The 144179-nt window shown below is 40.4% G+C and overlaps 1 protein-coding gene and 1 long non-coding RNA gene across 2 annotated transcripts in view; both read left to right on the forward strand.

Annotated features, from left to right (window-relative positions):
- The first annotated feature begins 2054 nt into the window (after nucleotides 1-2054).
- LOC128642575 (ficolin-1) lies at nucleotides 2055-118472 on the forward strand. Its single transcript, XM_053695340.1, has 9 exons — nucleotides 2055-2167; nucleotides 42227-42340; nucleotides 42918-42971; nucleotides 68000-68035; nucleotides 83999-84037; nucleotides 95011-95138; nucleotides 98491-98620; nucleotides 100247-100381; nucleotides 118161-118472. The coding sequence occupies exons 1-9, from the start codon at nucleotides 2098-2100 to the stop codon at nucleotides 118406-118408; spliced, it is 954 nt and encodes a 317-aa protein (XP_053551315.1). The 5' UTR covers nucleotides 2055-2097; the 3' UTR covers nucleotides 118409-118472.
- A 13358-nt stretch (nucleotides 118473-131830) lies between these two features.
- LOC128642732 (uncharacterized) overlaps nucleotides 131831-144179 on the forward strand; it is a 16703-nt gene continuing 4354 nt past the window's right edge. Inside the window, exons 1-2 of the long non-coding RNA XR_008399697.1 lie at nucleotides 131831-131869; nucleotides 134855-134940. This is a non-coding gene — a long non-coding RNA (uncharacterized LOC128642732). The remainder of the gene's footprint in view (nucleotides 131870-134854; nucleotides 134941-144179) is intronic.

Below are 144179 nucleotides of genomic sequence, written 5' to 3' on the forward strand. Positions count from 1 at the left end.
ATCTCTTCAGCTGGAAGAGTTTCCGAACTGTCTGCTCTCTCTCGTGAGTCTCTTTTTCTGATTTTCCATCAGGATAAGGCTGTTTTGCTGACTTTGTTTACATTTCTTCCTAAGGTTGTGAATTCTAACAACATTAGTAGGGAAATTGTTGTTCCTTCCTTGTGTCCTAATCCCAAGAATGCTCTTGAAAGATCTTTGCATTCTTTGGATATTGTAAGAGCTTTGAAATATTATGTTGAAGCTACTAAAGATTTCAGGAAGACTTCTAGTCTATTTGTTGTCTTCTCTGGTTCTAGGAAAGGGCAGAAAGCTTCTGCCATTTCTTTGGCATCTTGGTTGAAGCTTTTGAGTCATAAAGCTTATTTGGAGGCGGGACAGTCCCCATCTCAGAGGATCACAGCTCATTCTACTAGATCAGTCACCACTTCTTGGGCTTATAAGAATGAAGCTTCAGTTAATCAGATTTGCAAAGCAGCAACTTGCTTCTTCTGAAGCAGTCTTTGGTAGAAAAGTTCTTCAGGCAGCTGTTTCAGTTTGATTCTTCTGCTAATGTTTTAAGTTTTTTCTTTCTATTTATGAGAAAAGCTTATTTTTTGTGGATTTAATTTTTTCAGCGGAAAATGGCTGTTTTTATTGTATCCCTCCCTTTCTAGTGACTCTTATGTGGACTTCCACATCTTGGGTATTTCTATCCCATATGTCACTAGCTCATGGACGCTTGCCAATTACATGAAAGAAAACATAATTTATGTAAGAACTTACCTGATGTTTCTGGTGGTTATGATTTTTTGTATAAAAGCACAATTATTTTTCCAGTTCCTCTTTTTTGTATTCTTTTTTACTCCTTATTTTATAACCCCAATACTTGGCTATTCGTTAAACTGAATTGTGGGTGTGGTGAGTTGAAACTGAATTGTGGGTGTGGTGAGGGGTGTATTTATAGGCATTTTGAGGTTTGGGAAACTTTACCCCTCCTGGTAGGATTGTATATCCCATACGTCACTAGCTCATGGACTCTTGCCAATATGAAATAAATAAATTTATCAGGTAAGTTCTTACATAAATTATGTTTTTTACCTTTGTGATTACCTTGGATCTAAGCCTCTGCAGACTGCCCATTTATTTCAGTTCTTTTGACAGACTTGCAGTTTTGCCAATCAGTGCCTGCTCCCAGATAACTTCACGTTATCTATATGAAAGGCATGAACTAATGCCCTCTAGTGGTCAAAATGCATTCAGATTAGAGGCAGTCTTCAAGGTCTAAGAAATTAGCATATGAAACTCCTAGAATTAGCTTTCAACTAAGAATACCAAGAAAACAAAGCAAAATTGGTGATAAAATTAAATTGGAAAGTTGTTTAAAATTACATTCCCTATTTAAATCATGAAAGTTTTTTTTTGGACTTGACTGTCCCTTTAAACAAAAAAAAAAATATATATATATATTTATATATATATAGTCTGAAAGGAGAACTGACAGCTAAGAAACAGCCTACTGGAATGAGAAACTATAACTTATTAAAGGAATTAGTCAAAATTAAACTTTCATGATTCAGATAGAGCATGCAATTTTAAGCAACTTTCTAATTTACTCCTATTATCAAATTTTCTTCGTTCTCTTGTTATCTTTATTTGAATGTAAGCTTAGAAGCTGGCCCATTTTTGGTTCAGCACCTGGGTAGCGCTTGCTGATTGGTGGCTTCATTTAGACACCAATCAGAAAGTGCTACCCAGGTGTTGAACCAAAAATTGGCTGGTTTATACATTTACATTCTTGCTTTTTCAAATAAAGATAGCAAGAGAAGGAAGAAAAATTGGTAATTGGAGTGAATTAGAAAGTTGCTTGAAATTGCATACTATATCTGAATCACAGAAGTTTAATTTTGACTAGACTATTCCTTTAAACAATTCATGGAGTGAGAAGGAGAAATGTTACATAGAAATGTATCAGGTGTATTTTCCCTTTAGCTGAAAGCAGGACAGAATGTTTAGTACAGAGTGTGCAAAAAAAAAAACCCCAGGGAGGAGCTATAAACAACCTTTATTAAGCTCAATCACAGGCAGAAAACTGAGAGGAGCAAACACCTAACAACCGACATGTGGGCTTCAGTACTCACAGTGCTCTGGCTGGTGACCTCATTGGCTAATGCTGCTGACACCTGCCCAGGTAAGTGACCAATAAGCATATGAACAGGTTTAGTAAATGTCTTGGCAAGTTGTCCTTCCAATTACATCTATGTTGTAAGGTAAACACGTTACTCCTGTGCTGTTTTATCAGAAGCTGGGCAGTTTTAAATCCACTTATATTTTAAACTCTTTCAATGTTATATATATATTTTTAATCTTCAAGTGATTTCAAACAGATGTAGATAATTGTAATTGCATTCAATATCAGGCTCTCGAAACAATGTAAAACATTAAGATTATTTGAGTATTAACAATATTTAGATTTTAGCATTTAAAATGATAGTAAATCCTAGCGTTTGTGAAACGCTCGGATTTACCAGTTTGACAAATAAAGGGGACTTTCAGTCATGATGTATAAAATACTTCATGCTGAAAGTTCATTTATTTGTCTAAAGCGTTCGCCACGCTGAGCTCCTCAGGCAGCCCACAGCAGAGCACTATTTTTCAATGAGGTGACGTTTCCACCTCTTAGCCAATAGCCGTGTGGCCCAGCTGGCATTATGTCAGATAGTTAGCACGCTATTGGCTAAGATCATCTCAGTGATAAGTGTTCTGATGTGGGCAGCCTGAGGCACTCAGTGTGGCTAACGCAGACAAATAAAGGAACTTTTAGCATTAATTTTCTTACCCTTAATGACAATGGCTATTTTTACATTTCTGCAGTGTTTGTGTTTAGCTGTAATTTTCCTCTTACTCATTCACTGTACCCACACATATTATATACCGTTTTTCTCGCCATTAAATGGACTTTCTAAAGATGCCATTATTTTCCTCATATCTTATAATTTACTATAAAAAAAATATAAAATATGAGGAAAAAATTGAAAAAAAACACACTTTTTCTAACTTTGACCCCCAAAATCTGTTACACATCTACAACCACCAAAAAACACTCATTCTAAATAGTTTCTAAATTTTGTCCGGAGTTTAGACATACCCAATGTTTACATCTTCTTTGCTTTTTTTTTTTAAAGTTATAGGGCAATAAGTACAAGTAGCACTTTGCTATTTCCAAACCACTTTTTTTCAAAATTAGCGCTAATTACATTGGAACACTAATATCTTTCAGGAATCCCTGAATATCCCTTGATGTGTATATATTTTTTATTTAGAAGACATCCCAAAGTATTGATCTAGGCCCATTTTGGTATATTTCATGCCACCATTTCACCGCCAAATGCAATCAAATAAAAAAAATTGTTGACTTTTTCACAAATGTTTTCACAAACTTTAGGTTTCTCACTGAATTTATTTACAAACAACTTATGCAATTATGGCATAAATGGTTGTAAATGCTTCTCTGGGATCCCCTTTGTTCAGAAATAGCAGACATATATGGCTTTGGCGTTGCTTTTTGGTAATTAGAAGGCTGCTAAATGCTGCTGCACACCACACGTGTATTATGCCCAGCAGTGAAGGGGTTAATTAGGGAGCTTGTAGGGAGCTTTTAGGTTTAATTTTAGCTTTAGTGTAGTGTGGTAGACAACCCAAATTATTGATCTAGGCCCATTTTGGTATATTTCATGCCACCATTTCACCGCCAAATGCGATCAAATAAAAAAAACTGTTAAATTTTTCACAATTTTAGGTTTCTCACTGAAATTATTTACAAACATATTGTGCAATTATGGCACAAATGGTTGTAAATGCTTCTCTAGGATCCCCTTTGTTCAGAAATAGCAGACATATATGGCTTTGGCGTTGCTTTTTGGTAATAATAAGGCCGTTAAATGCTGCTGCGCACCACACTTGTAATATGTCCAGCAGTTAAGGGGTTAATTAGGTAGCTTGTAGGGTTAATTTTTAGCTTTATTGTAGAGATCAGCCTCCCACCTGACACATCCCACCCCCTGATCCCCCCTGACCCCCCTCAAACAGCTCTCTTCCCTCCCCCGCCTCACAATTGTCACCGCCATCTTAAGTACTGGCAGAAAGTCTGCCAGTACTGAAATAAAAAGAATTTATTATTTTTTTTTCCATTTTTTTCATACAGTCTGCAGTGATGGATCCCCCCTTACCCCACAACCTCCCTGATACCCCCCATACATCTCTCTAACCCCCCTCTACCTATTTGCCGCCATCTTGGGTACTGGCAGCTGTCTGCCAGTACCCAATTTGCCCCCCAAAATATTTTTTTTTTACTTTTTTATATTAAACATTTGTTTTCTGTAGTGTAGCTGCCCTCCCTCAATAATCTACATCCCTCCCCCTCCCAGATCCCTTACTAAACAGAGATCCCCCCTTCAAATGCATCTGTCTTTTTTTTTTCACTTGAGTGCATATATTTTGCGTGCGCACACGCACACGCTCCCCGACCCCCCACCGCAACCGCCTCCCTGGCCGCATCCACCGACAATGAGATATCGGATCGGGATGCATCATAAAGACACATACAGCTTACCCTACTCCCAGAAGCTGCTCCCACCCACCAACGAATGTGTTATCAATGGCGATGCAGAGAGGGCCACAGAGTGGCCCTCTCTGCATCGGTGGGTAAAATAGGGGATTGCAGTGATGCCTCAATATTGAGGCATCACTACAATCCCTTGTAAGCAGCTGGAAGCGATCATGATCGCTTCCAGCACTTCAAACAACAGAGGACGTACCAGGTACGTCAATTGTCGTTAAGGGGTTAAACTTCATGACTGAAAATCCCCTTTATTTATTGTATTGATAAATCCTAATGTTTCACAAACACTAGGATTTACTATCACTTGAACTTCTGTATATTGTCATATTAATAATACGTAGAGGTTTTTTTTTTTTTTTTTTAAATAATTTCTGCTAATTTATTGCTATAATTATGGGAGACTTTTCTTTTCTTTTTTTCAACCATCAGGCAGTTTGATAGAATTGTACAATGTGTGAGCAGCTGAATCCACAGAATGATGTAGCAACTAGTATTGGTCACTTAAAGGGATATGGAAGTTAATAATAAACCATAGACTTTCTTGATTTAGACAGAGGGTAAAAGAAAAGCAAAAATGACTATTTACTTCTCTTATACATAGTAACATAGTAGATGAGGTTGAAAAAAGACAGAAGTCCGAGTTTTCTCTCTCTTGGCCTTATTTGTTAAAATTGAGTTTATTTGCATGACAACATACTGAGGTAGGGTAAATTTGGAGTGTGCATGTGACTGAGGTAGGGCAGCTCAGCAGTGTGCATGTGACTGAGGTAGGACAGCTCAGCATTGTGCATGTGAATGAGGTAGGGCAGCTCAGCAGTGTGCACGTGACTGAGGTAGGGCAGCTCAGCAGTGTGCACGTGACTGAGGTAGGGCAGCTCAGGAGTGTACATGTGACTGAGGTAGGTCAGCTCTACAGTGTGCATGTGACTGAGGTAGGGCAGCTCAGCAGTGCGCACGTGACTGAGGTAGGGCAGCTCAGCGGTGTGCACGTGACTGAGGTAGGGCAGCTTAGGAGTGTGCACGTGACTAAGGTAGGTAGCTCAGCAGTGTGCACGTGACTGAGGTAGGGCAGCTCAGGCGTGTGCATGTGACTGAGGTACGGTAGCTCAGCGGTGTGCATGTGACTGAGGTAGGGAAGCTCAGTGGTGTGCATGTGACTAAGGTAGGGTAGCTCAACTGTGTGCATGTGACTGAGGTAGGGTAGCTCAGCGGTGTGCACGTGATTTGAGGTAGGGTAGCTCAGAGGTGTGCACGTGACTGTGGTAGGGTAGCTCAGCGGTGTGCACGTGACTGAGGTAGGGCAGCTCAGCGGTGTGCATGTGACTGAGGTATGGCAGCTTAGCTGTCTGCTTGCGACTGAGGTAGGGCAGCTCAGCAATGTGCATGTGACTGAGGTAGAGCAGCTCATGAGTGTGCACGTGACTGAGGATTGTAAAAGCAAATTGGGAGTTTCTTTCTTTATTTAATTGCACACTCTACCTGAATAATGAGAGTTTTTAATTTTGAATTACATGTTTTTTTAAAGAACTTAAAATCTATCATGTACATTACAGAGTACTATTTATGCGTGTACTGTATGTGTATATATACTGTAATATATGTGTGTGTATCATCTATCTATCTATATTTCTTTTATAAAGGTGTTCCTGTCCATGATCCATTACTCCTGGGAATTACTCTTCTCTACCACTAGGTGGAGGAAAAGATTTCCCATCCCCAAGAGCCCAATAAAACAGCTCCTACCTCACACATTCCTCAGTCTTTACTTTGCCTCCGCTGGAGGTGGTTGAAGAATGAATATGTGCATCTGATTCTTCAGAGAGAGGAGTTTTCAGTCTATATTGCCGCTCTGTTTACCCTCAGAGTACATTTCTTATCAGAGGGATGTATATGGGGTATAGTTTATGATTCTTTTTTCACTTCATGGGAAATTTTTCATAAACCCTCTATATTTGGTCGCAGGGACTTGTCTTTTGCCTCCCTTTATTGATCTACAATATACTCCTATTCCATAACCTCTGCTGATATGTTTCAGTACTGGTTTGACTGTTTGCTGCTTGTTTTCTAGTGGACGAGTGTCTATTGGTAAGTATCTTTTTTATTAACATTTAGACACTCATATAGCTATGTTTTGCACACTTTTATAGTTATTTATATGTTTGCTATTATATATGCCCTTTTCACTATTCCCTTGCTGTTTTTGCACGCATCTGCTTTTTTTTTTATAAGGAAGCTTATTTTTTTGCACGTTGGCCTCTGTTCTATGTGCGTAGATGCCGCACGTCCTGTTAACGTTTGTCTGGTTAGTGCATGTGCCTTTAGTCTTGCTATAGTTTACCCGCATGCCGGTTTAGCGCACGTTAGCTCGCTTATGTGCGGTGAGGGTTTTTTTTGTTTAGTTTTTTTCACACGCACTGAGGAGCGTTATTTGTACTCTGTTTTAATGTTAATTTCTCCTGCTTTGTTTTGCAGTTTGGCTTAGCACACATTGTAACTGTGACTCTATTTTTTAAAAGCTACTTAGGAGGCAGTAAGTGGTTTCCTTTCCTCAAGAGCTTTTTTAGGGGGTTATAGTCTTTATTGCATTGCTTTGCCATATCTATAATGGAGCAGCTGGATTCTGTCCATACATCTAGCCAAGAAACTGAGTCTCCTGAACACCTTTCTACCATTATTAGGTGTGTTTATTGTAACAAACCTGAAGTGCCTTCTCCAGCTGATTTATGTGGCTCATGTTTAGATTTGTTAATGCAATCAGACCAATCTAATGATGTTTCTCTGGGTACTAATGCACCTACTGTTTGTTCAGAATAATGCTGATGTTGTGTCTCCTACCATGAAAAATATGCAGACTGCTCTCTTATTTTCAAACAATCATAATAGGTCAGTTCAGATTTAACCGTTTACAAGTTATATCTGCCCTGAGACCAGGGATACTTTTTTATCTCATCAGATAGTGAGTTTTCCTCTAGATATGAGGACTCTTTTTTTGTTTATAGTTGAACTTTTTTGTCTCTCTTTAAGGAGGTATTAATTACTTTAGGGTTTAAAGATCCTAAGGTTTCTGATGATAAGCCTTGTAATTGCTTAAATTCAAATTTCAAGACTGTTGTTAAACTCCCTGAGGCTTTCTCTGTACCTGATGCTGTCTCCAACATGATTTCTAGGGAATGGTCTAAGCCAGGTAATTATTTTACTCATTCTGCAAAGTTCAAAAAGTTATATCTTTTACCTGCTGCCAACTTAGATTTATGGGAAACAGTTCATAAGGATGGGGGCATTTCTACTCTGGCTAAACTTAGTACTATTCCTTTGGAAGACAGTACTTTCTTTAAGGACCCTTTAGACATAAAGTTAGAATCTTTTCATAGAAGGGCCTTTTAACTTGCAGGTTATATTCTTAGACCAGCTATTTATATTGCGGATGTAGATGTTGTTTAAACTTAATGGTTGTCTAGTCTTTCAGAGCAGTATTCGGATGACTCTACTAGTGCTAATCTTTTGAGTTTACTCGAGTGCTATTTATTTTATTTGTAATGCTGTATTTGATATTATTAAGATTAATGTCAAAAGCATGTCTTTGGCAGTCCTTGCCAGGTGAGTCTTGTAGCTTAAATGTTGGTCTTTTGATATGGTGTCAAAATTTTGGATGTCTCTTTCCTTTTCTTTCAGGGAAAGAGGTTATTTGGTTCTGATATAGATTATATTATATCTACTGTTACTGGATTTAAAGGGGCTTTTCTTCCTCAAGACAGAATGTCTAGAGGGAAATCCAGAGCTTCTAATAGTTTTTGTTCCTTTCCTCAGAATAAGAAAGACAATTCTCTGGTTCAGTCTGGAGACCTAATGCTAACTGGAACAAGTCAAAACAGGGTAAGAAATCTATCCCTACTACCAAAACTGCATGAAGGCGTGGCTTCCGATGCAGAGATAAAGCCTCTTTCAGGAGGCTTGGTTTTAGTCTGTTCCAGATTCCTGGGTTTGGGATATTGTTTCCCAGCAACAAAAAGCAACAGGAGCACCAACTTTTAAAGTCCCTCTATCCTTTATAACAAAAAATGTTCATATCTAAAAACTTCATATAAAGTAGCACACAGCGGACAGTAAGAAGCAAAAATAGAAGAGGTTGGCTAACACAGCTGATGCGTTTTGGCTGGCTGCCGTACTCTAAGCTGTTGAAATATTGTTTCTCAGGGATATTGAATAGGATTCAGAACAAGCCCTCCCAGAGAGAGTTTTGTTTTCCCCCAATGTTCCACGGACTCCTGTAAAAGCTCAAGCTTTTCTTCAGTCTGTCTCAGATGTGAAAGATATGGGAGTAATTGTTACAGTTCCTTTGCTGGAACAGGGTATGGGGTTTTATTAAAATCTCTTCATTGTTCCAAAGAAGGAAGGTACTTTCAGACCAGTTCTAAAGCTAAAGGCTCTGAGCAGGTTTGTAAGGATTCCATCTTTCAGAATGGAAACTATCTGGACTATTCTGCCTTTTGTTCAGCAAGGTCAGTTTATGTCCACAATAGATTTAAAGGATGCTAACCTTCATGTTCCTATTTACAGAAATCATTTCCAGTTTCAGAGGTTTGCCTTGATTCATTTTCAGTTTGTTGCTCTACCATTAGGTCTGCCTACAGCTCTAAGAATATTCTCAAAGTTTCTGGGTGCCTTTTTGTTTGTGATCCGGTCTCAGAGTATTGCAGTGTTTCTCTACCTGGACAACATCTTGGTTCAAGCTCCATCTTTTCATTTAGCAGTATCACACCAACCGACTCTTGTTTCTTCAACAGCATGGTTGGAGGATCAATTTTCCAAAGAGTTATTTGGTTCCTCAGACAAAGGTAACTCAGTATCCATGAGTCTTTCTCTAGCAGAGCAGAGAAGGTTGAAATTGGTGTCAGCAACTTCAACCTCTCGTTTCCTTCAGTGGTTCTGTGTATGAAAGTCCTATGTCTTATGATTGAAGCCTCAGATGCAATTCCATTTGCTTAATTTCACATGAGGCCTCTTCAGCTTTGTATTCAGTGGGTCAGAGATTATACTTCGCTATCTCAAAGGATATTTTTGGATCTGAGTACAAGTCAGTCTCTAACATGATGGCAGGATCATCAGTTTATTATTCAGGGGGCTTCTTTTGCTCATCCTACCTGGACTGTGATCACTACAGATGCAAGCCTCTCAGGTTGGAGAGCTGTTTGGGGGTCTCTAAAAGCACAAGGAGCTTGGGATCTTCGTAATGCTAGGTTGCCAATTAATGTTCTAGAACTCTTTGCAATTTTCAGGGTCCTTCAACCTTGGCCTCTGTTGAAAAGGGAGTCTCAACTCCATTTCCATACAATATCACAGCTTATGTCAACCATCAGGGGGGAACTCACAGTTCCCTGGCAATGATGGAGGTGTCTCGGATTCTCTCCTGGGCAGAAACCAATTCTTGTCAGCATTTCATATTCCAGGAGCCAACAACTGGTAGACAGACATTCTCTCAGTCATCAATCTCTACATCCAAGGGCGTGGTATCTTCACCAGGATGTATTTGATCAGATTGTGGATCTTTGGGAAATAGATCTGATGGCCTCTTGTTTGAACATCAAACTTCCCAGGTACTTTGCAAGGTCCAGGGATCAACAGGCAGAGTGGATCCTCTAGTAATTCCTTGGTCTTTTCAGCCTTCTTATCTTTTTCCACCTCTGGTTGTTCTTCCCAGTGTAATTTCTATGATAATGCTTGATAAGTCATCTGCAATCCTGATTGCCCCAGCATGGCCTCACAGAATTTGGTATGCAGATCTGGTTCAGATGTCTAGTTTCCCTTCTTGGACTCTTCTTCTGTGGTCAGACCTATTGCCCCAAGGTCAGTTTTTTCATTTGGCTCTCAAGTCTCTGAACTTGATGGCATGGAAGATGGACGCTTAGTCCTTAGACATAGGGGTTTCTCTGATTCTGTGATTGAAACCTTGATTCTGGCTTGTAAGCCTGTAACTAGGAAGATCTATCACAAGGACTGGAATGCCTTTTTTCATGATTTTTTCCAGAATTCCTAGGACTCTGCAGTTTTTGCAAGATGGTCTAGATAAGGACCTATTTTCCAGTTTTTAGAAGGGGCAGTTTTCTGCTCTTTCAGTTTTGTTCCACAGAAAGATTGCTTATATTCCTGATTTTCATAGTTTTGTTCAGAATCTGGTTTGCATCAAACCTGTTATCAAGCCTATTTCTCCTCCCTAGAATCTTAACCTTTTGTGAAGGGTTTTGCAGGCTCCTCCCTTTGAACCTATGCATAAACTTCTTTCATATAGGTGATAAGAGTCCATGATCCATTACTCCTGGGAATTATCTTTCCTGCCTCTAGGAGGAGGCACAGATTCCCACACATCAGAGCTCTATATAAACCCTTCCACCTCTATAGTAATCAGTCTTTTCTTTGCCTCTGCTGGAGGTACGTGAAGAATGAAGATGTGCAACGTTGTTTGTTATTTTATTTTAGGGCTTCCTGGTTAGACCCCTGTAGTTCCCCACTTCAGTACGGATTTTGCCATTAGAGACGTATGGGAGTATTAAGTATTAAGTTTATCATTATCCTTTCCTTCTAATGACAGTGAGGGTTCACGAAAACATTCATAACCTATGGGAAATACTTCACCTGGCACCAGGAGGCGGCAAAGACACCCCAAACATAAAATTGAAATATCCCTCCCACTTCTCCTACCCTCCCAGTAGTTCTTTGCCTTATGTAATGGAGGTTGGCAGAGAGAGATGCTCTGCTGAAGATTCTGATTTTATTGTCCTTAATCGATTGTTTCCTTCAAGAGAGGACAGGGGAGTTGTTAGTAGCCATGTTATTCTCTTAGTAAAGTTTTGGTGAATGTTAGCTCTGGATGTTGCAGGGAAGTTCCCAGGCCTCCTTCCAGTATACTTATGCTATCCTCCTTTTTAGGCAAACAGTATTAGTTACACTGCTTTCCATTGTGTCTCAGGTCCCTATCAGGATGGAGCTTGCTACTGTCAGACCTGGACCTGCTTCAAGTACATCCTTTGACAGCAGATGGAATCCATGCTGGATGAAGACCTCTTACTGGTCCCAACCTGGATGAAGATGTCTTTCCTGGTCACTGGGTTAGTCCGTTCTCTCCTTTCTCCCCCATAATGACTTGTTGTCCATTTTGGGAGCCAAAATTACTCACAGCAGTTTTGGATGATTTATCAGCATTATCCAGTTAGCTACTCAGACCCTCACACTTTCCATGGAGGGGGGTGGCATGTAGCCTTTATTAAAACAGGGGCTTTCATTTATTCCAGAACAGTGTTAGTTACCCTCGTTTTACACTTCTGTTCAGGACTCTTACAGGACAGCAAAGAACAGAGCCTGTTATTTATTTAAGAACAGTGTTAGTAACACCAATTTTACATGGCTGTTCAAAACTCCTACAGGACAGCAGAGCCTTAGCCTATACTCCTTTCTCCCCATTCTAATGACTCATTGTCTAACTGTATGAGAGCTGGAGACAGATTATCTACTGGTTGATTTATTCCATTTTTTTGTACCCACTGGGGATAGGGGAACGATTATGAGGTACATATGAGGACGCTTTATCAGATGTGTCCCTTTATCTGGGTGTGTGACACCACAGAGACAACACCGGGTCCTCTGACTGGACTTGCCATCCAGACCCGGTGCCTACTCTGTAGTGTGAGTGCTGGGAATCAATTTCAGCCTAGCCAGTAGTGTTTACGGCTACTTTCAATCAATATGGGCTTAAGCTCCTACGGATAGGAAGCACTTATGTCTTGCCTAGGGAAACAACACGTGGCAGTTTATTTTAGGAGTTTGCATGCTGCTATTATGCAGGATAGTTTTCTGTGGCGGTGGACGTGCTCCACGCTCCTGCTGCTCCTTTGGAGCCATTCCCGCCCTTCCGAATTCCTCAGCAGTACTGCACTTTGTTGTGCTTCTCTCCAGGAGCGGGGAATATGTGAATGCTAGTGATTTATCACCTTTGCTTAAATATACTTATTGCTTATGGGGATTACCAATCTTATCTATCATAGATAATAATCCTATTTGATGTCATACCACGATCAGTATGTTAATATATAGTGGTTTATCAGCATTGCTGATGGTTTATGCATTACCATACTTATATCTTATATGGAGATAATTATGTCTGGTGATATATCATCATTACCCATTACATTCTTGATGCGCCTCCATGGAGCCTTATCTTTGTTCCTAGAGTTCTTCATCTGGCTTTGTTTGAGACTAAGCTTCTGTCGATATTAAGTGCTCATTGGGATGTGATCCTTTGGTTAATTGCTTAACTACTCGCAGAGTGTCGGATTTATCTGATCTCAGATGTGTCCTATTTTTCTGGGTGTTCCATTCTGATAAGGCGGTTCTGAAGACCAATCTGTGTTTTTTACTTAAGGTGGTTTCTTTCCACAACATCAATCAAGCAATCGTAGTTCCATCTCTTTGTCCCAATCCGTTTTCTTCCAATGAGAGGTTGTTGCATAATTTGGATGTGGTCAAGAGCATTAAAGTTCTACCTTCTCGCTACCCATGATTTTCATCCTCCTTGTGTGTTCTGTTTCTGGTAAGTGCAAGGGACAGAAGGCCTCAGCTGTTACTCTTTTCTTCTGACTACGATTCCTGATCACATGACTTATCAGAAATGGGGCAGTAGCCTCTTTTCCGAATTACGGCACAAAAACTGTGGGGTATCTACTTCTGGCACTTTCACAAATGAAGTCAGTTGATCAGATTTGTAGGGCTGCTACATGATCTTCTTTTCTCTCTTCTATAGATTCATTGTTTTACCTCAACATAAGGCATCATTTTGGAGAAGGGTTCTACAAGCAGTGGTGCCTAGTATTTAGGACTGCCTTTCTCTACTTTCCCTCCCTATCATTCATGTACTCCTCAGCTTGGGTATTGATTTTCCATAGGTTATGAATGTTTTTGTGGGCCCTCACTGCCATTAGAAGGAAAATAAAATTTATGCTTACCTGTTAATTTCCTTCTTGGCGGTGAGGGTCCACAAACTCGCCCTGATCTTTTGAAGTGTGTTTTTTGTGTATTTAACACTAAGCTTAAAGTGTGCCAGAGCATTTATACAAGGCTCTCTGCTTATTTTTTTAGTATCTATATACTGTTTTTACTCTATATTATGGAATGAAAACTGTCCCAATTGTTGTTTGTACTATACAAATAAAGTTGTGTTTTTCTTTATGCAATCAGCCATAATCTTATTTTATTAGGAATGTTATACAGGGAGCTTAAGAACTGTATATAATTCAGTGTGTATAAGGTTCAGAATAGCTCAGTAGGCAACATACTGAACTAGGTACTAGAAGAGACACGTTCTAAACCAATACAGAAACTCTGCTCAGCAATCTCACACATAACCTGATATGGTTATTATATACTGTTAATGTCAGTTAGGTTATATTGCTTTCCCCTACTGTATGGTTATGCAGATAGGTATATATTTTATGACAGTTCATTTTATGCATTTTCAGTACTATTCTTGATGTATTGTCATATATATATATATATATATATATATATATATATATGTGTGTGTGTGTGTATATATATATATATATATATATATATATATATATATATATATATATATATATATATATGAAAAAACAATATGTTTCTTCTTTATGCTTCGTGCACATAATGTTTTTTTATATAAAGTTATGCCTTTCTACATGTAATTCCTCATTGAAAATCTGTTTATATGTGTGTACAGGAAATATGGTCTTATATACAATTCTAATTAGGTTGTGTGATGGATACCCCGGCTACCCCGACTGGGTAGCTCCGCCAAACGGGCCCTGCTTCCTCCCTGCCAACTGCAGCTATGCAGCTGGCAAGTGACCACGGCCTGTAGCCACCCCTGATGCCCGACAGCATCAGTATTCAGGGTCCCCCCCTGTGGCAGACTCCAGCTACCCCTACTGGGTAGCTGTGCCTGAGGGTCCTTCCTCTGCCTGGGACAGGCTGCTATGTAGCCCAGGAAAGTGATTTTAGCTGGAGCCCACCCAAATAACTAGACAGACTAGCATTCAGGTGAAACAAGAACTGATTTTATTGGGACAAACACACATCTTTTATACATACAACTCCTCTTGATAAGACATGAGACAATGCCACATTTTTCCCGCCATTCCCGCCCCTCCAGACAGGCTGGTGCCGGCCATAGCAGCCATGGTCCTACAGATTCCCAGTACCCAGGGGTGGCGGTTTTCGGGGTGATCCCGGGGCAGCGGCGGCACTCTGGGACAAAGGGCCACTAGAGCAACTTGGGTCAAAGGGCACCGGTAAGCCTGGATGATGCGGCCGACCGGTAGTTCCAGGGGCCCAGCCGGCCAAAGGGGAAAGTGGCGGTCAGCGAGCAGTTCTTCCAAGACGACATTCAATACACAAAACAATGGGAGCAGAAGGTCTGGGGAATCTCGGTTGCTCTGAGGAGCCCAAAACCACTGAGAGACAGCAGGGATGAGGTCATAGGGGGGTAAGGGATCAATCCCTGCAGCCCAGTATCCGTGACAACTCCCCCCTTCCAGTTTGGCAGACCTGGCTAGATCCACATAGGGTCGGCCTGGGGATGTCCGAGGAATTTATGCCACTTCAGTCCACCAGGAAAGTCCATCAGCATTCCCATTGCTTTTCCCAGTCGGTAATGAATGTCAAAGTTAAATGGCTGCAGGGCTAGGCTCCACCTCAACAGTCTCCCCTTGTCCCCAGAAACTTGGTTGAGCCATACAAGGGGATTATGGTCAGCAAGGACGGTGAATGGTCTTCCATATAGGTAGACAACTTCTTCAAAGCCCATACCAGCGCCAGACACTCTTTCTCGACCGCCGCGTAGCCTACTTCCCGGGGTAGCAGTATTTGACTGAGGTAGGCAACGGGTTGGTCCTTTCCTTCCTCATCTGCCTGGCTTTGTATGGCCCCCATTCTGAACATAGAGGCATCTGTGTGGACAGAAAAGCATTTGGCTGGGTTAGGAGCGGCCAGTACTGGAGCAGAGATAAAGGCAGACTTAAGACTCTGGAAGGCTTTTTCACACTTGGGGGACCAGAGGACCTTTTGGGGAAGTCGGTTACGGGTCAGGTCAGTCAGGGTTTTGGCGAGGGTGATGTAATTGGGGACAAACCTCCGGTAGTAGCCTGCAGTACCCAGAAAGGCAAGAACTTGGGTTTTGGTCCTAGGGGTGGGCCAGTTAGCCACTGCCTCGACTTTGGCCGGTTTGGGTTGCTGCTTACCACAGCCAACTCAGTGGCCCAAGTATTGAACCTCCGAGTGCCCAATGGTACACTTATCTGGCTTCAAGGTTAGGCCGGCGGCTCGAAGACGACGCCTAGGTGGACCAGATGGTCCTCCCAGGTCTTGCTACAGATGGAGATGTCATCCAGGTATGCACAGGCATAGTCCTGGAGGCCATCTAACAGGCGGTCTACTATTCTTTTGAAAGTGGCTGGGGCGTTCTTCATTCCAAACGGCATGACCTTAAACTGGTATAAGCCGAAGGGAGTGATGAAGGCAGACTTGGGGATGGACTCAGGGTCGAGGGGGATTTGTCAATAACCCTTGCATAGGTCGAGGGTGGTCAGGAAGTGGCCCCGGGCAATTCGATCTAACAGGTCATCTACTCAGGGCATGGGATAGGTGTCAGTGGTGGTTCTGTCGTTGAGTCTATGGTAGTCAACGCAGAACTGGGTAGTTCCATCCTTCTTGGGCACTAACACTACCGGGGAGGCCCAGGGACTGTTGGACGGTTCATTGACACCAAGGTTCAACATTCCCCGGAGCTCCCAGTGCATACTTTCCCTGATGGCCTCTGGGACCCTGTAGGCAGCCTGTCACAGGGGGGTCTGTCCTGGGGTCTCCACCCGGTGGATGGCTGTGGTGGTAAACCCAGGAACAGTAGAGAACATGTCACTTCTCTGTTCCAGGAGTCGCCGGACTTGCCTTTTCTGTCTAGGCTCTAACCTGTCGTCTAGGGATATGTCATCCACCCCTGGGGGCGTCAGTAGGTCTGGTAAGCTCTCCTCGGGGGGGGGGGGGGTAGGTCCATAGAGAGCCAGTTGCCACTGTATCTGCCACTGAAGGTCGGACATGGTAGTCCCCTGAGTGGAGGCTGTACTGGGCCGTCCCCCGCTTTGATCGCTGTCCGACCCACCAGCCTGTTCACTAGCCCGATCGTCCTCCATCAGTTTGGCTAGGAGAACTGCCTTTGTCTTGTTGCCAGCGACTTTCCCTCTAGCCTGCAGCAACTTTCTCAATTCTTCCTTCCGGAGCCCATGGTACTGCTCCATCCGGCAAGATCTTCAGTTGGTGGTTTGGACGTTCCAGGTAGATGGAAGCATCCCACCGCTGCCAACCAATGTGACGGATACCCTGGCTACTCCAAATGGGTAGCTCCGCCAAACGGGTCCTGCTTCCTCCCTGCTGACTGCAGCTATGTAGCTGGCAAGTGACCACGGCCTGTAGCCATCCCTGATGCCCGACAGCATCAGTATTCAGGGTCTCACCCTGTGGCAGACTCCAGCTACCCCGACTGGGTAGCTGTGCCTGAGGGTCCTTCCTCTGCCTGGGACAGGCTGCTATGTAGCCCAGGAAAGTGATTTTAGCTGGAGTCCACCCAAATAACTAGACAGACTAGCATTCAGGTGAAACAAGAACTGATTTTATTGGGACAAACACACATCTTTTATACATACAACTCATCTTGATAAGACATGAGACAATGCCACAGTTTTCCCGCCATTCCTGCCCCTCCAGACAGGCTGGTGCCGGCCATAGCAGCCATGGTCCTACAGATTCCCAGTACCCAGGGTTGGCGGTTTTCGGGGTGATCCTGGGGGAGCGACGGCACTTCCTGTGAGTCATTTTAAAGCTCTTAGTCCCCAGAATCTACAGTCCAAAAAGCGATGTGATCCGTGGCTTGGGACCGGAGTTATGCTGGTTTAAACGTCCACCTGGAAGTCCAGGGAGAATAGGGGTTATAGGGAATCACCCCACCTCTGGCCCACCCTGAGAGGCAGCAAACCCCAGAAGAGCAGAGCTCTGGGACAAAGGGCCACTGGAGCGACCTGGGTCAAAGGGCACCGGTAATCCTGGATGATGCGGCCGACCGGTAGTTTAAGGGGCCCAGCCGGCCGAAGGGGAAAGTGGCGGTCAGCGACCAGCTATTCCAAGACGACATTCAATACACAAAACAATGGGAACAGAAGGTCTGGGGAATCGCGGTTGCTCTGAGGAGCCCAAAACCGCAGAGAGACAGCAGGGGTGAGGTCATAGAGGGGTAAGGGATCAATCCCTGCAGCCCAGTATCTGTGACAGGTTGTATATGTCTACTGCATGTATATCAGTTCACATATTGTTTCTTTATATATAAACTTAATTGTAGATATTTTATGTCCTATTGCATTATTTAGTGTACACTATATTTTCCATGCCTATGTAGGTATAAACATGTTACTTGTTTAAATGGCTAATCTCAGTCTTACAGGACATTTACAGTTTTCAGTATAGCAAGACGATACTTTAGAGGAAAGCACTTTGTTGATGCTGGTTTTTTTCCATATATATTTTTACTTTTATATATTTGTAATTGCTACATACTAAACGTTTTTCACTTTGTAAGTATTTTAGTTTATACAGTATGATCTGGTCTTTATCCGTATCTGTGGTATATTTATTTATATAGTGCTTATCTAAACAGTCAGGCCAAATGTCTGAATTGTGTTTTGTAGTATGCTATTTCCTGCTATATAAATTTGATATAATTATTTGAATAAATTAATATATTTTAGTATGAAATAAATCCAGACTTCCGGATTCATTGCTTTGTTTTTCAGGAGATTGAGAGTTTTTCTTTTCGTAAGAAGCAGATTCTTCCTAATTGATCAGCTCTTGGGAAGAGTTTCATGCTGCAGGAAATATCTAAATAATCATGGAAACTGTAGGTTATACATTTTAATCCAGCTATGGCTACTTGTTTTAAAAATAAACTCTTGTTAAGGTGTCTACGGCTGAAGGACATTGCTGTGGTTATCCCTGTTTTTTGTCTCAGGGCTGATCTTGATCTGTATGCCAAAAAATTAAGGGTATTTTCTTTATTCCTTTTGGCTTTAGAATTCTAGACTGTTATAAGGGTTCTTGATTGAAAGCATTTTGTATTAGGATCTATACCTGCACATCCTTTTCCACTTGCAGTTCCTTTGCTTGATATGGTTGGCATTATTAGATATTCACTGTTTGTTGCCATCTTTCTGTTTCATTTGGATGCAGTGTTTAGGGGATCTTGATTGTTCCTTATCAGGTGGTTATTTTTGTGCAGGCTTTTTTTTATTTATGATCTTTTATCTATGCCCATATGCAGCTTAGAGGGTATCTTTTCTAGAAGACATTTAGATTCTATCGTAATGTGTTTTTTGTTGGTGGACTAATGCAGAATATACTTCAGAATGTGGGTCTGGTCTGGGATTCTGCTTCTTTCTTTGTTATGGCAGTGAGAGTCCACAAATTCATTCATTACCTATGGGGCACAAAGACACCCCAAACAAATACCCCCCTCACCTCCCCTACTCTCTCAGTAGTTTTTTGCCTCATATAATGGAGGTTGGTAGAGAGAGGTGTTCTACTGAAGATTCTGATTGTATTGTCCTCAATTGATTGATTCCTGCAAGAGAGGGCTGGGGAGCTGTTAGTAGATATGCCATTCACTTAGTAGAGTTTTGGTGTAGTTAAGCTGCTGGATGTTGCAGGGAAGTTCCCAGGCCTCCTTCCAGTATATTTATGCTAACCTCCCATCCAGGCAAATAGTGTTAGTTACACTGATTTTCCTTTATGCCAAAGGCCTCTTTCAGGTTAAGGGTTGCTTCTGTCAGACCTGGAGCTGCTGAGAGTGCAGACTAGGACAGCAGAGGAATCTTGGCTACAATGAAGACCTCTGACTAGTAAGGATTTCCCTTATCCCCTATATATGGCTTGATGCCTAACTCAGCGGGTAAGGGACATTTTGCCAAATATCCTCCAATGGGGGTGGGCAGGACAGTCAATGTCATCTGGACACCTTTATTTAAGCTCTGTATGGAGTGGAAGGGGTGTTTGTATAACTTATCAGTGGAGTTGGCTCCACACTATAATGTAGACATTTAAGCCAGAAGAGCATACTTATTACAGGGGCAATTGTACAATCAGTCCTTCGCATAGAGAGCTCACTATCGCTGATGATAGGGTTCGCAGTTATAGACAGCGCCTAACATTTTTAGCGCGATCAGCACTGGTGTAGTGTCTTTCTTCAGAGCAGCAGACAGGGTGACGTTGTGCATCAGTTTGGGTGCTTTCACTTTGCTCTGATTTCATCACTGCGCATTCTGTTCCGGACCTGGCAGTAGGTCGGCAGCGCTTTGGATAATTGCAGGGAGAAGTTGAGGCACCCTAAATTTAGCAATTAATTGGGGTTTCTTTATTTTAGGGGGTTGTCTCTTATCATATTAGGGAAATTACCAGACAAGATGGAGGATTCTTTTGCTAGTTTTATGCAGGAGGAGGTGAGTCCTCTTGTTTTGCTGGAAGCTAACAAATGTATGCTGTGCAGATTCAAATACAGGAGTACCCGTAATCCTATAAATCACAGATCTCCTATAGGAGGCGCTAGAATGCAATACAAAATATTACCAGAGTATTGATGTATATAAATCTCAAAATACAATATAAATGTAAAAATGTGAGAGAAATAAATTTAAAATATATACAAACGCAACACTAGTCGTAACTAGTATGACTATATAAAATAGTCCAACAAATGTCCTTAAATGTCCATATGATGGAAAGGCAGCTCTCGGTCTTCACCCACAAGGATGATGAAACTTCTATGATGGATAACTGAAACAAAAACAGAGGCGCCATATGTGTAGATCAATAAAAACCGCAATATCCAAACAAGACAAGACACAGGGTACTCACAAACGTAAAGGCACTCTTTTGTGCCTATGGGGGCGGGCTGGTATTTTGACAGCAAACCAGCTGGCTGTGCAAGGGAATCCCTGTCGTGACAGACAACACTAGAATCCTATGGCTTCAGGTCTCCAAACTGCCAATCTTGCCTAGATAGCTTTCCTCAAGCTGGAACTGGAATAAGGAATGGGAGAAGGGCTGGTCTGCCCTTAGGTTACTAACAAGGAGACTGCCACACTATCACCAGACTTGTAAAAAGTAAAATTAGTATTTTATTATACACAATAAAAATACCAACAGTATAACAAATTACAGCTGGGTGTGTTAAAAACAAATCTCCTCTCAATTTACAGAGATAACAGCGACGCGTTTGTCGGGGGTAACCCATTTCCTCAGGCCTTTTTACAAGTCTGGTGATAGTGTGGCAGTCTCCTTGTTAGTAACCTAAGGGCAGAACAGCCCTTCTCCCATTCCTTATTCCAGTTCCAGCTTGAGGAAAGCTATCTAGGCAAGATTGGCAGTTTGGAGACCTGAAGCCATAGGATTCCAGTGTTGTCTGTCACGACGGGGATTCCCTTGCACAGCCAGCTGGTTTGCTGTCAAAATACCAGCCCGCCCCCATAGGCACAACAGAGTGCCTTTACGTTTGTGAGTACCCTGTGTCTTGTCTTGTTTGGATATTGCGGTTCTTATTGATCTACACATGTGTTGCCTCTGTTTTTGTTTCAGTTATCCATGCTGTGCAGATTGCCTACAGTTTGTCTCCCTGCCCAATTATGTGATGTGTGCCTTCATTCTGTACTGCAGTGTCACTATAGTGAGCCTAATGCCAATACTCCTGCATTAGCTCCTGTAACCCAGGTTAACTCAACAACCCCTGTGACCTTGCTGGATTCAGTTAACCCTGATATGTCTGTACTGCAACCTCAGTTTCCCACCCCAGGCCCCTCACATGCAGTGCCCTGTGGCTCCATTCCCCATACATCCTCAGGAATTATTGCCCTTCCTATTGATTTTGCAGTGCAATTACAATCGGTGGTTACAGTTGCCCTGAGCACTTTGCCAGTTGCAGGTAAGAGGAAGGTAAAACATGGTGCCACTGAGGTTAGGACCAGCAGCTCTCTTGAGGCTACAGCGGTCAGTCATGTTCAATTTTCTGATGAGGAAGATTCCTCGGCTAGCTCTGAGGGGGAACTTTCATCCTCTAGCTCCTCTAGTGAAAAGTTCTAGAGACAGAGGACATTAATTTTAGGTTCAAGCTTGAACACTTAAGATATTTACTTAAGGAGGTTTTGTCAACATTAGAAGTTCCAGAAACTAAACATTCTGAGGAAAAAAGGGTTCATTAATTGGAAAAAAACACCTGAAGTGTTCCTAGTCCCTTCTCATATCTAAAGAATGGGAGAAACCTGGGACCCCCTTTTCTCCTTCTCCAAATTTCAAGAAAATCCCAGTCCCGGATTCTCATTTGGAGGTGTGGATTACGGTACCCAAGGTGGATGCTGCTATTTCCACTCTAGTTGAGCATACAACTATCCATTTAGAGGATAGTACATCCTTTAAGGATCACATGGACAGAAAATTGGAGGGATACCTGAGAAGGATGTTTATTCAATTGGGTTTAATTTTCCAGCCTGCCGCAGGTATCTCAACAGTGGTGGGAGTTAACACCTGGTGCAATTTCCTATCTGAGCTGATCTCAGTGGAATCTTCAAGATCACATTTGAGCTCTAAAGATGGTCAATTATTTTATTTGTGATGCAATTATACAGATCATTCGACTTAATGCCAAGTCCTCTTGATTTGCTGTGCTCACTAGAGGGGCTCTCTGGTTGAAGTCCTGGTCAGCGGACATGGTTTCAAAGTCCAGACTTCTTTTTCTGGCTTTTAAGGATAAGATCTTATTTGACCATGTCTGGATTGCATTATCTCTACTGTTACTGGGGGCAAGGAAGCCTTCCTTCCCCAGAACAAGAAGGTTAAAGTCTAAAGCGTGTCCTTCTTGGAATTTTTTCTTCTTTTGCCAGAATCAGGCTCAAAGGAATCCAACCTCTTTCAAACCGAATCATTTCAGAAGTATATGGAAACCTAACAAATCATGGGTAAGAACAAGGAAACCCAAGAAGTCTAACCAACAACAAATTTGCATTAAGGGTTGGCCCTTTGCATTTTCAAGAAGTATGGGCCAAAACTGTGCATGACTCCCTTAGGATCTGGATATTATTTCACAGGGATACAGAATAGGTTTTTGAACTTGTACTCCAAGGAGCAGATTCCTCCACTCCAGGATTTCGGGAAGACCATTAAAAAGAAGGGCCTTCCTAAAAATGTTATGAATTTCTAGTATCCATGTGAGTTATTGTTCCAGTTTCCCAGTCAGAGAGGGGGAAGGGATTTTAATCAAATCTGTTTATACTTGCCAAAAAGGTACCCTTTCATCCTATTCCAGACCTGAAGTGTCTGAAAAAAATTCTGAGGGTTCCTTCTTTCAAAATGGAGATAAGGTCTATGCTCCCCCTAGTTCAGGAATGACAGTTCATGAGCACCATAGATCTGAAGTGTGCCTACCTTCACATCCCCATTCACAGATATCATCACCAACCTTTTCGGTTTGCCTTCTTTGACTATCATTATCAGTTTTTAGCTCTGCCATTTGGTTTAGCTATAGCTCCATGAATCTTTATGAAGGTCCTGGTAGTTTTTCTGGCAGTAAACAAATTACAGGGGATTGCTGCTGCTCCTTACTTGCACAACCTATTGGTTCAAGCTCCATCTTTACATTTAGCAAGCTCTCATACGGGGAGACTACTTTGGTACCTTCGGACACATGGCTGGTAGGGAAATCTGGAAAAGTGCTCTCTCACTCCAAGAGTGTGCTTTCTAGGCACCATCATAGACTCTGTCAACTTTAAAAAAAAATCCTGACAGAACAACGACAGGAGTGGCTTCAGACTGCCTGTTGTCTTTTTCAAACTATGCCTCGTCCCTTGGTGGCTCAGAGTAGGGAGAATAGTAGGCCTTATGGTGGCGGCTTTGGATGCTATTCCGTTTGCTCGATTTCATTTGAGACCTCTACAATTGTGTATGCTTGGTTAGTGGAATGGAAACCACCAGCAATGAGAGAGTCCCTCTTCTGGTAGCTATCTTAGTATACTGTATCTCTGGGTGTGTGCTTCCTGCAACCAGCTTGGGAGATTTTAACAACAGATGCACGTTTAACAGGCTTAGGTTCAGGATGGAGTCCTCTGAGAGCCCAGGAGATCTAGCTACCAGAGGAAGCGAGTCTTCCTATCAACATTCTGGAACTGAGGGCCAGCTGCAATGCCCTGCTGGCGTGGCCTCAGTTACATTTCATCCACTTTATCAGATTCCAATCGGACATCATGACTGTGGTGTATGTCAATCACCAGGGTGGACCACGCAGTTCTCTGGTGATGAAAGAAGTCTCTCGTATTCTTCAATGAGCAGAGACTTGCAATGGTCACTTATCAGCTATCCACATCCTAGGTGTGGACAATTGGGAAGTGGATTTTCTAAGCAGACAAACTCTGCACTCCAGGCAATGGTTGCTAAACCAGGAAGTGTTTTGCGAGATCACCTGCAGATGGGGGTGCCCAAAGATAGATCTGATGGCTTCCTGTTTCAATGCCAAATTACCAAGATATGGATCAAGGTTGAGAGATCTTAGAGCAGAGTTGATGGATGCATTAGCAATTCCGTGGCACTTCAATCTTGTATATCTCTTTCCTCCAATTCTTCTTCTTCCTTGAGTTATAGCTCGAATCAAGCTGGATGGAATTTCAGCAATTTTGGTAGCTCCTGCGTGGCCACGCAGGACTTGGTACGCAGATCTGATGAGAATGTCATCTGCTCCTCCATGGAGATTGCCTCAGAGATCAGACCTTCTACAGTAAGGTCCTTTCTTCTATCAAAACTAGATTCTATGAGGCTGAGTGCATGGAGATTGAACGCTTAGTGTTGTCTAAAAGAGGATTCTCTGAGATGGTGATATATACTTTAGTTAAGACAAGAAAACCTTTGACGCATTTACTACAAGGTTTCGAGAACGTATCTATCTTGGTGTGCAGACAGGGGATTCCCTTGGCATAAGGTGAAGATCCCGCGCATCATTCAGTTTCTCCAATAGTTCTCATAAGTGTCAGATTTCTGCCCTTTCTATTTTGTTACATAAGAATTTGGCTTGGTTGCCAGATGTTCAGTCTTTTATTCAGGCTATTGCTAGAATTAGACCTGTTTTCAAACCTGTTGCTCCTCCATGGAGCCTTAATCTTGTTCTTAGAGTTCTTCAACAGGCTCCTTTTGAGCCTATGCATTCTCTTGATATTAAACTTTTGACTTGGAAAGTTTTATTTTTGTTAGAGGTTTCTTCTGCTTGTAGAGTTTGAGTTATCTCCTCTTCAATGTGACCTGCCTTATCTAATTTTCTTTGCAGACAAGGCTGTTCTGTGCACTAAGATGAGGTTTGTACCTAAGGTTCTTTCAACTCACAATAATAATCAAGAGATTGTTGTTCCATATTTTCGTCCCAATCCTTCTTCCTCCAAGAAGAGGTTACTACATAATCTTGATATGGTTAAAGCCCTACTACCATCATTCTACCAAGGAATTCCATCAGTCATTCTGCATTCTGGTAAGCGCAAGGGTCAGAAGGCCACTGCCATTACCCTTTCCTTCTGGCTTAGAAGTTTAGAAGTTTGATTTGCATGGCATATAATGATGCGGGCAGCCTCCATCTACCCATGTGGTGTCTTCTTCTTGGGCCTTTAAGAATGAGGCTTCAGTTAAACAGATATGTAAGGCTGCTACTTGGTGCTCATTGCATACTTTCACAAAATTATACAAGTTTGATGTTTTTGCCTCAGCTGAGGCATCCTTTGGGAGAAAGGTTCTTCAAGCGGTAGTGCCTAGTGCTTAAGACTATCTGCCGTACCTTCCCTCCCTATTCATTTTGTCTCCTCCACAGCTAGGGTATTAGTTTCCCATAGGTAATTAATTAATTTGTAATCTCTCACTACCATTAGAAAGAAAATATAATTTATGCTTACTTGATAAATTATTTTCTTTCTTGGCATTGAGAGTCCACAAACCTACCCTAAACTTATGTAGTGGCGTCAGTCTTATGGCACCTCTGTACCCCTTGTATCTCTCTACTTTTTCTTATCACCGGCTTGAACTAATGAGAGAGTAGGGGCAGTGGGAGGGATATTTATTGCTTTGTTTGGAATGTATTTTGCCTCTTCCTGGTGGCCAGCTGAAGTATGTCTAATAGGTAATGAATGAATTTGTGGACTCTCACAGCCAAGAAAGAAAATAATTTATCAGGTAAGCATAAATTATGTTTTTCCATCAGTTGCTCACTGCATTTGCAACCCTTTTTTCTGTTTAGGTGCAATCAGTGGTTAGCAATCAGATTCCTGCCCCCTCTGTTCTTTTTCACAGCAAAATTGCTAACCTTCCTTATGTGCATAGTTTTGTTCAAGCTTTATCTAGAATAAAGCCTGTAATCAAACCTTTCTCTCCTCTATGGAATCTTTTTTTTTTTTTTTTGGGGGGGGGGGGGGGGGGGGTTCTGAAAGTTTTACAGTTTCCTCCTTTTGTATCTATGCATAAGGTAGATATACAGCTTATTTTCTGGTAAGCTTTATGTCTTTTGGCTATTTTATCTGCTAGAAGAATGTCTGAGTTGTCTGTATTTTCTTCTGATCCTCCTTATCTGGATAGAGCTGTTTCCAGAACTTCTCTTAATTTTCTGCCTAAAGTTGCTTCTTCTGACGATATCAGTAGGGAACTTGTAATTCTTTCCCTTTGTCCTGATCCTAAGAATTTTTCTGAGAGACTTCTTTATAACTTCGATGTTGTCCGAACGCTGAAATATTATTATTATTATTGAGGTTTCTAAGATTTCAGACAAACTTCTGATTTGATTATTTAGCGCAGTGGGCAGAAGGCATCTTCTGTTGCTCTGGCTTCTTGGATTAAGCAATTAATTCATATGGTTTATGTAGAAACAGGTCAAACTCCTCCTTAGTGTATCTCAGCTCATTCTTCTCGCTCTGTAGCCACTTTCTAGGCATTCAAGAATTAAGCTTCTGTGAATTAAATTTGCAACGCAGCTACTTGGTCAGCCTTTTGCATACTTTTACTAAATTCCACCATTTTTATGTTTTTGCTTCATCTGAAGCTGCTTTTCATTGTAAAGTGCTTCAGGCAGTTGTTTCTGTCTAGGATTCAATTTTCTGTTTTTAAACTGCATTTATAAAATTATATAATAACGATTTGTCTGTTTAGTGATGTTTTTTTCTTATGGTTACAGGATGTTTAATCGCTCCCTTTTTTCATCCATTACTCGTGGTCTCTGTCACAGCTTTGGTATTATTTTCCAGGAGTAATGGTTCATGGACTCTTATCACCTATATGAAAGAAAAAAAAATGTATATCTTACCTGATAAATTCCTTTCTTTCATATTGATAAGAGTTCACGAGACCCCACCCTGATTTTTTTATATTAGTTTTTTGTTCTATTTTTTGCACATCCTTTTTTCCCATTTCCTCTATTTATTTGGCACTTTTTCATTCTCACCTCTGTCAACTAGGATATACGTCAGACTGATTACTATAGAGGTGGGAGGGTTTATATAGAGCTCTGAGGTTTGGGCATCTTTGCCTCCCCCTAGTGGCAGAAAAGGTAATTTCCATGAGTAAGGGTTCATGGACTCTTATCACCATGAAAGAAAGGAATTTATCATGATATAAATGTTTTCTTTTGGCTATTTCTACTGCTAGAAGAGTTTCTGAGTTATCTACTCTTTCTTGTGAACCTCTTATCTGATTTTTCATCAGGACAAAGCTGTTTTACTGACTTCATTTAATTGTTTGTGTAAGGTTGTTTCTTCAGATAACATTAACAGAGAGATTGTTGTAACTTCTTTGTGTCCTAATCACAAGAATGCTTCTGAGAGATCTTTGCATTCTTTGGATGTTGTTAAGGCATTGAAATATTACATTGATGCTACTAAGGATTTTAGACAAACTTCCAGTTTGTCTGTTCTTTTTTCTGGCCCTAGGAGGGGTATGAAGGCTCTGCTGTTTCTTTAGCCTCTTGGTTAAAACTTTTGATTCACAAATCTTATTTGGAGGTTGGTCAGCCTCCACCGCAGCAGATTACTGCTCATTCTACTAGGTCAGTTGCTTGGGCTTTCATGAATGAGGCTTCAGTTGCGGCTACTACTTGGTCTTCTTTGCATACTTTTATACTTTTAATAAAAACTTATGTTTTTGCTTCTTCTGAAGCAGACTTTGGTAAAAAGGTTCTTCGGGCAGCTGTCTGATATATTTTTTTTTTTTTGCCTGTTTGATTTGTTTTAAGTGCATTTTAAAAAAAAAGAAGACATTTTTAAAGTCCCTCTTTTTATGCTATTACTTGTGGACTCCACATCTTGGGTATTCGTTCCCAGGAGTAATGGATTCTGGACTCTCACCACCTGTATGAAAGAAAACCTAATTTATGCTTAACTGAGAAATGAATTTCCTTCATAAGATAGGGAGAGTCCACGGCTTCATTCCTTACTGTTGGGAAATACAACACCTGGACATCAGGAGGAGGAAAAGACACCTCAGCCAAAGTCTTAAATATCCCTCCCACTTCCTCACTACCCCAGTCATTCTTTGCCTTTTGTCACATTAGGAGGTGGCAGAGAAGTGTCAGAAGATTCAGAGAGTCCTCAAAAAGGGTATCTGCCCTTCGAGATAGGACTGGAGTTTTAAGTAGTCATGTCAACCTCTCAGTGAGAGTATTGATGAAAGTTAGATTCTGGAGATGCAGGGAAAGTTTTACTGTGAAACCATCCAGACTACTGATAACAGCTCCTAAGCAATCAGTGATGACGAGTTTCACTGCCTGCTTTCTCTCACTCAAGTCGATGTCAGGAGCGCTGCTATAAGACTGTCCCACTTGAGAGGCTGTGTTCTGTTCCACAGCATGGATCCTGGAGGCAAGATTGTTTAAATTTTTACACATAAAACGCTATAACATGGTCACAGTGTGGCTCCTTTATACCTTGATAGGATCCAGGGTTAATATCCTCTGAAGGGGGTATATTGAACAGTTGGGGTTAATTAATCAGTGTATTAATTATTTACATGCTGCTTGTGTGATTTATTCCTGCGTTGATAGACTGTGTGTTTTTGGCTGGAACAAATCGGTTTCCCTTTTAAGTTTCACTTTCGTTTTTGAAAGTGTTGCACAGGTCCTATTACTTGCTGTACTTGTAATAACAAGTGGTATATGTTCATTTACTCCATTCCGGCTGAGACTTGAACCTGAGGAGAGCGTTTCCTCTGTTAACTGTCTGGGTTTAGGAGGTGGTAAGTGCCTAAGCCATTGGGAGTGTGACAAAACCAATCTCGCCACTGTACATTGGAGGGCCTGTTATGGAACATTCTTTGGGCTGGAGGTACATGGGCTTAAGGATACCCAGAGACTGCATGGAAATATGGAATGTTATATGCTGGACACCCCATGTACTTTCATAACTCTGTCTTATGTCTATGTCACCCTGTATCCATAAATACAGGATGGGTACAGGGTGTGAGTGCCCCTTGTGGGAGCAATTGTGACTGTATAAGCCAAGTGGGCATAAAAGACTTTATAGCTAATAAGAACTGTTCCTATATTCAGTAATAAGATGTATTCTATGTATGTTTAAGATCTGATTGTGTCTCAGGAGTCTGTCTGGGTAAACTGATTGTGTCCTTGTGTGATTATGTTAACTAGACTGCCCAACATCAGATTGTCTGAGTAAACGTTCTTCCCTAGTTAATTAACTTAATATGTTAATCTGTTTTACCTGTGAATAGACAATTGTTAGAGGTTTGATGCATTGTTCATATGTTTGCTTTACTGTTAAACCAATGCCCTTTGTAACCTGAAGCTAGGGTGTATAAATCTGTGTGCTGCCTTCAAATAAAGTAGTCATTCTGTTTAAACCTGAAAACTGGCTGGTTTGTGAATTGCTGATTCCCTATGCAGGACGTTGTTCCCTGGTATTAACCCTTGGTACACTGTTGGTACCGTAACATTGGTGGCAGCGACGGAATGAACCTTATCGCCCAGAAGAGCAACTACACAAGCCAGTAACCTCAGGAAGAGGGGGATTATTACAATACTGACTAAGATGGAAAAGAGAAAAGTAAATTTTGCAGCTTTTAAAAACTTCCTGGAAACAGAAGGAGAGATTGATGGGTACCTTGCGGATTTTGAGAGGCAATGTGCACTACACAAGGTACCCGCAGAGGACTGGGTCACGATATTATCTGGAAAATTATCCGGCCGGGCCAGAGAGGCTTTTCGGGCCATTCCAGATGAGGAAGTCAGGGATTATAATACTGTAAAAGAGGCTCTGCTCTCCAGGTATGCGGTTACACCAGAGGCATACCGGAGGCGGTTCAGAGACACTGTTAAAGTAGCTGGAGATTCCTACCTTGAGTGGGCATGTAAGGTGCACCGCACAGCAGCTCACTGGATAGCGGGGTGCCAAGCCGTATCTGGGGAAGAGGTGCTGCAGCTATTCCTGTTGGAACATTGCTTCGACAAGTTACCCGCAGGAGTTCGAGAGTGGGTTCGGGACCGTAAACCCTCCACCCTGCAGGAAGCGGCTCGCTTGGCAGATGAGTATACGGATGCCCGCAAACTGGACACTGCTACCACTAAGCCCCCTGCTAGAGTGGAGTACAGACCCCCAGTCACCCCAGCAGCTGCCAGTTACCAAACCCCGGCGCACCGCTATACCACACGGCCTCCGGCCACGAACTACTCTCAGAGAGCCCTGTTCAATTTGCGGTGCTACTCACAACCTATTCGGTGCTTTAGATGTAAGCAACTAGGGCACAAAAGACCAGAGTGTCCCCTAAACGCAGCGAACCAAGCGCAGTCCTGGAGAAGACCCGCCGGCGGAATCCCACGTAATCCTCAGCCTGCGGCCCGCTACGTAGAGGCGCAAGAATGCTGGAGCATCCTACATGAGGCAGACCTTGTGCAAGCTGCCCACCGGAATAACCGGCAACTGGTTAAAGTGAATGGGAAGGAGGTCAGTGGTCTACGGGATACTGGTGCTACCATGACCTTGCTTCAAAAGAACTTGGTGTCTGAGAAACAGTACACTGGAGACACTGTGGCTGTGAGGGTAGCAGGGGGCGATGTGTTCAGCCTACCTGTTGCCAGGGTACATTTGGATTGGGGAGTGGGCGCTAGACCTGTGAATGTGGGGGTCAAGAAGGACTTACCTGCTGATGTTCTTCTTGGAAATGACTTGGCCCCCCTTGTTTCTGCCTACGCTCCTATGGTTCCCGCTGATGTTAACTCTGTGACTACCCGTGCCCAGATCCGTGTCACAGAGACTGACCCACCTGCTGCTGAGCCCCAGGACGCTGAGCTCAGTAAATCTCTATCCGCTATTGATATGTGGAGGTCCCGTAACAATGCGCTGATGAAGGAGAAGAGGAGCGCAGAGGAAAAAGCACGTTTAGAACAGGAATCTCTGCTAGACAAGCTGCACCGACAGACTGCAGAAAACACCAGCTTGAGAGTGGGACATGAAACCTTAAAGACAAACTTAATGACACTTGAGGAGAAGCTGACGCTGGCTCATAGTGAGGTGCAGCAACTCAAGGGCACCCTATGTCAGTATGAAGGGATTGTGGATACCTATAAAGAGCAGGTACAGAAAACTCGTAAAGAAGCTGATGGGATTTTGAAGGACTGTTTGGCCCTGGTCTGGGCACTGAGGAATTTGAACCCTTGTTTGTATGGACAGGAATTCTCTCTCATAACGGGAATACAGATGGATTGTCCCAGCAAACTGACATGCCTACCAGGCGCTCTGGTGGTATATGGCACAGTATATACCCTGGACAGCCGAGCATGACAAACCAGAGGGAGAGGAGTTTGATGGTCCTGTCCCCCAGCAACACGGCTGTTTAGCCAAAGGGGAGACGATTGGTCTCCCCCTCCAGCAGCACAGCTATGTATCCAAAGGGGAGACAGTCGGTCTTCCCCTCCAGCAACCAGGCTCCCACCAGGCTACTTCCATGGTAGTGCTGGCACCCGGGCAGAGTACAGCTGGTCTCTGCCCACCTCGCAACCCACCAATTCAGCGTACCAGTCCCCCACACAGCTGTGGTGAGGCACCTGGACATGGACAAGTTTTCCCCGTACTCAGGTGTAGTAACCATTTATTGTGGGTGGGCTGTACTACTAATTGTGTTTTATGGGTGGGTTGCTGGACTAACCAGGGCACTGACCGGCAGGAGGTCAGATACCCTGTTAGTCTGTTTGGAAAAGGGGAGAGATGTGACAAAACCAATCTCGCCACTGTACATTGGAGGGCCTGTTATGGAACATTCTTTGGGCTGGAGGTACATGGGCTTAAGGATACCCAGAGACTGCATGGAAATATGGAATGTTATATGCTGGACACCCCATGTACTTTCATAACTCTGTCTTATGTCTATGTCACCCTGTATCCATAAATACAGGATGGGTACAGGGTGTGAGTGCCCCTTGTGGGAGCAATTGTGACTCTATAAGCCAAGTGGGCATAAAAGACTTTATAGCTAATAAGAACTGTTCCTATATTCAGTAATAAGATGTATTCTATGTATGTTTAAGATCTGATTGTGTCTCAGGAGTCTGTCTGGGTAAACTGATTGTGTCCTTGTGTGATTATGTTAACTAGACTGCCCAACATCAGATTGTCTGAGTAAACGTTCTTCCCTAGTTAATTAACTTAATATGTTAATCTGTTTTACCTGTGAATAGACAATTGTTAGAGGTTTGATGCATTGTTCATATGTTTGCTTTACTGTTAAACCAATGCCCTTTGTAACCTGAAGCCAGGGTGTATAAATCTGTGTGCTGCCTTCAAATAAAGTAGTCATTCTGTTTAAACCTGAAAACTGGCTGGTTTGTGAATTGCTGATTCCCTATGCAGGACGTTGTTCCCTGGTATTAACCCTTGGTACACTGTTGGTACCGTAACAGGGAGTATAAAGGTGTATTTTTCTATAATAAAAATGTTATTATTTGTGTCCTGTGGGTATAACCTGAGCTATGGAGGACTCTGACTTGTTATAATGTATTCCTTCTGTACTAAATCATACCTCTTTATATTGTGAGGAGGCCATGGTTTTCCCACCCACTTAATTATGTTCCACATGCCTTAACACTGTTATAAAGTCTAAGAAGGGAGACAAGCCTGCTAAGGCTCTTAGTCCCTCAGAGCCGTCTACCTCTCAGGACTCGGTGTCCCATGATATTACTACCCTTGCTACATTATCCATTCCACATGCAGTTCCCTGTAGCACATCTAATCCTCCATCCGGAGGGGGCCTTCTTCCTGCGGACTTTGCCGTGCAGTTACAAACGGCGGTGTCTGAGGCCTTCGGTTCATTACCTCGCTCTAATAAATGCAAGAGAAAGGTTAAACATAGCTCTCCTGACCCGGAGTCATCTAAATATTTATCAGATTTAGCTATTATGTCCCAGTTATCCGATGATGAATTAACCTCTGTAGCTTCAGAGGGTGAACTTTCTGGGTCGGAGTCCTTAGTGTCTAAGCCTCCTGCTGCATAGGAACCGTCCTTAAGATTTATAATTGAGCACTTGCATGTTTTATTAAAGAGGCTGCGCTGCCTGAAGAACCTATGATACCTAAACTAGACAGAGTTTACAAAGACAGGAAAGTTCCTTTGACTTTTCCTGTGCTGGTTAAGATGGCGAACATTATTAAGAACGAATGGGAAAGAATTGGTTCTTCCTTTTTCCCTTGTCTACTTTTAAAAAGTTGTTCCCAGTCCCGGACTCTCAACAAGATTTGTGGGGCTCGATTCCTAAGGTAGATGGTGCTATCTCTACGCTTGCTAAACGTACTCCTATACCTCTTGAGGATAGCCGATGGATAAGAAAATGGAAACCTTACTGAGAAAGATGTTTCAACATACGGGGTTTTTGTTTCAACCGGCGGCTGCAGTTGCCGCGGTTGCCGGAGCGGCTACCTACTGGTGCGACTCTTTGTCGGAACTCATTGAGGTGGAGTCTCCCCTCGAGGATATTCAAGACAGAATTAAATCTCTGAGAATTGCTAATTCTTTTATCTGTGAGGCGAACATGCAAATTATTCGCCTAAATGCAAAGGCCTCTGGCTTTGCGGTCCTAGCCGCCGGGCGCTCTGGTTGAAGTCTTGGTCTGCGGATATGACTTCTAAGTCCTGACTCCTTTCTCTTCCCTTCAATGGAAATATTTTATTTGGTCCAGGCCTGGACTCCATTATTTCTACAGTTACCTGAGCCAATATAAGAAGAACAAGTCCAAGGGATGACAATCTTCTAATTTTCGTTCCTTTCGTTCTGACAAATCCCAATGACAACAATCCTCCTCCAAGCCTGAGCAACCCAAGAGTATTGGTTCAGTACTGGATAAATCCAAGCAAAATAAGAAGCCCACCAAAAACAAATCAGCATGAAGGGGCGGCCCTTGATCCGGGATCAGATCGTGTAGGGGCAGACTGTCTCTTTTTTAAGACGCCTGGTTCAAGGACGTACAGGATCCATGGGTCCTGGAGGTGGTAGCTCAGGGATACAAGATAGGCTTCAAATCTCATCCGCCAAGGGGCAGATTCCTTCTCTCAAATCTATCTACCAGACCAGAAAAGAGGGATGCCTTTCTAGGGTGCGATCGGGATCTATCCTCCTTGTTGTTGTCCGGTGCCTATCGAAGAAAGAGGTTTTGGGTTTTATTCAAACCTTTTCATGGTCCCAAAGAAGGAGGGAACTTTTCACCCGATTCTGGACCTAAAGTGCTTAAATTTCTCAGTGTCCCTTCCTTCAAGATGGAGATGATGAGGTCCATCCTTTCTTTAATTCAGAAAGGCCAGTTTATGACCACTATAGATCTGAAGGACGCTTACCTTCATGTTCCAATCCACAGGGAACACTTTCATTTCCTGAAGTTTGCATTCCTGGACCAGCACTTCCAGTTCATTGCCCTTCCGTTTGGTCTAGCTACTGTTCCAAGAATCTTTACAAAGTTTCTAGGGGCTCTTCTAGCCATTGCCAGAACTCAGGGTATTGCAGTACCCCATACTTGGATGATATTCTGGTGCAAGCACCATCCTTTTGTCTTGTGGAAGAATTCTCGGAGTCCCTTTTCAATTTTCTTCGATCACATGGATGGAAGATAAACTTGGAAAAGAGTTCTCTTATCCTAAGTACCAGGGTGGAATTTCTGGGTACTATAATAGACTCCATATCCATGATGGTATTTCTAACAGACCAGAGACGTTGCAAGCTAACTTCGGCATGTCTTACCCTCCGAACCTCCTTGAGTCCCTCTGTGGCTCAGTTTATGGAGGTGATTGGTCTCATGGTGTCCTGCATGGACATCATTCCATTTGCCAGGTTCCGTCTCAGACCTTTACAACTGTGCATGCTGAGGCAGTGGAACGGTGATCATTCAGATCCATCTCAACAGATTGTATTAGACAGCCGGTTGAGAGAATCACTCTCTTGGTAGCTCTGTCCAGATCATCTGTCCAGAGGGACATACTTCTTAAGACTATCCTGGGAGATTGTGACTATGGACGCAAGCCTATCTGGATGGGGAGCTGTTTGGGGTGCCAGGAAGGCACAGGGGTTGTGGACTCGGGAGGAGTCCTCCCTCCCAATCAATATTTTGGAACTACAGGCAATTTTTAAGGCCTTGAAGGCTTGGCCACTTCTGGGTTCGTTCCAGTTTATCAGATTCCAATCAGACAATATAACCTCGGTGGCTTACATCAACCATCAAGGGGGAACAAGAAGTTCCTTGGCGATGAAGTAAGTATCTCAGATTCTGGAGTGGGCAGAGGCCCACAGCTGTTCACTGTCAGTGGTCCACATTCCGGGTGTGGACAACTGGGAGGTGGATTTTCTCAGCAGGGAGTCCTTCCATCAGGGGGAATGGTCTCTTCATCCTGAGGTGTTTGCAGAGATATGCAGCAAGTGGGGGACGCCGAAGATAGATCTCATGACGTCCCGTCTCAATACCAAGCTACCCAGATACGGGTCGAGGTTGAGGGATCCCCAAGAAGATCTAATAGATGCACTAGCAGTGCCCTGGAGGTTCAAACGCATATCTTTTTCCTCCATTACCGCTTCTTCCTCGAGTGGTGGCTCGCATCAAGCAGGAGCGGGTATCAGTAATCCTGATTGCTCCATCGTGGCCGCGAAGGACGTGGATGGCGGATCTAGTGGGGATGTCCTCATCTCTTCCATGGAAGTTACCTTGTCACAGAGACCTGATGATACAAGGTCCATTTGTTCATCAAAACCTAGATTCTCTGAGGCTGACTGCGTGGAGATTGAACGCTTAATCTTAGCCAAGAGAGGTTTCTCTGAGAGTGTGATTGATACTCCTATTCAACCTTGTAAACCAGTTACTCTGCGTATCTACCACAAGGTGTGGAGGACCTACTTATTCTGGTGTGAAGAGCGTGGTTTTTCCTGGCACAGAGTTAAGGTTGCCAGGATCTTATCTTTTCTCCAGGATGGGCTGGAGAAGGGCCTTTCTGCTAGTTCCCTGAGTGGACAGATTTTGGCCCTGTCGTTTTTTTTGCACAAGACTCTGGCTGAGTTTCCAGACATGCAGTCCTTTGTTAAGGCTATGATTAGGATTAGTGATGTCGCGAACAGTTCGCCGGAGAACAGTTCCCGGCGATCTTAGCTTGTTCGCGTTCACCCGCGGCGGGCGAACATATGCGATGTTCGATCCGGCCCCTATTCGTCATCATTGAGGAAACTTTGACCCTGTATCTCACAGTCTGCAGACACATTTCAGCCAATCAGCAGCAGACACTCCCTCCCAGCTCCTGGGCAGCAGACATTTTAGATTCATTATGATCCTGCATTCTTAGTGAGAGGAGGGATAGTGCTGCTGCTGGTGATTTTATAGGGAAATTGATAGCTAGGCTAGTGTATTCAGTGTCCACTACAGTCCTGAAGGACTCATCTGATCTCTTCTGTAAGGACAGCACCCCAAAAAGCCCTTTTTAGGGCTAGAAATTCAGCCCAAAAAGCCCTTTTTAGGGCTATATCTTCAGTTGTTTTGTTTTTTTTGTAATCTAATTGCATTTGCCTGCCTGTCAGCCTGTGTGTGAGGCTCACAGCATATACTGTGCCTACTTGCTCACTGCCACCACTCATATCTGGTGTAACATTAGTGTAAATTTAAAAAAAAAAAACAATAACTTTTACATCAGTTTGCTAGTGTAATCTAATTTCATTTTCCATAAGGCCTGTGTGTCAGGCCCACAGCATATACTGTGATTAATTGCTCTGTGCCACCACTCATATCTGGTGTAACATTAGTGTAAATTTAAAAAAAAAAACTTTTACATCAGTTTGCTAGTGTAATCTAATTTCATTTTCCATCAGGCCTGTGTGTCAGGCCCACAGCATATACTGTGATTAATTGCTCTGTGCCACCACTCATATCTGGTGTAACATTAGTGTAAATTTAAAAAAAAAAACCTTTTACATCAGTTTGCTAGTGTAATCTAATTTCATTTTCCATCAGGCCTGTGTGTCAGGCCCACAGCATATACTGTGATTAATTGCTCTGTGCCACCACTCATATCTGGTGTAACATTAGTGTAAATTTAAAAAAAACAACTTTTACATCAGTTTGCTAGTGTAATCTAATTTCATTTTCCATCAGGCCTGTGTGTCAGGCCCACAGCATATACTGTGATTAATTGCTCTGTGCCACCACTCATATCTGGTGTAACATTAGTGTAAATTTAAAAAAAAAAAACTTTTACATCAGTTTGCTAGTGTAATCTAATTTCATTTTCCATCAGGCCTGTGTGTCAGGCCCACAGCATATACTGTGATTAATTGCTCTGTGCCACCACTCATATCTGGTGTAACATTAGTGTAAATTTTTTTAAAAAAACTTTTACATCAGTTTGCTAGTGTAATCTAATTTCATTTTCCATCAGGCCTGTGTGTCAGGCCCACAGCATATACTGTGCCTAATTGCTCTGTTTTCCACCACTCATATCTGGTGTAACATTAGTGTAAATTTTTTTTAAAAAAACTTTTACATCAGTCTGCTAGTGTAATCTAATTTCAGTTGCCAGGCCAGCCTGCCACTGCCAGCCTGTGTGTCAGGCTCCCAGCATATACTGTGCCTACTTCCATCCTCAGTGCCACCACTCATATCTGTTGTAACATTAGTGTAATTTTTTTTTAAAAAAGCTTTTACATCAGTCTGCTAGTGTTATTTAATTTTAGTTGCCAGGCCAGCCTGCCACTAGTGCTAGCCTGTGTGTCAGGCTCCCAGCATATACTGTGCCTACTTCCATCCTACTTCCAGCCACTTGTGTTTCGGGCAAATTTGAAGTAGGAGGACAGACCAAGCATCTTCTTCCATCTCCCTGTTCCTAAAATCCAGGCCATATATACCTCCCCCGATAGGGGGAGTAACAGGTATTAAACTGCTAAGAATAGTACTACTTAACACACCACGGGTCCCAGACCGCATGTCTAATTGTAATACTCCGTCAGGGAAATTATATATCTATCAAATCTATCTATTTATCTATCGAATCTATCTATCAATCGTATCTATCAAATATATATTGCATCTTTTGATCTATGTAATTCGTATCTATCAAATGTATATTGGATCTATTGATCTATGTAATTCGTATCTATCAAATGTATATTGCATCTATTGATCTATGTAATTCGTATCTATCAAATGTATATTGCATCTTTTGATCTATGTAAATCGTATCTATCAAATCTATATTGCATATATTGATCTATGTAATTCGTATCTATCAAATGTATATTGCATCTTTTGATCTATGTAATTTGTATCTATCAAATGTATATTGCATCTATTGATCTATGTAATTCGTATCTATCAAATGTATATTGCATCTATTGATCTATGTAATTCGTATCTATCAAATGTATATTGCATCTATTGATCTATGTTATTCGTATCTATCAAATGTATATTGCATCTTTTGATCTATGTAAATCGTATCTATCAAATCTATATTGCATCTATTGATCTATGTTATTCGTATCTATCAAATGTATATTGCATCTTTTGAGCTATGTAATTCATATCTATCAAATGTATATTGCATCTATTGATCTATGTATCTATCTATCAAATCTATCTATCTTGTGGTTGTGCAAATGGACTGTTTGCGGTTGTTTGCGGTGCGTTACACGGGGAGTTTGGTCTGTCACTGTGAAGCGGGCGTAACCCTTACACTACCTGATCGATACAACATCATACCTGATGTTTTAAAGCACGTTATTCCAAACAATTTAGGAATGTTAGGTGATTTAGGCCCTTTATGGGTTAAAACCAGACTCCCCTTGAAACAACTTTTCCATCACTATTGTGGCCAGAAAGAGTCCCTGTGGGTTTTAAAATTCGCCTGCCTATTGAAGTAAATGGCGGTTCGTCCGGTTCGCGAACAGTTACGGAAGTTCGAGTCCGCTGTTCGCGAACCGAAATTTTTAGGTTCTTGACATCACTAATTAGGATCAGACCCGTGTTTAGATCTGGGGCTCCTCCTTGGAACCTAAATCTTGTTCTTCGGGTTTTGCAACAGGTTCCATTTGTGCCTCTGCATTCCGTTGACATTAAATTGTTACCTTGGAAGGAGTTTCTGAGATCTTTGCTTTGCAATGTGAGCCCCTTTATTTGATTTTTCATGCAGATAAGGCAGTTTTACGTACTAAATTAGGTTTTCTTCCTAAGGTTGTGTCAGATCGCAACATCAATCAGGAGATTGTGGTTCCTTCCTTGTTTCCTAATCCTTCTTCATCAAAGGAACGCTTACTTCACAATTTGGATGTGGTTCACGCTTTGAAGTTCTATCTTCAGGCTACTAAGGAGTTTAGACAATCATCCTCTTTGTTTGTTGTCTATTTGGGGAAGCGTAAGGGGCAGAAGGCTACTTCGACTTCCCTATCTTTTTGGTTAATGAGTGTCAGCCGCTTAGCTTATGAGACAGTGGGACATCATCCTCCTGAGAGGATAATGGCTCATTCCACTAGAGCAGTGGCTTCCTCTTGGGCCTTTAAGAACGAGGCCTCTATGGATCAGATTTGTAAGCCGGCTACCTGGTGGTCCTTACATACTTTTTCAAAATTTTACAAGTTTTTTTTTTTTTTTAAATATATTTTTTATTGAGGTATCAAGGCATGCAGAGAAAACCCCCAGAAAACATCAAACAGTGCGAGACATATTTAGGTGTGTCCATTTCATTTTACATAGTATGTCAGAAACCAGTGTGAAAAGCATGTCTCACAAGATTCTCTCCCCTCACGCAATTTTGCGGAGGGAGAAAGATGATACCCATTTTCTTCTTTTTTTCTTTTTTTTTTTTTTATAACAGTTCCAAGAATAAGGAATCATTTCAAAATTTTACAAGTTTGATGTTGTTGCTTCGGCTGAAGCAGCTTTCGGGAGAAAAGTTTTGCAGGCTGTGGTGCCCTCAGAATAGGGAACACCTCTTCCTTTTTGTTCCCTTCCGTTATTCATTCAGTGTCCTCTGGAGTTTGGGTATAGTTTTCCCAACAGTAAGGAATGAAACTGTGGACTCTCCCTATCTTAGGAAGGAAAACATGTCTTCTTACCAGATAAATTCCTTTCCTTCTGGATAACGAGAGTCCACGGCCCCCGCACCTTTTTTCTTGTCTATGGGCAGTCCCCTATTATTTATTTTACCTCTGGCACCATTTATACCCTAATGTTTCTTCTACTTTTCCTTGTTCCCTCGGCAGAATGACTGAGGTAGTGAGGAAGTGGGAGGGATATTTAAGCCTTTGGCTGGGGTGTCTTTGCCAGGTGGCCAGGTGTTGTTGTATTTAACAGTAACAGTAAGGAATGAAGCCATGGACTCTCTCTATCCAGAAGGAAGGAATTTATCTGGTAAGCATAAATTGTTTTCTTTCGTAGTGGTGAGAGTCCATGAAAACCTCAACCTTATGTTATTTTGTGGTTAGTTTTTTCTTCAGCACATTTTTTCCCCCTGCTCCTTTTTTGGCTCTTATTCCTTTTTCTTCTCTCACCTGCTTGGCTATACGTTAGACTAATGTGTGTGTGAGGTGGGGGAAGGGTTTTATAGAGCTCTTGGGATTTGGGAATTTTTGCCTCCTCCTAGTGGTAGAGTAATTCCCAGGAATAATGGATTATGGACTCTTACCACCATGAAAGAAATTAATTTATCAGGTAAGCATAAATTATGTTATGTTAAGGCAGGCAGAGGAATTCCATGAAGATGTATTAGTGTCCCACATTATATGCTTACTATCGTAGTACGTTACCCTATACCAGCTTTCTCCATGAAACAAGGGAATAGGCAATGCTCATGCTGTAGAGCTAAACCCTGCAGCTCCGCTCTCTCACTAGACAGCTGTAAATCTGAGCTTGTGATATCAGCTCTGACAGTCCACCTCATAGAAAAATAATGTGCGTTAGCTGTAAGGGGAATCTCCAATGTCAAAACTCCTTCACAATACTGAGAGAGCCTGTCTGTCTAGCCCCCTATAGTGAACAGAATAGCTACTGTATATCATCTGACAACTTCAATCTTGAACTGGAGGTTATAGAATGTGAAGCTTGCGATATGGCTCTCTCGGCTCCATGCAGTCTTGCCTATCGCATTTGGAGAGTCCTTACCAGTAGAGGTCTTCTCTTGGGCAAACATTAACTTTACTTCCCACTAGGAAGGGCCAGTGTTCTATAATTTTTCTTGACTCCATAAGAATGCTGGACTGCGTTAATTCCGGTGACGTGGAATTAGCTGTTTGACCCCAAATTCCTTCACTACACATGTGCTCCACCATGTCACCACATTCTAATCACCACAAGTCTGTCAGATCATCCAAGACTGACCAAAAATTGAATCACTGCGCATGCGTTCTACCACATAAGCTAGTCTCTACAATGGAACTGCTTGCTAGCCAGACATATATATCAATGCACTGTAATTCTCCCATCTATACTATTTTATTTTTTTGCCTCTGCCTGTGGGGTTCAAGGGGGGTGCCCTGCGGATACTCTGGCATCTACCCCAAGTGAACATTGGGGAATGGACCCGCCCAGGCAGAGGCAAAAAAGATAATGAAGATGAGGGAATTACAGTGCATCGTACATATGTTTAATGCAGTGATTCGATGAAGCACATGTGCACTGAGGGGATTTGCAGTCAGACACACCTCCAACACCGGAAGTGACGCAGTCCAACATTCTTATGGGTTGAAAAATATTATAGAACACTGGTCGCAATCCCCCCAGCTGGGATGAATATCTAAATGCCACACTAATACCTTATTGTTCAATCATGGGGATCATCCCGTGATAATCATTCCTCTGTCTTCATCACGCAGTTGTCATTGAGGTTAGTATAGCAGCACAGGGGCACTGCACACTATAATAGTGAGGACCATTCTTCTCATCAGGAGCAGGTGACACCATGCTTTAATGATGTGTTTTGCCCCACACACTTTGGGTTTCATTGAGCTTCATCCAAATTATTTTATTCTTCTGTTTTTTTTGTTTTTTTTTTACAGAAATAAAGGTTGTGGGAGTTGGAGAATCGGACAAGTTGACCATTCTCAGAGGTTGTCCTGGGATTCCGGGACTTCCTGGCCAAAAAGGAGAAGCTGGATCAACTGGACAGGCAGGTGAGTTTGGCACATACACCAAACATGTAGAATTACACAAGGTATTATTCTCACATTATAAACTACTAAATAAATTGTCTATTGTAAAGTTCTAAGCAAATGGTAACGTGTATCATTGTAAATTAAAGGGCTATTAAATACAATAGAATTGCATAATAAATAAATGCATAATAAAAAGACAATGTAATAGCATTTAACCTGCATTTTAAATGAGCAGTAGTTTCTTTTCAAAATTGAATTCAATTTGCTGCCCCGTATCTTGTGACAGCCATCAGCCAATTACAAACTCATATACACTGTGAACTTTTGCACATGCTCAGTAGCTGGTGCCTAAGGAAGTGGGCATATTAAACAACTGTGCACAATTTGATAGTAATTTGGATGTAAATTGGATTTTTTTTACAACTATCTGAATCATGAAAGTTTAATTTTTCACTAGTGTCCTTTAATATGAAAAATATCATAAGTGCTTATAAATACAGTAGTCACAAAATGTCAGAATAAATGTAGCAACATCATAGATAGGGAGAGAGAGAATATATATATATATATTAATTTATTTATTTTTATTTTGTAGGTTTGAAAGGTCTTTCAGGAAGTCCAGGAAAGGCTGGACCACCAGGACAAAAAGGTTTGTTTTATTACGTCACCACAGTACCTCTATCCAGTTCTCGATTGCACCAAGGATCATTTCGTGTATTTTATATAATTTGCAAAGAGATTGATGGGAAACACATTTTTTGGTTTGCATATTGAATTTTAAGTATTAACCGCTGATAAATGGTAAATTGAAACATACTCAACCACAGACCAAGCATAAAAAAAACATAATGTATCAATTAATTTCTTTCATGAGTCCCAGAGACATTGCTCCTGGGAATTACTCCTCCCTACCACTAGGGGAGGCAAAGATTTGCAAACCCCAAGAGCTCTATTAAACCCCTCCCATCTCACCAGTACCTCATTGTCACATATACAGGCGCACAAAGAGGTAGGAAAAGAAATAAGAACAAACAAAATAGGGGCAGGGAAAAGATGCATGCAAAAGAATATACCAACCCAGATAAAATAGTGTGGGGTCTTGTGGATTCTCACCACCATGAAATAAATTAATTTATCAGGTTCACTTATGTTTTCTTTCATACAGTTGAGAGTAGACATGTGCAACGCGAAAAAATTAGTTTCGTTTTCATTAGTTAAATAAATCATTTCGTTTTGGCAAATTAGTTATGTTAAGTTAAATCGTTATTTCGGATCCATTATTTATTCATATTAATTATTCTATTCTGAAGTTTACAATAGAATAATGAATATGAATAAAGAATGGATCCGAAATAAAGAATGGATTAAAAAAATGATTTTACTTAACATAAGGAATATGCCGATTCCCGAAACAAAATTATCTAAAAAAACTACGTTTCCCCACATCGCCGACACTAAATAAAGCTATCAACCCCTAAACTGCCATCCCCCCACATCGCCACCAATAACTAAACCTTTTAACCCCTAAACTGCTGCCCCCACACATCGCCAACACTAACTAAACCTATTAACCTCTAAACCGCCATTCCCTGAGATCGCCGACACAAAATAAAGATATTAACCCCTAAACCGCTGCCCCCTCACATCGCCAACACTAACTAAATGTAAGATTCTCTTATGTTTTTCTTAAGCAGGATCGCAACTGCCGAATCTGTTACTTTTATATGTATCACTCTAATCAACAGACTATTGTATTAGCATAGGCTGTGGTTTTTCAGAGTGAAGTTTTATCAAAAATGACTCGTTGGTCAAAAGCAGGAATAAAGTACTATTCACTAGAAGATATTATTCCTTTAAGTCCCACTGTAAAAGGCAAACAAATGATATCAACTCTCACTGAATAATCCTGTGTTTGTCTGTAACGTCTTGTGAGAAGCAGCTGCTGACAGGCTACAGTGTAACTTGAAAGCGGAGCAGTGTAACTTGAGACCGCAGGTAGAGGCGTGACTGGTAGCAGGGGGATTCCCTTTCGGTGACGTCACACTAACAGCGTAGAGTTGTAACGGAGCTGGTATTTCAAGTAATTATCTCCGGATCTAAAATTAGTTGAAGGTATGCAGCTAAATAAGCAAAACTGTATAGCATGAGAGTAAAATGGAAATTAACTCACTTAGTAGTTGCGGTGGAAGTTCCGGTAGTTTCCAGGTTGAAAGTAACTTGCAGAGTCGATATCCTCAGATTAAATGGCAGAAGTACTGCAGTTAGCAAGCAGTGAAAGTGAATGGATATCAAGCGAACAAATAGGCAAGTTTGTAGAAATATAGCAACCCAGGCTGTATACGAAGGAGCAGACCCGTAATAACCCAGATAGAAGTTATATTTGTAATCCAAATGTTTGGTTATAATCTGTTAGTATATTATATATGCAAAAGGTACTCTTTTAAGAATAGAGCAAACAGCTTAGCTGTACTGAACACAATAACTAAGCACTTGTTTAGGGCGGAGACATGACTTAAATACAGGTGTGTGTAGGTGAGCTGCTGTAGCAAGGAAAACCAGGAATGGAATCCTTACAGTACCCCCCCTTCAAGGAAGCCGACCACGGCTGCATGTTTAGGTCTCTGTGGGAAACGTCTATGGAAACGTGCAACCAACCTTGCAGCATTTATGTGATTATGAGGTTCCCAGGAGTCCTCATCTGCAGAAAAACCCTTCCATCTGACAAGATACTGAAGTACTCCATTAGAATATCTTGAATCCAGAAGATCTTGCACTTCATAGACATTACTGTCCAGGCTTACAGGATCAGGAGGAAGAAGGGGTTTAAAAGGGACCTGGCCAACATAAGGTTTGAGTAATGAGACGTGGAATGTGGGGTGAATTCCTAATGAATCAGGCAGGTCCAAAGTAACAGCATTCTTATTTATGATACATGTAATTTTGAACGGTCCGATGAATAAACTGGCCAATTTTTTCTTTGGAAGGTGTAATTTGATGTTCTTTGTAGATAACCATACGAAATCTCCTATAACATACTTTGGAGCGGGTCTTCGTCTTAGATCATAGTATTTTTTCTGGGAAGCTTGTGCTAGCTGTATATTGGTGCGTATATGTTGGAAGTTTTCGGCTAACCGTTGTATTAATTCATCAACAGAAGGTGTATCCTCTGAGGAGGAATGTTGAATACTAAATCTAGGGTTAAATCCGAAAGATGCAAAAAAAGGAGAGTATTTGGTGGTACTATTGATAGTGTTATTGTATGAAAACTCAGCCATAGCAAGAAAGAATGTCCATTTATTTTGATGGTAAGAACAGTAACAACGTAGATATTGTTCGAGCCATTGATTTAGCCTTTCAGTTTGTCCGTTCGTCTGAGGGTGAAAGGCTGAACTCAAACGTTGTTCTATTTGGAGAGACTTAGTGAGTGCTTTCCAGAACTTTGAAGTGAACTGAGTACCTCTGTCAGTAGTTATAACAGTTGGTAAGCCATGATATCGTACTACGTGGTTTAAGAACAAATGGGCAGTTTCTGCAGAAGTAGGCAACTTGTGGTAAGGAATAAAATGAGCCATTTTAGTGAAGTGATCTGTTACTACAAGAATGGTTGTGAGTCCAGAACTTGGTGGTAAGTCTACTATGAAATCCATACCTAAATGAGCCCAAGGTGAAGAGGGGATTTCCAAAGGCAAAAGATGACCGTATGGAGGTTGTCTCTCAGGTTTGGATACTATACAACTGTTACATTGTTGAAGGTATTCTTTGATAGTTCTTTCCATAGATGGCCACCAATACGTTCTGTTTATGAGCTCTTTGGTGCGTCTGATTCCTGCATGACCTAATAATGGAGGGTCATGGTGTTCCTTAATGATCTGTACTCTAAGTTTTTCTGGAATATATAAATTAGAGCCATGGTAATAAAATCCATCTTTCTTAACCAAAGAGTTCAATGGTGTATGTTTGTCAGAAGAGAAGGCAGCTTCATAGTCTTGAACTGGGATTGGAAGTAAAGCGAGGAATCTTGACGGTGGCAAAATACAGCTAGGTGCCACTTGTTGAATGGGTCTTTGGTCTCTACGAGACAGGGCATCAGCTTTTCCGTTTTTTGATCCTGGTCTGTACATGATTTGAAAATCAAAACGACTAAAAAAAAGACTCCATCTCACCTGTCTGGCAGATAACGTTTTGTTGTTTTGTAGGAATTCAAGATTTCTGTGGTCAGTATAAATAATAATAGGACTGGAGGTACTTTCCAAAAGGTGTCTCCAAAATTCCAGTGCTCTTTTTATAGCCAATAATTCTTTATCTCCTATGGAGTAATTCATCTCTGCTGTAGACATAATCTTGGAATAAAACCCAATAGGGAATAGAGGGTCCTTAATCGTTTTGCGTTGTGAGAGGACTGCACCAAGTGCATAGTCAGAAGAATCAACTTCTAAAACGTACTGAAGGTCTGGATCAGGGTACTTTAGAATAGGAGCGGATGAAAAAGCTTGTTTTAGAAAACTGAAAGCAACATCAGCTTCTTTTGTCCAACAGAAGGTAGAATTAGGACTGGTAAGGGTAGTAAGTGGCTTGGAAATTCTAGAAAAGTTGCAAATGAATTTCCTATAATAATTACTGAATCCTAGGAATTTTTGAAGGTCCTTTCTAGTGAGAGGAGTAGGCCAATTTTTCACTGCATCAACTTTGCCCTCTTGCATCTGAATACCCTCGGGGCTGATGGAATAACCTAGGAAATCTATAGTTCTAGTGTGAAAAATACATTTTTCCAATTTGGCGTAAAGACGGTGGACCTGAAGTCGTGACAGAACCCAACTAACATGTTTTATATGGTCAGTTGTATTAGAGGAATAAATTAAAATGTCATCTAGATAAACTATGACACAGATATCGAGTAGATCATGGAAGATATCATTTACAAAAAACTGGAAAGTAGCAGGTGCATTAGTGAGGCCGAAAGGCATAACCAAGTATTCGTACAACCCATATCTGGTTCTGAAGGCAGTGAGCCATTCATCACCCTCTCTGATGCGTACTAAATTATAAGCTCCCCTTAGATCCAGTTTAGTGTATATAGTAGCATGACGTAATCTCTCAATGAGCTCTAGAATGAGTGGGAGTGGATATCGGTTTTTAATGGTGATCTTGTTTAGTTGTCTGAAATCGATGATAGGACGTAAGGACTGATCCTTGTTACGGACAAAAAACATCCCAGCACCTGCAGGAGAGACAGATGGTCGAATAAAACCTTTCTTCAAGTTCTCATCCAAGTAAGTTTTAAGGTAGTCTAACTCAGATTGACATAGTGGATATAAATGGCCAATAGGTGGGGATGTTCCAGGTTTTAATTCTATAGGACAGTCATAAGGTCGGTGAGGGGGAAGTGTTTCAGCCTCTTTTTTACTAAAGACCTCCGAGAAGTGAGTATATTCACTGGGAATAACAGACTCAGTAGTAGGGTTTATAGAAAGTAAAGACTGTCTAACACATGTTTGTTGGCAATACTTTGAATTCAACTGTATTTGGAGAGATTTCCAAGAGATCTGGGGTTCATGTAGTTGCAGCCAAGATAAACCCAGAACTATTGGAAATAGAGGGGAACTAATCACATCAAAAGAGAGATGTTCATGATGATTTATCAGGGTAGTTACTGAGAGTGGGATAGTGTGGTGTGTAATAGGTCCAGAGGCAATCTCAGAGCCATCAACAACTCGAAGTGAAATTGGAGACAATTTTTTTATCAGAGGTATTTTATTTTCAGATACTATAGAGCTGTCGATGTAGTTCCCCTGAGCTCCAGTGTCCACGATAGCTGGGATGTTCATCTGCTTACTTGCCCACTGTAATGACAAAAGTAGAGAACAGTGAAGTGGTTTGTTACGTATTATCTGAGAGATAAAGTCAGTGTGGCACTTACTGTTCTTTTTCTGAGGTATAACAGGGCAATCCTTGAGAGTATGGGAAGCAGCACCACAGTACATGCACAGGCCCCTGGTCTTCCTTCTTATCCGTTCCTCTGGAGAAATGGGACCCCTGAAGATGTTAATGTCCATGGCTTCAGCTCCGCCAGAACTAGGACTGTTAGGTCTGCGAATAGGTGTACTAGGAGTGGAGACTTTTTTGTACCCCTGATCACAGTATGGCCTTTCTGATCTTCTCTCTCTCAATCTTCTGTCGATTTGGCTACTTAGTCTCATAAGAGCTTCAAGGGAGTCTGGTAACTCGGTTCTTGCTAATTCGTCCTTGACAGTGTCAGAGAGACCAAGCCGGTATTGATTTCTGAGGGCTATGGCATTCCATTGAGAGTCGATTGCATATTGTTTGAACTCTGTTATGTATTGTTCCACGGGTCTAGATCCTTGTTTTAATTTCCTCATTTTACTCTCAGCAGTCAACTGCAGGTTGGTATCGTTATAAAGTTCATCCATAACGTCAAGAAAAGATGAGAAAGATGACAGAACCGGATTGTTACTCTCAAAAAGAGTGTCAGCCCATATTCGTGGTTCTCCCCTTAGGTAACTAATCATAGTAAGAACTTTTACCCTATCATTAGGATAGGTTTTAGGTTTAAGACTGAAGTTAAGGAGGCAGGCATTCTTAAAATGACGATATTGGTTTCTGTCTCCATGGAAGAAATCAGGTGGAGCCACGAAAGGCTCAGGAGATGACTCTAAAGATGTTTGTTTTGAAGTGATACTGTCTTTTATAACTTTTCTAAGTGTCTCATTCTCCAGTTGTAAGTCTCTTAGTCCCTGACTGAGTTGGTCTACTCTTTGGGACAAGTTGTACACAATTTGAGGGAGTTCGGCTGGATCCATAATTTGGCTTAGTTATTCTGTAAGATTCTCTTATGTTTTTCTTAAGCAGGATCGCAACTGCCGAATCTGTTACTTTTATATGTATCACTCTAATCAACAGACTATTGTATTAGCATAGGCTGTGGTTTTTCAGAGTGAAGTTTTATCAAAAATGACTCGTTGGTCAAAAGCAGGAATAAAGTACTATTCACTAGAAGATATTATTCCTTTAAGTCCCACTGTAAAAGGCAAACAAATGATATCAACTCTCACTGAATAATCCTGTGTTTGTCTGTAACGTCTTGTGAGAAGCAGCTGCTGACAGGCTACAGTGTAACTTGAAAGTGGAGCAGTGTAACTTGAGACCGCAGGTAGAGGCGTGACTGGTAGCAGGGGGATTCCCTTTCGGTGACGTCACACTAACAGCGTAGAGTTGTAACGGAGCTGGTATTTCAAGTAATTATCTCCGGATTTAAAATTAGTTGAAGGTATGCAGCTAAATAAGCAAAACTGTATAGCATGAGAGTAAAATGGAAATTAACTCACTTAGTAGTTGCGGTGGAAGTTCCGGTAGTTTCCAGGTTGAAAGTAACTTGCAGAGTCGATATCCTCAGATTAAATGGCAGAAGTACTGCAGTTAGCAAGCAGTGAAAGTGAATGGATATCAAGCGAACAAATAGGCAAGTTTGTAGAAATATAGCAACCCAGGCTGTATACGAAGGAGCAGACCCGTAATAACCCAGATAGAAGTTATATTTGTAATCCAAATGTTTGGTTATAATCTGTTAGTATATTATATATGCAAAAGGTACTCTTTTAAGAATAGAGCAAACAGCTTAGCTGTACTGAACACAATAACTAAGCACTTGTTTAGGGCGGAGACATGACTTAAATACAGGTGTGTGTAGGTGAGCTGCTGTAGCAAGGAAAACCAGGAATGGAATCCTTACACTAAACCTATTAACACCTAAACTGCCATCCCCACATCGCCGACACTAACTAAACCTATTAACCTCTAAACCACTGCACCCCCACATCTCAACTACCTAAATTAAACAATATTAATCCCTAAACCTAATATTAACCCCTAAACCTAACACCCCCTAACTTTAACATAATTAAAAAAAAAAAACTAAAGTAAAGTTACAATTATTAACTACCTATTTAAAAATAAATACAAACTTGCCTGTGAAATAAAAATAAAATAAAAATAAAACCTAAGCTTAACCCTTTTTTGCAGATCACCAAGACTTACACTGTTGGAAAGGTTATGCAATTACCTTTCCAACGGTGGGTCTTGGGGGTCTGTAGCTGCTTAGATGCCTGAGATACAGGCTTCTAAGCAGCATGCCCCCTGCTCCTATACTTAACATTGGTAATTTTAAATAAAGTTGCGCGGTGACGTCATCACGTCATTGCGCGTGACGTTACTGCGCATAACGTGAAGCCCCGGCGATGCCTGTCACTATGCAGGCCCGATCGCCGGGGTAGGAGCGGGTGGGAGCCCCCATATCTCCCTCAAGCCGTCGTTAGCACCAGAGGGGGAAACTCTACTACGGCTCAGAGCCGTCGTTAGCACTCAAGGGGTTAAAATAAAAAACACATTACTAAAAACTAAAAATAACAAAACCTTACAAAAAAAATTAAACTACAATTAAAAAAAATAATAAACACTAAAATTACAAAACATAAAAAAACTACCATTACAAAAAATAACAAACGAAATTATCCAAAATAATAAAAATTATTCCTATTCTAATACCCCATTCAAAATAAAAAATAAACTAATCTATAATAAGCTACCAATGGTCCTTAAAAGAGCCTTTTGTAGGGCATTGCCCTAAAGTTAACAGCTCTTTTGCCAAAAAAAATAAAACAAACACCCTCTAACATTACAAACCCCCACCCCCCAAACCCACAAAATAAAAACAGCCTAATCTACCCATTGCCCCGAAAAGGGCATTTGTATGGGCATTGCCCTTAAAAGGGCATTCAGCTCTTTTTCAGCCCATTAAAAATAAAAAAGCTCTAATCTAAAAAAAACAAACACATCCCAAAAATAAAAAACATCCCATTTAAAAAATAGCAAACGAAATTATCTAAAATAATAAAAATGATTCCTATTCTAATACCCAGTTTTAAAATAAAAACCCACCCCAAAATATAAAAATCCTAATCTATTATAAATTACTAATGGCCCTTAAAAGGGCCTTTGGTAGGGCATTGCCCTAAAGTTAACAGCTCTTTTGCAAAAAAATAAAACAAACACCCCTTAACACTACAAACCCCCACCCCCCAAACCCACAAAATAAAAAAAAAAACTAATCTAACCATTGCCCCAAAAAGGGCATTTGTATGGGGCATTGCCCTTAAAAGGGCATTCAACACTAACCCCAAAATCAGTACTCAAATTTGCTGAAGTCCAGCGAAAGATCTTCATGCCAGCAGAGAAGCATCTTCATCCATCACTGGACGGGCATCTTCCATCTTCTTTATCCCTGCGGAGGCGGGGCGGTCGGTGGATGCGCAGAGGTACAGGCGGAGGTCCATCGGTCCGACGTGGAGATCCTCTTCATGCAATCGTCTGCCGCACACTGAGGATTCAATGCAAGGTACCCCTTTTATATTTGGGTACCGTTGCATTCCTATTGGCTGAAAAATTCTAATCAACCATTAGGAATGAGAGCTGCTTAAATCCTATTGGCTGATTTGAACAGTAGGTATGGGTAGATTAGGTTTTTTTTATTTTGGGGATGTGGGGGTTTGTAATGTTAGGGGGTGTTTGTTTATTTTTGCAAAAGAGCTGATATCTTTAGGGCAATGTCCTACAAAAGGCCCTTTTAAGGGCCATTGGTAGTTTATTATAGATTAGATTTTGGGGTGGGGTTTTTTTTTTGTTTTTTTTTTTAAACGGGGTATTAGAATAGGAATAATTTTTATTATTTTGGATAATTTTGTTTGTTATTTTTTGTAATGGTAGTTTTTTATTTTTTGTAATTTTAGTGTTTATTATTTTTTGGAATTGTAGTTTTATTTTTTTGCAATGTTAGGTTTTTTTTTTTTTTAGTTTAAGCTTAGGTTTTATTTTTATTTCATAGGTAAGTTTGTATTTATTTTAACTAGGTAGTTAGTAAATAGTAATATTGTGACTAGTATAGGTTTTATTTTATTTCACAGGTAAGTTTGTATTTATTTTTAAATAGGTATTTAATTATTGTAACTTTAATTTCGGTGTATTTTAATTATGTTAAAGTTAGGGGATGTTAGTTTTAGGGTTTAATATAGTTTAATTTAGGTAGTTTTTGTGTAGGGGCGGCGGTTTAGAGGTTAATAACTTTAATTAGTGTTGGCGATGTGGGGAGCAGCGGTTTAGGGGTTAATAGCTTTAGTGTTGGCGATGTGGGAGGGGCAGCGGTTAATAGGTTTATTTAGTGTCTGCGATGTGGGAGGGCGGTTTAGGGATTAATAGGTTTATTTAGTGTCGGGCGATGTGGGGGGTGGCGGTTTAGAGGTTAATAGGTTAAGTTAGTGTCAGGTATTGGTGGTTTAGGGGTTAATAGCTTTATTTAGTGTTTTCGTAAGTGTCGGCTATTTTTGAGAACTGCGGTTTAGAGGTTGATAGGTTTTGTTAGTGTCGGGAAACGGCGATTTAGGGGTTAATAGCTTTTTTTACTGTTTTAGTTAGTGTCGGAGATGTCGCGGAACGGCGGTTTAGGGGTTAATGGCTTTTTACTTAGTGTTTTAGTAAGTGTTGAAGATGTTTGGGAACTGCGGTTTAGAGGTTAATAGGTTTAGTTAGTGTCAGCGATGTTTGGGAACTGCGGTTTAGAGGTTAATAGGTTTAGTTAGTGTCGGGAAACAGTGGTTTAGGGGTTAATGGCTTTATTTAGTGTTTTAGTTAGTGTCGGCGATGTTTGGGAACTGCGGTTTTGAAGTTAATAAGTTTAGTTAGTGTCGGCGATGTTTGTGAACTGCAGTTTAGAGGTTAATAGTTTTAGTTATTGTTGGCAATGTCAGGGAATAGCGGTTTAGGGGTTAATAGCTTTATTTAGTGTTTTAGTTAGTGTCTGCGATGTTTGGGAACTGCGATTTAAAGGTTAATAGGTTTAGTTAGTGTCGGGGAATGGCGGTTTAGGGGTTAATAGCTTTATTTAGTGTTTTAGTTAGTGTTGGCGATGTTTGGGAACTGCGGTTTAGATAAGAACAATTAAAAATTCCGAATATGAATAAAAAATGGATCCAAAAATTCAGAAACTGATTTATTCGTTTTTGGAATTTTCGTTATGGTGCCAATTCCGAAAATACAGATTAATCTGAATCTTTGAATCGGCCAAAATTTGGCCGAAACAAATTGCACATGTCTAGTTGAGAGTCCACAATCCATTACTCCAGGGAACTGTAATACCCAAGATGTCCACAAGTAATAACATAAAGGGTGAGATCCAAGAAACCTTTTGTTTTCACTGAGAAACTGAATCCAAAACCCAAACAGAGCATAAAAAAGGCAATTAAAAATAACCAACCCGCAAAAACAAATCAACCTGAGACAACTGCTGAAGGTCTTCCTACTAAAGGCTGCCTCAAAAGAAGCAAAGACATGAAAAATGGTTGAGTTTAGAGAAAGTATACAACAATGACCAAGTAGCTGCCTTGCAAATTTGCTCCACTGAAGTAACGTTCTTAAAAGCCCAAGAAGTGGCAACTGATCTGGTAGAATGAGCAGAGTCTGTCCAGGTGGAGGCTAAAAGTTTGGCTGGAATCCTTAGAAAAATCAACATAACACTTCAAAAATGTAACATTATCTAAATAATGAAGAGATCTCTCTGAAAAATTCTTAGGATTAAGACATAAAAAAGGGACAATTTCCCAACTAATGTCCTGATGAAAAATAAAATACGTTGGATCACAAGAAAGAGTAGATAACTCTAGAAACTCTTCTAACAGATAAAATTGTTAAAGAAACAAAACTTTCAGAAAGACGTTTAATATCCAACTTATGCATAGGTACAAAAGGAAGAGCCTGCAAAAACCAAATTAAAGGGGCAGTATACACTAATTTTCATCTAACTGTATGTAATAGACACTACTATAAAGAAGAATATGCACAGGTAGTGATCTAAAAATCCAGTATGAAACCTTTTTAAAACTGCATATGAAAAGACCCTTACTCAAACAGAAGCAAGCAGGAATCTGTAGACTTGATTCTACATCTGATACTTTGAGGCTTTGTTAGGAGTCTAAAAAACAGCACAATGTTATAAAAAAATAAGTAAAACTATACATTGTTACAAAAACACTCAGATGGGCTATATAACTGGATCATCTAAAAAACATTAGGGCAAAGATACATCAAAAGTACAGTGTTCCTTTAAAGGGACAGTCTAGTCCAAAAAAAACTTTCATGATTCAGATAGAGCATGTAATTTTAAACAATTTTCCAATTTACTTTTATCACCAATTTTTCTTTGTTCTCTTGGTATTCTTAGTTGAAAGCTTAACTTAGGAGGTTCATATGCTAATTTCTTAGACCTTGAAGGCCGCCTCTTAAGGGTTTTTCACCACTAGAGGGTGTTAGTTCATGTTTTTCATATAGATAACACTGTGCTCGTGCACGTGAAGTTACCTGGGAGCCATCACTGATTGGCTAAACTGCAAGTCTGTCAAAAGAACAAATAAAGGGGCAGTCTGCAGAGGCTTAGATACAAGATAATCACAGAGGTAAAAAATATATAAATATAACTGTGTTGGTTATGCAAAACTAGGGAATGGGTAAACAAAGGATTATCTATCTTTTAAAACAATAACAATTCTGGTGTAGACTGTCCCTTTAAGGTTCTAAGGAGGAGAAATTTGTTAACGACAAGTTTAATTCTAGACAAGGCTTTAACAAAACCATGAATGTTAAGTAGCTTAGCAATATTCTTATGGAACAAAAGGGCAGCAATCTGACCTTTCAAAGAACTAGGAATAAACCCTTATCCAAACCATCCTGTAAAAACAGCAAAAAATTTGTGGAATTCTAAAAGAATGCCAAGAAAAACCATGATTCGTACACCAAGAAAAAAGGCATTCCAGACCTTATAATACAATTTCCCTGATCACAGGCTTATGAGCCTGTATAAGAGTCATTATCACAAAATCAGAAAACCCTCTCTATCTAAGAACTATCCGTTCAGTCACTATACCATCAAGCTGAGAGATTTGGAATCCAGATGTAAAAACAGACTTCTAGATGCAGAGGTAGTGACCAAGCAGTGTAACTGGACGTCAGAACCAGATCTACATACCAAATTCTGCAGGACCAAACTGGAGCAATTAGACCAGTATAAGGATGATGAGTATCTATACTCTGTATACTGCTCAGTATAAGGATGATGAGTATCTATACACTGTATGCTGCACAGTATAAGGATGATGAGTATCTATACACTGTATGCTGCACAGTATAAGGATGATGAGTATCTATACACTGTATGCTGCACAGTATAAGGATGATGAGTATCTATACACTGTATGCTGCACAGTATAAGGATGATGAGTATCTATACTCTGTATGCTGCACAGTATAAGGATGATGAGTATCTATACACTGTATGCTGCACAGTATAAGGATGATGAGTATCTATACACTGTATGCTGCACAGTATAAGGATGATGAGTATCTATACATTGTATGCTGCACAGTATAAGGATGAGTATCTATAAACTGTATGCTGCGTAGTATAAGGATGATGAGTATCTTTACACTGTATGCTGCGCAGTATAAGGATGATGAGTATCTATGCACTGTATGCTGCACAGTATAAGGATGATGAGTATCTATACACTGTATACTGCGCAGTATAAGGATGATGAGTATCTATACACTGTATGCTGCGTAGTATAAGGATGATGAGTATCTATACACTGTATGCTGCGTAGTATAAGGATGATGAGTATCTTTACACTGTATGCTGCGCAGTATAAGGATGATGAGTATCTATACTCTGTATACTGCTCAGTATAAGGATGATGAGTATCTATACTCTGTATACTGCGCAGTATAAGGATGATGAGTATCTATACACTGTATGCTGCGCAGTATAAGGATGAGTATCTATACACTGTATGCTGCGTGGTATAAGGATGATGAGTATCTATACACTGTATGCTGCGCAGTATAAGGATGATGAGTATCTATACACTGTATGCTGCGCAGTATAAGGATGAGTATCTATACACTGTATGCTGCGTGGTATAAGGATGATGAGTATCTATACACTGTAAGGCATTCCACTGTATGCTGCGCAGTATAAGGATGATGAGTATCTATACACTGTATGCTGCGCAGTATAAGGATGATGAGTATCTATACACTGTAAGGCATTCCACTGTATGCTGCGCAGTATAAGGATGATGAGTATCTATGCACTGTATGCTGCTCAGTATAAGGATGATGAGTATCTATACACTGTATACTGCGCAGTATAAGGATGATGAGTATCTATACACTGTATGCTGCGTAGTATAAGGATGATGAGTATCTTTACACTGTATGCTGCGCAGTATAAGGATGATGAGTATCTATACTCTGTATACTGCTCAGTATAAGGATGATGAGTATCTATACTCTGTATACTGCGCAGTATAAGGATGATGAGTATCTATACACTGTATGCTGCGCAGTATAAGGATGAGTATCTATACACTGTATGCTGCGTGGTATAAGGATGATGAGTATCTATACACTGTATGCTGCGTGGTATAAGGATGATGAGTATCTATACACTGTATGCTGCGTGGTATAAGGATGATGAGTATCTATACACTGTATGCTGCGCAGTATAAGGATGAGTATCTATACACTGTATGCTGCGCAGTATAAGGATGATGAGTATCTATACACTGTATGCTGCGCAGTATAAGGATGAGTATCTATACACTGTATGCTGCGCAGTATAAGGATGAGTATCTATACACTGTATGCTGCGCAGTATAAGGATGATGAGTATCTATACTCTGTATGCTGCGCAGTATAAGGATGATGAGTATCTATACTCTGTATACTGCTCAGTATAAGGATGATGAGTATCTATACACTGTAAGGCATTCCAGACCTTATAATACAATTTCCCTGATCACAGGCTTATGAGCCTGTATAAGAGTCATAATCACAAAATCAGAAAACCCTCTCTATCTAAGAACTATCCGTTCAGTCTCTATACCATCAAGCTGAGAGATTTGGAATCCAGATGTAAAAACAGACTTCTAGATGCAGAGGTAGTGGCCAAGCAGTGTAACTGGACGTCAGAACCAGATCTACATACCAAATTCTGCAGGACCAAACTGGAGCAATTAGACCAGTATAAGGATGATGAGTATCTATACTCTGTATACTGCGCAGTATAAGGATGATGAGTATCTATACACTGTATGCTGCACAGTATAAGGATGTTGAGTATCTATACTCTGTATGCTGCACAGTATATGGATGATGAGTATCTATACACTGTATGCTGCACAGTATAAGGATGATGAGTATCTATACACTGTATGCTGCACAGTATAAGGATGATGAGTATCTATACACTGTATGCTGCGCAGTATAAGCATGATGAGTATCTATACACTGTATGCTGCACAGTATAAGCATGATGAGTATCTATACACTGTATGCTGCACAGTATAAGGATGATGAGTATCTATACTCTGTATACTGCTCAGTATAAGGATGATGAGTATCTATACTCTGTATACTGCGCAGTATAAGGATGATGAGTATCTATACACTGTATACTGCGCAGTATAAGGATGATGAGTATCTATACACTGTATGCTGCACAGTATAAGGATGATGAGTATCTATACTCTGTATGCTGCGCAGTATAAGGATGATGAGTATCTATACTCTGTATACTGCTCAGTATAAGGATGATGAGTATCTATACACTGTAAGGCATTCCAGACCTTATAATAAAATTTCCCTGATCACAGGCTTATGAGCCTGTATAAGAGTCATTATCACAAAATCAGAAAACCCTCTCTATCTAAGAACTATCCGTTCAGTCTCTATACCATCAAGCTGAGAGATTTGGAATCCAGATGTAAAAACAGACTTCTAGATGCAGAGGTAGTGGCCAAGCAGTGTAACTGGACGTCAGAACCAGATCTACATACCAAATTCTGCAGGACCAAACTGCAGCAATTCGACCAGTATAAGAATGATGAGTATCTATACTCTGTATACTGCTCAGTATAAGGATGATGAGTATCTATACTCTGTATACTGCGCAGTATAAGGATGATGAGTATCTATACACTGTATGCTGCACAGTATAAGGATGATGAGTATCTATACACTGTATGCTGCACAGTATAAGGATGATGAGTATCTATACACTGTATGCTGCACAGTATAAGGATGATGAGTATCTATACACTGTATGCTGCACAGTATAAGGATGATGAGTATCTATACACTGTATGCTGCACAGTATAAGGATGATGAGTATCTATACATTGTATGCTGCACAGTATAAGGATGAGTATCTATAAACTGTATGCTGCGTAGTATAAGGATGATGAGTATCTTTACACTGTATGCTGCGCAGTATAAGGATGATGAGTATCTATGCACTGTATGCTGCACAGTATAAGGATGATGAGTATCTATACACTGTATACTGCGCAGTATAAGGATGATGAGTATCTATACACTGTATGCTGCACAGTATAAGGATGATGAGTATCTATACACTGTATACTGCTCAGTATAAGGATGATGAGTATCTATACTCTGTATACTGCTCAGTATAAGGATGATGAGTATCTATACACTGTATGCTGCGCAGTATAAGGATGAGTATCTATACACTGTATGCTGCGTGTTATAAGGATGATGAGTATCTATACACTGTATGCTGCGCAGTATAAGGATGATGAGTATCTATACACTGTATGCTGCGCAGTATAAGGATGAGTATCTATACACTGTATGCTGCGTGGTATAAGGATGATGAGTATCTATACACTGTAAGGCATTCCACTGTATGCTGCGCAGTATAAGGATGATGAGTATCTATACACTGTATGCTGCGCAGTATAAGGATGATGAGTATCTATACACTGTAAGGCATTCCACTGTATGCTGCGCAGTATAAGGATGATGAGTATCTATGCACTGTATGCTGCTCAGTATAAGGATGATGAGTATCTATACACTGTATACTGCGCAGTATAAGGATGATGAGTATCTATACACTGTATGCTGCGTAGTATAAGGATGATGAGTATCTTTACACTGTATGCTGCGCAGTATAAGGATGATGAGTATCTATACTCTGTATACTGCTCAGTATAAGGATGATGAGTATCTATACTCTGTATACTGCGCAGTATAAGGATGATGAGTATCTATACACTGTATGCTGCGCAGTATAAGGATGAGTATCTATACACTGTATGCTGCGTGGTATAAGGATGATGAGTATCTATACACTGTATGCTGCGTGGTATAAGGATGATGAGTATCTATACACTGTATGCTGCGTGGTATAAGGATGATGAGTATCTATACACTGTATGCTGCGCAGTATAAGGATGAGTATCTATACACTGTATGCTGCGCAGTATAAGGATGATGAGTATCTATACACTGTATGCTGCGCAGTATAAGGATGAGTATCTATACACTGTATGCTGCGCAGTATAAGGATGAGTATCTATACACTGTATGCTGCGCAGTATAAGGATGATGAGTATCTATACTCTGTATACTGCTCAGTATAAGGATGATGAGTATCTATACACTGTAAGGCATTCCAGACCTTATAATAAAATTTCCCTGATCACAGGCTTATGAGCCTGTATAAGAGTCATAATCACAAAATCAGAAAACCCTCTCTATCTAAGAACTATCCGTTCAGTCTCTATACCATCAAGCTGAGAGATTTGGAATCCAGATGTAAAAACAGACTTCTAGATGCAGAGGTAGTGGCCAAGCAGTGTAACTGGACGTCAGAACCAGATCTACATACCAAATTCTGCAGGACCAAACTGGAGCAATTAGACCAGTATAAGAATGATGAGTATCTATACTCTGTATACTGCGCAGTATAAGGATGATGAGTATCTATACTCTGTATACTGCGCAGTATAAGGATGATGAGTATCTATACTCTGTATGCTGCACAGTATAAGGATGTTGAGTATCTATACTCTGTATGCTGCACAGTATATGGATGATGAGTATCTATACACTGTATGCTGCACAGTATAAGGATGATGAGTATCTATACACTGTATGCTGCACAGTATAAGGATGATGAGTATCTATACACTGTATGCTGCGCAGTATAAGCATGATGAGTATCTATACACTGTATGCTGCACAGTATAAGCATGATGAGTATCTATACACTGTATGCTGCACAGTATAAGGATGATGAGTATCTATACTCTGTATACTGCTCAGTATAAGGATGATGAGTATCTATACTCTGTATACTGCGCAGTATAAGGATGATGAGTATCTATACACTGTATACTGCGCAGTATAAGGATGATGAGTATCTATACACTGTATGCTGCACAGTATAAGGATGATGAGTATCTATACTCTGTATGCTGCGCAGTATAAGGATGATGAGTATCTATACTCTGTATACTGCTCAGTATAAGGATGATGAGTATCTATACACTGTAAGGCATTCCAGACCTTATAATAAAATTTCCCTGATCACAGGCTTATGAGCCTGTATAAGAGTCATTATCACAAAATCAGAAAACCCTCTCTATCTAAGAACTATCCGTTCAGTCACTATACCATCAAGCTGAGAGATTTGGAATCCAGATGTAAAAACAGACTTCTAGATGCAGAGGTAGTGGCCAAGCAGTGTAACTGGACGTCAGAACCAGATCTACATACCAAATTCTGCAGGACCAAACTGCAGCAATTCGACCAGTATAAGAATGATGAGTATCTATACTCTGTATACTGCTCAGTATAAGGATGATGAGTATCTATACTCTGTATACTGCGCAGTATAAGGATGATGAGTATCTATACACTGTATGCTGCACAGTATAAGGATGATGAGTATCTATACACTGTATGCTGCACAGTATAAGGATGATGAGTATCTATACACTGTATGCTGCACAGTATAAGGATGATGAGTATCTATACACTGTATGCTGCACAGTATAAGGATGATGAGTATCTATACACTGTATGCTGCACAGTATAAGGATGATGAGTATCTATACATTGTATGCTGCACAGTATAAGGATGAGTATCTATAAACTGTATGCTGCGTAGTATAAGGATGATGAGTATCTTTACACTGTATGCTGCGCAGTATAAGGATGATGAGTATCTATGCACTGTATGCTGCACAGTATAAGGATGATGAGTATCTATACACTGTATACTGCTCAGTATAAGGATGATGAGTATCTATACTCTGTATACTGCTCAGTATAAGGATGATGAGTATCTATACACTGTATGCTGCACAGTATAAGGATGATGAGTATCTATACACTGTATGCTGCACAGTATAAGGATGATGAGTATCTATACACTGTATGCTGCACAGTATAAGGATGATGAGTATCTATACACTGTATGCTGCACAGTATAAGGATGATGAGTATCTATACACTGTATGCTGCACAGTATAAGGATGATGAGTATCTATACATTGTATGCTGCACAGTATAAGGATGAGTATCTATAAACTGTATGCTGCGTAGTATAAGGATGATGAGTATCTTTACACTGTATGCTGCGCAGTATAAGGATGATGAGTATCTATGCACTGTATGCTGCACAGTATAAGGATGATGAGTATCTATACACTGTATACTGCGCAGTATAAGGATGATGAGTATCTATACACTGTATGCTGCGCAGTATAAGGATGATAAGTATCTATACACTGTATGCTGCGTAGTATAAGGATGATGAGTATCTATACACTGTATGCTGCGTAGTATAAGGATGATGAGTATCTTTACACTGTATGCTGCGCAGTATAAGGATGATGAGTATCTATACTCTGTATACTGCTCAGTATAAGGATGATGAGTATCTATACTCTGTATACTGCGCAGTATAAGGATGATGAGTATCTATACACTGTATGCTGCGCAGTATAAGGATGAGTATCTATACACTGTATGCTGCGTGGTATAAGGATGATGAGTATCTATACACTGTATGCTGCGCAGTATAAGGATGATGAGTATCTATACACTGTATGCTGCGCAGTATAAGGATGAGTATCTATACACTGTATGCTGCGTGGTATAAGGATGATGAGTATCTATACACTGTATGCTGCGCAGTATAAGGATGATGAGTATCTATACACTGTAAGGCATTCCACTGTATGCTGCGCAGTATAAGGATGATGAGTATCTATACACTGTATGCTGCGCAGTATAAGGATGATGAGTATCTATACACTGTAAGGCATTCCACTGTATGCTGCGCAGTATAAGGATGATGAGTATCTATGCACTGTATGCTGCACAGTATAAGGATGATGAGTATCTATACACTGTATACTGCGCAGTATAAGGATGATGAGTATCTATACACTGTATGCTGCGTAGTATAAGGATGATGAGTATCTTTACACTGTATGCTGCGCAGTATAAGGATGATGAGTATCTATACTCTGTATACTGCTCAGTATAAGGATGATGAGTATCTATACTCTGTATACTGCGCAGTATAAGGATGATGAGTATCTATACACTGTATGCTGCGCAGTATAAGGATGAGTATCTATACACTGTATGCTGCGTGGTATAAGGATGATGAGTATCTATACACTGTATGCTGTGCAGTATAAGGATGATGAGTATCTATACACTGTATACTGCGCAGTATAAGGATGATGAGTATCTATACTCTGTATACTGCTCAGTATAAGGATGATGAGTATCTATACACTGTATGCTGCGCAGTATAAGGATGATGAGTATCTATACACTGTATGCTGCGCAGTATAAGGATGAGTATCTATACACTGTATGCTGCGTGGTATAAGGATGATGAGTATCTATACACTGTAAGGCATTCCACTGTATGCTGCGCAGTATAAGGATGATGAGTATCTATACTCTGTATACTGCTCAGTATAAGGATGATGAGTATCTATACTCTGTATACTGCGCAGTATAAGGATGATGAGTATCTATACACTGTATGCTGCGCAGTATAAGGATGAGTATCTATACACTGTATGCTGCGTGGTATAAGGATGATGAGTATCTATACACTGTATGCTGTGCAGTATAAGGATGATGAGTATCTATACACTGTATGCTGCGCAGTATAAGGATGATGAGTATCTATACACTGTATGCTGCGCAGTATAAGGATGAGTATCTATACACTGTATGCTGCTTGGTATAAGGATGATGAGTATCTATACACTGTATGCTGCGCAGTATAAGGATGATGAGTATCTATACACTGTATGCTGCGCAGTATAAGGATGAGTATCTATACACTGTATGCTGCGCAGTATAAGGATGAGTATCTATACACTGTATGCTGCGCAGTATAAGGATGATGAGTATCTATACTCTGTATACTGCTCAGTATAAGGATGATGAGTATCTATACTCTGTATACTGCTCAGTATAAGGATGATGAGTATCTATACTCTGTATACTGCTCAGTATAAGGATGATGAGTATCTATTCTCTGTATACTGCGCAGTATAAGGATGATGAGTATCTATACACTGTATGCTGCGCAGTATAAGGATGAGTATCTATACACTGTATGCTGCTTGGTATAAGGATGATGAGTATCTATACACTGTATGCTGCGCAGTATAAGGATGATGAGTATCTATACACTGTATGCTGCTCAGTATAAGGATGAGTATCTATACACTGTATGCTGCGCAGTATAAGGATGAGTATCTATACACTGTATGCTGCGCAGTATAAGGATGATGAGTATCTATACTCTGTATACTGCTCAGTATAAGGATGATGAGTATCTATACACTGTAAGGCATTCCAGACCTTATAATACAATTTCCCTGATCACAGGCTTATGAGCCTGTATAAGAGTCATAATCACAATATCAGAAAACCCTCTCTATCTAAGAACTATCCGTTCAGTCACTATACCATCAAGCTGAGAGATTTGGAATCCAGATGTAAAAACAGACTTCTAGATGCAGAGGTAGTGGCCAAGCAGTGTAACTGGACGTCAGAACCAGATCTACATACCAAATTCTGCAGGACCAAACTGGAGCAATTAGACCAGTATAAGAATGATGAGTATCTATACTCTGTATACTGCTCAGTATAAGGATGATGAGTATCTATACTCTGTATACTGCGCAGTATAAGGATGATGAGTATCTATACTCTGTATACTGCGCAGTATAAGGATGATGAGTATCTATACACTGTATGCTGCACAGTATAAGGATGTTGAGTATCTATACTCTGTATGCTGCACAGTATATGGATGATGAGTATCTATACACTGTATGCTGCACAGTATAAGGATGATGAGTATCTATACACTGTATGCTGCACAGTATAAGGATGATGAGTATCTATACACTGTATGCTGCGCAGTATAAGCATGATGAGTATCTATACACTGTATGCTGCACAGTATAAGCATGATGAGTATCTATACACTGTATGCTGCACAGTATAAGGATGATGAGTATCTATACTCTGTATACTGCGCAGTATAAGGATGATGAGTATCTATACTCTGTATACTGCGCAGTATAAGGATGATGAGTATCTATACACTGTATACTGCGCAGTATAAGGATGATGAGTATCTATACTCTGTATACTGCTCAGTATAAGGATGATGAGTATCTATACACTGTATGCTGCACAGTATAAGGATGATGAGTATCTATACACTGTATGCTGCACAGTATAAGGATGTTGAGTATCTATACTCTGCATGCTGCACAGTATAAGGATGATGAGTATCTATACACAAACAATGACCATTGTATAGACTGGTTGCTATGGGCCCTGGTGCCATTGCACCTGCAGCACCAATGGTATTTCCACCCCTGCTGAGGAAATATGTTACAGACACACAATAATGCAGTGTAATATCTATACTTACTGCAATGTGTTTTGCATAAATTACTTGACTGAGTTATTAACCCCTTAACGACCAAGGACGTGCAGGGTACGTCCTCAAAAAAAAGGCAGTTAATGCCTGAGGACGTACCCTGCACGTCCTCGGTGTGGAAAGCAGCTGGAAGCGATCCTGCTCGCTTCCAGCTGCTTTCCGGTTATTGCAGTGATGCCTCGATATGGAGGCATCCTGCAATAACCCTGCATGGCCATCCGATGCAGAGAGAGCCACTCTGTGGCCCTCTCTGCACCGGACATCGATGGCCGGTATCGTTGGTGGGTGGGAGCTGACTTGGGAGGCGGGTGGGCGGCCATCGATGGGCCGTGTAAGGTGGAGGGGGGCGGGATCGGGGGCGTAGCTGACGGGGGCGCGCACGGGCGCGCGCGCGTGCACATAGGGCGGCGGGCGGGCGCGTGCACGGGGCGGGAGCGGGTGGGAACCGCTATACTACAGAAAATGAATGTAACTATGTGGGGGAAAAGGGCAAAATTAAAAAAAAATAAACAGCAGTCAAAGGGATCTTGGAGGGGTGGGGGGTTGGTCTTGGGTGGGGGGGGGGGGCTACACTACAGAAAAAGGGATTTTTTCTTAAAAAAAGCACATTTTTTTCTAAACTGGGTACTGGCAGACAGCTGCCAGTACCCAAGATGGCGCCCATTAAGGCAGAGGGGGAGGGTTAGAGAGCTGTTTGGTGGGGGATCTGTGAGGTTGGGGGCTAAGGGGGGATCCTACACAGCAGCATATGTAAATATGCTAAAAAAAACTCAAAAAAGCCCAAATATACCTTTTATTTTAGTACTGGCAGAGTTTCTGCCAGTACTTAAGATGGCGGGGACAATTGTGGGGTGGGGGAGGGAAGAGAGCTATTTGGGAGGCATCAGGGGGTCTGATGTTTCAGGTGGGAGGCTGAGCTCTACACTAAAGCTAAAATTAACCCTGCAAGTTCCCTACAAGCTACATAATTAACCCCTTCACTGCTAGCCATAATACACGCTTGATGCGCAGCAGCATTTAGCGGCCTTCTAATTACCAAAAAGCATCGCCAAAGCCATATATGTCTGCTATTTCTGAACAAAGGGGATCCCAGAGAAGCATTTACAACCATTTGTGCCATAATTGCACAAGCTGTTTGTAAATAATTTCAGTGAGAAACCTAAAGTTTGTAAAAAAGTTTGTGAAAAAGGGAACGTTTTTTTTAAATTGATCGCATTTGGCGGTGAAATGGTGGCATGAAATATACCAAAATGGGCCTAGATCAATACTTTGGGTTGTCTACTACACTACACTAAAGCTAAAATTAACCCTACAAGCTCCCTACAAGCTCCCTAATTAACCCCTGCACTGCTGGGCATAATACACGTGTGGTGCGCAGCGGCATTTAGCGGCCTTCTAATTACCAAAAAGCAATGCCAAAGCCATATATGTCTGCTATTTCTGAACAAAGGGGATCCCAGAGAAGCATTTACAACCATTTGTGCCATAATTGCATAAGCTGTTTGTAAATGATTTCAGTGAGAAACCTAAAATTGTGAAAAAGTTAAAGTTTTTTTTAATTTGATTGCATTTGGCGGTGAAATGGTGGCATGAAATATACCAAAATGGGCCTAGATCAATAGTTGGGGTTGTCTACTACACTACACTAAAGCTAAAATTACCCCAAAATGCTCCCTACATGCTCCCTAATTAACCCCTTCACTGCTGGGCATAATACACGTGTGGTGCGCAGTGGCATTTAGCGGCCTTCTAATTACCAAAAAGCAACGCCAAAGCCATATATGTCTGCTATTTCTGAACAAAGGGGATCCCAGAGAAGAATTTACAACCATTTATGCCATAATTGCACAAGCGGTTTGTAAATAATTTCAGTGAGAAACCAAATGTTTGTGAAAAAATTTGTGAAAAAGTGAACGATTTTTTGTATTTGATCGCATTTGGCGGTAAAATGGTGGCATGAAATATACCAAAATGGGCCTAGATCAATACTTTGGGTTGTCTACTAAAAAAATATATATACATGTCAATGGATATTCAGAGATTCCTGAAAGATATTAGTGTTCTAATGTAACTAGCGCTAATTTTGAAAAAAAAATGGTTTTTAAATAGCAAAGTGCTACTTGTATTTATGGCCCTATAAGTTACAAAAAAAGCAAAGAACATGTAAACATTGGTATTTCTAAACTCAGAATAAAATTTTGAAACTATTTAGCATGGGTGTTTTTTGGTGGTTGTAGATGTATAACAGATTTTGGGGGTCAAAGTTAGAAAAAGTGTGTTTTTTTTCGATTTTTTCCTCATATTTTATAAATTTTTTTATAGTAAATGATAAGATATGATGAAAATAATGGTATCTTTAGAAAGTCCATTTAATGGCGAGAAAAACGATATATAATATGTGTGGGTACAGTAAATGAGTAAGAGGAAAATTACAGCTAAACACAAACACTGCAAAAATGTAAAAATAGCCGTGGTCCCAAACGGACAGAAAATGGAAAAGTGCTGTGGTCATTAAGGGGTTAAAGGAACTGTTTACTCAATAGTGTCCCTAATTTTCCAGTTGAATGAATGTTTGGCTTTAACTCATCTAGACCAAAATGTGTTTACAAACTTTAATATTCATTCTACTCAGTTACATTATACCCTCTATTTATTTCATGGTTCTTTATTTGGAAGGATTTACTGTTATATTGACATTATATATAATGTAGACAACTATAATAAAATATATATTGCATTTTTTTTGTTCTCAGGTGAGACTGGTTCAGCTGGAAATAACGGAGTAAAAGGTATAATTTGACTCATAAAGAAAAACCTTAATGATCCATTTTACCTACTAGAGTGTATTATTATTTTTTTTACAAGTAGCTCCTTTACTCCTATTTCAGCATTTGAAATATCTGATTTAATCCGTGGTATCCCCACCTATTATGAAAGTTTCTATACTAAAGTTTAGGCTATTAAAAACCCCATGTAAAGACATACAGCAGCAGAAATTACACTCTGTGGGGTGCAGGATAGTTAAGTAATAAAATGATAATTTATTTCTAATGACACGGTGAGTCCATGGATCATCTAATTACTATTGGGAATATCATTCCTGGCCAGCAGGAGGAGGCAAAGAGCAGCACGGCATAGCTGTTAAATATCACCTCCCTTCCCCCCAATCCCAATCATTCTCTTTGCCTACATTAAGAGCAAGGAGCGGGTAAAGTTTGGGTGTCTGGAAGAAGGTTCTTCAATCAAGATTTTATTATTTTCTAGCAGTGCAAGTTTGTTCTACTTTTTTCTTGGGGTTTAGCCGTAGTCCATGTCAGTCTCTTCAGTAGAGCAGTGGTGGCTTTTAAGCAATTGGGAACTTGTGGGGTATAATCCTCACTTCGCCTCCCAAAAATGTTTATTGCTGCCCTACCTTGAAAACCTGATGGAGATCACTCGGTCTTTAACTTTTTCCACAGGTCCATGTGAGGGAGGATGCCTCTCAAACCTAGTGAGCTGCCCTGCTGCCAAGCAGATTTCTTGGAGGTAAGTGCTAAGTTTATTTTTCTAGCAGGGATTACAGAAAAATATTGGCACTTTAAACAGTAAATCTGTGGGGACATTAGACTCATTTTTCCTATTGGAGGTTATAGGACAATGGGAGGCAAGTGGTGCAGGCACTGGGGACAAGGAGAAGGGAATATGGTGTTAGTTCTTTTTTATTATTACAATTACGGTGGTTATACTTTCTGCAGCTTTACTTAATAGTTAATGCTGGCCAGAAGGTTCTGGTGGTGACGCCCACGATGGGCAGGTCTGTTCTAGAAGCGGCAAAGAATTTGCATGCTTTCTTTTGCAAGATGTACCGAGTCCACGGATTCATCCTAACTTGTGGGATATTGCCCTTCCTGACAGGAAGTAGCAAATAGAGCACTACAGCAGAGCTGTCTATATAGCTCCCCCCTTAACTCCACCCCCAGTCATTCTCTCTGCTGGCACTAAGCAGGAAGGGTAAAGAGAAGAGGTGTTAAACTGTTAGTTTTATTTTATCTTCAATCGTTTGTTATTTTTAAATGGTACCGGTGTTGTACTATTTACTCTCAGGCAGGACATAGATGAAGATTTCTGCCTGGAGGATGATGATCTTAGCATTTGTAACTAAGGTCCACTGCTGTTCCCACAGAAGCTGAGGAGTACAGGAAAACTTCAGTGTGAGGAACGGTTTCTTGCTATACAGCAATGAGGTATGTTCAGTCATATTTTCTGCAGAGACTGTGTTAACTCAGAAAGGCTGACAGTGTCCCCATTAGGGGAAGGGTAAGCAGTAATCCTAGTGTTATCAGAGGCTTTTACTAGCTTGCATAAAGGGTTAATTTTTTGTGGGCACTCAGTTTGTTATGTGAATTTGGGACAAACGTTTTTGTGTCTGGGAGTAACGTTTTCTGTTTTATGGGACATTTGCTTGAGGGTTCTTTGGGGTTGTTTATAACCCACATGGCTTTCAGGCAGGGTTTGTTAGTTTTGTGTAGGCCCCAGCAACATCGAGTGAGGTGGGCGGGGCCTACATTTACAAGCAGCAAACAACTTCTCCTGAGGTCCTGAGAGTCTTCTTAGGGACTAATTGAAGCTTTAAACCCCATATTATCGCTTCCTAAGGGCAGGTAGGGCCACAGCAGAGCTGTGGCAAGGGGATTTAGGGGTTTTTAACCGGTTTTAGACACTTATCAATCCGTTTTTTTCATTTGGGGGTCTATTGCTTTGTTACTTACCTATTATCAGAATTTTGTAAGCAATTTTAACCTGTTTTGCAGTTTGTGTATGCCTTTTTTTCTCTTAAAGGTACAGTACCGTTTTTGCAAATTGTGTTTTTTTCATTAAATAAAGTGTTTTCCAAGCTTGCTTGCTTCATTACTAGCCTGTTAAACATGTCTGACACTGAGGAAACACATTGTTCAATTTGTTTAGAAGCCATTGTGGAACCCCCTCTAAGAATGTGTCCCAATTGTACTGATATGTCTATAAATTGCAAACCGCATATTTTGACTTATAAGAATTTGGCATTAAATGATTCTCAGACAGAAGTAAATCAGGTTTCGCCATCTAGTTCTCCCTAAATGTCACAACCAGTTACGCCCGCACAAGCGACACCAAGTACTTCTAGTGCGTCTAATTCTTTCACCTTGCAAGATATGGCTTCAGTTATGAATACTACCCTCACAGAGGTTTTATCTAAACTGCCAGGGTTGCAAGGGAAGCGCAGTAGCTCTGGGTTAAGAACAAATGCTGAGGCTTCTGACACGTTAGTAGCCATATCCAATATTCCCTCACAATGTTCTGAGGTAGGGATGAGGGATTTGCTGTCTGAGGGAGTGATTTCTGATTCAGGAAAGATGTTCCCTCAGACAGATTCAGATATGACGGCATTTAAATTTAAGCTAGAACACCTCCGCTTGTTGCTCAGGGAGGTTTAAGCGACTCTGGATGATTGTGACCCTATATCGTTCCAGAGAAATTGTGTAAAATGGAGAATAATTATAGGTTCCTGTTTACACTGATGTTTTTCCGGTCCCTAAGAGGATTTCGGACATTGTTAATAAGGAGTGGGATAGACCAGGTATTCCGTTCGCTCCCCCTCCTGTTTTTAAGAAAATGTTCCCCATTTCTGACACCATAAAGGACTCATGGCAGATGGTCCCTAAGGTGGAGGGAGCTATTTCTACTCTGGCTAAGCGTACAACTATACCTATTGAAGACAGTTGTGCTTTCATTGATCCTATGGATAAAAAGTTAGAGGGTCTCCTAAAGAAAATTTTTGTTCATCAGGGTTTTCTTCTTTAACCTATAGCGTGCATTGTTCCGGTAACTACTGCAGCTGCTTTTTGGTTTGAGGCAATAGAAGAGGCTCTTCAGATGGAGACCCCACTAGATGATATTTTGGACAGAATTAAGGACTTTAAGTTGGCTAATTCTTTTATTACAGACGCCGCTTTTCATCTTGCTAAGTTAGGGCAAAGAATTCAGGTTTTGCCATTTTAGCGCAAAGAGCATTATGGCTTAAGTCCTGGTCAGCTGATGTGCCATCTAAATCTAAGCTTTTGACCATCCCTTTCAAAGGTAAGACCTTATTCGGGCCTGCACTGAAAGAGATCATTTCAGACATCACTGGAGGGAAGGGTCATGCCCTCCCTTAAGATAAGTAAAATAAGACAAGGACCAAACAAAATAATTTTTGTTCCTTTCAAAACTTCAAGGGTGGTCCCGCTTCCTCTGCTGCAAAGCAAGAGGGGTACTTTGCTCAATCCAAGCCAACCTGGAGACCTAACCAGGCTTGGAACAAGGGTAAACAGGCCAAAAAGCCTGCTGCTGCCACTAAGACAGCATGAAGGGGTATCCCCCGATCCGGGACCGGATCAAGTAGGGGGCAGACTTTCTCTCTTTGCTCAGGCCTGGGCAAGAGACGTTCAGGACTCCTGGGCCGTAGAAATTGTAACCCGGGGGTATCTCCTAGATTTCAAAGATTCTCCTCCAAGGGGGAGGTTCCATCTTTCTCAATTGTCTGTAAACCAGACAAAAAGAGAGGCGTTCTTATGCTGTGTAGAAGACCTTTTTACCACGGGAGTGATCTGCCCAGTTCCGAAAACAGAACAGGGGCAAGGTTTCTACTCCAATCTGTTTGTGGTTCCCAAAAAGAGGGAACCTTCAGACCAATTCTAGATCTCAAGATCCTAAACCAATTCCTAAGAGTTCCATCCTTCAAGATGGAGACCATTCAGACTATTTTACCAATGATCCAGGAGGGTCAATATATGACTATCGTGGATCTAAAGGATGCGTATCTACACATTCCTATCCACAAAGATCATCACCAGTTCCTCAGGTTTGCCTTTCTGGACAGGCATTACCAGTTTGTGGCTCTTCAGGTTGGCCACGGCGCCAAAAATCTTCACAACGGTGCTAGGGTCCCTTCTGGCGGTCCTAAGGCCGAGGGGCATAGCAGTATCGCCTTATCTAGACGACATCTTAATTCAAGTGTCAACTTTCCAACTTGCCAAGTCTCACACGGACTTAGTGTTGGCCTTTCTAAGATCTCATGGGTGGAAGGTGAACGTGAAAAAGAGTTCTCTTATTCCTCTCACAAGAGTTCCATTCCTGGGAACTCTGATAGATTCGGTGGACATGAAAATATTTTTGATGGAGGTCAGGAAATCAAAGATTTTAACCACCTGCTGAGCTCTTAATTCCATTCCTCGGCCGTCAGTGGCTCTGTGTATGGAGGTAATCGGGCTTATGTTAGCGGTAATGGACATAGTTCTGTTTGCTCGCTTGCATCTCAGACTACTGCAACTATGCATGCTCAAACAGTGGAATGGGGATTATGCAGATTTATCTCCTCAGATAAATCTGGATCAAGAGACCAGAGACTCTCTTCTTTGGTGGTTGTCACAGGATCACCTGTCCAGGGGAATGTGTTTCCGCAGGCCAGCGTGGGTTATTGTGATGACGGAAGCCAGCCTACTGGGCTGGGGTGCAGTCTGGAATTCCCTGAAAGCACAGGGTTTATGGACTCAGGAGGAGGCCCTCCTACCGATAAATATTCTGGAATTAAGAGAGATATTCAATGCTCTTCAGGCGTGGCCTCAGCTGGCTTCGGCCGGATTCATCAGGTTTCAGTCGGACAACATCACGACTGTAGCTTATATCAATCATCAGGGGGGAACAAGGAGTTCCTTGGCGATGATAGAAGTTTCCAGGATAATCCGATGTGCAGAGACTCACTCTTGCCATCTATCAGCGATCTATATCCCAGGGATGGAGAACTGGGAGGCAGATTTTCTAAGTCGTCAGACTTTTCATCTGGGGGAGTGGGAGCTCCATCCAGAGGTGTTTGCTCAACTGGTTCAGCTATGGGGCACACCAGAATTGGATCTGATGGCGTCTCGTCAGAACGCCAAAATTCCTTGTTACGGATCCAGGTCAAGGGATCCTCAGGCAGTACTGATAGATGCTCTAGCAGTACCCTGGTCGTTCAACCTGGCTTATGTGTTTCCACCATTCCCTCTCCTTCCGCGTCTGATTGCCAGAATCAAACAGGAGAGAGCTTTGGTGATTTTGATAGCGCCTGCGTGGCCACGCAGGACTTGGTATGCAGACCTGGTGGACATGTCATCTCTGCCACCATGGACTCTGCCACTGAGACAAGACCTTTTGATTCAAGGTCCATTCAAGCATCCAAATCTAATTTCTGTGCAACTGACTGCTTGGAGATTGAACGCTTGATTTTATCAAAGCGGGGTTTCTCTGAGTCGGTCATAGATACCTTGATTCAGGCTCGAAAGCCTGTCACCAGGAAGATCTATCATAAGATATGGCGTAAATATCTTTTTTGGTGTGAATCCAAAGGCTGCTCATGGAGTAAGATCAGGATTCCTAGGATTTTGTCTTTTCTCCAAGAAGGATTGGAGAAAGGATTGTCCGCTAGTTCCTTAAAGGGACAGATATCTGCTTTGTCTATTCTGTTGCACAAGCATCTGGCAGATGTCCCAGATGTTCGGGCTTTTTGTCAGGCTTTAGTTAGAATTAAGCCTGTGTTTAAACCTGTTGCTCCGCCATGGAGTCTCAATTTAGTTCTTAAAGTTCTTCAGGGGGTTCCGTTTGAACCCATGCATTCCATAGATATTGAGCTTCTATCTTGGAAAGTTCTATTTCTAGTTGCTATCTCTTCAGCTCGAAGAGTTTCTGAACTATCTGCTTTACAATGTGACTCGCCTTATCTTGTTTTCCATGCTGATAAGGTGGTTTTGCATACCAAACCTGGGTTCCTCCCTAAGGTTGTTTCTAACAGGAATATCAATCAGGAAATTGTTGTTCCTTCTCTGTGTCCTAATCCTTCATCTAAGAAGGACTGTCTGTTTCACAACTTGGACGTGGTTCGTGCCTTGAAGTTTTATTTGCAGGCAACCAAAGATTTTCACCAATCATCTTCTTTGTTTGTTGTCTATGCTGGAAAGCGTAGAGGTCAAAAGACTACGGCTACCTCTCTTTCCTTTTGGCTGAAAAGCATCATCCGTTTGGCTTATGAGACTGCTGGACAGCAGCCTCCCGAAGGAATTACAGCTCACTCTACTAGAGCGGTGGCTTCCACATGGGCTTTTAAAAATGATGCTTCTGTTTAACAGATTTGTAAGGCTGCGACTTGGTCTTTGCTTCATACCTTTTCCAATTTTTACAAATTTGATACTTTTGCTTCTTCAGAGGCTATTTTTGGGAGAAAGGTTTTGCAAGCAGTGGTGCCTTCCGTTTAGGTTCCTGTCTTGTCCCTCCCTTCATCCGTGTCCTAAAGCTTTGGTATTGGTATCCCACAAGTTAGGATGAATCCGTGGACTCGGTACATCTTGCAAAAGAAAACAGAATTTATGCTTACCTGATAAATTTCTTTCTTTTGCGATGTACCGAGTCCACGGCCCGCCCTGTCTATTCAAGACAGATAGTATTTTTTATGTAAACTTCAGTCACCTCTGCACCTTATAGTTTCTCCTTTTCTTCCTTGGCCTTCGGTCGAATGACTGGGGGGTGGAGTTAAGGGGGGAGCTATATAGACAGCTCTGCTGTGGTGCTCTCTTTGCTACTTCCTGTCAGGAAGGACAATATCCCACAAGTTAGGATGAATCCGTGGACTCGGTACAAAATAAAGAAATTTATCAGGTAAGCATAAATTCTGTTTTTTCATCCCTAGTCATTTCCGGAGTTCGGAGGTGTCCCTTCTAGTTGCGGTTCTGTTTTTTCATCTAAGCGGTTACTGAATACAGTGCGGAGCAGTTTTGATTGAGTCCGGATATTTCCATTACTGAGGGGACAGTTCTTTTCTCCGGTGGTCTGCAGGACAGGTAGGCACCTCAGCAGAGCTGGCTGAGGTGTAGAGGCTGTCATGGGAGTTAAAAAAGGTTTTTTTGTTACACAAATAAAAAGATACCGTTTTAAAATTTGCAGGGACAGTACCGTTTTTTGTGATACAACTTTAAAGACAAATAAAAGTATTTTATTTTTCATTTGACTTAATTTTGGGTAAAGATGGACTAAGAGGCCCTGCAGAATGTTACTTGTGCTTTATGTTTTGATGCTAATGTTTAACCACCAATCCCTGTTTATGTATTAAGAGAACATTGAATTAAAGGGATAAACTGTTTGAATCTGAGCCAGCATTGTCTAAAGAGGATGCTGTTCAGGGGTCTCCTGCTAATGTTCAAGATATGCTGCAGCTTTCTCCTCAAATATCCCAAATTTTATCGTCCACACATGCAGTGCCCTGCGCTTCCTCACAGACTCAGGTTGGAGTTTCATTGCAAGACATCGCTACCCTTATGTCTTCTGCGGTAACTGATGCGTTGTCTGCTTTTCCCATGCTGCAGGGAAAGCACAAGAGGAAATCTAAGGATTTAGGGAGTAAGGTGTCTGACACAGTAGTGGCTGTTCCGAATGTTCCTTCCCAGAAATCTGAGGATAAAGATGCTTTGGGTGGCATCTGAGGGGGGAAATCTCAGACTCAGACAGTGTAACTCCTTCTTCTGATGCTGAAATTGTATCCTTCAGGTTTAAGCTAGAACACCTCTGTTTGTTACTTAAGGAGGTTTTGGCTACCTTGGATGACTCTGACGCTACGGTTTTGGTCAATCCTAAGAAGTCTAGCAAGCTAAACAAGTATTTTGATGTACCTTCCATGGTGGAGGTTTTCCCTGTGCCGAATCGGGCTACAGATATTATTGCTAAGGAATGGGAGAGACCTGGTGTCCCTTTTTCTCCAACCCCTATTTTTAAAAAGATGTTTCCTATTGCTGACTCAAGGAATTTTGGCAGACGGTCCCCAAGGTGAAAGGTGCAATTTCCACTTTGGCTAAGAGAACCACTATTCCCATAGAGGATAGCTGTTCTTTTAAGGATCCTATGGATAAGAAGTTGGAGGGATTGTTAAAGAAAATGTATGTTCACCAGGGGTTACAATGGCAACCTGCGATGTGTATTGCTACTGTTACTAGTGCGGCAGCATACTGGTTTGATGCGTTGTCTGATTTTATTCAGACAGACACCCCCCTTGAAGAGATCCAGGATAGGATCAAGCCCCTTAAGTTGGCTAATTCTTTTATTACAGATGCTTCCCTACAGGTTATCAAGCTGGGAGCAAAAATGTCTGGTTTCGCCGTACTGGCCTGCAGAGCCTTATGATTGAAATCCTGGTCTGCAGATGTGTCTAAATCTAAACTTTTGGCAATTCCTTACAAGGGCAAGACCTTGTTTGGACCGGGCTTGGCTGAGATTATTTCCGACATTACGGGAGGAAAGGGTCATTTCCTCCTTCAGGATAAGAGGAATAAACAGAAGGGACGTCAGAGTAATTTTTGTTCCTTTTGAAACTTCAAGGGTAAGCCTTCCTCTCCCTCTAAAAAGCAGGAACTGTCCAAGCCTTCATGGAGGTTCAACCAGTCATGAAACAAGGGAAAGAATCTATGAAGCCTGGACCAGATCTTGTGGGGGGCAGACTTTCCTTCTTTGCTCAGGCTTGGGTTCAGGATGTTCAGGATCCCTGGGCAGTGGACATCGTGTCCCAGGGATACAAACTCGAGTTCAAGAACTTTCCTCCCATTGGCAGGTTTCTGCTCTCAAGATTATCTGTAGACCAGATAAAGAGAGAGGCGTTCTTACACTATGTTCAAGACCTTTCCGACCTGGGAGTGATAGTTCCTGTTCCAATGCAGGATCAGGGTCTGGGATTTTACTCCAATCTGTTCGTGGTTCCCAAAAAAGAGGGAACTTTCAGACCAATTCTAGATCTCAAAAGTTTAAACAAGTTCATCAGAGTACCGTCCTTCAAGATGGAAACTATTCGTTCCATTCTTCCCTTGGTTCAAGAAAGTCAATTCATGACAATAGTAGATTTAAAGGATTGCGTACCTGCATGTTCCCATGCACAGGGATCATTACAAGTTTCTGAGGTTTGCATTTCTAGACAAACACTTCCAGTTTGTGGCTCTTCCATTTGGCCTTGTTACAGTTCCCAGAATTTTTTCAAAAGTCCTGGGATCTCTGTTGCCGGTGCTCCGGTTGCGGGATCATTGCAGTGGCGCCTTATCTTGACGACATTCTGGTTCAGGCGCCATCCTTTCATCAAGCAAACTCCCACACAGAGATGTTGTCATCCTTCCTGTGCTCTCATGGATGAAAGGTAAATTTGGGAAAGAGTTCCTTAATTTCAGCTACAAGGGTAGTGTTCTTGGGAACCATAATAGATTCCCTATCAATGAAAATATTTCTGACAGTGGTCAGAAAATCAAAGATCTTCGATTTTTTTTTTTTTTAAATGTTTTTTATTAGAGGTTCAAAATAAAGCATACATGAATAGAAAACAGTGACAGATGGAAACAGCACAGTATTAACAATGAATACATCAGAAAATAAATTTAAAGAAAATACAATAAAAGCAGTATGCCAAGGGATGAGCAAACCTCCTAAAAAAAACATAAGAGGCTACTCTTGGGCCTCAGAAATGTAAAGCAAAATCACAAGAGGTTACCTTTGATCCAAGGAGACCACTCATGGGTCCCAGATGATTGACCTAATTTTTATATATTTAAATAAAACAGTACACTGAACAAATGTTACAAGACCTATTTCAATAATGAGCGAGCCACCATTATAAGATTTTAAAAGAAGCAGCTAGGGATGTAGATACAAATATTATTAGGGATATAAAACAGTGCACCACAATCACAGGAGACCGTCTTGTTGGGTAGCTAATGGCACAAATCAACTAGAGCATATGACTTTTCTAAATCTATGTGTGTATATATATATATATATATAAAACCCTTTAATAGCAATAGGGAGTATGGATAATGTGAGGCAATCAGACTCTGGTAAATAAGTAGAGTATGATGTCCAATATGTACACAATCGTGGCTCATGGTATTAGCTGCTGCCATTTCTCTTTTCCCTTTTTTTGTGTTTTTTCCCCTTTTTTTCCCCTGTTTTTTTCCTCCCCCTTATCTCTATCTCTTCCCCTCTTTTTTCTTTCCTTTCTTTTCTCTCATATCATCCTGCAAGAGAAGTGGTGAAGGTCTACCTGACAAAATTAAACTGCATAGTCCCATGAAAACATACATGTTAAAGAAAGTGAGAGCATTGTATATAGTATCCAGCCTGGTCTAGCAATTTGACATTTGATTAAATAGCGACATTCTCACACATAAATACTTAATCATCTATATGGGTGCAACAGGCACCCTGCAGCATGAGCATGGGTGTATCCGTGGACAATAGAAACAAGAGACATTAAAATCAATAACTGTGGGAAAGAAGAGTCTCAATGAAAATAGATAAATAGATAATACAGGTGTTAGGAGAGGAGTGTGTGGCATAAGATGTTTGGCAGCACCAGTTCTAAGAGGCTTTAGTAACATTGGGAAGCAGAGTGGTAAGAAATGTTCCATAGCCATTAATGATGACTCAGACACATGGTCGTCATAGAAAAAACAGCTGTTTAGTTTACGTGTCACCTCGATCTAACAGAAATATCATTTAGTGGTAGTAAATGTTCCCTGCAACAATAGCTCAGGCTTGTAGTCCCAGACCTGAAGTATGGGTGTATCCTTGCCCCAAATTTAGCCCACTCCATTCCGGACATCCTGGGGAACACTCACTTGGTTGGGGGATTCTGAATACATAAATCGCCACCTCTTTATCCTCTCAGCATATCGGGAGACAAGAATCCGTGGAGGTACAGGTTTCATGTAAGTTTCAATTCCCGTACAGACATTGATGTTAGTTTCAAATTATGGCTCATAGGAATTGGGCCTTGCCGATATGTTTGCGAACTGTGCTTCTCTCCCGTGCCCTTCAGGTGCCTGTCTGGTGGCTCTGGTAGTAAATTTGCCTTCTCAGGAGTGGGCTGGGAAACAGGGGCATCGACCTCCTGTTTAGAGGTTGTTGTGGACATTGGCTGTAAAACATTGCTAGGCACTGTTTCGGCTGACAAGCTTGTCCCACTCAGTGTCCCGGTTCTCAGCAAAGGCCGTGTGGAGATCAGTGGCCTCAAAATCCTGAGTAGTTCTTGTTCCAACTCTTCAAAATGCCTCCTGAGAAGAGACTTTATCTCCCATTCCCATCTCTCCACAGCGGTCACAGCTTGTTCCATGACAAGTTGCTGCCAGATAGACGCTATTATAGTCTGTGTGGTGCAAATGTCCAAGCTGAAAATAATAGATTTTAACTGCCTCAGTTGATCAGTGGATGGCTTCCCTCAATTGTTATCCTATGCTAGGATATCGTAACCCCGGAGTTCGGGGGGGGGGGGGGTAATATCACGGCAGCCCCAGACCTACAGTCTAGAGCTTCTACAGGAGCTTTCTCTACTTCTCAAAATGCTGCGTAGGTGCAAAAAAGAAAAATGGCTTCCAGCCCCGATAGCAAGCCTGTCCCGTAGCTGACTCAAAGAGCATAGGCATGTACCTCATCAAAACATCAACTCTTAGAGTATATCTGATCCCCTTGATGTATAGTTGTTGTAGAGCAACAAAAATTGAGGGTTTACTATGTTAAACTTGTAATATTAGGAGCAGGCTCAGAGAGCTTCACTGAGACGCGTCCTGCCGCATTGAGTATAGACTCCGCCCCCAGATCTTCGATTCTTGACGGGCACTTCAGTCCCCTCCTCGGCCGTCAGTGGCTCAATGTATGGAGGTAATCGGTCTGATGGTGACTGCCATGGACATCATTCCTTTTGCCCGTTTTCACCTCAGGCCTCTGCAATTATGCATGCTCAGACAATGGAACGGGGATTATGTGGATCTGTCTCCGCGATTACATCTGGATCAGGAGACAAGAGATTATCTTGCTTGGTGGTTGTCTCAGGAACATCTCTCCCAGGGAACCTGCTTCTGCATACCCACCTGGGTGATTGTGACAATGGATGCCAGCCTGTTGGGGTGGGGAGCAGTCTGGGGCTCTCTAAAGGCTCAGGGGACATGGACTCCGGAGGAGTCTCTTCTCCCCATAAACATTCTAGAGCTGAGGGCAATCTTGAATGCTCTTCTGGCCTGGCCTCAGTTAGCTTCAGGTTCCAGTCAGACAACATAACTTCAGTGGCTTACATCAACCATCAGGGAGGAACTCTGAGTTCCTTGGCCATGATAGAGGTAGCCAAGATTATTCAGTGGACGGAGACCCACAACTGCTCTCTATCTGCGATCCATATTCCAGGAGTGGACAATTGGGAAGCGGATTTTCTGAGCAGACAGTCCTTTCACCCGGGGGAGTGGGAACTCCATCCGGAAGTGTTTTCCAGCTTGATTCTCAAATGGGGACAGCCAGAACTGGATCTCATGGCATCTCGTCAGCATGCCAAGCTCCCAAGGTATAGGTCGTGGGATCCTCAGGCGGTACTGATAGATGCTCTGACGGTCCCTTGAAATTTCAGTCTAGCATACCTATTTCCTCCGTAAGCTCTCTTTCCTCGGGTCATTGCTCGAATCAAACAGAAGAGGGCGTCAGTGATCCTCATTGCACCGGCGTGGCTTTGCAGGATCTGGTATGCAGACCTGGTGGAGATGTTATCTCTTCCACCTTGAAAACTTCCATTGAGGAAGGACCTTCTACTTCAAGGGTCCTTCCTTCACCCAAATCTAGTTTCTAAGAAGCTGACTGCTTGGAGATTGACCGCTTAATATTATCTAAGCATGGTTTTTCTGAGTCGGTCATTGAGACCATGATTCAGGCTCGTAAGCCTGTGACTAGAAAGATATGGTGGAAATATTTGCATTGGTGTGAATCCAGAGGCTACTTTGGAGTAGAGTTCTGATTCCTAGAATTTTGTCCTTTCTCCAGGAGGGTCTGGAGAAGGGTTTATCTGTGAGTACTTTGAAGGGTCAAGTATCTGCCTTGTCTATTTTGTTGCATAAACATCTGGCGGATGTACCAGACGTGCAATCTTTCTGTCAGGCATTGGTCAGAATCAGGCCTGTGTTCAAACCTGTTACTCCTCCCTGGAGTCTTAACCTTGTTCTTAAAGTTCTTCAACAGGCTCTGTTTGAACCTCTGCATTCCTTAGATATTAAGTTATTATCTTGAAAAGTTTTGTTTCTTGTTGCAATTTCTTCTCAGAACTCTCGGGGTTGCAGTGTGAATCCCCTTATCTTATTTTTCATTCATATAAGGTAGTTCTGCGTACTAAGTTGGGGTTTCTTTCTAAGGTGGTTTCGGATAGGAACATTAATCAAGACATTGTTGTTCCTTCTTTGTGCCCTAACCCTTCTTCTCATAAGGAGCATCTGTTGCACAACCTGGATGTGGTGCATGCATTGAAATACTATTTACAGGCGACTAAGGATTTTCGCCAGTCTTCGGCTCTGTTTGTTGTTTTCTCTGGGAAACGTAAGGGTCAGAAAGATACAGCTACTTCTCTTTCCTTGTGGCTGAAGAGTATCATTCGCTTGGCCTATGAAACTGGACAACAGCCTCCTGAGAGAGTCACGGCTCATTCTACTAGGGCTGTTTCCTCTTCCTGGGCATTCAAAAATGAAGCTTCTGTGGAACATATTTGCAAGGCTGCAACTTGGTCCTTTCTACACACTTTTTCCAAATTCTATAAATTTGATACTTTTGCCTCGGCTGAGGCTTCTTTTGTGAGAAAGGTTCTTCAAGCAGTGGTGTCTTCCATTTAGGTTCCCTGTCCTGTCCCTCCCTTATCATCTGTGTCCCGTAGCTTGGGTATTGATTCCCAATAGTAATTAGATGATCTGTGGACTCACTGTGTCATTAGAAAGAAAACAAAATTTATGCTTACCTGATAAATGTATTTATTTTTTGACACGGTGAGTCCACGGCCCGCCCTGTTTTATTTAGACAGGTTCTGTTTTATAAACCTCAGGCACCTTTGCACCTTGTTGCTTCCTTTCTCTCTTTTTACTTCGGTTGAATGACTGGGATTGGAGGGAAGGTAGGTGATATTTAACAGCTTTGCTGTGGTGCTCTTTGCCTCCTCCTGCTGGCCAGAAGTGATATTCCCAATAGCAATTAGATGATCCGTGGACTCACCGTGTCAAGAAAGAAATGTATCAGGTAAGCATAAATTTTGTTTTTCCATTGTTCTCTAAATGTATTGAGCTTTGGTTTTCCAGACAAATATAAGACAAGGAAGCAAGTGTGTGTACACAAAGTGATAAAATAAGAGATTACCTGCAAGCTCAACCCATTTTAATAGGCTGTGGTTTAAAAAGCACAAAATCAGCTACTTCACAAATAAACCTTAAAATGCAATTTCTCAAAATATTTTACTCTGCAGCTGGTAAAACAAGTAATTAAAAATATATTAATGGAAAAACAATTTTACTGTGTACTGTCCATTTAAAAGGGACATTTAACACTAAAAAAACGTTTATAAACTTAGTATTGAGGTTATTCCCCGCCATTGCGGTTAAAATTTAGATTTCACTGCATCCCAGTATTGACGCTTTTGTACACGTCCCTTTCAGATATCAGTGGCTGGTAAATATTTAAAGTAAACAATGATAATTGCTCCTTCAGAAACCAGTTTCATGGATATGTTAATAAACAAGATGTTTTATAAGTCTTTTTTTTAAAGAAATTTAAATGGAAAATTCCACTTTTAGGTATTCTTCAAAAAAATAAGTTTTTCCTAAAGATATTTGAACTAGGACTTTTTTTAGGATAATGTTTTTAGAAAGGCTGTGCAGTCCAATAGCAGATCTTCAGATTAATATACTTAAAGGAATTAATGATTGCTTTAAGTATGATTCAGATAGAGCATGCAATTTTAAGCAACATTCTAATTTACTCCTGTTTTAAACTTTTCTTCGTTCTCTTGGTATCTTTATTTGAAAAAGCAGGAATGTAAGCATTAGAGTCTGCCTATGTTTGGTTCAGCATCTGGGTAGAGCTTTTTGATTGGTGTCTAAATGTAGCCACCAATCAGCAAGCGCTACCCAAAAATGGGCCGTCTCCTAAGCTTACATTTAAATAAAGATATCAAGAGAATGAAGAAGAAGGGATAATAGGAGTACATTAGAAAGTTGCTTAAAATTGCATGATCTATCTGAATCATTAAAGTTTAATTTTGACTAGATTATCCCTTTAATTAATATTAATTAATAATTTACAGTAATGCACACATTGCCTAGTCTCGCTGGTGCTGCCCATATAGCAAAGATCACCTTTATTACTGTTTTCACCAGTTAGAAATGCTAATAAGTACCTAGTAAGCTCTGTTATGGAGAAACGTAACAATAATATCTTTGTCATTTAGATAAGGTTATGCGTTACTGTTTCTTATAACCTTTAGTGTTGTCTTTTTTGCCGGCAACATTCTTAACCCTTTCGTGACAGGGTTAAAGTGCCTACATCGGAACAACTGTTCCGATGTAGACAAATTGAAACTACGCGATCGTGCATACGATCGCGAGATTTCAATTATTGGATCGCATCTGGGGGGCGTCCCTACAATCCTAGGAACGCCCTCCAGACCGCGATTAAATCCCTGAAGCACAGAAGGCTTCAGGACAGCCGTTAGTTATGACGTTCCATTCCGTCATAACGGCTTTAAAGCCCAGTCTAATTATGACGGAATGGAACGGCATAACGGCTTTAAAAGGTTAATTATAAACATCTAACCTATATTATATAGGTATCTTTTACTTTTCTTATGCTATTTCAGCTTAACATTCATTGCATTATCTAAATAATTTACTAAACAAATATGTTTTGATTAATAGGGGAAAAAGGAGACATCGGCAAATCAGAGTCACTGTATGGTGAGTGATAATTTTGAATTCCATAGATCAGATGCAACTACGACCTGTAACTACAAATGATTTCAAATATATTCTGTAGCATAAGCAATTTATAGACATCTCATAATGGCAGTTTACAGCTAATCTAGCTCACTATACAGCTACTTACTATACAGCTACAGCTACTCACTATACAGATGCTCACTATACAGCTGCTCACTATACAGCTACTTGCTATACAGCTGCTCTCTATACAGCTACTCACTATACAGATGCTCACTATACAGCTGCTCACTATACAGCTACTTGCTATACAGCTGCTCTCTATACAGCTACTCAATATACAGCTACTCAATATACAATTGCTCACTATATAGCTGCTCACTATACCCAGCTGCTCACTATACAGCTACTCAATATACAGCTGCTTACTATACAGCTACTCACTATACAGCTGCTCACTATGCAGCTACTCATTATACAGCTACTCACTATACAGCTACTAATTATCTAGATGCTCATTATACAGCTGCTCATTATACAGCTGCTCACTGTACAGCTACTCACTATACAGCTGCTCACTGTACAGCTACTCACTATACAGCTGCTCACTGTACAGCTACTCACTATATAGCTGCTCACTATACAGCTGCTCACTATTCAGCTACTCACTGTACAGCTACTCACTGTACAGCTACTCACTATACAGCTGCTCACTGTACAGCTACTCACTATACAGCTGCTCACTATAAAGCTACTCACTCTACATCTACTCACAATAAAGCTGCTTACTATACAGCTACTCACTATACAGCTACACACTATACAGCTACATGCTATACAGCTAAATGCTATACAGCTAAATGCTATACAGCTACTCACTATAAAGCTACTCACTCTACAGCTACTCACAATAAAGCTGCTTACTATACAGCTACACACTATACAGCTACTCACTGTACAGCTACTCTATATACAGCTACTCTATATACAGCTGCTCACTATAAAGCTACTCACTATAAAGCTACTCACTCTACAGCTACTCACAATAAAGCTGCTTACTATACAGCTACACACTATACAGCTACTCACTGTACAGCTACTCTATATACAGCTGCTCACTATACAGCTACTCACTGTACAGCTACTCACTATACAGCTGCTCACTATTCAGCTGCTCACTGTACAGCTATTCACTATACAGCTGCTCACTATACAGCTGCTCACTATACAGCTACTCTACAGCTACTCACAATAAAGCTGCTTACTATACAGCTACACGCTATACAGCTGCTCACTATACAGCTGCTCTCTATACAGCTGCTCTCTATACAGCTACTCAAAGTACATCTGCTCACTATACAGCTACTCACAATAAAGCTGCTTACTATACAGCTACTCATTATACAGCTACACACTATACAGCTACACGCTATACAGCTGCTCACTATAAAGCTACGTATTATACAGCTACGTATTATACAGCTACTCACTATACAGTTACTCAGTATACAGCTATTCGAAGTACAGCTACTCACTATACAGCTGCTCACTATACAGCTACTCACAATAAAGCTGCTTACTATACAGCTACTCATTATACAGCTACACACTATACAGCTACACGCTATACAGCTGCTCACTATACAGCTACTCATTATACAGCTACACACTATACAGCTACACGCTATACAGCTGCTCACTATACAGCTACGTATTATATAGCTACTCACTATACAGTTACTCAGTATACAGCTATTCGAAGTACAGCTACTCACTATACAGCTGCTCACTATACAGCTGCTCACAATAAAGCTACTCAATATGCAGCTGCTTACTATACAGCTGCTCACTATCTCACTATACAGCTGCTCACTTTACATCTACTCACTATACAGCTGTATTGCCTAATAAAATGTATACCTTAATACATATGCTAAAAGCAATAATTGAACTCTTTGTTATTCTTAATAGGTATAATAGTTTATTCACAAAAGAAAAGAACAAACCGAAACAATAATGTATAATAACAACTTGTTTATATAAAAGTCACTACATTACCATTTCTCTGTTTATATAGATTCATATAGGCCAAGAAGACTGGTTCACAATAATCACACTCTATATGGCCTGCCATATCACATTTGTATCACATTCAGTCCTTGAACCAATCTTATTGACCATATGAATAAGCCATGACTTTCAAAGGTCTGCAGAACATTCGATAAGACAAGTAGCAATTCCATAATGTTAATATACAAATTAGGATTGCTATCACAAATACTGGGTGAATTATCCAATTTAGCATCTGAGTAGCTGATGGTGAATATCCCATAAAAATATCCTACCAATGATGTTGTATTGCTGTTTCAATATTTGAGCCTATTTCAACTAAATCCTGTCCAATTATAGTTGTGTATATAACTTGATGTTGCAAAGTCTGATTCAACCATTTTAAATGTGTCTTTACCAATTCTGATCTACTCGTGATGTAATGTAATGCTGAAAAAGATCAATTCCAATTGGGAATCATCATTATATTTGGTAGCCACAGGAAACTCACATTTATATGAAGCTCTGGATGTAATATATAGGTCCTATTTTCCCATTTAAAAGTAGTAAGATTAGCTATACATCCAACAAAAGGTAATTGCATATGAGGTATCACCTCCTCATTAGTAACTATACATAGTGTTTGTGAAGCTATTTCAATCAACATTTTCCATTGTATAAGTAGGATTGTCCAATCACAGACGTTAATAGTATTTTGCAATAAACATGGTTCATATAGTCTGGAATGTATCAATAAAGGTACCTTTAAACTGAGACATCCAATATGCACCTCCTAAAATCATAGGTAAAGCTTTACATTTGCACATAATATCTACAGGTGAAACTCCAAAAATTTGAATATCGTGCAAAAGTTAATTTATTTCACTAATGCAACTTAAAAGGTGAAACTAATATATGAGATAGACTCATTACATGCAAAGCAATATAGTTCAAGCCGTGATTTGTCATAATTGTGATTATTATGGCTTACAGCTCATGAAAACCCCAAATCCACAATCTCAGAAAATTAGAATATTGTGAAAAGGTGCAATATTCTAGGCTCAAAGTGTCCCACTCTAATCAGCTAATTAAGCCATAACACCTGCAAAGGGTTCTTGAGCCTTTAAATGGTCTCTCAGTCTGGTTTAGTAGATGTTCCCAAAGTGCTGTATCAAAGCACATTAATAGAAAGTTATGTGGAAGGGAAAAGTGTGGAAGAAAAAGGTGCACATGCAGCAGGGATGACCACAACCTGGAGAGGATTGTCAGGAAAAGGCCATTCAAAAGTGTTGGGGACTATTACAAGGAGTGGACTGAGGCTGGAGTCAGTGCATCAAGAGCCACCACACACAGACTGCTCCTGGACATGGGCTTCAAATGTCATATTCCTCTTGTCAAGCCACTCCTGAACAACAAACAACGTCAGAAGCATCTTACCTGGGCTAAAGAAAAACAGATGCGGGAATCCAGACGTGGACCCGTTGCTCAGTGTGCCTAGAGGGATATGGCTGCACCTCACTGACGAGGCCCACAATAGGCCAAAACGTACATCTGGGGTTTTGCTGTTTCTCTCGTTCAGAGAGGGATTGCCTGGTATTTCGGGGCTGGACTGTACTGTGAAGTCAGGATCAGACTGATATGCTTCAGGAAAGTTCTTCTCTGTGAAAGGCATATGTTGAGCAAAAAGAGGCTGCTTTTTGGGTGGTAACTAGCCATAGAACAAGCTATTATGCTATTGTTCGTTCTCAGGTTGAGCGCTTCTCTCTTTTTATTTATGCTAAAGAAAAACAGACCTGGTCTGTTGCTCAGTGGTCCAAAGTCCTCTTTTCTGATGAGAGCAAATTTTGCATCTCATTTGGAAACCAAGGACCCAGAGTATGGAGGAATAATGGAGAGGCACACACTGCAAGATGCTTGAAGTCCAGTGTGAAGTTTCCACAGTCTGTGTTGATTTGGGGAGACATGTCATCTGCTGGTGTTGGTCCACTGTTCTTCATTAAGTCCAGGGTCAACGCAGCCGTCTACCAGGAGATTTTGGAGCACTTCATGCTTCCTTCCACAGACGAGCTTTATGTGGATGCTGACTTCATTTTCCAACAGGACTTGGCACCTGCCCACACTGCCAAAAGCACCAAAACCTAGTTCAATGACTGTGGGATTACTGTGCTTCATTGGCCAGCAAACTCGCCTGACCTGAACCCTATAGAGAATCTATGGGGCATTGCCAAGAGAAAGATGAGAGACATGAGACCGAACAATGCAGAAGAGCTGAAGGCTGTTATTGAAGCATCCTGGTCTTCCATAACACCTCAGCAGTGCCACAGGCTGATAGCTTCCATGCCACACCGCATTGAGGCAGTAATTGCTGCAAAAGGGGCCCAAACCAAGTACTGAGTACATACAGTATGCATGCTTATACTTTTCAGAGGTCCAATATTCTTCTATGTACAATCCTTGTTTTATTGATTGCATGTAATATTCTAATTTTCTGAGACAGTGGATTTGGGGTTTTCATGAGCTGTCATCACAATTATGACAAATCACAGCTTGAACTATCTTGCTTTGCATGTAATGAGTCTCTCTCATATATTAGTTTCACCTTTTAAGTTGCATTAGTGAAATAAATTAACTTTTGCACGATATTCTAATTTTTTGAGTTTCACCTGTATGTCGGTATAATTATATAATTGTACATTTCCTTTACATACTGTATCATTACAATTGATTAAAACACTTTCCACCTTTATCCACATGTTGGAATTTTTTATGTTCAATAATTGTTTCCATAATCCTAAATTACCAGTTATCAATCTAGTTTGAGCAGCATTTTTTTTTGTTGGATTTGATTTAATGTTTTAATACTACACACTGTCCAATGAATAAAGGAAGATAAATTATGAGTTAAATCCTCCCCCAATAACTCATGGCATTAACCAAATCCAATACATCAAAACTAATATCTAATTGTTTTTGTTGTGTCCTAAAAGTATTAGGCATCCATCTAGCTTGATATCTTAAAGCCTTGTTCATGCCTTGTCCTACATTATGTAATCTATTTGCTAAAGTTTCTATATCAAATCAGTGTTCCAGCAATTGTACCATATGATCCTAACAAAGTATCATACCATGCCCTTCGGGTTTGTATTTTTCACTCTGTTGTTGGTGGAAATTGAACTTCTACATCTACGAAGATCTTTTGTACATTTAATCCAACCTTTATACAAGTTGAAGGTATCCTTTTAATTTTTCCTGGATCAGTAACTGTACTATTCTTATTAATTAAAATAATATATTGTGCCCATAAATTTTGATTACTTATTTTGGAAGCATTATAGCACACAAATACATTCAAGTTTGTCATATTATACACAAGTATTCCCTTGGTATACTCATAAGGTAGATCTGTGGAACTATTTTGTGCTAATGTTTGTATAGTTTGTATTCTTTCTTGAACAGTTGTCCATATATACCCCAAATCGACTCCAGCACAGCGTATTGAAGTCAGATTTTGGATATGTATAGTTCCGGTATCATCATATAAACAGTAATTTGGTTGATACTTTTGTTCTTATGGGGTGTCCAAAGATATCCTGGATTAACAGTCACATTGGCTATATTACAAAAGGTGTTGCCATCACGTGCAATTATCCTGTTTTTGAATTCGTGTTCGATTCACCCATCCACACCTAACAGTTTGACTTTCTTTCCGTACAATCTCTTCTCCTGGTGTTACGGCTTGTATCCCAAAAAGCTTTCCATGGAGGCCAAAAATAAGAATCCATATACTGAATTTCAGCCATATCGGTAAAAGGTAAAACACAATTTTGTTCTCGAAGTTAACATTTTTCCTCAGGTATATGGTCCCATTGTTCTTTACATGGTCTCATTACTAATAAAGTTTTATCATTGCCTACAGCACTTCCGCCGCATCTGGCGGTCCTTGAAGATTTTGAATCCATATTTTAGCACCTACATTTTTAATATTTGATGAACCAAAGCCCTTATCCCCTCTTACTGTTAATGTAGTTGGGGATTCACCCTCTTTCATAGTTGCCATGAACAATGGAATTATCAACAACTGAGCTATTCTGTCCCCTTCTTGAATATGTAATATTTGTTTTCCATTGTTCATTAAAATTACTTTAATTTCTCCTTGATAATCAGCATCTATAACTCCTCCAAGTACTGATATACCCCTCATAGCTAAGCTAGATCTTGAGGCTAATTGTCCATAGTGTTCAGAACGTATCTGGCATCCTATTCCAGTTGTAATTAATTCTACCTCTCCTGTTCCAATTATGCTAAATTTTGCCCCTTTAAATTTTTTGGGATTGCCATAAATTAAAGTAGCCTCCGCCCCAGTATCCACTAAAGCGGGAACTCGTTGTACATTAATTCCTTTCCAATGTATCTGCAAATTTACATAGGGGCAGTTATCATATCTTATATCTACTGGGGTTTGGCTGGCTACCTATTCACTATCACTGACATCGAGAAGTGATTTTGGTTCTTCTCGTTGTGTTTTTACATTCATCTTGGCTACTATTGTGGCTATATCCTCCCATGGATACAATTTCTTAAATTCTCCCCAATCAGGGTATTTCATCTCTTTTTCAAGAGGAGGCGCACTAGGAGTTTTTGTTACATGTGCTTGTACATGTTTCCTATATAGTTTCCACAATTCACTAGTCTCCTTTCCATCTATCTGATCCCAATTTACTCCTGCTGATGCTATATATTTCCTGATTTTATCTTTACTAACTTTCCCTTTTGGTTTTTTTATATTTATTAGCTACTACCTTCATCGCAGCTTCTTCAGCTACATGTTGATACGTACTCAACTTATCTAAAAGCAACCTATTGTTGCATTGCGCTACCATAATATTACCCTCTAATTCAGCAATGTGTTTTTCTAATTTTAAATTACACTTACGCCAATTTTCTGCTTTCTTATGTTGTTCCCTATATGCTGTACACATTATCCATTGCCTCCGTGCTAAAGCGGGCTGTTCTTTTCTGCTCTCAACAGGCACTTCCTCTAATGTTTTAACTACATCAACGAGATTAGCTTCTTTAAGAATCAAGTCCCATTTTTCACCCAATACCGCTCCTTTAGCTACCTCATGTGCCACATCATTATAAGGTAAATCATCCCACCCGGGAATAGTAACGTCTTTGACAACGTTAACTCTCTTTTTAAACATTGTTACCCTTAAAGTGAAGGTAAATATTTTACTTCCAGAAGACAGCACTGCATTTGTTATTATTTATATGATACAATTGCAAAGTTTATTTCTCTATTACATAGCTAATTTAAAAAATATATATCTTTATAAATCCCTACCGTTTCACAGCTGACTCCTCCCAACCCCTATTTCCCTGTTTTAGGTTAGTGACGTATAGAGCGGTCCCACCCGCTCTCTACGTCTATCAAAAGCGTGTTCCCGATGCCGCTTTTAACAGCGCATGCGCTAACACCGGATTTATTTTTACTTACAAATAGCTTCTATTCAGATATAACGATGTATTACCATTAATAAAATTGGTTAGAATAGTATGTGAGTTAGTGACTTCTAATCAGCTGCTTGAAAAGTGAAAAGATGCGCTTGTCTGTATCATTTAGATGATGCAGATGACGTATTGGTTCAGACGTGTAAATAGAACACGGGAGCGCGCGCGGTGTTGAATGCTATGAAAAAATAGTTGCGCATGCGCTCTTTCACGAATAGGCGGATGACGTGCAGTGACGGCCGCCTAACGGCCTAAATTTCAATAGGACAAGCGAAAAACGTGACCGCAATGAAAACAATAACAAGAAAAAACGGGTTGAATAAATGAGGCTAGTTAATTGCCGTAAAAATGTTGATAACTTTTTTTAAAGCAATAATTAAGAAAAATGATGAATTAGACCAATGTTTATTTTAACACATAAATGGAATTCTGAATAGAGAGTAACGTAACTTTACCTTCACTTTAAATAAAATCTCTTTTGTGAATAAGTTTATTTATTTATAAGTTGACAGCGAAACACCCGCAACCAACACAAGTATTTCAATAGTCAAATACTTAAATACCCCACTCCTGGTACCAAATTATGTATTGCCTAACAAAATGTATACCTTAATACATATGCTAAAATCAATAATTGAGCTCTTTGCTATTCTTAATAGGTATAATAGTTTATTCACAAAAGAAAAGAACAATCCTAAACAATAATGTATAATAACAACTTGTTTATATAAAAGGAAAATGAATCACTACATCACCAGATAGTGCATCATATATGTCCCACTGTGGCTGGGGATTCCATCAAACTTCAGCCCGAACGATATAGAAGATCTGGGAGTTTCAGTTTTTATATCCAAACTACACGTCTTCCCTTGAATTGAGAAGCCTGGGGAGAGAAAGTCCCACATCCTTTTTATACACTTTTAATAATAGTTCTTGCATTAGTTTTTGCAAAAGAGGTTATGAAACTGTCTATGTGTCTCTTGTTCCTGTCAAGATGTATCCGGTCCAACAAATGTCTCAACCAAGGAGGAGTCATTTGTTCTTTTAGAATACATATTGTTTTGTTCAGCATTTTTTTCAATCAAAACAAGTAATATATAAGCCTTAAGTCTATGCCATGTCAGCAACTCAGGATTTCTCTGTTTATATAGATTCATATAGGCCAAGAAGACTGGTTCACATTCATCACACTCTATATGGCCTGCCATATCACATTTGTATCACAACAGCTATTTGCAATAAAGCAGTTCACTATATAGCTGCTCAATATACAGCTACTCACTAACGCAAATTAGAACTACACTAACAACTAACCCCCCCTCTGGGTTTTTTATTTTTTACTAATTTTTTTAAACATATTTTAAGCTTAGGGATTTTGGTTTAAAGGGGGTGGTTAGGTTAGTTTGCATTTGGGGTTTATGGCGGCATAGGAGGTTAAAAGTTATGTCATTTCTCTTGAAAAAGTCTGAGCGTCCTCAGACGAAACGCGTAGAGACTCTTGAATCACTGGACTTTGGTTCCAGACAGACTATCTGTGTTTGTTCCACATCACGGAGGATTATCCATCAGCATTTGCCACATTTGGTTTTCAACTACGGCCGGGGTGTCATTTCACATAGAGGACTTCCTCCCTACACCAGTGGAATCCTAGTCTGGAAATTACGTTTTTAATGCTGTTTTATATGCCTTATCTTGTAAGTAGCCATTTGTCTATGTGCACTTACCTGTAATAAAATTTGCTGCACTTGAATCGGGCTGCGCCTGTCTTTGCTTTCTTGTTACAGGTTAATAGTTATGACTTGTGATCTGTTTATGCCTGCATAGAGGGTTAATAGTTAGGACTTGCAATGGGTATGTGGCAGTATAGGGGGTTAATAGATAAGACTTGGGGTGGGTATGTGGTGGTAAAGGGGGTTAAAAGATAGGACTTGCAGTGAGTATGTGGTGGTATAGGGGGTTAATAGATATGACTTGCAGTGGGTATGTTGCGGCATATAGGGGGTTAATAGATAAGACTTGGGGTGGGTATGTGGTGGTATAGGGGGTTAATAGATATGACTTGCGGTGGGTATGTTGCGGTATAGGGGGGTTAATAGATAGGACTTGTGGTGAGTATGTGGTGGTATAGGGGTTAATAGATAGGACTTGTGGTGGTATAGGGGTTAATAGATAGGACTTGCGGTGGGTATGTTGCGGCATATAGGGTGTTAATAGATAGGACTTGTGGTGGTATAGGGGTTAATAGATAGGACTTGCGGTGGGTATGTTGCGGCATATAGGGTGTTAATAGATAGGACTTGCGGTGGGTATGTTGCGGCATATAGGGGGTTAATAGATAAGACTTGGGGTGGGTATGTTGCGGTATAGGGGGGTTAATAGATAGGACTTGTGGTGAGTATGTGGTGGTTTAGGGGGTTAATAGATATGACTTGCGGTGGGTATGTTGCGGCATATAGGGGTTAATAGATAGGACTTACGGTGGGCATGTTGCGGTATAGGGGGTTAATAGATATGACTTGCGGTGAGTATGTGGTGGTATAGGGGGTTAATAGATGGGACTTGGGGTGGGTATATGGCAGTTTAAAGGTTAATTGCTACTTGCAGTTGGTATGTTGCTGTGTAGATGTTTATTAGTTTAATGTCAGTTTGCGATTGAGGGGTACTTCGGTTTAGGGTATTAGGATTATCGATTAGGCAGACGGCAGTTATATTCAAGATATCCTTTACTATACATCCCCAATATGGTCAGCGATGCTGGGTGTTGTCTAAGTCAGCATTGCCGAACAATGGCAGGTATAGTAAACGCCTCTCGCCGAATCGGCTATGTCGAGAGCTTGGAATATTCCAACAGGCTCGTTAGACATAGCGGCGGATCCCTTTGAATATTTCGCAGCCTCATAGCACTTTCGATCATCGGGACCTTAGTGTCTCTATATAGTAGGTAGTTAACAGATATCTAATATCATAACTGCACAAATACCATGTTGTTTTAGTTATCTATATTGAAGTTATATAGCATATTGTGGTCCATCTTGCCTTCCATAACAATATCTTTCATGAGATCCAAGGGTGGTCTTGTATAGACTCCAGAAGGTTTAAAGGTCAGATGGCATATTTATTCAATTTGCGTTTCTGTACAGATGTTTATTACTGCCATTTCATCAAATTGAAAAAATTGTTGTTGTTTTTTGTCTGTTAAGGAAGGCTACCGTTACGGGTTTATCTGCTTTTAACATAAGTGAATTTTGAATATTTCGATATTTCTATCATGTAAATGGTATTTATTTTTGTACCGCATTGTCTGTATCTTGACGTTTAAACTTCAATAAAAAAAATATATATTTATAAATTATTATTCAAGTTTCAAAAACATTTAACTTGATTTACCTAATTCATCAGAAATGACATCGTTTATTGTCTTTATCTTCTAGCTGCGAGGAACTGTAAGGAGCTGCAGGATCAGGGAGAGGTCCTAAGTGACTGGTACACAATCTACCCAGATGGGAAGCAACCTCTGAAGGTCCTGTGTGATCTGCATACGGATGGAGGAGGCTGGATTGTAAGTGCCAGGCAGACTTTTCTCTTACAGAAACTCTTCAATATAAATAAGAATCTGCAAGAGAAATATTCAAAAGTACTTTATATCGGTAATTGCCTATATAAATATATACTGTATATATAAATCCTTGAAAGCGCTCTCCCACAAACACAAATTTTGATTGCTATAAAAATCCAGAGAGTGCATCCTGTTGATTATTGTGTGTATGTAATGAAGACCCAGGATACCAGGGTGCTCTGATTATAAATATAAAAATAAATATTGAAATGAAGAAGCACTCTCAGGACATTAAATGTTGTTTATTTAACTTTTTATTTCCAGGTTAGGTCAACGTTTGGGTCCACGCAAGGACCATTTTCAAGACCAATTAGTATCTTATACAGAAATCCTTTATCTGCTTGAGCAACATTTAATGAAAGTCCTGAGAGTGCCTCAATATTTATATATGGGAACCTTATTCTCTAGAAGCACCACTTAGCATCCAAATTACATTTTTGTCACATATATTTAGGGCTAGATTACTAAGGGGTTTAAGTCTACACCTTAATTATCTTAAAGTCTTGCCTTAGCATAAGCTGCAAATAGCCTCCTGCACCTTTTCTGTATTATCCAGCAGGAATGGTAAAAAACGTATTTTAAGATGAATATTGTTTCTGACCACTATGAAATGACTGCCAAGCTCAGCCTAATGATGACATCATGATCTGGGCTACACATGGAGTCCAATCACAAAAGGCTCACTAGTTGGATTCAACAGACTGTCAATGTTATTCCAGACATCCCAACTCTCCCAGAAGTTTTGGGAGTCTCTGAATTTTAATAGCGGTTGCCTGACGCCCGCAAATTATATACAATATCCCAGAAATCAATGGGGTTTTTTAGAGCGAGCGAGAGAGAGTTCAATGGTCATTTCTAATAGTAGATAGGCTCTGGATAAAAGGGGGTGAATCTGGCTATTTGCAGCTTAATCTAAGGTAAGAATTTAAGATGAATAAGGTTTTAGACTGTCCCTTTATACATACATATACATAATAAATAATGTGTATATACATATATATATATATATATATATATATAAATAATGTTTTAGTGTATTTAAAGACATATATACACATAAACAAATAAATACATATATAGACATATAAATGTGCATTGGAGCAATTTGCAATCAAGTACTGTAAATATTTCACATTACAATGTTCTTTACATAGGGGAATATTTTAAATAGATATTTCTATTTATATATATCTGTATATATCTATACATTTTCATACCATATGTGCTGTATATGACGACTAGGTATAGATATATATTTTACCAAAAAACATCAGACATACTGTACATAGAAATATGTATTTAAGAAGAAATAGAACATATTCTGTTATGTGAAGGACATTGGAATGGAAAATATTCATATTTTATGTTGGGTTAGTGCACTTTGGTTAAACGCAATGGGGTTTGTGCGTGAGTAGGGTCTAATTTATTTATTTATTTTACTTTTCGAGCTCCATTGAAGAATATGACAGAATACATTAACGTGGTTGCGATATTCAAAGTTTGGTTTTATGCGGGTGTCGGGTTTCGCGCTTGTGCGAAAACTTTTTACTTTCAATTTGTAAAACGCACGCAGAAAGCTTACTTCTAGTGGAGTTAACACGCAAGCTCGAAAGCAAAATACGGCTCCACTCGTAATCTAGCGCTAGGTAATATCCCACAAAATATTTTTTTCATTTTAATTCCACATTTTCACAAGGGTCTATTCTGTTATGTTTTGTGTTTTTGTTTAGATAGAGGGCAAACAATAGACGTGAATTCAGCAACTCGCTTCTCAAACAAATGTCTAATTTCGTCTCTTTTCTGCGCTGGATTTATTTGTGTGAAAGTGCAACAGATAAAGATCTGGATTTGCGTAGATCTTTGTGTGTTACTTTTTTCACCAGAATAAATCAGATTCCAAAAAAAGCCAAATGCTGCCACCCGCGGCCATATCCACTATTGGTTTGAGAAACAATATAGTCTTACTTTATAGATTTTGAGAATCAAAATGTTTATGTGAATATGCAAATATTACAGTTAAAGGGACACTAAACCCAATTCTTTTATGATTCAGATAGAGCATGCAATTTTAAGCACCTTTCTAATTTGCTCCTATTATCAAATTTTCTTTGTTGCTGATTGGTGGCTACATTTAGGCACCAATCAGCAAGTGCTACCCAAGGGCTGAACTTAAAACGGGCCGGTGTTCTGTTAAGGGACCGAACTTTTGAAAAGAGCGAACCATGTCACTTCCTGTGACGTTACATCAGCTGTTGTACACATTTTGGCCCTAATGCGCATGCGTGACAGCGTCGTCACTGTGAAACTATATAGACTTGTGAAATTAAGAAGCCTTTCTATAGCGCATGCGTGGGATTTTCTATCCCAAATGGGGGGGTTTATAGAACGCTGTTTATTCGTCCCTGCATGACAAACAGCCACTCGGCTCTCGCCACTGCTTCTGTTGGAAGATCCATTTTACTTTAGTAGAAAGTCTGGTCACGTTGTCATTGCTTTAGCAACAAAAATATTATTTTGCAATCTCGTATTTTAAACTAAACATAAAGTGAAGTGCTTTGAATGCACGCCTTCTTGTTTGTATGCGTTTGAAGTTATAGGTTAAGTTATTTTATATTTTTGTTCCATCCACACCCTAATAAATTGTTCTATGTGTTTTAATATACATTTTCCTATCCTTACATTTATATCGATTTTACACCATAATTCACATATATTGTTGAATAAACAGCGTTCCATAGACCCCCCCATTTGCGATAGAAAATCCCACGCATGCGCTATAGAAAGGCTTCTTAATTTCACAAGTCTAAATAGTTTCACGGTGACGTATGCGGCCAGGTATGTGATGACGCTGGCAAGCATGCTCATTAGGGCCAAAATGTGTACAACAGCTGATGTAACGTCACAGGAAGTGACATGGTTCGCTCTTTTCAAAAGTTTGTTCCCTTAACAGAACACCGGCGCCTAAACTTTCATTCCTGCTTTTCAAATGAAGATACCAAGAGTATGAAGAAAAATTGATAATGGGAGTAAATTAGAATTTGCTTAAACTGTGCATGCTCTATCCAAATCATGAAAGAAAAAAATTGGGTTTAGTAGGCCTTTAACATTTTTTTTTAAATTGCACAATGTTCCGCCAACATTTAATGTAGTATCAAAAACATCTGTGCATCTCTAATTTTCTTTTGCTAAACGACCTTATCTGTAAGAATGAGTTATTTCACCAGTGTATATATTGTTTAGATAAAATATTAGAACATAGATAATTCATTTTGTGGTCATACACCTTTTTCTGTAGGTGTTTCAGCGGCGCTGGGATGGTTCTGTTGACTTCTTCCGTGATTGGAAATCATACAAGACCGGATTTGGCAGCCGTCTGAATGAGTTCTGGTTGGGAAACGATAATATTCACAAGATAACATCAACAGGTCATAGTCTCTCTGTTTTTCTCTTTGAATGGCAGAATAAAAACCAATAAACCTAGAGTTTGTAGACATTAAAGGGATAGTAAACACCAACAATGCTATTGTTTAAAAATATACATAATCCCTTTATTTACCATTCCCCAGTTTTGCATAACCAACGCTGTTATAGAAATGTACTTTTTACCTCTGTTATTACCTTTTATCTAAGCCTATGCAGACTGCCTCCTTATCTCAGATCTTTTGACAGACTTGCATTTCAGGCAATTAGTGCTAAATAGACATGTGCACCAGACATGTGCAATTTGTTTTGTTCAAAATCAAAATTCGTGTCATTCGTTGATTTAATGTATCCAAATTTCCGAATCACCCTAGTAACGAAACTAAACTAATCCAAATTCATTTGTAACGAAAAATCCGAATTAGTTCGGATTCATTTGTTTTATTCGAATGGCCGTGGCGCGATAGTTTGACTTTCTGGACTAATCACAATTCCTTTGCCGTTCCACATTTATTAAAAAAAAAAAACCCAAAAAAAACGAATATAGATATATTGCAATTAAATATAGTGAGAGAGAACAGTTAAATAATTCCTTTTGTGTTGGTTGGAACCATCTGAATCAGCGTAACATAACATATGAATGAATCCAAACATATCGAACTTCCGAATACATCCGAACGCATCTGATATCGAATCAATCCGAATGCATCCGAAATGAATGACTGCTATATGAAATTAATCCGAATGCATCCGAAACAAAATTAAAAAATACAGTTCGATATGTTGGGATTAATTTGTTATGTTATGTTACGTTGATTCAGATGAACTGTATTTTTTTATTTTGTTTCGGATGCATTCGGATTAATTTCATATAGCAGTCATTCATTTCGGATGCATTCGGATTGATTCGATATCAGATGCGTTCGGATGTATTCGGAAGTTCGATATGTTCGGATTCATTCATATGTTATGTTACGTTGATTCAGATGGTTCCAACCAACACAAAAGGAATTATTTCACTGTTCTATCTTACTATATTTAATTGTAATATATCTCTATTAATTTTTTTTTTAATAATAAATATGGAACGGCAAAGGAATTGTAAATAGTCCAGAAAGTCAGACTATCGTGCCATGGCCATTCGAATAAAACGAATGAATCCGAACTAATTCAGATTTTTTGCTACAAATTCATTTGGATTAGTTTCGTTTTGTTACTAGGGGGTTCGGAAATTCTGATACATTTGAATCTCTGAATTACTCGAATTTCGTCCGAATTTGGATTCAGAACGAAATGAATTACACATGTCTAGTGCTAACTCTAAAATAACTCCACATGCGTGAGCACAATGTTATTTATATGAATAACACATGAACTAACACCCTCTAGCTGTAAAAAACGGTCAAATGCATTCAGATAAGAGGATGCCTTCAAGGGCTTAGAAATTAGCATATGAGCGCTACCTAGGTTTAGCTTTTAACTAATAATAGAGAACAAAGCAAATTTTATGATAAAAGTAAATTGGAAAGTTGTTTATAATCACATGCCTTGTCTAAATCATGAAAGTTTAATTTGGACTTTACTATTCATTTAATATGTAATAAAATATGTTTATTACCGACTCGTCACAGGCACATGGGAACTGCGCATAGATCTCCAGGACTTTGAGAACACAAAGCAATTTGCCAAATATACTTCCTTCCAAATCCTGGGAGAGACTGAGAAATACAAGTTATTACTCGGCGCCTTCAAGGAGGGCACTGCAGGTAAGTGATAGTGACGCTTCAAGCTGGAAATATATAAATCATACTTGCAATTTGTTATTGAATACATTAAATAGTTTTGCTGTATTTTTGTATAGGTTATATTGAGACCACATAACTATTAAAAACTGATGTTGCATAGTGAATGGAATTTTTATTATTGTTATTTATTTATGAAGCTCCAACATATTAACACAGCACTGTAACATTAAAGGGACAGTAAAGTCATAATTAGACATTCATGATTTAGACAGAGCATACAATTTGAATCAACTTTTCTTCTATTATTTAATTGCTTCCTTCTCTTGTTATCCTTTGCTAAAAGGTTTATCTAGGTAAGCTCAGGAGCAGCAAAGAACCTAGGTTCTAGCTGCTGATTGGTGGCTGCAGATATATACCGATTGTCATTGGCTCACCCATGTGTTCATTTAGAAACCAGTAGTGCTGCTTCTTCAACAAATGATACCAAGAGAATGTGAATAGTTGTAAACTGGAAAGTTGTTTACAATTGTATGTTCTACCTAAATCATAAAGATAAATTTAGGGGTTCATGTCTCTTTAAGTATACAGTTATGGAGTACAATATTCTGAAGACATTTACATAAGTGATAAGGGTAGAGGGCCCTGCCTTTGAGTCACTGTAAGCTGTAAACCGGCGTTACAAAAAATGATCAACAGGACAGGTGGACTCGTGAGCTTACATTCTAAAAGGAGTACATGGAGACATTGAGGGAGAGGGAAACATAAGTTGTAGAGACATCTTAACGTAAGTTGTAAGCATCCTTGGGGAGAGAAGTAGGTCTTGGGCAAAGAGGAGGGGTGCAGAGGGGACAAGTTTTGGAGTATTTGCAGAGATATAGAAGGGTTCAGTGTTGATGAGGGCTTTGGATGTTAGGGTCAAAATTTTGAATTTTATTCAAAGTGGAGGTGTTGGCTGTGTGGGATGTGTGGGATTAACATAAGGCTATCCTTGAAACAAAACATTTATATGGGGATACTATATATATTTCTTTCATATAGGTGGCGAGAGTCCACAAGCTAGTTACTGGTGGGATATACATTCCTACCAGGAGGGGGCAAAGTTTCCCAAACCTTAAATGCCTATAAATACACCTCCCACCTCACTCATGCCTCAGTTTAAAAAACTTGAAGCATGATGTGCTTGATTTCTTCAGTGAAAGGCACTTCTAAGCATATTGAAGCCCAGTTCCTCTCTAAGTGCAGTGTTTGTCTTGAGGGATGTGAAAGGAGTATTGCCTGATGATACCATGTTTTGCCTATGGGAAAGCTTTTTATAAGGCTCTCTGTAAATCGGTTGCAGGGATTCATCTGCTGCCTCCCTTTATAGATCTAAAATATAGTTGTGCACCATTAACTCTGCTGATATGTTTCAGTACTGGTTTGGCTGTCTGCTATATGTGGATGGGTGTCTTTAAGGTAAGTATGAAAATGTATCTTTTTTAACAAAGACACTCTCAGCTATGGATTAGGCACTTTTTAAGTAACGTTGTTATATATTGTTTATATATATAGGCCTTGAGTCAGTTGTTTAGTGCTCCTTATATATTATAGCTGCAAAACAGGTTTGTTTGAAACATATCTTTGTATGTCTTAGCATGTCTTGGCATGTCTTTAAAAAAATAAAAATAAAAAAGGGCATGTCTTGACCTGTTTGGGGATAAACTCCACCCCCAAATCGCCCTGTGTTTTTCATTTTTTTGTTAGAAAGCTATATGCAGCACTTGTTATATCACTGCTTTTTTCAATACTTTTTTTTATATATATTAGCACTTATTCACACTCTCTCAAGCCTGCTATATATAGGAGCATAGATATAAAATTGCAAACTATTTATATATATATATATTATTTTTTTTATGCAACTATGTCTCAAACTGAACCTTCCTCAGAAGTTACCATAGAAACTAAGCTGCTTGAACATATCTCTACAAAAAGATAAGTGTGTTTGTTAAAGGCTGATCTGATTTCTTCAGCTCATTTATGTGGCTATTGTTTTAATATTTTCTATGAGTATAAATGCTATCACTGTTAATAATTTCCAGTCTAATGCAAAGGACATTTCTGCAGCAATGAAAGATTTTATATTGTCTGCTATTCCACCTTCAAATAAATGTTAAAAGGCTTTGCATTATGTTCTTAAATCTAGTGAATTTGTACTGACCGACAGCATACTGACGTATCTTCTATTGATGGGGGTTCCTCTGATTCGTAGGATCTTACATCAGAGACAGAGATTGACAAATCTTTTATGTTTAAAATTGAATATATTTGTCCTTTTTAAGGAAGTATTATTTACGTTAGGGATTGAGGAGCCTAAAACTCCTGATGATAGACCTAGTAATCGTTTAAATTCTGTATTTAAGACTGATGTTATTACTCTTAAAGTATTTCCTATTCCAGACACTATCTCTAATCTCATTGCTAAAGAATGGTCTAAGACTGGTACTTCTTTTAATCCTTCAAGGTTTTAAAAATTGTATCCCTAGGGGGGCGGACCTAATCGTCGAGCTGAGCAGAGGTGTACAGGCTGAGCTCCCGGTCCCTATGTGATATAAAGGTTTTTTTAATGCTAATTCACCCAAATTTTGGGGCTTTTTGAGTTCCTACAGCTACCTACCACAACCCTTTGCACTAAAGGGGAACAAAGAAAAACTTTCTCCCGTGAAGTAGAGACCCAAAGTTGGACAGAGGTCGGAGGACCAAGCGGAGCTACTAATCCTCAGAGTTTATCCACCACCGGCGTGCTTCGGAGGGTCGGGGATCCGCTCCGGAGCACAGATTCGGGACGACAAGTAGCAGTTCTCCTCAAGCTGCCTTGACCTCAGGATCCGGGTACAGTCGACCGCAAATTGATAGGCACCTGTCCAGCCGGGTCCGGCGACTATCTAAGGAAGCTTTAGTGTGAAGGAGTACCTTCTGTGGAATACAGCCTGGGGAGCGGAGACCTTTGTGTAATGCGGGTATCCCTGGGCCCTGAGCTGCACGAAGAGGCAAACTTTCCCGAGCTCTTACCTTTGGCGCGAACGGCAGCCATCTTGGGTCGTCTCAGCGCAATAACCTGCTTGATCTCCAGTGGCATCCTTCCGACCAGCAAACCCGCTTGGGACATCATCACGTCCCTACAGCCGAGTGAGAATCAACGCCAAACCCAGTCCTGGTGAGTCATATGTGGGGGGGGGCAGCATGCAGCATCAAATACCTAACTGAGGCCACAAGTGCAGGCCGGATCTAAGGCCTATACCTCCGGAGGGTCGGGGCTCCGCTCCGGAGGAAACACTGCCCATAGACTAGTCTATTAGAAATATTAACCACTCCAGAGAGGTGCATACGTTGTGCCACTGTGCTATTAGGGACAATAAACCCAACTTACTTTTTGGCCCCTGAAAGTTTTCTTTAAGACCTCTAACGTCATTATATAACAGGGAGGTCTTCCTGAACTCAGTTCTTCATTGGAACTTTACAAGCCTCATTGATGTCGGGGTTTGCCTCACCCTATCAGCAGAGTCTTCCTTAGCAGCTGTACTGCCCTTACACATGAAATAAAATTCTCCTTTACCGACTTTTGCTGAACAAAGCCTATCCTTACATTTGACCTGCTGTGACTTCCTCCTGACACTCCAAAGGCCCCTACTCCTTGCCACCGCTCTTATTGAATTCAGTGGACCCTTTAAGCTAATAGCTGCTGTGCCAGCTTTTTGTATTTGGGCTATCTGCCCAAATTGTAGTATCAATCTGTTATCTAACTTTAACCTTTTTCACTACAGGGGTTTTATTACCAATGTTCTGTACATTACTGGTCCTTACTGCATTGTTTTTGTGAGTTGTGTACTCTGTGACCCCCTATGTCCTCTCCTTTTCCGGTTCTACTGGCCGGTACTGGTCACTCTCTCTCACCCCTTCTCCCCTCACTCTGGGAGGTAACCTCTCTCTCTGAATAATATTTAATCCCTCCATAGATATCAGTTGCGCCCTTTACTCCCTTCCCCGCCAGGTTATTGTCGGCAGGTCACACCCCCATTCCCTTTCCCCACATTGTCCTAAGGCTGATATCTGCTTTAACATTTTCTTTTTACAAGTATTTTATGCTCTGGGTTATTGGTTGCTGCGTCAGCCTGTCTGTGGTCTGGACATCACCCCATCCGTGGTGTTATGTTTCTACTAACATATTTTTTAACAAAGGTTCAATTTAAGTGTTACAGGAGGGAAACTAATCTATACTGTCTAGCCAGTAACTTTAATTGCTTATTACAAATAGGGGATCTCCGGCTGGCCCCTCCTTTCCGGCCCAGCTTGTCTGGGTTGGTCACTTCCTCTTCCCCTTTTCCCTTCCGCAAGGTCGTATCCCCTGTTCCCGGGCCAGAAGGGGATCTACCTCAAAGATAATTTTGGTTTGGATTCAGGGGCAGTTCTTTTGTTGACCTGTGTCTGGGGGGGGGTCTCGCTGGCCCTCGCCCCTCGGTGGCGGCTTTCTTCTCTATATACTGTGCATGAGGTAATTTGATCTCTAGTGTGATTGCTGCCATGGAGGGGTAGGGGTCGGGGCGGCCCTCTAGGCTCCTCTTTATGTGCTCACTTGCATGGCTTCCTATTAATGTATTAATTTTTGTAACCATCTGTGAGTTAAACCATTGATGCCTCTATAACCTGACTTAACCTGTGTCTGTATTTACTCCCTTGAGATTCTCTTTGCTACACTAGCAAAATGCCTCATACTTCCAGACGGCATCCAAAAACCCCTGGATTTGCCCAATCCCACAAGGAGCCAGAGGATGATTCTAACGATGGCCTGAGTGGGTCTGAGCCTGTAGGGGAGGGTTCCCAACATGAAGTGACGCCAAACCCCAGATCTCAACACTTCATTACGGAGGACACTCTCAAAAAGATGCTTGCTAGCCAAACTCGTTTTATCACAAAAGAAATTCAAAAAAGCCACGCTGAGCTGAAAAAGGATATTTCGGAAATAGGAGAAAGGGTGGATTCCTTGGAAAGGCGGCAAGACAACATCACTACAGATCAATCAAACCTCTTGGCATATTCTGAAGCTCTGTCAGACCAGCTGAGTCAACTTGAGTTTAAGCTTGCAGATGTTGAAGACCGGGCCCGAAGAAACAACATCAGATTTCGGGGTATACCAGAAGACATTGCACCAGCTGACCTGCAAGGCTTCCTTTTGGAACTCTTTGATAACTTACTGGGCCCCACCGAGGGTTTAACCACTACTATGGAGAGAGCACATAGAGCTCTGCGCCCAAGGTCAGTTTCACAGGAGAAACCAAGAGACGTTATCGTTTGTTTTCACAGCTTCCTTTTCAAGGGTAAGCTGATGCAGGCCGCTTTCCGCAAGCCTCAAGTGGCAGAAAGATTTCAAGCTATCCAACTACTCCCAGATTTGTCAGCCCATACACTACAATATAGAAGACAGTACCAGCCAGTCACGTTCACTCTCAGAAAAGCTGGCATAAGGTACAGATGGGGGTACCCATCCAAGTTGCTGATTTCAAGGGACAATCAAACACATATAATATCTTCACTGGCTCAGGGCACTACATTACTCGCACAGTGGGGTCTCACAAAGGGCGATATGTTGGAACCCACTCCTGGCAAAGCAAGGTTGAGAGCCACAGCACCTGAATGGCCCACTAAAGATCAGCGAACCAAGAGACAAAAAATACAGCATTCACAGGACTCTCAAGGACCTCAGGTTTCCTCCTCTTGAAAGGGAGGCATATTTGGCCAGCAACAATGTTTTTCCACCACCATGCCTTTTCACGGTGACCGCCCTTATAGGGTGGCCTTACAGTTATAGAGGTATTCATCTTGCACTGGACCGTGTATGGTCCCTGTTACTGTTATTAGTATTATTGTTACTGTTATTATCCTTTGTTATACCTGTTTATGTTCACGTTTGATTCTGTCTCTAATTACTTTATGGGGCCATTCCATCACAGGTCAACTGCCTCTAATTAGATGGATGGGATAATAACTTGACTCCCTAGATAGTAGATGTACTGTTTTACCACTCTATGCTATGGTTGTTGGTACTGCTGTCTAGAGGGCTACATTACATTTTAGTTACTGTTCTTGTTGTTGGCCACACACCTCCACTTATTTACTCTCAGGTTCACCATTCGAATTAAACACTTACATGCTCTGCTCCCTCTGCACATTGAGGGGGGCCGATGGTTTCGTCTCTCTCTAGATTCTCCTCTCCTAGCACCCCCCCATATAGGTAGCCCACGCCAGGGTTCCAATTAGGTGAACTACTTTTACCTTAGCCCCAATACAACACCCAAGAGTTGATATCCCGACCTAGTCCACTCCCCTAACTGCACTCCCCTACCTCCCACCCTACCTCCCTACTTAGAGTCTGTCATTTATGATGGCTCACTGTATAAAGGTTCTTACTCACAACGTAAGGGGCCTCAATTCTCCCTTTAAAAGGAGTCTTCTGACCCGTGAACTTAAATTTCATAATCCAGACGTAGTTTTCCTGCAGGAGACTCATTAGCAGGCGGGCCCTCCTCAATACCTCCCCCTTCTCTAAGAAAGCTAGAGGCACGGCCATTTTACTTCACAACAGGGTTGCTTATGAACAGATACAAGCATTTATTGATCCTCAGGCCAGATACACTATCTTGGTCTGTAAATTGGATCATGTTCTCCATACGTTGGTCTTCATATATTTACCCAATTCCCGACAGCCTACATGTCTCCGTAAAATTCTCCAGATAATTGACAAATTCAAGCAAGGGAGGGTTCTGATCGCAGGTGACTTTAATATGACATGGAACCCAAGACTTGATCGCAAACTACTCAACACAGGTAGTAGACACTCTCAGGAGACTCACACCTCAGCCCAATTCCGGGCTATAATGACACAATACGGTTACTTTGACATTTGGAGAAATCTGCATCCTAATGACAGAAACTACACTCACTACTCCCACCCACACAGAACCTATTCTCGGTTGGACTACATTTTTTGTCAGACGGGATCCTTGGACTCGGTTTCTCGGGCCAACATTTCTCTTAGCTCTTGGTCTGATCACAACTTAGTCATGGCAGACTTATACCTCTCCAAATCTAATTGGTGTCTTCCAAGACACATATTAGCAGATATCCCTTTCAGGGAAGAATTGAGACGAGACTTGATTGAATTGTTAGGTCGTAATGACAACAGCCAGACCTCGGATGACATTCTTTGGGGCGCTATTAAGGCGACGGTCAGGGGCCTCATTATTCATAAGCAGGGCCATTTGAGAAAGTTAGCGGGTCTTACCCTTGTGCAGGCACATACGAAGCTCAGATCTCTAGAATCTCTTCCATTAGTGTAGATGTGGCTTCGCAAATATCTACAGTTAAGAAGCACATTAACCTCCTAGAATTACGCTGCACCCAACATAACCTTAGCAAATTAAAACAACTATACTACCACAAAGGAAACAGAGCTGACACTATGCTTGTGAATAGACTTAGACATAAAGAAGCCCTCTTTAATAGGAGAAAGCATTGCTTATTTTTACTCCAAACTATATAATATTAAAAAATTTGAGAATTTAACCCCTACCTCCAGTCAAGACATCAGGGTATTCTTATCTTCAGCGAACCTCCCTACACTTACAACTGAACAACAAGACTCACGGCTCCATTGTCCCTATTAGAAATCAAACAAACAATAAAAAATCTTAAACCCTTTAAGGCCCCAGGGCCGGAGGGCTTCTCTGCCCAGTTTTACAAGATATATAACCACAAACTCTCTCCATATCTGCAGAGGTTCTTTGCCTTGGCAGGTAGTGAGGGCTCCCTGAGGGAAGAATTCTTAAAAGCAGCTATAATTACCTTACCTAAACCCGATAAAGATCCTTCCCTATGTGCAAGTTATAGGCCAATTTCCTTGATAAATGTGGATGTTAAAATCGACTCCAAAATTCTTGCTAACCGCATTGGTAAGCTACTCCCATGCCTAATTGGCCCTGACCAGGTGGGGTTCATCCATAAGCGTGAGGGGCCAGACAAGGCATCTTATAAACATTGTTTGCGAGTCTACTAGGATGCATAGGCCTTACTCGGTAATCTCCTTGGATGCCGAGAAGGCTTTTGACCGAGTCCGCTGGCCCTATCTATGGGAAACACTTAAAGCCTTTAACTTTCCTCATTCAACCTGCAAAGCTATCCAGGCACTATATTCAGCTCCGTTGTCGTCCGCTGTTGTCCGGGGCCTCGGTTTTCAATCAAAACCGTTCCGCATCTCAAATGGCACTAGGCAGGGGTGTCCTTTGTCCCCTCTGCTGTTCGCCCTGGCTGCTCATATTCGGGAAGATGCGTCCATACCGGGGATTATGTTATCAGGCAAATTGCAAAAAATCGCGCTGTTCGCGGATGACATCACAATCTTTACTGTGGACCCGGGTAAAGCCATTCCTAGACTATTGGATGTCTTGAAGACTTTTGGAGACCTCTCATTCTATAAATTGAATGTCCAAAAAATGGAAATTTATTGGTGGGGTTACTCTCACAACTGCATCCAAAACCTAAAGGAGCGCTTCAATTTTAAGTGGACGCATGAGCAGGTTACTCATTTGGGTGTAAAGATATCCAATAGTGCTACACAAATGGTTAAAGATAACTATCTTCCCTTGTTGTCAGAACTGCGAACCCTAAAAAATACCTGGGACCACAAATCTATTTCTTGGATGGGGCGCATTGCCTCCATCAAAATGTCCTTTCTTTCTAAACTTACCTATCTGTTTAGATGTCTCCCGATTAGAGTTCCCATGCCACTTCTACTACACTTTCAGAGCGAGATATCAAAGTTCATCTGGCAAGGGAAGACTCCCCAAATTTCCCAAAAAACCCTGAAATTCCCTATCCATTTGGGGGGCTGGCGTCCCCCTCAGTGGTAAAATACTATGAGGGTGCTATGCTCACTCACATCTCCCAATGGGGAGTACTCCAGTCTTGTGACAAATGGCGGGAAATTGAACAGGCCTCATTGCCCCACAATGTTCTTTTAAAGGACGTAATCTGGACTCCACCACATACCCACAGACTTTTGGGAATCAGTAACATGGTTATCCTAGAATGCCTTCATGTATGGGATAGGATTTGGCACCGCCAATTAATTGCTCCTCATCCCTCCCCTATCACTTCGATAGCTGGTCTCTTTACAGGGCTGGCAGAGACTCATCCCATATCTATCTATCTGGGCTCGATAGTGGATTTGAGGTCATCAGGGCTAAAAGTTTCTTGAGGAGCTGGGGTTTCATCCCCGCCTCCTCTAGGCAACCCACTCCATGGGAGTCCATATGGAGGGCTGGGCGCAGACTTGTCAAGCCACTCTCAATTCACTATAGATTACTGGACGGATCAGTCCCGCCCGAAATTGCCCCGCATTTGATGAGGTGGGATGCCTTGTTGCACGCCCAAATATCTGTTGATTCTTGGCAAAGGGCCATTCTACTGACAAAGAAAACCCTTCATTGTGTTACAATGTTTGAAACTTATTATAAGGTTGTTTCTCAATGGTATCTCGTCCCTTCCCGTCTGTCCAAGATGTATCCAGGAGCTTCACCTCTCTGTTGGAGAAATTGTGGGTTCCAGGGCACCTAAAATCAACCCTCTTTGGGTAAAAGGGTATTGCACCCTTGCCGACCTTGGAATTAGGGTTCCTACCGGCCCAGCCACAGCACTACTACACTTAGGTCTACACGACTTACCCAAGCACCAAAGCATTTTCAGTATTTACCTGCTAGCTTCTATTAAAACTAACCTAGCTAGATCCTGGAAAAGAGACTCCCCCCTAAGTGGAATGAGATAGTGAAAACCATGGCTTTCCTATACAACATGGAAAAGTCCATATATCTTGAATTAAACAAACTAGACTTGTTTGAAATGATTTGGGCTGACTGGAAAGACAAATACGACACTTCCTGGGGCCCATCTGTCACGACTCAAGACTTCCTGCCCGCTCACCATTAGACAACTCACACCTCCCCTCACTCCACCCCTCTTCACATTCATGTTCCCCCCCCTCAATATGTTCCTGATTTATGTCATTTAAGGTGTTGTATTGGCTACCCTTTGGTCTCCCACCATTGCTCAAATTGGTGGGAGACCAAGTTGGTACACTTGTGGAGACCAACCTGCTTCTTGCTTCTTTGTATTTTATATATTTATCTTGGGACCATTGGTCCGTTTCAATATTGTAGATTTAAGTTTGGAATTCAATGTTTGTGTTGGGGACCTGCGAGTCCCTCATTGTTACTTCTAAATTATTGAAAATAAATAAAAATCTATTTAAAAAAAAAATAATATATATATATATATATATATATATATTTGTTAACATATTTAGCTAATTTGAGTCCATTAGTTAATTTTTGTATAATAACTTTAAATAGGTCAGGTACAACAGACGACCGTAATGTTAGAATAATACTTGTTTTAGAAAAATAAAGGAGATGATGATGTGAAAAAAATAAATACATATTAATGTCATGGACACTCTATCTTGCATGATTATGCACATGGGGAAAAGGTATAAATGTCATGGGTGCTGATTTTCTAACCCATCAAAAGTGATTATATTTTACAAAATGTATATATTCTGTTAATTTTATTATTTGTTAATTATTTTCCTGGACATTGTGCTTTTTTGTAACCTCTTATGATCATGTTCAGTTAAGTTTTTTTAATATATATTTTTTTTCTGTAGCACTGTGTGTATGATTGTTGTAAGTTGCCTTTTGTTGAAAAATATAAAAGTAAAATAAAATAAAATAATTTTTATCCTTTGCCTATTGCTAATTTGGCAACAGTCCCTAAAGTTGATAGGCCTATTTTCACTCTTACCAAAGGTAATACCATTCATATAGAAGACGGCACTTCTTTTTAAACCCTTTAGATATAAAATTTGAATCTTAACTTAGAAGGGCATATTGGCTATATTCTTAGACCAGTTATATCTTTCGCTGATGTTGCTGCTGCCTCTATATTTTGGTTGGACAGTTTAGCTCAGCAGTTGTCTTTAGACCCAGAATTATCTAACAGTATAATCTTACTTCAACAAGCAAATCATTTTATTTGCGATGCTATCTTTTGATGTTCTAAAACTTAACATCAAATCTTTGTCTTTAGCTATTCTTACTATAAGAGCTTTATGGCTTAAATCTTGGAATGCTGACATGGTATCTAAACAAGATTGTTATCTCTTTCTTTTCACGATAAATAATCTTTTTGGTTCTCAATTGGAATCTATTATTCCCACTATCACTGGGGGGGAGGGAGTTTTTTCTGCCCCAGACCAGAATCTAAGGGTAAATTTAAAGCACCCAATCGTTTGTGTTCATTTTGTCAGATTAGAGAACAGACAACCACTCTTTCCCCTTTGGCTCTAATTGGAGACCATCTCCGATCTGGAATAAATCCAAGCCTTATAAGAAACCAAATCCTGCCCCTAAACCTCCATGAATGTGTGGGCCTCAAGCCAGTTCTTCTGGTAGGGGGCAGACTAAAGCTATTTCAAAGAGTTTGGACATTTTCTGTCCAAAATCAGAGGATTCCGAATATAATTTCTCAGGGGTATCGAATAGGATTCAGAATAAGACCTCCCTTGGGAAGATTCTTTCTTACCCATGAACCAAAGAAAAAACAGTAAAAGCTCAAGCCTTTCTGAAATGTATGATCTAGAACTTTCAGGGGTAATTGTCCCAGTTCCCCAGCAGGAAAAAGGATTAGGTTTTTATTCAAATCTATTCATTGTAACAAAGAAGGAAAATTCTTTCAGACCAATTTTAGATCTGAAAACTTTAAATCCGTTTTGTAAGAGTCCCAACTTTCAAGATGGTGACTATAAGGACTATTCTGCCTTTTGTTTAGCAAGGTCACTTCATGTCCACAATAGACTTACAGGACGCTTGCCTTCACAATCCGATTCATCTAGATCACTATCGATTTCTGAGATTCTCTTTTCTAAACAAGCATTACCAATTTGTTGCTCTTCTGTTTGGCCTTGCAATGGCACCAAGAATATTCTCAAGAGTTCTAGGTGCCCTTCTATCTGTAATCAGAGAGCAGGGTATTGCAATGTTTTCTTATTTGGACAATATCTTGGTACTAGCTCAATCTTTTCATTTTGCAGAATCTCACACGAAACAACTTCTGTTGTTTCTTCAAAGACATGGTTGGAGGATCAATTTACCAAACAGTTTCTTGATTCTGCAGACAAAGGTCACCTTTTTAGGTTTCCAGATAGATTCTGTATCCATGACTCTATCCCTAATAGAAAAGAGACGTTTATGATTGGTTTCAGCTTGTCTAAACCTTCAGTCTCTATCATTCCCTTCAGTGGCTATGTGCATGGAAGTTTTAGGTCTCATGATTGCAGCATCGGACGCGATCCCTTTTGCTCATTTTTATATGAGACCTCTACAGATTTACATGTTGCACCAATGGTGCAGGGATTATACTCAGATATCACAACTGATATACTTAAATCCCAAAACTCAACTCTCTCTGACTTGGTGTTTAAACCATCATCTTATTATTTAAGGGGCCTCCTTTGTTTGTCCTTCCTGGACTGTGATCACAACAGATGCAAGTCTCACAGCTTGGGGAGCTGTTTGGGGGAGTTTGGAATCCTCGAGAGGCGAGGTTACCAATCAATATCTTAGAACTCCATGCTATTTTCAGAGCTCTTCAGGCTTGGCCTCTATTAAAAAAAGAACCCTATATTCGGTTTCAAACAGACAATGTCACAACAGTGGCATATATCAATCATCAAGTGGGACTTGCAGTCCCCTAGCAATGGAAGAAGTATCTCTAATAATTTCTTGGGCACAATCCAACTCTTGTCTAATCACTGCAATTTATATGCCAGGTGTAGACAATTGGGAAGCGGATTATCTCAGCCGTCAGACTCTATTTCTGGGGGACTGGTCTCTCCATCCAGATGTGTTCTATCAGATTGTGCAGATGTGGAGTCTTCCAGACATAGATCTGATGGCTTCTCGTCTAAACAGGAATTTTCCCAGATACCTTACCAGGTCCAGGGATCCTCATGCGGAATTGATGCATGCTCTAGCAGTTCTATGGTTTTATCAACCTGCTTACATTTTGCCACCTCTGGTTCTTCTTCCAAGAGTGATCTCAAAGATCATAATGAAACAATCTTATGTGTTTCTGATAGCAACAGCATGGCCTCACAGGTTCTGGTATGCGGACCTTGTCTGAATGTCCAGTTGCCAACCTTGGTTACTTCCTCTAAGACCAGACTTTCTGTCTCAAGACCCATTTTTCCATCTGGATCTCAAATCTCTAAATTTGACGGTATAGAAATTGAAAGCTTGGTCCTTAGTCATAGAGGTTTCTCTGACTCTGTGATTAACACTATGATACAGGCTCATAAGCCTATTTTAGGGAAAATATATCACAAGGTTTGAAATACCTATATTTCATGGTGTTCCACTCATGATTATTCTTGGCATTGTTTTAGAATTCCTAGGATTCTACAGTTTCTTCAGGATGGTTTGGATAAAGGTTTGTCTGCCAATACTTTCAAAGGACAAATCTCTGCTGGTTTGCTAATCTTCGTGATATTCACTGTTTTGTACAGGCTTTGACTCATATCAAACCTGTTATTAAATCTATTTCTCCTTCTTGGAGTCTAAATTTGGTATTAAAGACTTTGCAGGCTCCTCCTTCTTTTGAGCATATGCATTCTTTGGACATTAAACTACTTTCTTGGAAAGTGTTATTTATTTTGGCTATCTCTTCTGCTAGAAGCGTTTCTAAATTGTCTGCTCTCTCTTGCGAGTCTCATCTGATTTTCCATCAAGATGAAGCTTTTTTGCAGACTTTGTTTACATTTTTGCCTAAAGTTGTGAATTCTAACAACATCAATAGGGAAATTATTGTTCCTTCCTTGTGTCCTAATCATAACAATACTGTTGAAAGGTATTTACATTCTTTGGATGTGGTAAGAGCTTTGAAATATTATGTTGAGGCTACTAAAGATTTCAGAAAGACTTCTAATCTATTTGTTAATTTTTTCTGGTTCCAGAAAAGGTCAGAAAGCCTCTGCCATTTCTTTGGTATCTTTTTTGAAACTTCTGATTAACAAAGCTTATTTGGAGACAGGGCAGTCTCCGCCTCAGAGAATAACAGCTCATTCTACTAGATCAGTTGCCACATCTTGGGCTTTCAAGAATGAAGCTTCAGTTGATCAAATCTGCAAAGCAGCCACTTAGTGTTCGTTGCATTCATTTACTACATTTTACCATTTTTATGTTTTTGCTTCTTCGGAAGCAGTTTTTGGTAGAAAGGTTCTACAGGCAGCTGTCTGTTTGATTCTAGTGCCTATGATTTCAGTTTTTTTAATTTTTAAGAAAACTTAATTATATTTTTGGATTTAATTTCTCAGCGGAAATAGCTGTTTTTATTTCATCCCTCCCTCTATAGTTACTCGTGGACTTCCACATCTTGGGGATTATATCCCATCAGTAGCTGGCTTGAGGACTCTTGCTACCTATATGAAAGAAAACGTAACCTATGTAAGAACTTACCTGATAAATTCATTTCTTTCATGGTGGCGAGAGTCCACGAGACCCACCCATTTTTGGAGGGTTATAAATTTTGGATAAAGCACATTATTTATCCTGTTCCTCTTTTTATGCTTTTACTCCTTATACACCTCACTAACTTGGCTATACGTTAAACTGAGATATGAGTGAGGTGGGAGGTGTATTTATAGGCATTTGAGGTTTGGGAAACGTTGCCCCCTCCTGGTAGGAAACACTACCAAGAATAAAAAACTCAGTTATGCATATACTAAAACTAAGGCCCTTAACCCCCCCCCCCCAAAATTAATACTATAAGTTACTATAAAAATTGGCCTTAGAAGGGCTTTTTGTAGGGCATTGCCCCAAGTGACATAGCTCTTTCACCTAAAAACTACAACCCCATTCGACAATAAAAGTACTACCCCCAAAAAAAAGCCTAATCTAAAAAATACCCCTAAACTAAAAAATAACTGTATTCTAAAAAAAATGCCCTGAAAAGGGCATTTGGTAGGGCATCTGGGAGGGTCGTCATGGTGGTGATCCTCTTCTTCCATCTTCTCCCATCTTCAATCTTATCCTTCTTATCTTCTTGCAGAGGTCCTCTTCATGCGGTCACCACCGAACACTAAAGCTTGAATGCAAAGTCTCTCTGGTGGGATATAAAACTGGGAGAGACTGTGTATATCTGTCTGTACAATAACAGTTACCTTGCTTTATAATATTGCCAGATAGACAGTGTAACCTATACCAACCAAAACACTTACCAACCTTGTTAGAACATCTATAATGAACTTCAATCTGATTGGCTGATTCAATCAGCCAATTAGATTTTTCCTACCTTAATTCCGATTGGCTGATAGAATCCTATCAGCTAATCGGAATTCGAGGGACGCCATCTTGGATGACGTCATTTAAAGGAACTGTCATTCGTCGTTAGTCCGTCGGCCAGGAAGGATGCTCCACGCCGGAGGTCTTGAAGATGGAGCCGCTCCTTGTCGGATGGATGAAGATAGAAGATGCCGCTTGGATGAAGATGTCTGCCGGTCCGGATGTCCTCTTCTGCCTGGATAGGATGAAGACTTCTGCCGGTCCGGATGTCCTCTTCTGCCCGGATAGGATGAAGACTTCTGCCGGTCCGGATGTCCTCTTCTGCCCCATCGGATGAAGACTTCGGCCCTGCTGGGTGAAGACGACTCAAGGTAGGGAGATCTTCAGGGGGTTAGTGTTAGGTTTTTTTAAGGGGGGTTTGGGTGGGTTAGAGTAGGGGTATGTGGGTGATGGGTTTTAATGTTGGGGGGGTTGTATTTTCTTTTACAGGTAAAAGAGCTGATTACTTTGGGGCAATGCCCCGCAAAAAGCCCTTTTAAGGGCTGGTAAAAGAGCTGATTACTTTGTAATGTAGAATAGGGTAGGGACTTTTATTATTTTGTTTTTTTTAATTTTATTAGGGGGCTTAGATTAGGTGTAATTAGTTTAAAATTCTTGTAATATTTTTTTATTTTCTGTAATTTAGTGTTGTTGTTTTTTGTAGTTTAGTTTATTTAATTGTAGGTATTTGTAGCTAATTTATTTAATTAATTTAATGATAGTGTAGTGTTAGGTTTAATTGTAACTTAGGTTAGGATTTATTTTACAGGTAATTTTGTATTTCTTTTAGCTGGGTAGTTATTAAATAGTTAATAACTATTTAATAACTATTGTACCTAGTTAAAATAAATACCAAGTTACCTGTAAAATAAAAATAAATCCTAAAATAGCTACAATGTAATTATTAATTACATTGTAGCTATCTTAGGGTTTATTTTACAGGTAAGTATTTAGTTTTAAATAGGAATAATTTATTTAATTATAGTGTAGTGTTAGTTGTAATTGTAACTTAGGTTAGTTTTTATTTTACAGGTAAATTTGTCTTTATTTTAACTAGGTAGCTATTAAATAGTTAATAACTAATAACTATTGTACCTAGTTAAAATAAATACAAAGTTGCCTGTAAAATAAAAATAAATCCTAAAATAGCTACAATGTAACTATTAGTTATATTGTAGCTATATTAGGGTTTATATTATAGGTAAGTATTTAGTTTTAAATAGGATTAATTTAGTTAATAATAGTAATATTATTTAGGTTTATTTAATTAATATTTAAGTTAGGGGGGTGTTAGGGTTAGTGTTAGACTTAGGTTTAGGGGTTAATAATTTTATTATAGTGGCGGCGGTGTAGGGGGGGCAGGATAGGGGTTAATAAATGTATTATAGGTGGCGGCGGTATAGGGGGGGCAGGATAGGGGTTAATAGGTATTATGTAGGTGGCGGCGGGGTCCGGGAGCGGCGGATTAGGGGTTAATATATTTATTATAGTTGCAGCGGGGTCTAGAAGCAGTGGTTTAGGGGGTAATAACTTTATTTAGTTGCAGTGAGCTCCGGGGGCGCCGGTATAGGGGGTAGAACAGTATAGTATAGTGTGAGTGCTTAGTGACAGGGGTATCAATAAAGCTGTAAAAAAGCTGAAGAGCAGCGAGATTGATGAGTGATAACTATCACAGTCCGCTGCTCATCGCCCCGTACTTGGTTTTTGATAGGTTATTGATAACTTTGGCAAGCGTATTCAGGTCCGCGGCGGCGATGTGAGGCGAGCTTAGGCGAGCGTATTGGGCCGGCGAATGCAGGTAAGTAGACGGCTTCATAACTAGAGGCCAATGAGTTTTATTGGGATGATACAGATTAGTGATTGAGTCATAGGAAAACAATGAGTTTTATTGGGGTGATACAGATTAGTGATTGAGTCATAGGGGCCGATTTATCAAATGGCTGTAGTGAATCATATCCGCCTGACATCGCTAAATGCCGACAGCATACGCTGTCGCCATTTATCATTGCACAAGCATTTCTGGTGTAATGCTTGTGTAATGCCACCCCCCACACATTCGCGGCCAATCGGCCGCTAGCAGGGGGTGTCAATCATCCCGATCAGATATAATCGGGATAATTGCAGTCCGCCACCTAAGAGGTGGCGGACGAGTAAAGAAGTAGCGGTCTTATGACTGCTGCTCCCTAACTTATGTTTCCGGTGAGCCGTAAACATCACGGGTAGAAAGCAGCACCAGCGGCTTTATAAATCTACATCATAGACTGAAAGAATTTGTAGTTATAACACTGGCTTGGTGCATTCCAATCACTGTTGTGTTTTTTGTTGTTTTTTTATAGGGGATTCTCTCTTGATTCACAAGGACAAACCATTTACCACAAAGGACCAAGACAATGATGATAATCCAGGCAATTGTGCTGATTATTTCAAAGGAGCTTGGTGGTACGTCAACTGCCACCATTCAAATCTAAATGGATTGTATCATCTGGGACAGCACAGCAGTGATGCAGATGGCATCAACTGGTACTCTGGCAAGGGACACAAATACTCTTATCAATTTTCTGAAATGAAGATAAGACCAGTGTAAACAGAACAGAACGGAAGGAGGAACGTATTAAGCAAGACATAAATAAATAATCCCATGACAATAACTTCATCTATATACGCTATATTTTTGGAATATGTTAGATTTATACTATATTAGTTAAAGGAATAGTCCAGTCAAAATTAAACTTTCATGATTCAGATAGAACATGCAATTTTAAGCAACTTTCTCATTTACTCCTATTGTCTATTTTTCTTTGTTCTCTTGGTATCTTTATTTGAATGTAAACTTAGGAGCCGGACCATTTTTGGTTCAGGACTCTGGGTAGCGCTTGCTTGATTGGTGGCTACATTTAGAAATCAATAAAGGGCTACCCAGGTGCTGAATCAAAAATGGGCCGGCTTTTATGCTTGCAGTCTTGCTTTTTCAAATAAAGATACCAAGAGAACAAAGAAAAATTGATAGTAGGAGTAAATTAGAAAGTTGTTTAAAATTGCATGCTCTATCTGAATCGTGAAAGTCTAATTTTGACTAGACTATAATGAAGGCTAACACAACCTAGGTAATGTTGGTAACATCTACATAATTCTATTACAATACAATTTATCAACTATCTTTTAGTGAATTATATTGAAAACCATAGTCATTATAGTTGACAAAACATAGACAACAAATGAAACCATGTTTAAATTAAAAGGATATCAAAGCCCACACAACAAGAAGGGCTCTTGGTGTAATATACATGTAAAACTGTTAAACATCCCCTCCAAAGGCTTTTTAACTGGCCAAAAAAGTGTTCTTAAATTCTGGTTGTATTTGCTATGGATTGGCTGTAGACATACTCCAAACTAGTCCAGAACCAATATGGCCACAGTTCACTGGTTTATATGGAACATGTGGTGTTGTTGGGTTTTTATTTTTTTAATATTGTAGTCAAATTATGGTTGGACATCTTAAACCAGCCCCTATCCTCCTCAGTTGGATAATATTTTGACAATCAGCACTGGTTAATTTTAAAGTCAAGTAATTTTAGGTTCCACTGGGAGAATAACACTAGCATAATATACATAAGAGTTGTTCTATTTATTGTTTTATCAGTCCATGGATAATTGGTGGAGTTAATAAAAAAACAGAGCAGTTGTCTTGTATAAGTGTACCAGTGTGCATTCAACTCCGCATTTAATCTCCCTGTATAATGTGTAATTAAAAAAAATTAAACGGCACTGAGATATGAGTTCCTTATATTTTTTTTATTTTAATAAAGTGAACACACAACACCAAAGTCCAGTGAGCAAAATCATGAAACAGATTACATCCCCATCAGTTGCAGATGTAGAGATGTTCTGCAATTAGACCAACAGTTCAGTTGTCTGTCTTGAATTTAGAGTGTAGGTAGATTTGCTTCATCTCCCTGAACCAGTAAACACCAAGAGAGTTTCACTGTGAGCGTAACTGAAGATCAAAACTATATAAACAGTATTCAAGTATGCATAATAAGTCGTGTTGATTAAAGAAAGACCAGTTCAACCTTGCTAAGATCGCATCTCAAGAGGAAAAGGAGGAAGAGGTTATAGAAATGGTATAGTGTAAAGGGCAAATACAATAAAGAGTGAGAAGAAGGAAGTTAAAGGGACAGTCAACAACAGAATTTTTGTTGTTTAAAAATAAAGATAATCCCTTTATTACCCATTCCTCAGTTTTGTATAACCAACACTGTTATAGAAATACACTTTTTATCTCTTTGATTACCTTGTATCTAAGCCTTTGCAAACTGCCCCCTTATTTCAGTTCTTTTGACAGACTTGCATTTTATCCAATCAGTGCTCACTCCAAGGTAACTTCCCGTGCATGAGCTCAATGTTATCTATATGAAACACATGAACTAATGCCCTCTAGTGGTCAAATGCATTCAGATTAGAGGCAGTCTTCAAAGTCTAAGAAATTAGCATATGAACCTCCTAGAATTAGCTTTCACCAAAATTGGTGATAAAAGTAAATTGAAAGAAAGTTGTTTAACATTACATTCCCTATTTAAATTATGAAAGGTTTTTTTGGACTTAACTGTCCTTTTAATAAGGGGAAAAGAAGATGGGTGGGTTATTTCAGGGGGGTGGGCTGCCAATGCTGGGAGTAGCAACCGGTTGATAGCGAGACTTTAAGGTATCAGCATATTAAAGGGACAGTCAACCATAGAATTGTTATTGTTTTAAAAGATAGATAATACCTTTATTACCCATTCCCCGGTTTTGCATAACCAACACAGTTATATTAATACACTTTTTACCTCTGTGATTACCTTGTATCTAAGAACCTTCTTCCAGCCCCATGATCACATGACTGTGACTGTTTATTATCTATTGTCTTAAATTTAGCATTGTATTGTGCTAGATCTTAAATAACTTTCTGTGCCTGAACACAGTGTTATCTATATAGCCCACGTGTACTTTCTGTCTCTTTGTGTTGTAAAGAGATTTAAAAAGAATGTGATAAGAGGCAGCCCTCAAAGGCTTAGAAATTAGCATATGAGCCTACCTAGGTTTAGTTTAAACTAAGAATACCAAGAGAAAAAAGCAAATTTGATGATAAAAGTAAATTGGAAAGTCGATTAAAATTAAAAGTCCTATCTGAATAATGAAAGTTTAATTTATACTTGACTGTCCCTTTAAGTAATTTTAAACTTAGTAGGCATTGCACACACAGGGAGATTCCCTTTTCTTAAGTATACATATTCTTCACAAGAAAGAAGAACTGTGGTGTGTTGGGTCCAATTTATAAAAGAGGGAGGCTGAGAAGATTTTCACTTCTGCGTTATAAGGGACCTAGCGCTGTTCAAACCTATTAATAAGAGGTTCCATCTAATTGCACATATTTTCAGGGGTTTATAATTTAATAATGCAGTTAAATGGTTTAATGTGAAGGAATCCCATACCAATTTGAATGCTGCTTCAGTTTGTGTCCAGAATGGGTTAAGTATCCAGCATTGCTAGCAGATGTGGGACATGGTGCCCCTCTGACCACACCCACTCCAGCACCCACCATTAACGTTGGGGTAAATACGACTAAGCCGGGATGAAGTTAAATACCACCTTGTAAGTATATTATGATTCAATTCTAAACATTTTGGGGATGCTGAAGACCTGCATGTGTTATGAAATATATTCTTCCATTCTTTAATATTAAGGGTGGCCCCCAGCTCTAGATGCCACCGCACAGAGTAAGAGGGTAATGAAGAAATCAGTGATTCCTCTAAAAGTCTTCTAGAGATAGAGAGTGCGCCAGATGGAAGGGGTCCAGGAGACACACTCTCTCAAACTTAGTGGGACTCCTTAGAAGGTCCTCCCTATGAGGGGAGCTGTTAATTAGATGAAGTAACTGGGCATACGTTAACCATGTGGAGTAAACACCACCTGATACATCTGTTATTTACTAATTTAATGAACGGTACTGCTTATCCCAATTCCCCCCTACTAGGAGTTGAGCTGTTTCTGAGGACTCATGCTTGGGTTGGAAAACCCCAACGGAATACAATCTTCTTATTTCTGAGTAGAGTTGTGAGAGGTGTGAACTCTTTTCTTCTCTGTAGTATTTGAAATGACAGATCCTGGTAGAACTGTAAGACGCTTCCCCTGAAACAAATTGGTTGTTTTTTGCGGAATTGGTTTAGTAGCATTTCTTTTTCCAAGAAGTTCTTGAACCTTATAATAATGTCTCTGGGTGGGGCAATGTCAGGTGGCTTAGGGCGCAGTGATCTATAGGTTCTGACCCATAAGATATCTGTCGTGTGTGATGGTTCTTTTATATGTTGAAACAGTGCTTGTAAATAGACAGGGAAGTCCCAGGGTAATATGGCTTCTGGGACTCCTCGAATTCGCAAGTTTTTTTATCGCCTGCTGCGATTTTCTAAGTCCTCTAGTTTTTCCAGTTATTTAATTTACAAAAAGAAACATTATCATAGATTTTATACTCTGCAGCTGGTATAAAATGTAATTGAGGGTAAATTAAGGGGAAAACAATTTTACAGTACACAGTCCCTTTAAAGGGACAGTACACCGTAAAAGTGTTTTCCAATTAATGTATTTTTAATTACTTATACCAGCTGGAGAGTATAAAATGTTTGAGAATTTGCATTTTCAGGTTTATTTATGTGTATGAATTAGCTGGTTTTGTGCTTTTAAACCACACCCTATTACAATTGGTTGAGCTTCCAGCTAATATCAGATCTCATTATGTTATCACTTTTATTCACACAGACTTGCTTCCTTATCTTATATATGTTTGTAAAGCAAAGCTCAATACTTATAAAGAACAATGGAAAATTAACATTTTATTACTTAAACTATTCTGCAACCCCCTGAGAGTGTAATTTCTTCTGCTGGCTGTGTTTACATAGTCTTTCAATAGCATATACTCCAGTATCAACATTTTTAGTATAGGTTGTTATACCACGGGCTAAATCAGCTATTTTCTATGCTACTTTTCATGTTCCACAACTTATGAATCAAACATATTCTTAATATTCAAAAACCTTTACATTTTGTGTGACAAGTTTACATGCTCGTTCGTTACAGTAACTTTAAAGAGAAAAATGGAATTAGCTTTGGCTCAGATAATGTTGGAGCTGCGCCTCCTGACTTTGTACTTACTGTTCACATTTTTGAATGAGCATTTTATAAGTGAGGCATTAAGAAAATAATTATACAGGAATTGAACAAGGATTGGGCAAGGGGCAATACACAAGGCAAGTACTTTTGTAATATTATGTTTTATGTATCTCATTGTTTCCTTATGCAAGTGCTGCTGTAATACTGTGTCTTATGTGTTTAATTGGTTCCCACTTTTGTAAAAATGCTCAATATGTTCATATTCTTTTTTGCTACCTCTTGTCTCTATAACAAAGTACATTATTCAATTACTCCTTCTCCCTCTCCACCTGCACTGTTCATTAGCCCATCTCTCTTAAACTAACCTTACTATTGTATCCATGAACTTTACCTATTCCTAGTCACTCTCCCTCTTGCTTTTACTAACTGCTGGTGACATCTCCCCTAATCCTGGTCCCCAACAATTTCCTAGCCGTGCACATCCATGTGTATCCTTCCATAGACTCAGAAAACAAAACTCTGGCAACCTTACTCACATTCCTCTTGCATCTAAAGCCACTACCCCTTTCACTTGTGCACTCTGGAACTCTTGCTCTGTTTGCAACAAGCTCACTTCTATACATGACCTCTTTATCTCCCACTCCCTCAACCTTCTGGCCCTAACAGAAACCTGGCTCTCTCCCCTAGACACAGCATCCACTGCTGCTCTGTCACATGGGGGGTCTCAACTTCAGCCACACTCCTAGGTCTGGTAATAGACAAGGAGGTGGTGTAGGTATTTTACTTTCCTCTGATCTGACCAATCTATCTGCCACTATAATTCTACCCTTACATCCCATCCGTCCTTGACAATCTGGCCCCTCTTACCATACCTCGGAAATCAAACACTCATCCTCAGCCCTGGCATACTCCTCTGACACAGCACCTACGCAGATGTTCCCGTACTGCTGAGCGGCACTGAAGAAAATCTTGGAGTTCAGCTGATTTTCTTCATTACAAATTCATCTTGAACTCCTACTATTCTGCCCTCAATCTCTTTAAGCAACATTACTTCTCTACTCTTATCTCTACTCTTTCTTCAAACCCAAAACATCTGTTCTCCACTTTCAATATTCTTCTCCGCCCACCCCAACCTCCTAATACAACTTCTCTGTCAGCTCAAGACAACTCAATAACACAATTCACTCCATCAGAAACGAAATTAGCTCTTAACATACTTCCATTCTCTCACCCCCTCAAATGCTCGCAATCAACCTCAACCCATATAAACTTAGCTCTTTCTTCCCTGTTACTGAGGAAGAAGTTTCTGCACTTATACTGCGCTCTCACCTCACTACCTGTCCCCTTGACCCTATCCCCTCACAGCTACTCCCCTCCCTCTCTTCTACCCTTACCCCTGTACTAACAAACCTCTCCCTCAGCACCAGTATATTTCCCTCATCTCTGACACATGCACTGGTTACACCTATCCTCAAAAAACCTTCCCTTGATCCAACCTCCCCATCCAACTACCTCAAAGCATCTCGAAAAGCTAGTATATGCACACCTATCCCATTTCCTTACATTCAACTCCCTCCTTGACCCACTACAATCTGGATTTTGTCCCCATCACTCCACAGAGACAGCAATCATTAAAGTTACCAATGACCTACTTACAGCAAAATAAAAAGGCCACTTCTCTCTGCTTATCCTTCTTGATCTGTCCACAGCCTTTGATACTGTTGACCACCCTCTTTTGCTCCAAACATTCCAATCCTTCGGCATTTGTGACAAAGCCCTCTCATTGTTCTCTTCCTACCTGTCAAACCGTACCTTTAGTGTAGCCTTCTCTGGGTGGTCCTCCTCTGCTCCGTCACCACTTTCTGTCTGGGTACCACAAGGTTCTGTCCTCAGTCCCCTTCTCTTCTCAATCTACACGTCATCATTAGGTTCCCTAATTAAGTCTTACAGCTTCCAATATCATTTGTATGCCGACGACACCCCAAGCTACTTCTCTGCACCAGACCTATTTCCTTCCTTGCTAACCCGTGTCACTAACTTTCTTTCTCACATCTCTTCCTGGATGTCCTCTCACTACCTCAAGCTAAATTTCTCCAAAACTGAGCTCCTTATTTTCCCCAATTCTTACAAAATCTCCACCCCCAATCTCTCTATAACTGTTGAGAACTCCATAATTACTCCTACCCCGCATGCCCGATCTCTTGGGGTCAAATTTCACTCAGATCTTTCTTTCACTCCTCACATTCAGTCCTTGGCTAAAGCCTGCCACTTCCACCTTAAAAACATCTCTAAAATTAGAAATTTCCTTACACAAGACACAACTAAGATTTTAATCCACTCATCCTTTCCCGCCTTGATTACTGCAACTCTGTCCTCTCTGGACTCCCCAGCTGCCGCCTAGCTCCTTTACAATCCATAATGAATGCCTCTGCTAGGCTCATCTTCCTTACTCTTAGCTCTTTATCTGTTGCACCTCTCTGCCAATCCCTTCACTGGCTTCCTCTTGCCTCTAGGAATAAACACAAAATTCTCACTCTGACATGCACAGCCCTCAACAACACTGCTCCCCCCCTATATCTCAGACCTTGTCTCTAGATACTTTCCCTCCCGTCCCCTTCGCTCTGCTCATGACCTCCTACTCTCCTCCTCTCTTGTTAACTTCTCACATTCCCGTTTATAGGACTTCTCCAGACTGGCTCCCATCTTGTGGAACTCTCTGCCTTGCTCCACAAGGCTCTTCCCTAGTTTTGAAAGCTTCAAGCACTCCCTAAAGACTCTACTGTTCAGGGATGCATACAACCTACACTGACCTTTCCTAATACCAGTTCCTCTCCTCCATTGCTATCCCCTGAACCCCCTTAGCATATAAGCCTAAGAGTCCAGCTGTTTGTAGATCACCTTCTTAAGAGCTGACTACAACAGTGCAACTCTTGGCAGGGCCCTCTACCTGTTTGATTCCTATAAATGCTTTGTGGAATCTGTTGGCGCTCTACAAATAACTGATAATAATAATAATACTTATATACCGTATATATATATACTTTATAAAAATAAACCTGATTTTAAAAAAAAAGCATTTTTGCAAACAAAAATATGTTGCAAAAATGCTTTGAATTAAAATTTAAATACACTATCATGCATTTCAAATTATAATTTTATGTCCCTTTAAAGTAAGGAGAATAAACATTAAGCTGGTGCAGAAGTACTTGCTATTATCCTATTAGTACTCTTGAAGGAAATCCCATTAAAGGACGATGATACCCAAGAGTTGAAACACTTAAAAGTGATTCAGCATAGCTGTAAAAAGCTGACTAGAAAATATCACCTGAACATCTCTATGTAAAAAAGAAAGATATTTTACCTCAAAATGTCCTAATTATTCACACCCCATTGTAAAGAACTTTAAGCAGCAAATCAGTATGTCTGTCCCGGGACAGGCAAAGGAGTGAGCCTCAAGGAAGTTTACTATGAAATCTCATGAGATCACAGTAAAAGAGTTCATGACCTCAGCACTGTTGATGCTGATTGGCTGCTGTTCATTTCTTCATTTTTTTTATTTTTTTATTTTTTTATTTACCTACAGCTGGACAGCAGCTGAAGTATAACTTTTACACAGCACTTACTCTGGTGAGCTGAGGAAATTGTGAGGTAAAATATCTTCCTTTTTTACATAGAGATGTTCAGGTGATATTTTCCTGTCAGCTTTTTACAGTTATGCTGCATCCATTTCAGGTGATTTAGCATAGGAGTATTATGTTCCATTAAATCTGGTATGTTAATACTTTTAAGAAATAGACCAGCTCCCCTGGCTTAAATTTCTGTTTTGAACAGATTTCAATGAGCTTTCAGTGGCTTTCTGTTGACTTACAAACATTTTAGTACTTCTGCATCAATTTATGACATTATATCTTCCTTTTTTATATAGTGAAATAACCAGTTTTATAACATAAAGTTAATTCCTAAAGTAATCATTTTCTCTTAGTTTTTATCAAGTACAAACATCTTTCATTTCTGATAGACATGTGCGATTCGTTTCGGATTGATTCCGAAATTCTGCCGAATTCGTAAAATTCAGGATTCGGATCGATCTGAATTTCCGAATTAAAATAGTGCCGAATCTACCGAATAAATCCGAATTAGTTCGGATTTATTCGGTAGATTTGGATGGCCATGGATTACACTAGTATTGTACAGTATATTAGGTTATATCACTCTGCTATGGGTTACACCTAATATACTTTACATAATACTAGTGTAATCCCACCTAACACTTACCGAAATTCCGAATTTCCGAATCCACCCGAATTTATTCGAATACGAATTAATCTGAAACGAATCCGAACCGAATTGATTTGAATTTTTCCGAATTCGAATTGATCCGAACCAAAATTCGAAAAAATCTGAATCGAACCGCCATGCCCATATCTAATTTCTGATCTGATTTGCTTGATGATGCATTGTTGTAATATCTCCTTTAGTGCATATAACTATTGATTGCTGAAAAAAAATCATCTTAAAATATAGCATTATGAAATTGTGTGGTATGTTCTGCAAGCTTGCTGTGAAATATTATTTATTGAGACATAAAAAAAGTCAATTTCAAGGGACTTCAATAAGAGTAAATATTGTAAAGAGATAGTTCAAATAATAACATTTAGAGACTGTATCAAAGAAACATTGATAAAGGGACAGCATGAACAGACATAAGTGTGTCACTGTATCAATAGACACTGTCAGGAGACATCATGAGGATAAAACAAATCATAAAAAAGAGACAGTGTCGATAGGTAGCATCAAGAGTTAGTGCCAATGGACACAATAGGACAGAATTAAAAGACAGTATAGAGGAATAGTAAGAAGGGAGACTGAACAGTATCCATTGTCAGCATCAACATTAAGGGAAAATATCAAGAGATTATGTAAAGGGATAGCTCAAGAAACATCAGCAGTGGGCTGCCATCAAGTCACAGTGATAGGCAGGCAGTAGTGTAATGGGCATCGTCAGGGAAAGCATGATGGGGTAACATAGACATGCACCAAGGGCCAATATCAAAATATAAGCCACAAGGAACAGTGTCAAAGGAAGAGCATAAAGCTACACTGTCAAATGAGAGTATGAAGGGATAGCAACAATGGAATCAAGAAGCAGCATTAAGGAATAGTATAAAAGGACAGTATCAAGTGTTATTATCAATGAAAACATCATAACTCAACAGAATCATAAGACCCAACCCAGAGGTGCTCTCAACCCCTTAACCACTAATGACATCACACAAAATTCCCAACCTCGTAGTATTTATTTTTTATACTATTTATTTAGCATAACTTCTTTAATTAATTTAGTGGGTGTTTGTTTAGGTTAGGGTTTCTAGCATCAGGGGAGATTAGCTTTGGGGGCCGATTTATTAACGGCCGTATTGCCCCCAATGCATCTGGTTCCGCGCGAACCTTCTTAAGACCGCTGCTCCATAACTCGTACGCCACCTCTGAGGCGGCGTACAGCAATCAGTCCGATCACATACAATCGGGTTGATTGGCACCCCCTGCTACCGGCCGATTGGCCGCGAATCTGCAGGGGGCGGCATTGAACGAGCAGTTCACCAGAATGATAAATTTATCGAAGTACGGCAGACATGATACGCTACAGTGGATCATGTCCGTCAGCACAATGGTAAATCTACCCCTTGGAGTCTTGTGTAGAAGGGTTTCTGGTAGGCAGGATATTTTAGGTTAGGAATTTTACAGGGAGACGGTTCTCAGTTTAGGGGATGATTAACATTTATAGGTTAAGAGCAGAGAAGGGTTTTATGTGATGTGGCAGTGGTGTTTTTTGGTGGTTACAGAAGGGGGTGGACTTAAGGAACAGGGGTTTATGAAATAAGGTTTGCAATTTAATGTGGGTTTTTTTCTCTGTAAATTTAGTAAATCGCTTTTTTTAGTATTTCCTCTGGACTTAAAATATACTATTAAATGGTTTTGTCTTGGTATCTCTGAAACTTTTAAATTGTGTGCAGAAACTGTGGTGAGATTGGCCACAGGTCAGCGGAATGTTTAAGTGCTCAAAAATGTGATTTGTGTGGGAAAGTTTTGATGATGAGGAGAATCCATTTGTGCTTGATTCTGCATCTTTACAGTTGCCTGAGGTAGATACTGGGAAAGCTGAGAAATCTGAGTGCTGGTTCTGGCAAAATTGAAGAGTTTGACAATTCTATTAGTCTTGAATGTGAGGATGTTGGGAGTTTGTCTGACTCTACTTTGGGAAATGTTTCCTTTTTGGACAAGTCTGCGTTGGATTCATTCAAATTTACAGTTAGGCTTATCGTGGACAACCATGAGTCTCTATCTAGTACTTTTAAAATCTTCTGAGTCTGAGAAGACGTCTGATAAGGTTTTTAAGTCTTCAAAGTCGTCATTTAAAAAGAAAAACAAAGAATAATGTCACATGATTTCATTGTTTTGTTATGTTTTGTGTCTTTTTTATTTTCCGGTACATTTTTTTATATATACTTTATTTAGAAACCAATTCATGATACATTTCCAAGTTCTACATGAAGACAACATTATTCGTATCCTTTATACAGAGAAAAAAAAGCCATACAAATCATAACATGTTACTTTCCTGTTTTACACTTAGATACATGAAATAAAAAAAAAGTCTGTGGAATAATCTGGATAAAAGCAAAATCTTCAAAAGTTAAAAGAAAGAAAACAAAAATCAGTTTGGGATTTCGCAGTTCCATTTTCACTAAAAAAGTTAGACCTTTACCAGGACAAGAACTATCTTGGCGTCTTAAAGGGACATTCCAGTCAAAATATAAATGCACATAGATTTATTGCATCTTTGAATAGAAACATATTTTTAATACACATGTATTGGCAAAAATGCTTCAATTAAGAGTTATCACTGTCTTAGTGTTAACATTTTTCTCTGCACGTGCATGTGAAGCATAGCTAGATATTTTCACTGCACCCACATTTTAAATAATGCAGCTGCTCAGATCATCACTGGGGCTTGTATCATGTCAGCAATTAACAAATTTAGTCATTACCAGATGGTACAAGCACCTTAGGCTCTCCGAACAAGTGTTGTGTTTAAAATGCTGGTGCATGGTGCATACTTAAATACACTTTTGAAACAGCTATAGCTATTATTAGAAGCATTTTTGCTAATGCATGTATATTACAAAATTGTTTCTGTTCAATACCAAAATGCACCCATGTGGTTTCCAATTTTGGCTGGAATATCCCTTTAATATCCAAACATTCTAATAAATATTTACTAGATTTATCCAATAAAATATACTAAACATCTTCTATATCATCTACCCCCAACACACAATTAAAATCCCAAACAAAAAAAGTACAATCTCTACTCCCAAAAAATAAACTAAAATAACTCAATCCTGTTCCTCCTATTAGGTGATGCATAAGCATTAAAAATTGTAAACACAATCCTAGAAAATTCAAAAAGAACCAAGAACAACCTCCCTTTTGACAAAATGCTCTACTCTAATAACACAAAATCTATCCCCTAAACAAGATTCGCGGCCCTCTATTCCTGTCATGGCTGAAAGACCAGAGAGACTAACCCAAATCCCACCCTGCTTCTTTAAAAGAAACAGACAAACCCCATTCCCACAGACATAAAATGTTGTCATACACCGTACACTACGGACATTTTTAGAAGCAACCTTAATAATATACCGGAATTTGGCTTATCAGATTTTACCAATCAAAATTAAATTTGACCTAAAGCAAATTTTCTTCCTCATTTCTAAGAGCGATATACAGAACAAACAGCTAATCAATACTTCTATTCTAGTTGCTAGACAGATGATCCTAAAAAGTTGGAAAGATAAAAAGGCACCAAGTATGGCCGCTTTTATTAATAGTATGCTGTTCCAATTAGCAGTAGATATAAAAGACCCTCTGATTATTTTAGACACCAAACTCAAGGCTTTCCTGGCCAAATGGGAACATTTTATTATGTCACTACCACCTGTGTATTGAAAATATGTTTATATTCAAAGATGCAATAAACCTATGTGCATTTATATTTTGACTGGAATGTCCCTTTAAGACGCCAAGATAGTTCTTGTCCTGGTAAAGGTTTCACTTTTTTAGTGCAAATGGAACTGCGAAATCCCAAACTGATTTTTGTTTTCTTTCTTTTAACGTTTGAAGATTTTGCTTTTATCCAGATTACCTTTTACAGATGTACTTGCAAGCATGGATACAAATGTAGAATTTGGTAAGGGTGTATGGAAGATGCATGTTGATTTGTTAGAGGATGAGCGTCTTAAAATGCAGTTTGTTAGGATATTTAAATGGATGCAAACGAAGAAAAGGTAGTTTTGTAGTTTGTTAGATTGGTGGGAATGAGTTAATCTTGAAACTAAGAATTTTTCTTTTGCATTAGAGTGCCAATAGAGCTTGTAAGGAGAGAAGGGAATATGACATTTGGGAGTTATGATTCGAATTCTTTGAAGAATTGAGGAATTTGGGTTTAAATGTGGTAGATAAGTTGTAAGAAACAAATCAAATGATTAAAAAGTGTAGTATGTTCATGAAATGAAAGACTTTAGTAACGGATGGTAGAATGGAGGAGAAAAAGAAAGGAGAGAAGTGTACTCATTATTTCTTTAAGAAGGTTTTTAGTGGGAAAGATGGTATGTCTGGTATTTTGAATGAGGAGGGTGTTGATGTTTGTGGGAAGTCAGCTATTTTGGTGAGGTATGGAAGTCTTATAAAACCTTGTGTGAGCAAATACATAGGAATGTGTGCTCAAAATGTTTTTTTTGGAGACTGTTGCTTGTAATTTAAGCAAGGATGTTTGTGAATCTTTACAAACGGATTTGACTTTGTCTGAGGTTGGAAGGAATGGAAAAGGGTAAGACCCCAGGTGAGGGTGAATTGTTTCTTGATTTTTATGCTTTATTTTGGAATGTGATTGGTTAGAATATGTTTGTGGTATGTAAGTGGGTGTTTGGTAATTGTCAGTTGCCTTCATCTACGAGAGGAGTTGTTGAACTTTTATATAAAAGGTGATCAGAATGAATTGAAGAATTGGAGGCGGATATATCTTTGTTAAATATTGATTATCAGGTTGTGGCTAAATTGATTGCGGATTGTTTGAGGAGTGTGATTCGTAAGATGACTGGGGAAGATAAATTGTGTGCAGTGCCTGGGAGGAAAATTGGGGTGAGTAGCATTAGTAGTGGTTGATTTTGAGAAAATGTTTGATAGGGTTAGGCATGAGTTAATTTTTAGTGTGTTGGAGAGAATGGGGCTTTCTGTGAATTTTTTAATTTGTATTAAGTGTTTGAATGCAAATGTTGGACTAGATTACAAGTGGCGCGCAAGGGATTTTTGGTATTTTGCGGCTCTTTGCACACAATGTAATTAGTGCGCTTATTATAAGTTGAAAGCAAATGCGTTCGCTTGAGCACAATTGACTTTAACGCGTCGTGTTAGTGCGACTTCAGAGCTCTGGTTAACTTTTATGCAAGACAAAAAAGTGGCACAAAAAACATAAAAAATACATTTCACAGTACTGTTACCCTCATAAATAACAGTATCTGATGAAAAATATTCTAAAAAAATTGCATATCCTATAATATAAAAGGCCAAGTGTGTTTGTCCGAAGCTGTCATGCGCAGTAGAGACAGCACGAGGACAAACATACCTGGCCTTACCTGACATGCTGCTGTTTGCGGTGAAAGTGGGCATGGGGAGAGAAATAGAAAGAGAGGGGGAGAGACAAAAAGAGATAGGAAAGAGCTAAAGAGAGGGGGAAGAGCAGAAGAGAGGGGGGTGAGAGAGCAAAATAGAGGGGAGAGAGAAAAAGAGAGGGGGGAGAGAGACCAAAATAGAGGGGGGAGAGAGAGCAATACAGAGGGGGAGAGAGAGAGCAAAAGAGAGGGGAGAGAGACAAAGCAAAAGAGAGGGGGGAGAGAGAGAGAGCAAAAGAGAGGGAAGGAGAGAGAGCAAAAGAGAGGGAAGGAGAGAGAGCAAAAGAGAGGGATTGAGAGAGAGAGAGAGCAACAAAAAAAAGGAGTGAGAGACAAAGCAAAAGAGAGGGGGGAGAGAGCGCAAAAGAGAGGGGGGGAGAGAGAGTGCAAAAAAGAGGGAGAGAGAGAGCGCTCAAAAGAGGAGGGGAGAGAGCGCAAAAGAGAGAGAGAATGCAAAAGAGAGGGGGGAGAGAGAGAGAGAGAGCAAAAGAGAGGGGGCGAGTAAGAAAAAGAGACGGGGAGAGAGGGGGGAGAGAGAGAGCGCAAAAAAGGGGGGGGGAGAGAGCGCAAAAGAAAGGGGGAGAGAGAGAGCACAAAAAGAGGAGAGAGAGAGCGCAAAAGAGAGGGGAGAGAGAGCGCGCAAAAGAGGAGGGGAGAGAGCGCAAAAGAGAGGGGGAGAGAGAGCGTAAAAGAGAGGGGGGGAGAGAGAGCAAAGGAGAGGTGAAGAGAAAGCAAAAGAGAGGGGGAGATAGGGAGCAAAAGAGAGGGGGGAGAGAGAGCAAAAGAGAGGTGGAGCGAGAGAGTGCAAAAGAGAGGGGGAGAGAGGGAGAGAGCACAAAAGAGAGGGGAAGAAAGAGACAAATAGAGGGGAGAGAGAGAGAGCAAAAGAGAGGGGGGGGAGAGAGAGCAAAAGAGAGGGGGGAGATCGAGAGCAAAAGAGAGGGGGGGAGATCGAGAGCAAAAGAGAGGTGGAGAGAGCGCAAAAGAGAGGGGGAGAGAGAGCAAAAGAGAGGTGAAGAGAGCATAAAAGAGAGGGGGAGAGAGCACAAACGAGTGGGGGAGAGAGAGGACAAGGGGTGGGACCCCTGTACTGCAAAAAATGGCCCGTGTGAATGGGCTTTAGGACTAGTATATACATATACAGACATATATACACATATAAACATATAAATACATATGTACACACACAGATATATATATATGTGCATAGGAGCCCTTTGCATATATATATACAGTAAATGTTTATTTAAGAATAACTACGTGAAGAACATTGGAATGTGAAATATTCATATTTTATGTCGGGTTTAGCGCGCAAGTATGGGTGTTAGGTTCTTTTTGAAATTTTCGTGCTCCATTGAAGTCTATGGAAGAATAAGTTAGCGCATTCAAGCTATTTGAAGTTTAACTTTTTGTGTGTATCGGGTTTTTGCTTGCTCACAAATGTGTTGCTTTCAACTTGTAATACAAGCGCAACCCAACTTGCGCAAAAATCCTTTGTTTAGCAATGTTAATGCATGAGCAGGAGCACTAAATAGCACTCCACTCATAATCTAGCCTTTTGTGAGTAGGTTTGTGGTGAACATTTTTTCGACAAATGAGGTTTATTTAGTCTGGTGCTTGTCAGGGATGTCCTTTGTCTCTGTTTTTATTTGTGTGATTAAATACCTCCCATCACTTTCAGGCACATTCACCCCTAAATAGCCAAATCCTTCGGCAAAAATTTGGGGGGTGAATGTGCCTGGAATTGATGGGAGGTGTTTAAGAGTTATTGGATTGATGGATGACCTTATTGTTGTTTGACAGTTTGAGGAGGATGCAATTGCATTTAGAGTATTTCGGTGTTGCAAGTGGATTTAAGGTGAATTGGAGTAAGTGTATGTGCAAGGTTTTTGAGGTATGGAAGGTGTATGAGTTGGGTGGTTGGTCTATTGTGGATGATGAAATTAAAATTTTGGTTATTATGTGAAATGATTTAGATGGGATTAATAGAAATGTAAGATTCATTTTTGGAAAACGAGAAGTTTTGAATGTAGAGTGTTGATTATTAATCTGTTCTAATGACTATTTTCAATGTACTGTTTGTGTTTTTTTTCTTGCTCCTTTTAGGATTTTGTGTCGGATTATGGGTTTAATATTTTTATTTTTCTGTTATTCAGGAATGGAGAAATCACAAAGAGATAAAATTACTTATGCGAAAGAGAAAGGAGGTAAAGGTTTGACAGATATTGCAATGTTCTTGGAGGTAAAGTATGTTAGGTCTTGTGTGGTGTTGAGTGGTAAAAGTTGTTTGGGTGGATGTATGGTGAGATATGCTGCGGGGACTGTATTGAGGAGGTTTAGGTTGTATGTTAGCAAAACTAGCGTGATGCCTATTATCACTATTTCTTGTTCAGAGAGGAATTGCCTGGTATTTCGTTGCTGGACTGGCCGTAATAGGCGGGATCAGACTGATATACTACAGGAACGTTCTACTCTGTGAAAAGCATTACTAGGCTAAAAGAAGCTGCACCCAGGTGGTAAATCGCCATAGAACAGGGTAACAATAGTATTGAACCAGTTGTTCATTCCTGTGAGTGTGCTTCTCTCTGTGTGTATTTAGTCTCCCTATGGGAAAAAGGGGAACCAGACGTGGAATCCTTGCTCAGTCTGCTTAGAGGAATATGGCGACACCTCACTGATGATGCCCAATGAAGGCCGAAATGATCATCTGGGGTTGCTGTGTTCCTTGTTCAGAGCGGAATCGCCTGGTATTTCAGCGCTAGACTGACCGTCATAGGCGGGATCATACTATAGGAAAGTTCTACTCTGTGAAAAGCATTACTGGGCTAAAAAAGAAGCTGCACCCAGGTGGTAAATTGCCATAGAACAGGCTAACAATGTTATTGAGCCGGTTGTTTGTTCCTGTGAGTGTGCTTTTCTCTGTGTGTGCATATTGAGAAGTTTGTGAGAGTATTTCATTTGGTGCATATTTCAAAAGAGGAGTGGTGTGATCAAAGAAAAGTGATGGGGATTTTGGTTAATAGAAGGAAAGTTGAATTGATTGGTTATCTGAAGAAGAAAGAATGGTTGTTTTGAAGAATGTTAGTATGAAGGATGCAGTTAAGACATGTGTCATGGATGGCTTTTTATAGGTGATTGTATACTATAGAGTTTCAGAGAAAGAGACGTTTGGTTGCTGATGAGAGATGTCTGAGAGATGAGTGTGGAAGGACTGATAATGTAGTGCATGTTTTTCTGAAGTGTGATTATACTAGGAATGTGTGGAAGAGTTTGGCAAAATTATTATGGGTTTGTCTGGAGTACATTGTTGAGTTTCCAGTTAATTTTATTTGGATTGGGTGATTTTTGATGCGGTAAGGAAGAGGGTTTCTTTCATGTAATTAGCAAGAGTCCATGAGCTAGTGACGTATGGGATATACATTCCTACCAGGAGGGGCAAAGTTTCCCAAACCTCAAAATGCCTATAAATACACCCCTCACCACACCCACAAATCAGTTTTACAAACTTTGCCTCCTATGGAGGTGGTGAAGTAAGTTTGTGCTAGATTCTACGTTGATATGCGCTCCGCAGCAGGTTGGAGCCCGGTTTTCCTCTCAGCGTGCAGTGAATGTCAGAGGGATGTGAGGAGAGTATTGCCTATTTGAATTCAATGATCTCCTTCTACGGGGTCTATTTCATAGGTTCTCTGTTATCGGTCGTAGAGATTCATCTCTTACCTCCCTTTTCAGATCGACGATATACTCTTATTTATATACCATTACCTCTGCTGATTTTCGTTTCAGTACTGGTTTGGCTTTCTACAACATGTAGATGAGTGTCCTGGGGTAAGTAAATCTTATTTTCTGTGACACTCTAAGCTATGGTTGGGCACTTTTTTATAAAGTTCTAAATATATGTATTCAAACATTTATTTGCCTTGACTCAGGATGTTCAACGTTCCTTATTTCAGACAGTCAGTTTCATATTTGGGATAATGCATATGAATAAATCATTTTTTTCTTACCTTAAAAATTTGACTTTCTCCAACATTGGTGTGTCCGGTCCACGGCGTCATCCATTACTTGTGGGATATTCTCCTCCCCTACAGGGAAAGGCAAGGAGAGCACACAGCAGAGCTGTCCATATAGCTCCCCTTCTAGCTCCGCCCCCCAGTCATTCTCCTTGCCGCTCTGAACAAGTAGCATCTCCTCGGGGATGGTGAGGAGTTTGTGGTGTTAGTTGTAGTTTTTTATATCTTCTATCAAGAGTTTGTTATTTTAAAATAGTGCTGGCTTGTACTATTTACTCTACAACAGAAAAGTGATGAAGATTTCTGTTAAGAGGAATATGATTTTAGCACAAGTAACTAGAATCCATTGCTGTTACCACGCAGGACTGTTGAAACAAGAGAACTTCAGTTGGGGGTAACAGTTTGCAGACTCATCTGCTTCAGGTATGACTAGTCTCCTTCTAACAACACAGGCTAATGCTAGATGACAGTCATTTTTCCCCTCAGGGAAAATGGTAAGCCATTTTTCTTTCACCTCAGCAAAAAAGATAACAGGCTTCCCCTTTTTGATTTTTATGCTGGTAGACACTGTTAGGGGCAAAATCGATTGGTTTTTATTACAATATCATGGCATTTGAACTGTTTTATAAGCTCATATACACTTGGGAACGTTTTTTATTGATCTGGCATGTTTTAGACACCTAAATCTAGTCAGGAAGGCCCCTTCACTCTAGTGTACTGAGGGAGGAAGCCTCATTTTGGTGCTTCAGCTGTGCAGTTGATTTCAAGGCAGTGCATGCAGTTTTCATGTGAGAGGGTCCTGTGACTCAGAAATTGACTCCAGAAGGCTTATTTCTGTGGATGATTGACCCCTAAGGAAGGTAAAATGCTGCAGCAATACTGTAGCAGGGATTGTAGTGTATAAAAACGGTTAAATCCAACAATTAGCTCTGGTTTGCTTGTTTTAAGAGCTAGAGTCTCCATATTTGCTGTGCAATACTTTCTAAGCAATAAGACACTGGGGTCCAAATTTCATAAAAATCGGATATTGCCTTCATAGTTTTTTGAACATTCAGAAATAAAGTGTGTAATGTTATTATTTAAAGAGACAGTAACGTTTTTGTTTAAAATCGTTTTTATTGCATTGTTTGCCTGCCTAAATCTGTTTAACATGTCTATGCCATCAGATAACCTATGTTCTGTGTGTGTAGAGACAAATGTGTTCCCCCTTTGAGTGTTTGTGATAATTGTGCCATAGCGTCCAAACAAAATAAGGACAGCTCTGTTACATTTCATAATGTTGCCCAAGATAATTTATCTAATGAAGGTAGTGAGGATAATTCTACATCCTCTCCTTCTGTGTCTACACCAGCTTTGCCCGCGCAGGCGACACCTAGCGCACCAGTGCTTATTTCTATGCAACAATTAACAGCAGTAGTGGATAATTCTATAGCAAATCTTTTATCCAAACTGCCAGCATTTCAGAGAAAGCGTGATTGCTCAGGTTTAAATACAGATAAAAAAAGGATGAACAATCAGACGCTGACGATGCTTTATCTATTTTACCCTCACATCAATCGGAATTGGCTGTGAGGGAAGGGCTGTCTGAGGGTGAAATTTCAGACTCAGGAAAAATTTCTCAACAGGCAGAACCTGATATAGTAGCATTTAAATTTAAGCTAGAACATCTCCGCGCTTTGCTTAAGGAGGTATTAGCTACTCTGGATGACTGTGATTCTGTAGTAGTACCAGAGAAGTTGTGCAAATTGGACACATTTTTAGAGGTCCCAGTGCACGAAGACGCTTTCCAATACCCAAGAGGGTAGCGAGCATAGTGGATAAGGAGTGGGAGAAGCCAGGTGTACCCTTTGCCCCACCTCCTATATTTAAGAAAATGTTTCCCATAGTAGACCCTAGAAGGGACGCATGGCAGACGGTCCCAAAGGTTGAGGGAGCTGTTTCAACACTAGCGAAGCGCACAACTATTCCTATAGAGGACAGCTGCGCTTTCAAAGATCCTATGGATAAAAATTGGAAGGATTGCTTAAAAAGATTTTTGTTCAACAAGGGTTCATCCTTCAACCAGCTACGTGTGTTATTACTGTCACTTCAGCGGCGTCCTTTTGGTTCAAGGAACTAGAATGGTTGCTCCAGAAAGAGACTTCCTATGAAGAAGTCATGGACAGAATTCACGCATTAAAGTTAGCTAATTCCTTTATATTGGATGCCGCTTTTCAAATAACGAAATTGGCGGCGAAAAACTCAGGTTTTGCTATAGTAGCGCGGAGGGCGCTTTGGCTAAAATCCTGGTCGGCAGATGTGTCGTCCAAGACTAAGTTACTTAATATTCCTTTCAAGGGTAAGACCCTTTTTGGGCCGGAATTGAAGGAAATTATTTCAGACATCACTGGGGGTAAGGGCCATGCCCTCCCACAGGATAGGCCTTTTAAGGCTAAGAACAAGTCTAATTTTCGTTCCTTTCACAATTTCAGGAACGGGCCGGCTAATAACTCCACTGCCGCTAGACAAGAAGGTAACGCGGCCCAGCCCAAACCCGCTTGGAAGCCCATGCAAGGCTGGAACAAGGGTAAACAGACCAAGAAACCTGCTGCTGCTACCAAGACAGCATGAAGGGGTAGCCCCCGATCCGGGACCGGATCTGGTAGGGGGCAGACTATCTCTCTTCGCTCAGGCTTGGGCAAGAGATGTTCCGGATCCCTGGGTACTAGAAATAGTCTCCAAGGGATACCTGCTAGAGTTCAAGGGACTTCCTCCAAAGGGAAGATTCCACCTGTCTCACTTATCTTCAGACCAGATAAAGAAACAGGCATTCTTACATTGTGTAAGAGACCTATCAAAGATGGGAGTGATAAACCCAGTCCCCTCCGGGGAACAAGGTCTAGGTTTTTACTCAAACCTGTTTGTGGTTCCCAAAAAAGAGGGAACTTTCAGGCCAATCCTGGATTTAAAGATATTAAACAATTTCCTCAGAGTTCCATCCTTCACGTGGCTCTTCCATTCGGTTTAGCCACCGCTCCCAGAATTTTCTCAAAGGTGCTAGGGTCCCTTCTAGCGGTCCTAAGGCCGAGGGGCATCGCTGTAGCACCTTATCTAGACGACATCCTAATCCAAGCTTCATTTCTTTCCAAAGCGAGGGCCCACACAGACATTGTGTTGGCTTTTCTCAGATCTCACGGGTGGAAGGTGAACATAGAAAAGAGTTCACTGTCACCGTCCACAAGGGTTCCGTTTCTGGGAACAATAATAGATTCTATGGAAATGAAGATCTTCCTGACAGAAGTCAGAAAGTTAAAGCTTCTAAACGCTTGTCGAGTTCTTCATTCTATTCCTCAACCCTCCATAGCTCGGTGCATGGAAGTAATAGGACTAATGGTCGCAGCAATGGACGTGGTTCCTTTTGCTCTAATTCATCTAAGACCATTACAGCTGTGCATGCTCAATCAGTGGAATGGGGACTATACAGACTTGTCTCCCCAAATTCAAGTAGACCAGGTAACCAGGGACTCACTTCTCTGGTGGTTGACCCAGGATCACCTGTCTCAGGGAATGAGTTTCCGCAGACCGGAGTGGGTCATTGTCACGACCGACGCCAGCCTCTTGGGGTGGGGCGCGGTCTGGGACTCCCTGAAAGCTCAGGGCCTATGGTCTCGGGAAGAGTCGCTTCTCCCGATAAACATTTTGGAACTAAGAGCAATATTCAATGCGCTCCTGGCTTGACCTCAGCTAGCGAAAGCCAGGTTCATAAGATTTCAGCCGGACAACATAACGACTGTTGCATACATCAATCATCAGTGGGGAACAAAGAGTTCCCTAGCGATGAAGGAAGTAACCAAGATCATCCAATGGGCAGAGAATCACTCCTGCCATCTATCTGCTATTCACATCCCAGGAGTAGACAACTGGGAGGCGGACTATTTAAGTCGTCAGACTTTCCATCCGGGGGAGTGGGAACTCCACCCGGAGGTCTTTGCTCAGTTAACCCAATTATGGGGCATTCCAGACATGGATCTAATGGCGTCCCGTCAGAACTTCAAGATTCCTTGTTACGGGTCCAGATCCAGGGATCCCAAGGCGATTCTAGTGGATGCATTAGTGGCGCCTTGGTCGTTCAACCTAGCGTATGTTTTTCCACCGTTTCCTCTCCTTCCCAGGCTCATAGCCAGGATCAAACAGGAAAAGGCCTCGGTGATTCTGATAGCTCCTGCGTGGCCACGCAGGACTTGGTATGCAGACCTGGTGAATATGTCATCGGCTCCACCATGGAAGCTACCTTTGAGACAGGATCTTCTAGTACAAGGTCCATTCGAACATCCAAATCTAGTTTCTCTGCAGCTGACTGCTTGGAAATTGAACGCTTGATTTTATCCAAACGTGGGTTTTCGAATTCTGTGACAGATACTCTGGTCCAAGCCAGAAAACCTGTGACTAGAAAGATTTACCATAAAATATGGCGTAAATATATCTGTTGGTGTGAATCCAAGGGATTCTCCTGGAGTAAAATAAAAATTCCAAGGATTCTCTCCTTTCTCCAAGAAGGTTTGGATAAAGGGTTGTCCGCTAGTTCTCTAAAGGGACAGATTTCTGCTTTATCTGTCTTGTTACACAAACGACTGGCAGCTGTGCCAGATGTACAAGCTTTTGTTCAGGCTTTGGTTAGAATCAAGCCTGTTTACAGAACCATGACTCCTCCTTGGAGTCTAAATTTAGTTCTTTCAGTTCTTCAAGGGGTTCGTTTGAACCTTTACATTCCATAAATATTAAGTTATTATCTTGGAAAGTACTGTTTTTGGGTGCTATTTCTTCTGCTAGAAGAGTTTCTGAATTATCTGCTTTGCAGTGTAATCCACCCTATCTGGTTTTCCATTCAGATAAGGTTGTTTTGCGTACTAAGCCTGGTTTTCTTCCAAAAGTTGTTTCCAACAAGAATATTAACCAGGAAATAGTTGTTCCTTCTCTGTGTCCGAAACCAGCTTCAAAGAAGGAACGTTTATTACACAATTTAGATGTTGTTCGTGCTTTAAAGTTCTATTTAGAAGCAACAAAAGATTTTAGACAAACCTCATCTTTGTTTGTCGTTTACTCTGGTAAGAGGAGAGATCAAAAAGCTACTGCTACCTCTCTCTCTTTCTGGCTAATAAGCATTATCCGATTGGCCTATGAGACTGCCGGACGACAGCCTCCTGACCGAATCACAGCTCACTCTACTAGGGCTGTGGCTTCCACATGGGCCTACAAGAACAAGGCTTCTGTTGATCAGATATGTAAGGCAGCGACTTGGTATTCTCTGCACACTTTTGCCAAATTCTACAAATTTGATACTTATGCTTCTTCGGAGGCTATTTTTGGGAGAAAGGTTTTGCAAGCCGTGGTGCCTTCCATTTAGGTAACCTGATTTGCTCCCTCCCTTCATCCGTGTCCTAAAGCTTTGGTATTGGTTCCCACAAGTAATGGATGACGCCGTGGACCGGACACACCAATGTTGGAGAAAACAGAATTTATGCTTACCTGATAAATTACTTTCTCCAACGGTGTGTCCGGTCCACGGCCCGCCCTGGTTTTCCTAATCAGGTTGAAATTTTTTTTGTCTTTATACACTACAGTCACCACGGCACCCTATAGTTTCTCCTTTTTCTCCTAACCGTCGGTCGAATGACTGGGGGGGCGGAGCTAGAAGGGGAGCTATATGGACAGCTCTGCTGTGTGCTCTCCTTGCCTTTCCCTGTAGGGGAGGAGAATATCCCACAAGTAATGGATGACGCCGTGGACCGGACACACCGTTGGAGAAAGTAATTTATCAGGTAAGCATAAATTCTGTTTTTTCCCTGTGGGCTGTTAGGCTCGCGGGGGCTGAAAATGCTTCATTTTATTGCGTCATTCTTGGCGCAGACTTTTTTGGCGCAAATTTTTTTTTTTCTGTTTCCGGCGTCATACGTGTCGCCGGAAGTTGCGTCATTTTTTACGTTCTTTTGCGCCAAAAGTGTCGGCGTTCCGGATGTGGCGTCATTTTTGGCGCCAAAAGCATTTAGGCGCCAAATAATGTGGGCGTCATTTTTGGCGCTAAAAAAATATGGGCGTCACTATTGTCTCCACATTATTTAAGTCTCATTTTTTATTGCTTCTGGTTGCTAGAAGCTTGTTCACTGGCATTTTTTTCCCATTTCTGAAACTGTCATTTAAGGAATTTGATCAATTTTGCTTTATATGTTGTTTTTTCTATTACATATTGCAAGATGTCCCACGTTAACACTGAGTCAGAAGATACTTCTGGAAAATCGCTGCCTGGGGCTGGAGCTACCAAAGCTAAGTGTATCTACTGTAAACTTATGGTATCTGTTCCTCCAGCTGTTGTTTGTACTGTTTTGTCATGACAAACTGTTAATGCAGATAATATTTCCTTTAGTACTGTTACATTACCTGTTGCTGTTCTGTCAACATCTAATACTCAGAGTGTTCCTGATAACATAAGAGATTTTGTTTCTAAATCCATTAAGAAGGCTATGTCTGTTATTCCTCCTTCTAGTAAACGTAAAAAGTCTTTTAAAACTTCTAATTTTTCAGATGAATTTTTAAATGAACATCATCATTCTGATTCTGATAATGGTTCTTCTGGTTCAGAGGATTCTGTCTCAGAGGTTGATGCTGATAAATCTTCATATTTATTTAAAATGAAATTTATTCGTTCTTTACTTAAAGAAGTCCTAATTGCATTATAAATTGAGGATTCTGGTCCTCTTGATACTAAATCTAAACGTTTAGATAAGGTTTTTAAATCTCCTGTAGTGCTATTTCTGAAGTAATTTCCAGGGAATTGAATAATTTGGGTAATTCATTTACTCCTTCTAAACGTTTTAAGCAATTATATCCTGTTCCATCTGACAGATTAGAGTTTTGGGACAAAATCCCTAAAGTTGATGGGGCTGTCTCTACTCTTGTTAAGCGTACTACTATTCCTACGGCAGATGGTACTTCCTTAAGGATCCTTTAGATAGGAAAATTGAATCCTTTCTAAGAAAAGCTTACTTGTGTTCAGGTAATCTTCTGCTATATCTTTAGCGGATGTTGCTGCAGCTTCATCTTTTGGTTAGAAGCTTTAGCGCAACAAGTAACAGATCATAATTCTCATAGCATTTTTATTCTTCAACATGCTAATAATTTTATTGTAATGCCATCTTTGATATCATTAGAGTTGATGTCAGGTATATGTCTCTAGCTATTTTAGCTAGAAGAGCTTTATGGCTTAAGACTTGGAATGCTGTTATGTCTTCTAAGTCTACTCTGCTTTCCCTTTCTTTCCAGGGTAATATTCGTTTTCGTTCCTTTTGTCACAAGGAACAAAAACCTGATCCTTCATCCTCAGGAGCGGTATCAGTTTGGGAACCATCTCCAGTCTGGAATAAATCCAAGCCTTTTAGAAAATCAAAGCCAGCTCCTAAGTCCACATGAAGGTGCGGCCCTCATTCCTTCTCAGCTG

This window comes from Bombina bombina, chromosome 12 (genome assembly GCF_027579735.1).
Source record: "Bombina bombina isolate aBomBom1 chromosome 12, aBomBom1.pri, whole genome shotgun sequence".
In the NCBI taxonomy this organism is placed as follows: domain Eukaryota; kingdom Metazoa; phylum Chordata; class Amphibia; order Anura; family Bombinatoridae; genus Bombina; species Bombina bombina.

Bases quoted from the DNA above. Each gene is read 5' to 3' on its own strand.
- LOC128642575 (XM_053695340.1), top strand. From the start codon at position 2,098: ATGTGGGCTTCAGTACTCACAGTGCTCTGGCTGGTGACCTCATTGGCT. The intron at 2,168-42,226 runs GTAAGTGACCAA...TTTTTTTTACAG, and splicing joins TGCTGCTGACACCTGCCCAG to AAATAAAGGTTGTGGGAGTT. The intron at 95,139-98,490 runs GTAAGTGCCAGG...CTTTTTCTGTAG, and splicing joins CGGATGGAGGAGGCTGGATT to GTGTTTCAGCGGCGCTGGGA.